Consider the following 124,775-nt stretch of genomic DNA (forward strand, 5'->3'; position numbering starts at 1 on the left):
CAAACATCCCTGCTCTCCATCCTCAGTGTTAAGAGATCCTATCACCTAATTCTAATGTAGAGACTAGGAAGTTTTTCCTTTCATTAGGCCTAAATCTGGCTCTCAGTTTCTCCTGGCTCCTAGTTTTGCCCCCTTGGGACCCACCAGAACAAATCTAATTCCTCAATATGTGAACAGAGATGTAGTATCATGTCTCCCTCAAGTCTTCTCTCCTCCACATTAAATGTCAGTGGTTCCTTCAATATATCAACTTATTATATAGACTCAAGGTCACCATCCTACTCTCCTCCCTTGGATAACTCTTCAACTGTCTTTATAAAATTAGCTAAACTAATCTGAACGGAATATTCCAGATACGAACTGAGCATGAATTACTCTTAGAAGACTAATGGATTGCTCTGCTTTTGGATCCAAAGTTTGGGCAACTGAATTGGAAAGCTGAAAGCCCAGTTTGTCCTTACAGGGTTTATAGAGCAATCCCTGCAGTACTTGTTCTACTTCATGGAAGCATGGAAAGAGAAAAGGAATGTCAGGACACCAAATGCTGGATTTGAGTCTATCTACAATTAAGTTACTCTATGACCTTAGGTCAGTGACTTCCTCTCTCCAGTTTCCATTGTTTGCTTTCTCAAAGAAGGATCATCCCATCTGTTCCCTTACATCCGGTCATAGAGAGATGCAGAACCGTCTGGTGGTGGGGACTGCCAGACTGGACAGTTACTCTGACCCAGAATTCTGTGTAACTATAAATTCAAGGCCTCATTAATTAAAAGTTAAAAGCATTTTAGAGAATGCTTCAAATTAGTGGGCTGAAGATCAAAGGGCACATTTTTGGCCAGGAGTTCAGAATCTAAGAGGCACAAACAAATTGAAGATTTTTGATTTCCTGAACCCACTGAAACCATGACACTAGATTTCATGCTGTAATAGAAAAGTTCCTGAAAACTTCTTATCTCAGCTGAGTCAAAAGGTTTGCTCTTTTCTCTTAGTGTATTATTTTAGACTCGAGTGACAAAATTAAAGGGCCAAACATCTTTGTGGAACTTAAGAATATAAATCCAGAAAACCTGGTTCAGAGGACTTCCACAGCTGCCTATGGAGTTTACAGGTCGAGACAGCACTTAGTTTTAACGTTGTAGGGAGTGGAGAGTTTCTGTAGTACATGTGTATAAATGCCTATTCAGAGGTTAAAGATCTGTCGTGACCCACATCAGTAACAGAAAGCTGCTGCTCATGCAGAACGTGCTTGGAACGTTAATTGCATTTTGCAAAAATGTGAGTAATGCCTGCAGATGTGTGCCTGTCAGCTCCTCCCTGACCCACAGCCTGGCGAAGCTTCTCTGGGGGAAGGCTTTCTCCACATGTTCTCTGCTTGGCTGGCATTCAGGAGCTAATTCTGCACAGGTTTCACCTGGGAAGAGGAAGGTTGCTTTGTCTGTTTGTTTTGAAGTTCAGGGGCCCCTGCCCCTGAAAATCAGATGAGGAACCATGACTGGGAGGGATCCAATAGAACCTATCACCTCATCCTGATCTTTAACTTAGCCTGAATTTTCTGGCCATACCCCAGGAGGCCTTAAGTTGTGCAAAAAGGATATCATTATCCCAACAATCATGTTCCATCCTCTGGCACATCACTCCTATTAGGGTCTATAACAGAGATAGCTCTCTATGCTGACACAGGGATGCCCCAGGTTTTGCCATCCTGTGGCAGGCCCAGAAGCTCAAAGTCAGGTATATTTATTAACTATAAAAGGGGCAAAAACCATTGCTTCATTTTGCCTCCATTTACTGTTTGACAGTCTTCCTGGAGTAACTCTGAAACACCTCTGTAACATTTACTACCTGCCTCTCAGGTCCAGCAAAGTGCTTTATAAAAACCCGAAAGCCCTGTGTAAATGTTAGCTGTGATGATAAGGATCATTCTCTCTTCTGAACCACCCATTGTGGCGTTTCCTCACATGTACCCCCCCAAAATAGGACTGCACTACCCTTGGTTCCTATGAGAGACCCTGGCTTGGAATAAAACCTGCATAACCCCCAGGGGAAGCCCTCCATCAGCTGCTGGCTCCCACAGCTAGGGGATGTGCTTGTTTGTTGTCTTGGCTAAAGGCTGCTTTTCTGAGGGGGACTAGAGGGAACCGAGAGGAGGAAGAGGAGAGTTCCTTGCAGTAGGTTCAAACTGTGGGTGGACAGGCCGCACTTGGATCCACCAGCTGCTGTTGGCTAGGCCTTCGAGGCTGAGCGCCAGCGGCAATATGACTAGGAACCAGTCAGCCTGAGGAAGAAGCAATAATCCGGTTAACCTTGGCCAGCTCAGACAAAAGCTGGAGGCTTTTCTCTTGGAATGATGTGAGGGGGATGGGGGGCGCAGACTGGAGATGGAGGATTGTCTGGGCCCAGGGCTCATTCAAGTGAAGTTCTCCAAGTCAAGTATAATTTTGCCCCTAGGGAAGTCCCCTGGTAAATCAGGGAGTTCTTACCTTCTGAATTCTAACTAGTCTCCAGTGAGCAGCTATGAAATTTGATCTCAGAAACTGTGGCCTGGGGTTAAATCTCCCTTTTATTTTTGTTCTTGAAATGCGGTAGAAACCCATGGGAATCAAAGCCCCTATTACACCACAGGATATATTCTGTATTGGGGGGAAAAAAGCACTGGTTTTAAAATCATAAGACCTAGATATGAATCCTGGCTCTGCCATTTATTAGCTGTGTGACCTTGAGCAAGTCACTTCACTATGAGGCTCAGTTCCCTCATCTGCAAAATAAGGGCATTGGATTAGACGACCTCTTAAAACCACTTCCAGCTCTCAGTCAGGTCACATCTCTAGAAACAAAATAGCAGCATACAGAAAGGGTCTTGACTAAAAGGCAAGAATTACCTCTGTCTCTTGACACAGCCTTATAAAGGGCCATCTCTGTCCTGAGTATTTGCTGAAATCATATAAATTTTTTGAGCTGGAAGGGACCTTAGAGATTCTCTGGTACTGGGGTTCTTAGCTGAAGGTTTGTGAACTTGTTTTAAAAAATATTCTGATTACTATATTTTGATATAATGGGTTTGCTTTGTAATGTTAAGTTTTATTTTATACATTTAAAAACATTATTCTGTGAAGGGTCCATCATTGGCTTCATCACACTACCACAGTCTTTTGTGTTAAGATTAGGTACAAAAGGGGTGGCTAGGTGGTGCAATGAATAGAGCACTGGCCCTAGAGTCAGGAGGACCTGAGTTCAAATTTGGCCTCAGACACAACACTTACTAGCCGCGTGACCTTGGGTGAGACACAACCCCAATTGCCCTGCCTTCCCCCCTCCAAAAAGATTATGGGCCTCTACTAGTCTAACCCCCTCATTTTATATATGAGGAAACTGAGATACCAGAGGTCAAGGGACTCCCCCCAAGTCCCACAAGTAGCAATAACAGAGCCAGAATTCAAACTCTGGTCATGAACTCATAGGAACCAGAGCTGGAAAGGGCCTTAGAAATGATCTAATCTAACCCTTTTGTTTTCCAAGTAGGGAAACTGAGGCCCAAAGAGGATAAATGACTTATGGAAGGTTGACACAGATGGTAAAATGGCAGAACTGTATCCTCTGACTTGAAATCTTCCCCCTATATCACAATCCAGGGATTTTCTACTTCCCATGCTGCCTCCATGATGGTGAACAAAAGGGAGCCAGGGAAATTTAGATTTTGCATTTTGTTTTGTATCTCGTTTGATTAGACTCTCTCCCCATTCCCCTGATCTGCCCCAGAATTCCTGTGTTGAGAAAGAAATCTTAAACAGTTGGGGAATTAGAAGACCCTCTCACCCCACAAGAGTTAATTTAGGCTAGTTTTCCAGATCAAGTCTCTTTTAATCTTTCTTAGTCATAAATCATTCTCTTCTATTCCCCTAATCACTTTGCTTACTTCATTCTTTTTTTTGTTTCTTTCAGGGTGAAGATACCCAGGGCAGATGACAGTCTTCTAAGTGTCTTCACAGGGGTTCTGCCCAGTGTCTGTGAGGTAAGTTACCCCCAAAAGTACTTAGCATTATTTTTCCTTTCTGTCCTATCATGTTTCAAATCTGTCTTTAATTTGCTAGTCCTTGGGTTTCTCAAGCTTGCATTGATTCTTGGTGTGTTTCTACCAGGTTTCAGGTTAGTCTAAACCAGCTGAACCAATTTACATTTTTCTAAGATGGACCCCTTCCCCTTATCCTCCTCACTCCCCCCCTACATGTACAATTTAAAAAAAAAAAGTTTATATGATACCTTGAGGTCTACAAAAGTATTAATGTCAAGACCTTCTGGGGTTTGAAGCATCTTACTGCATGAGATACTATCAAACAAATACATTTTGCCAGCCCAGATCCAAATGTGTGGGTGTATTGAGGGAAGCTACCAGAATAGCCTTTATTTCCTACAGGCTCCAAAATCCTTGTTTTCCCAAATGTCAAAACTGTATGATTTTAGTTAACAAAAGAGGAAACCAAAAATTTGAAACCTATAACTGATTTAGAAGTTAAGCATCAGATTTGAAACTAGGACATTTTTGCACTTGAGATTGGTTCTATAAACTTGCATACATGAATTGCATCCTTAGCTAAAGAGGTTAAGGCTGAACTTAGCCCAAGACTGGTGTAGGGGAGGGCTGGGAGGGAGGAGAGGGGAATTTCCCCCTACCCTGTCTGGGAGCTTCCTATTTTAACTAATTATTTTTGCTCATTAAGTGGTAAGCTCTGTTGATTCTAAGATGGTGTCCTATCTGCACCCTATAAATTTAGCACCTTGGGGCAAAACACTGGTTGTCTTGCCCTAGTAAAACTTGCTATTCCTAGACTCCAAAGCTGTAAAGGTATCTCAGAGATCATCTAGTTCAGGCCCCAATTTTACAAATAGATCCTAATAAATAAAATGACTGCCCAAGGTCATACAAGTTTTCAAAACATATCTTCTGGGTGGTGCAGGGGATAGGGCACTGGGCTTAGAATCAGGAAGACTCATCTTCATGAGGTTAAATGGGCCTCAGATACCAGCTGTATGACACTGGGCAAGTCACTTAACTCTGTTTGCCTCAGTTTCCTCATCTGTAAAGTGATTTAGAGAAGGAAATGGCAAATCATTCCAGTATCTTTGCCAAGAAAACCCCAAAATGACATCATGAAATATGACATGACTGAAACAATTAAACAATAACAACAATTTCAAACTCAAGTCCCCTGACTAGGAATCTAGTACCCCTACTACTACATCACTTACACACACACACACACACACACACACACAGCATTGTATTAGGAATAGCATTACATTTAGAGTCAGAGGTTTTGAATTGAAATACAGGCTCTGTTATTCATTACCTCATAGGCTCATATGAAACTCGAATGAAATAATGTATATAATGTACTATGTAAGCTTTAAATTGATACTTAAATGTCATAGATTCACACTATCCCTATGATGCAGATAAGAACTACTACTACTATCTGTGTGGCATTGGACAAATCACCCAACCTCTCCCCATCTCAGTTCCTCACTTAAAACATGAGAGACTTGGAATGGAAGATCTTAGAGGTCCCTCCCAGCTTGAAATCCTATGAACTCTTGGATTTAATCTCCTCCAAAGATTTCTTATTTAAGATCAGAATTTTGAACTTGACCTATGAGTCAGGAAACAGAAGTAGAGAAAAAAAACACTCCATTTTTTTTTTCATCTTCATAAATGCCTATCATTAGTTTCTCTGGGAACCAGCTTAGGCTCTGGAAAGCTCTCTGGGTTTGGGGACCACTGGCTTCAGCAGAACAGAGCTCTTCTAATGAGCAGGACTGGTTGTTATAAGCCACTGCCACAATGGAGTCTGAATTCTGACCCTGGACAAGAATGGGAGCAGCCCATCTGGCATGGATGCACTGTTGGGCAGCTACAGCCCAGACAGGCATCATTTTTAATCCAATAAAAGTGAAATATTGTTTTTTTTTTAAAAAGCCTGCTCCCCACCTATCCTGAATGGGAACATTGCTCCAGCTCAAGATCATCATGCTGTTACTAAAAGCAACTTAATCAACAGGTGTGGAACTGTGGGGCCCAAGGCTACAGGAGATTTTTGCATTAACCTCTCATAAAGCACCTACTCAAGGTCGAAAGCAATTCACCAGGATATGTGAGAAGCCCAGTGGGACGGCCAAGATCATTTGTTGCCTGGTTGGATGGAAAGCCAGACCTCCTATGAGGAAACAACCCTCCTCTTACTGTTGGTGGAGATTGTTTTTATGACCAGACTTGTCAAGTGTTTTGTTTTTCTATTGTAAACTTGTAGTGTCAGGGTCCTGTACAGTCACTCCCATGGGGTAAAGGGCAGCTGAGTGAATCATCAAAGAAAATCTGAGCAAGTAAGTAGAGCCTGGAACTGGAGCCGGGTTCAGGGTGTGTCGGTCACTTCAACTCTGTAACTGAACTAAGAAGCATGTTTCGAACAAGAAAGAGGAATTTAGAGGCAAACACTGGTTTTGGAGTTCAAATTCCACCTCTGACATGATCAATGTGACTCAAGGCCAGTTATTTAATCTCTATGGACCTCACTTTCTCATGTGAAATGAGAGAGTTGGACTAGATGTGGTCAAAATCTGTGATGCTGTGATTCTATGAAGTACAATGAGGGCATGGAACTTTAAAGGGAAAAAGATATAGGTCTGGCCCAGGTGGTTGGAGGGAGTTTGTTTGCATGTTGTCCCCTCCATTAGAGTGTAAGTTCTCTGTGTCCACAGCACATAGCACAATGCCTGGGACATCGTAAGCATTTAATAAATGCTGATTGACTGACCATCCCCCCATAGCATCCTAAATCCCTTTCCTTTCTCATCCAAACTCCTTGAAAAAGCTGTCAACATTTGATGACACTACTCTCTCTCTTCTCCCTCCTCAACCCTTTGCAATCTGGATTTCAACCTCATTCAATTTAGATTGTCCTCTCCAAAGTTACCAGTGATCTCTTCATTACCAAAGCTGATGATTCTTTTTTTCTCAATTCTCATCCTTCACCTTGTGTGCTTGCACTCAAGAGAGTGCTTGACACTCTCTCCTCCTGGATACACCATCCTCTCAGGGCTTTCATGACACCACTATCTCTTGGTTCTCCTACCTGTCTGACTGCTCCTTCCCAGTCTCCTTTGATGATTCATCTCCATATCATTCCCCCTAATTGGGTTGTTCCTTGAGGCTCAGTCCTTGGCTCCCTAGTTTTCTATTGCTAGGTTCTCTCTTGGTGATCTCATCTATTCTCCTGGGTTTAATTATTTTTATGCAGAAGATTTCCAGATCTGTATACCCAGCTCCTGCTTCTCCCCTGAGCTTCAATCCTGCAATCCCCAATGACTATTGGACTTTTCAAACTGGGTATCCCAGAGACATCTGAAACTCAACATGTGGAAAAATGAACTCATTATCCTTCCCCCCAAATCCACTCCTCTTTCAACTTCTCCATTTCTGTCAAAGACCTTAGCATTCTTCCAGTCTCCCTGGTTCATAATCTTTTCATTATTCTTGACTACTCACTCTCGCTCACCCCACATATGCAATCAGTAGCTATGTCTCACTGTTTCTACTTCTACATCATCTCCCACATCTGACCCTTTCTTTCCATTCACACAGCTACTGCCTTAGTTCCTGGCCTCATCACCTCTCACCTAGGTTATTTCAATAGCCTTCTAATTGGTTTTCCTGCTACAGTTCTATCTATCCCCCACCCAGCTACAAAGTGATTTTCCTTAAGTTCAGATCTGACCATGTCACTCTCCTGCTCAGTAAACTTCAATGGCTTCATATTGTCCATAGAATCATCCCTCTTCACTCTCCATCTGAAGCTACCCTTGGTCTCAACTATAGAACAAAATATAAGTCAGAAGCCCTCCCCGACCCTTTGCAGCTTCCTTTTGTGTGTTACCTTCCTCAATTGGATTATAAGCTCCTTGAGGGTAGGAATTGTCTTTTTCTTATTTCCCCTGTACTTAGCACAGTGCTAGGCATGTAATAGGCACTTAATAACTGTTTATTGAATTGAACTGAATCAAATAAAATCTTCTTAGTGTAACTTTTAAAGCCCTTCAACTCCTGGTCCCAACCTATCTTTCTAACCTCAGCATATATTACAATTCCTTCTGTACTCTGTGGTCCAGCCAAACTGTACTTCTCTCTGTTCCTCACACACACTTCATATCCAATCTCTGTGCCTTTGCATTGGTCATGCACTGTGCCTGGAATGCATTCCCTCTTCACCTTCTCTTCCTTTAAAATGCAGCTAAAGTACCACCTCCTACATGAAGCCTTTCTGATCCCCACAGTTGCTAGTATTCTTCCTTCCTAAATATCATTTGCTTATTATTAAGTTACCATGATTAAGTTATTGTTATTACTTACATCATGACTTATTATTTATTTTTATTCATTCTCTTTACATTTATTTTGTATATACTTACACAGTACTTGTCTCCCCTATTAGACTGTAAGTTACTTATAAATAGGAATTGTTTCATTTCCCTTGTACCTAGAACAGCATCTGGCACTTCAGGAGGCCCTTAATAAATACTTCTTGATTGTTTGATTTCCAAACCTTCCTGCCTAACTCATGGCACTGAGCTACCTGAAATCACTGCATTTTCAATTCGACCACTCAGTTGAATTTGCTACTTGAGAAATGACATTGGAGATGGAGTAGTGAAAAGCAGCTGGACCTGCCCAAATACATACCAAAGATATCTATACAACAATTTATAAAGCATTTTACATACTTTGTCTCATTTGATCTTCATAACAATTCTATAAGGAAATCTAGGGTTTATGATGCTCAGTCAGTTAATAAATAGTCATTAAGTGCCTCCAATGTGTCATGTTCTGTTCTAAGCACCGGGGACACAAAGAAAGGCAAAAACAGTCCCTGCTCTCAAGGAGCTCATAGTCTGATGGGGAAGACAACATACAAACAAGCTAAATACGGGATAAAATGGATGAAAACTCTAAAATTAAGGAGGATCAGGAAAGGCTTCCTGTAGAAGGTGGGATTTTGGCTGGGACTTGAGGAAAGCCAGGAAGCTGCGATGAGGAGAGCATTCCAGTATGGCAGACAGCCAGTAAAAACGCCTGGAGTCAAGATTTTAATCTCTCATTCAAGGAACAAGGTGACCAGTGTCAATGGGTAGCAGATAGTAGCCCATCCATCCCTGACTATCCTGCACAACTCTTGTCTATGTCTTTTTATAAATTTACTACTGGAGGTTCACTCAATGTAATGGAGGCTTTCATTGCTTTCACTTAACATCATGAGGTTACTGGTGGAACACACTCAGTATGTGACTAGTCAGCCCATCTTTTTCACTCTTGCATTTTCTTTGATCTCCTTTACTCCAGTTCCAGATTTCAAACTGTTTTACAAATTAGTAATCATTAAAACAATTTAGTAATGGCTAAAAAATAAAAGTAATGGATCAATGGAAGAGATTAGGTATACAAATCACAGTAGGTAATGATCATATTAAGAAAGTGTTTGATAAATACAAAGATCTAAGCTTTGGGGCAAGAATTCATCATTTGACAAAGATTGCTGGAAAACTGGAAAGCAGTTTGGCAGAAATTACGCATAAACCAATATCTCACACCATATACCAACATAAGGTCAAAATGGGCAAGTTATTTAAAAATGAAATGTAAAATCCTAAGTAAATTGGGGGAGCATGGAAAATTTTACCTTTCAGATCTATGGATAAGGAAAGAGTTTATGACTAAAAAAATATAGAGAGGATCACAGGAAGTAAAATAGATAATTCTCATTACACAAAATTAAAAAGTTTTTGCACAAACAAGACCAATGCAGCCAAAATTAGCAGGAAACTGAATGGAAATTTTTACAGCAAGTTTCTCTGATAAATCCTCATTTCTCAGAAAAACCTAAGAAGAGTGATGTGAGCAGAATCAGGAGATCACTGTACACAGTAACAGCAAAAGTGTAACAATGATCAGCTGTGAAAGACTTAGCTACTCTGATCAAGACAATGATACAAAGCAATTCAAAAGGAGTCATGATGAAAAATGCTATCCACATCCAGAGAGAGAACTGATTAACTCCTGAGTCCAGTCTAAAGCATACTTTATTTACTTTCTTTATGTTTCTTGCTTTTTATTAGGTTTTTATTGGTTGTTTTTTTTTTGGAGTGTGACTAATAAGAAAATGTTTTGCATGACTTCACATGCATAATTGATATCATATTGCTTGCCCTCTCAATGGGTGATGGAGGTACAGGAGGCAGGGAGAGAATTTGGAACTCAAATTTTTAAAAAGTGAATGTTAAAAATAAGTAAATGAAAAATGAAGAAAAAAAAATATGGGTCTTTCAAAGTGAAAGTTGAGGCATTAAAAGCATTATGCAACATCCCAAATGTAAACCAGTCCATTCTCCTATTCAATTACAAGTTCTCCTTCATATTTTGCAAATAAATGTATACTTTTAAAAATTATATATAATTTTATTTTAATTTTTTAAATTAAATTTTGCATTTATTTTTAGTTTATATCATTCATTTCCACAACATTTTGAGTTACAGATTTTCTCCCCATTTTTTCCCCTACTCCCCACCCAAAAAAGTGATTTCACTGTATGCTGCCTATGCCAATATGCTCTCTCCTATATCCTCCATCCCCCCTCTGACTTTCTGATATGGCAAGATGGATCTCCATCCCCCACTGACGATATATCTTATTTCCCAGTTGCATGTATAATAATAATAATTATTATTATTATACATATATTTTTTAAACATTTGATTTTAAAACTTTGAATTCCAAATTCTTTCCCTTCCTCCCTCATAACCCACCCTAACTGGGAAGATAAGCAATTCAATATAGGTTGTACGTGTGGAGCTATGCAAAACATTTCCATAATGGATATGTTGTGAAAGATTGACTATATATCCTATCCCTCCCCCCACTTGTACTATTCTCTACTTTGACCCTGTCCCTTTTCAGAAGTATATGCTTCTAACTACCCTCCCCCACAAACTGCCCTCCCTTCCATCATCCCCCCTCTCATACCCTTCCCCCCTACTCTCCTGTATGGTAAGATACCCTATTTAGTGTGTATGTCATTCCCTCCCTAAGCCAAATTCAATGAGAGTAAGATTGACCCATTCCCTTTTGCCTTCCTGTTCTTCCCCTCCATTGTAACAGTTTTCCCTTACCTCTTCTATATGAGATAATTTACCCCATTCTGTCTCTCCCCGTCTGCTCTCATTTTATTCCTCTCTCACCTCTTAATTTCACATTTTAAGTATCATACCTTCCTATTCAATTGGTCTTGTGCCCTCTGTCTATGTATACCTGTACACATATATACATACACTCACATATGTATTCATACACCCATATACCCTCCTAATAGACATATATATGTATGAACATTTATATTCCCTTCATCTATCCTCATAATAAGAAAAGCTTCATAAGTTACAATTACCGTTTTTCCATATAGGAATGTAAACAGTTCAACTTTGATAAGTTCCTTATGATTTCTTTTCCCTGTTTACCTTCTCATGCTTCTCTTATCTGCATGTCAAATTTTCTATTCAACTCTGGTTTTTTCATCAAGAAAGCTTGAAAGTCCTCTATTTCATTGAATGACCATATTTTCCCCTGAAACATGATACTCAGTTTTGCTGGGTAGGTGATTCTTGGTTTTAATCCCAGATTCTTTGACCTCCAGAATATCATATTACAAGCCCTTTGATCCCTCAGTGTAGAAGTTGCCAGATCCTGGGTTATCCTGATTGTGTTTCCACAATATCCAAATGGTTTCTTCTTGGCTGCTTGTAATATTTTCTTCCTGATCTGGGAACTCCAGAACCTGGCTATAATATTCCTAGGAGTTTTCTTTTTGGGATCTTTTTCAAGAGGTGATGGGTGAATTCTTTCAACATCTATTTTGCCTTCTGGTTCCAAAACATCAGGGAAATTTTCCTTGAGAATTTCTTGAATGATGATTTCTAGGTTCTTTTTTTGATCATGTCTTTCAGGTAGTCCAATAATTTTAAAATTCTCCCTCCTGGATCTATTTTCCAGGTCAGTGGTTTTTCCAATGATTCATTTCACACTGCCTTCTATTTTTTCATTGTTTGGATCTGTCTAATAGTATCTTGATTTCTCATAAGGTCACTAGCTTCCATTTGCTCCAGTCTACTTCTGAAGGAATTATTCTCTTCAGTGAGCTTTTGAGATTCTTTTTCCATCTGGCAAATTTGGCTTTTTAAGGCATTCCTCTCCTCATTGCCTTTTTGAGCCTCTTTTGCCATTTGAGTTAGTCTATTTTTTAAGGTGTTATTTTCTTCAATCAGGTTGTTGACTCTCATTTCATAATTTTCTTGCATCATTCTCATTTCTCTTCCCAAATTTTCTTCCATTTCTCTTATTTGGTTTTCAAAATTCTTCTTAAACTCCTCTATGGCCTATAACTAGTTCATATTTTTCTTGGAAGCTTTTGATGCAGGAGTTTTGACTTCATTGTCTTCCTCCTGTTCCATGCTTTGATCCTTTTTGTCCCCAAAAAAGGAATCCAAAGTTGGATTGCTGTGCTTGCTTTGCTTCTTTTGCTTGCTCATGTTACCACTCAATTACTTGACTTTTAAGCTTTTTGCCATAATAGAACTCTGCTTCCAGAGAGGAGAGCTTTGTTCCAAATTGCTGGGGTTTTTGCAGCTGCCAGAGCTATTAGTTGGGTGCCCTCTCAGAAGCCTCCACAGGCTCTGGCACCTCCAGGGCCTCCACCCAAGACAGCGATCCCAATCAATCAGGTTAAAGCAAGATTGATCACCCCTCTCAATGATTGCTTGGTCTCCCTACAATCTCCAGGCCAGGATCTCTGAAGCAGCCATATAGTGGTGGCTGAATGGCCACCGGGCTTCAGCTGCTTCTCTCTCCAGGGACAATGGTCGGGTCACACTCTCAGTCTACCTCTTCCCAAAGTCCACACTGATCTTTTACTTGGCAAGCTTTGGCATTTATGGGTTGACAATTCTGGAAACCACCACGGCTGCCAGTGATTCACTCTCCTGAAGTCTGCTCTAGCCATGGCTGGTCGGGCACACCCTGAGGCTAAAACCAGGGTCAGTGGGGGGGGGGGGGCGGGGGGAGGTGTTCTCTGCTCCCAGCCTGCTGAGATGGACCCTTCTTCCCAGCCTTCAGTGGGAAATTTGTTTCACTCTGTCACTTTGTGGGTTCTGTAGCTCTAAAGTTTGTTTAGAGTCATATTTTATAGGTATTTGAGGTGGTTATGGGGGGAACTCAGGGAGTTTTCCTGCTTCTATGCCACCATCTTGGCTCCACCCCCCTCAAATAAACATATACTTTAAAGTGATCTTGCCGTTGGCTGTCAAGTCTCACCATTTGGCAAAGAGATCATATGTTTGTTGGTTGGCTAAGGTGGTTTCTGGGCTTATTTGGCCTTCTTGCTATGGCAACTGATTTATATCAAACTTCTCTCAGAAGTGCTGATAATCAGAGTCCACTGAATCCATTTCTCATTTATCAGAGTCAACAGGCTTTTCACAATTAGGTCGAGTTGAATCTGAAGAACAGTCAGTCAGCCAATAAACATTTATTAAGCACCTATTAGTTGCTAGACACATTCTAAGAACTGAAGATACAAAGAAAGGCAAAAGACAGTTCCTGTTCACAAGCAGCTCATAGTCTAATGGGGGAGACAAGATGCAAACAATTATGTATATACAGGCTAGACAGGATAAGTTAGAGATAATTCACAGAGGGAAGGCAGTAGCATTAAAAGGGATTGGGAAAGACTTCTTGCAGAAAGGAGGGTTTTAGTGGGGCTTTGAAGAAAGCCAGGAAAGGAAGAGCAGGAGGAAGAGCATTCTAAGTATGGGAGACAGTCAGTAAAAATACCTAGAGCTGGGAGATGGAGTTTTTGTTTGAGGAACAAGGTTGTCAGAACATACTCCTGTCTTATTAACAGAGAAGTCAAAGATTACAGATATGAAATGTTGCTCATACTGTAAGAAACAGTTGTTTCAAAGGAAGCTTCAAGGGAGAGGGAATATCAAGAAATTGATGTGGTATAATAAACACAAGACCACAATAAAACTTTTTTTTAAAAAAGTACTCTAATTCACATCTGAAAATCCTGAATCTTACTCTTGTTTCATCTATTAAACTTCATTTTAAGAGGTCAAAGATATCATATCTTTATTAGGAAACAAGCTTGCATATATCCCATTTAATAGTAACTAACTGTGCCTAACAACAATGCTGAACTACTTTTTTATTTAAAAAAATACTGAAAGTGCAAAAATAATTATAAATAAATAGGTCACATTGGAGTAGTTCTAATTGCATACAGGATCTATTGCTGATCTCTATCCTTTGTTCTAATTTGATATTGATTTTGACCTTTGTTTTAAACAGTACACGATCTAACTGCACACAGATAGGATTCTAAAATGACTCCCACATCAGTAACCAGTTGTTTCCTGTTGTTAAGATATGATCAATTCCTTTTTTTTTTTTTTGGTGATGTCATTAGATGCTCACCACATCTAGGGCCTTCTAATTTGCTTCTTGAAGAAAATATTGATGATTTGAAGCATGAAACTTCTGAATAACCTATAGTCTTTAACCTCTTTCAATTTTTGCTTCCAAATCACATTTTCCAAGATGTCTTTTGCTATCCTCCCCTGTTTCCATTTTTGCATTGAAGTCACAGAGGTACAGATTAACATTAAAAAATCCTGTTAGGTTTTTCATAGAATTTATCTACTTTGTCTTCTACACCAGATGGTGCATTAGTTGCAATTTTCATGTTCTTCTTCATATTTAAGTTCATTAGGAATTCTGCATGGTAAAATGATCAAATATCCCATGAAATGATGTTCCCTGGTATCTCTGGGCTCCTCACGAAATCAACTCTTCTGACCTCTTATTTGTGCCTCTGAGGAGAATCTATGAGCTAGCTTTCCATCCAGCAGCAATTTCTTTGTCTTCTAACTTCAGTTAGATCAAGAATGTCAATATAGATGTGGTTCAATTACTATAGTAATGCATCAAGTCACTGATGTTGGACAAAGATCACATGTTAAGAATACCAACAATGAAATAAATGTTTATAACTGTCCTAAAAACTTTGATTCTTTGAATCCTTTGTCCTCTTTTCTACCATTCTGCTATTATTAACCACAAAAGTAGAAGAGAGTTGTTTTGCATTTTTATCTCCTTCACTGGTTGACATTGTCAAAGAATTAAAAATATCATCTTCAAGGATCCAGGGTCATCTCCATACCATGACTGGGTATCACAGTAGGACTTATTCGAGAGAAATTATTTATAGGTGTTATAAAATACTGAATGTTAGCAAATTCATTAATTGTGCCTTTGTATCTCCTTCTGTTCCCAGGGTTAATTATTTATATAATTAAGATCTTCTGTTTTGAGCAAAGACCCATGAAAATATTTGATGAGCTTGGTTCCCTCATGCGAAGTTATAAAAGGTATGGCATCCAAATAGCTTTCAAAACAGAACATATAACTAACTTATAAAATAGACATAAAGAGAAACACAATTTCTCACTTTAGATCACCATTATTTCTTGTCATGAGTATTAGAATTCTCTATCCAGGACATAGCCAAAGGAAGCAGCAAGGTATAGGAGGAAGAATGCTAAACTTGGAGTCTTACAACCAAATCTTGGTTCTGCCATTTACTACCTCTTTGACTTTGGTCAAGTCACCTTAACTTAGAATTAATCTCTGAACCTCACTTTCCTAATTTGCAAAATTAGTGGCAGTGGCCTAGATGATCCCCAAGTTTCCTCCTATCACCAGAGTTATAAGCCTGTGTATATGTAAAGGGAATAATCAGAGGGCCTTACCTCCTATCTGCTGCACTGAAACCTTCAAAGGCCACCCCATGAAGTATGAATGGGAATAGGTTTTCACTCTGGGTTACTTAGATGGTACATGTATTCTGGCCTCTTGGGACAAATATGACCCAGAGGTTCCTAATAATGGGGGCTACTATGCCAAAGATGACTGACAATTAGGAAGAGCTGCTCATTCATAGCCCTTAAAAAGAAAAGAAATAGCTTTTGCTTCTCCTCTCTTTCTCTTTCCTTCTTTCAAGAGTGTCAAAATTCTTCCAGCTCTTCTTCATGCTTCCGATACAGAGATGTCTCTCTCCCCCTCTCCAGCATCAGCTAATACATGTGTTTGCCTAAAACTGAATCTCAAGTCCCTCACTGACTCTTCTGTTTTATGTTTCTTTCCTAAGCACAGGTGTCCAAACTGATCCTCAGACAGATATCTCTAGTCACAGCAACTATTCTATAAGCATTAGAGGTATGAAGTCTTTGACAAGTATAGGTGCTGGCTACAGGAGTTATTTCTTGTTGTTTCATCCTTTGTTGAGTAAGATGACCACCAACAAAAAGAGAGCATTTGCATAGAATTTGAGGTTTCCAAAGTGGTGAAAGTGAAATGCCTATTCAACAGTACCACAAGTTTCCCAAAAGTCTTTACCTCTCTGGACTGTATGATAGAGGTAGTGACTTCTATGACCTTCTGAGTGCCTCCTATGCTTTCTTTCTTTCTTTTTGGAGGGCAATTGGAGTTAAGTGACTTGCCCAAGGTCACACAGCTAGTTTTTGTGTTAAGTATCTGAGGCCAGATTTGAACTCAGGTCCTCCTGACTCCGGGACCAGTGCTCTATTCACTGCACCACCTAGCCACCCCCTGCCTTCTATGCTTTCTACATCTGTTCATGGGCTCCTGTGAGGCCTCCGGCATTCGATCCATTCATCTCTAACACCTGTTTTCCCATATCCCTCCTTCCTGTTGTGTACAAACTCCTTGAAAGCCTATCTACAATAGCTGCCTCTACTTCCTTTCCTCTCACTTCTTATCTCTCTACAGTTGGACTTCTAAAATCATTATCATCACTTCTAACCTTAACGTCTAACCACATCCAGCTGAAGCTGCCCTCTCTGCAGTTACTAATGATGTCTTAAATTGCCAAATCTAACAGCCTTTTCCCAGTCCTCATCATCCTTAACCTCTCTGCAGTCTCTACACTGCTGATCATCCTCCTCTCCTTGATGTTCTCTTCTCTCTAGGTTTTTTGTGACACTCCTCTTTCCTGGCTCTCCTGCTACGTATCCGATCATTCCATCTCAGTCTCCTTTGCTAGATTTTCATCCAGTTTATGTCCCCTAATCCCTGGTGTCCCACATGGCTCTGTCCTGGGCCCTCTTCTCTTCTCTCTCTTTCCTATTTCACTTGGTGATCTCATCTGCACTCATGGATTCAATGATCATCTCTATGATGATGATCTCAAATCTATTTATCTAACCTCTCTGCTGATCTCCAGTCCCTCATCTCTAACTACCTATTGCACATCTCAAACTGGATATCCTGTAGACATCTTACACTCAACATATCCCAAACTGAACTCATGATCTTCTCCCTCCATATGCTACCCACTTCTAAACTTCCCTGTTACTGTTCAGAGTATCACCATCTTCCCAACTACCCAACTTTGAAATTTAGGTGTCACCCTCAACTTCTCACTATCTCTCTCACACCCTGACCCTCCCATATCCAATCTGTTGCTAAGGCCTGTCAATTTTACCTTCACATCTCTCCTATATGCCCCCTTCTCTCCTCTGATACTGCCACCACCCTGGTACAGGCCATCATCACACTTGGACCAAATCACATCACACTTGGACCAAAATCTGCAAGTTGATCTATCCTCCACAAGACTCTCTCCACTCCAGTCTATTCTCTAGTTTGTCAAATGATCTTCCTAAACTGTAGGTCTAATGATATCACCCCCAACTTAGTAAACTCCAGTGGTTTTATAGGAAATCTACTGTTTAGTATTTAAATCCCTTTAAAATCTGCTTCAATGCAACATTTCCAGTTTCTTACACTTCATTCACCCCCACATATTCTGCAGTCTAGTGACACTAGTTTCCTTGCTGTTTCTCAAACAAGTTACTCTATCTCCCAACTCCAGATATTTTCACTGGCTATTCCCCAAGTCTGGAATTCTTTCCTTCCTCATGTCTGTCTTCTCTGGGTTGCTTCAAGTTCCAATTAAAGTCCCACCTTCTACAAGAAGCCTTTCCCCATTCCCATTCCAGAGCTTTCCCTCTGTTGATAATTTCAAATTTATCCTGCATAAACAGCTTGTTTGCATGTTGTCTCCCCCATTAGACTGAGCTCCTTGAGAGCAGGGACTGTCCTTTACCTTTCTTTGAATCGCCAAGACTTAGCAGTGTCTGATACATAGTAAGTACTTAATGAATGTTTATTGGCTGGCTGAACAGCTTTGCCATGTTTATGAAACTCTTTCACATTTTAAGTATTTCTTAATGCAAGATTTTGAGTCTTATGTGCAGCAAAAAGCGCAGGCCCCACATGTGTAGTGAGGTTCCACTTGTGGCAAGCACACTGTCCTCATGTGGCTTGAAGGGAGACAGAAAAGACATCTCTAGGCCCTTCTCCCACCAACCTTCTCCAAGGGAGACTTTCATTCTTGCTAGGAGGGGAAGCAAGAGGCCAGGGTCAGGGGTCACCACTCTGCTCTCGTCAGAAGGAGAGGGAACCAGACGTATATCTGTCTGCTCCCTTAAATATTGTTTGTCTAGGGGATATGATCAAGTTCCATCTGTTATGGGAACGGGAATTTAAGATCTTCCCTGCCTCTAGGCCCTTTGACAGGCTTAAGTGCACCTGGAGCCTGTGGTGGGAAGCTTGGTTTTCAGGAATGCCCACACCTTGGTGCTCTGTGATTGGACAGTGGGTCAAGAGGGTTGTGACATTCTCTGAGCCAGGAGAAGGCTGTATATACCCTGATGTGAGGCTTTGCTTTGGGGCTCACTTTGAAAAGTGTTGTGTGATTTGATCAGATGAGACTGGGCAGCCATTGAGCCCCCTGGCTTTGAAAACCCAGATGTTGGTGCTTCCCTCTCTGGTAACTGTGACTAGGTATGGATATAATGGTCAGACAGTTGGAGGCCTGTCTGCTCGATCAGTTTCTCTATCTTGTAACTTCTGCTTGTAACTTGTTTGTATTCTCTGAAGTTTGGGGTGCTGACCTTTTTCCCCTGAACTAGGTAAATGACATATGTTTGATTAAAGCAAGATTGTTAACCCATTTTGAGTTGCTTTCCTTTCTCAAAGCAGATCTAAGAACCTGTGTTGGCAGCCACCCTGGGGATGCTAGGATGCTTGCTGCTACACCACCTAACTTCTGATCACTATCACTTTGGGACAGCCTATACTGGGGAGGGCCCAAGTTCTACATTCAAAATTTAAGCCCCTTCCCCGCAAATAACAGTTCCACAATGAAGACACATAATAAATAGCAAAGAAGTCCACTTATCCAAATCACAGCAAAACAGAAATCAGAGGAGGTATACATAGAAGAATATATACCAGACAACACAAAGTGAAGGAGCTCTCCCATTGGGAACCAGATAAGTCAGTTCAACGAAGAGAAAAGGATCTCACCCAAGGGGAAACTCTCCCAAAGTCTCTAGAGCAGCAAGCTGGACATAGGGACATGACGGAAACTGCCAGCTCTTCTCATATTTCCCCAGAATCTTTTCCTTGACCAACCTGAAATGAGAATGGCTTCTTCCATTTTCTCTCTTGAAGCTGGAAGCCAAGATACAAGAAGAAGACTTGAAGCTTAACCAGTCAAAGAGAGAACTGACCTTGAAAAGTACCTAGGAGGAACTGGAGGTTCCAAACAGAACTTTCACTTAAGGTGTCCCAAAAGAGGGTCTGGTGATGGCTGGAGGCCTCTCACCTCTCACCAATTCTGTCCTACCCCTTCATGTAGGGCAGAGCCTTCATCTCCACCAGTAAGGAGAGAGTCCCATACCAATGGGCTTTGGTATAGGGGCTATGTGTTTCAAGCATTCTTTTTGTAGTGGAGGAAATAAATAGCTGCCCCAGTACCTGATTTATTTTGCACATTGAATATCTTTCTAGAAGAAAGCCCTTTAATCCCTTTTGGGGAAACTCTAGACAGGAGCAAAGTCTAAGTTTTGTTTAAAGAAGTTTTCCTAAAATAACTCCAGCCTTTGGGTACGATGAACCAGAAAGTGAAAGGAAGCCTGATCCCTTGGCTTTGGTATCAGTCTCCCCCCAGGATATAACCCTAGTCTACAGGAGCCCAGAACACAAGGACCCTTGGTAGGAGGAAGGGATTCCTTGACTTCAGGCAACATATATGATCCTGAAACATGTTTGGCTTACTGACCTTGAAATGTGTTTTTATAGTTTGTAGAACCACTTTAAATTAGATAACAATTTCTATAACCTCATGACTATTATCTTCTCTATCATCTTTGATTTCTTATTTTAAGATCTAAGTTCACAGGATGATACATTTAAAAACAGAAGATACTACAGTGGTCCTCTACCTCTAGCTTAGGTTCCCAAAGTGGGCGATACCACCCCCTGGGGGGTGCTGAAGCAATGGGTGGGGTGGTACTAGCCTATGGTGCAATTAGGGGGTATTGAATTAAAAAAAAGAGGCAGTGGAAGTATAAGGAAAGAAGAGATGGGAAGGAAATTTTGAAAAATCATTCATACATGTTCCATCTGTTGTGTAACAGAGTTAAAGTCATAGTGATTACATTATTTTCCAAACAAACAAACAAAATGCAAGCTATAACTGATCAGTGGTCAAGTCCCCTGACAGGTCTTTACAAGCAAGTGTTGGTAGGCAAGTGTGTCATACATTGCCAGGAAATCCAGTATGCATTGGCAGGAATATGTGTGTGTAATGACTTGTTTACAATACAATACTATACAGTTACATGATGCAATATTATGTCATCAAAATTTCAACACAGGAAAAAAAAACACAAAAAATGTACAATAAATTGTTAAACTTAAGATGTATCATTTTTTAAAAAATATTTTTCATATCTTTTAAATGATGCAAATTTTAAAAATGTTAAAGGGTTAAAGAAAGTAAATTTTGCGGGGAGGGACACTGTGTAATTTTTTTTAAAGGGGGAAGTAGGTGAAATAAGTTTGGGAACCTATGCTCTAGAGAGAAGAAAGGAAGGAAGAGAGGAAGTAGGGAGGGAAGGAAGAAGGAAGGGAGGAATGGAGGAAGGAAAGGCGTAAATAAGGATCAAACAGTTATCTCTTCCACATCACAAGGGTTAGGGATGTGAAGCCCCCATGATCTAGAAAATCTGCATAAAATATGTTGGGCTTTTACTTTGTACCAGAGAAGAAGTCTGAATTTTTTTTTATGGGGTGTTTAAAATATTATACACAAATTTTATGCATTCCTGAATTTCTAAACTTTTCCTGTGTCATCTAATGGCCTTTGTATATCATCTATAGTCTCCACAAAATTCCCCCAAAATTCCAATTTAATTTATTATGCTGTACCTCGATATATCAAAACCACAATGGGGAAAGTTGCAATGTGTAAGGGATAACTGTAAAGCATTTGCTACATCCTAGGCACTGTACTAAGTTCTGGGGATAATAATACAAACAAAAAAGAAAGATAGACCTGTCCTCAAGGAGCTTACAATCTAATGGGGAGGAGGGAACAACATAGAAAAGAGCTAAAAAACAGAAATGGGAGGCAGTTAGGGGGAAAATAAAGGTACCTGGGCAAGGTAACATGGTTTTGAAGTCAAGGACAGGTCCAGGAGAAGAATGAAGGCAAGGCCTCTGACCCTGAACAAAATGAAAGCTCTAAGACAACTCACCAATGGAAGAAGTGATGTGGGTCTTGCAGAGGGATATTCTGTAATGAGAAGGCTACTGGGATGGCAGGCTGTTCCAGGATGAGGAGACCCCAGGCAGTCAATCAATAAAAATTTATTAAATACCTACTTTATGCCAGTACCTATATAAAGAAAGGCAAAAGATAGTCTCTGCTCTCAAGAACTTCACAGGAAAAATAGGAAGTTATCAATAGAAGAAAGGCAGAGAGGGTATGGTTTTGAAGTCCAAAGGAAGACAGACATAGGGAAGGGAGGGGTATTAAAGTTGTACTCCAATTCAACCAGCATTTAAGTACCTGTTAGGTCTTAAAAACTTTGGCTAAAATAACAAAAATGAAAATTGTCCTTGCCTTTCAGGAATCTACATTCTATTGGAAGTTGGAGGAAGAAGGCCAAAACTCTTAATGCCTTTGTGATCCTAGGCAAGTCATAAAGCCTCCTTATGCCTCAGTTTCTTCATCTGTAAAATGAGAGGGTTAGAGAAGATGACCTCCAAGCTTCCTTCTAACTCTATCTTTGATCTTGTGATACATCTTCTATACCCTCTCATATAGATAAACCAGGACAAAATATATAAATGTTTTATATAAATATCAAGCAGTTAGAGATTTTAGGGAGGGAGGTGTGGAAATGGGGATAGGGGAACAGGGAAATGTTAGCAACTGGGAGGATCAGAAAAGGCCTAATATAGGATGTGGGCTTTTAGTTAAGCCTTGAAAGCAAGGATCTTGAGAGGCAGAGGTAAGGAAAGACAGCATTCCAGTTTACTGGTCCTTGAAATATTTAAGTAAGGAATTCTATTGAGGTTGGTATTTTTCTGTTCATACTTTTTTTTGTGGGGAAAAAAAGGAGTCTGGAAATAGACCTTTGTCTGCCACAGTAAAATTGGGAGGGGGTAAATCGGGCCACCTAATTCTTTTATAAAGGAGGAAAAAAATCTACTCAAGTTCCCCAGCACATAGACATTATCACCTAAAAGCAGACTCTGGAAGAGAAGTAGAGGAAGGATGGGGGAAAATGCTCTTGTAATATACATATTTTAAATGCTTGTTTCCTGCCAATCTCCTATCCATTCCCAGAGAAGCTAAAGTGGCCCACCACGCCTGAGCCTGTGTCAGCTGCCAGCTGTTACTTCCCTGGAAACAGGGTCAGGAGGCTGCTGGTAGCTAATAGCCAGCCAGAAGCTGCGAATGGGATCTCTCCCTTGTGGCTTTCAGCTGTTGGCTGATTGTCAGCAGAGAGCTACAAGTTCTGATTTGATAAAAGCCAGCTACAGATTTATGAACCCTCCCCCCCCCCATTATTTTTGCTCCTCATTTTTTTTTCTTTTTCTCCAAATTGGAGCCTCCCTGAGAGCCTTTGTCTTTGTTCTGAAAATTTCAGTATCACCCAAGGACAGTTCTTTTTAGACAGGAACATGAGCATCTTGGTGTAGGGAGGAGAGAAGCTATCTGGGGCTTATAGTGTATATACTTTTATTTTTTCAGATGTGCAATCTACTGTGAGATTATAGCTCTGTCTGTTGAGGCCCTGAATGAAAGGTGGATGCATATTCTTTTGGCCTCCTCCATGGCTGGGGAGGGGTTGCCCAACAGGATTGTTACAATTCTTGCCCAAAGCACCTGGACTTAAATGAGTCACCAGCAAGATGTGCCAGGCAAGAAATCCAAAACCTTAAACCTCCTTAGGCTCCATGCTTAGCATCTGCTCCAATAGGCCAGCAACCAAGAATTACCTTCTCAGCAGCGGCATTTGTCAAAACATGCCACTGTATAAAACACAGAGCTCTGAGGGTTTGGGGGCGCTAAGGTGGGGGGTGGGGAAGGACCTGGGAATGGCACAGTTTAAATTCAGATGCTCTGGAGTTGTCATGTGGTAATGCATCACCAGTGAAAAATAAACCCCCAGCAGATCCTAGCTAAGGAGAGTGAACAATAAATTTCAACCAGTTAAATTAATTGCTTGCTGCTTGTTGTGAATATTAATCCCTGGTAGGGAACAGACAGTCTTTGGCCCTACCAGGAAAACAGGTGGGTGCTAAAAGAAGCTTAAATGGGAGGGAAGGGGGGTTCACCCTTACCTATAAATGGGGTGGGGAGGGGGCCTTCACTGAGAGGCTCTGGGTTGATGCAAAGTACCCAAGGGAAGTACATAAAACATGATGAACTCATCTATTTTGCTGTGCCATATGAGACTCAGGGTCTGCCCTTTTCCACAAACAGATCAGTCCCTAAAATAAAACGATCATCTTCCAAATACAGCTTTACTGACCAAACAGAGATGGCATAAGAACAGGTAGATGCATACATGTTATGATTTAGGAGGTACTGGTTGCCCCCCCACTCTCCCCCCCGCCCCCACCAAGAACATTAGATCTCAACTTAGAGAACCTGGGTTCAAACCTCAGCTTTGCTATTTGCTACCCTTGTGACTTAGTTCCCTAAAATATAAGATGAGAGAATTAGATTCTATGACTTGTCCAGTTCCAAATCTATTACTTTGTGATCTTCCTGACTGTCCTGCCTGGGTCTGCCCCTTTCATATTACCTCCCTAACCTAGAACTCCCACCACTGGAGTCACTGTTGTGCCTTGGATTAAATGGCAGAGGAGGGGATGTTATTTCCACATCATTGGCCCATGAGTGACCTGGGTGGGGGAGAGGCCTGGAGATTTCCTGTATCCCAGAAGTGTCAAACATACAGAAAACTGGCCCACAAAATTACCTCCTTAGTGTGGCAGCCTGAACTCTATTAAAATGTAATTGGGAAATATTTAAACAAAATAAATAGAACATGGATAATTTTGATAGGTGGCTTTCTGAGTCAATAAGCAGCCTGCAGGAATTGTTATGGATGTTTTAGTGCTGCCACGCCCTCCCCGCCCCCCCTTTCTATTTGAGTTTGGCAACCATTGCGCTATCTAGCCTTCTCTTCCCAGTGCTTAGCAACATGGCATGGACTGGCTTATCAAACTGCTCTACTGTCTCCATGGAAGTCAGTAAGCATCTGATCTTAAGGAGATGTGTAATAATAATTGCAATCATATTATAATTGCTAGCATTTATATAGAACTTTAAAGTTCACAAAGAGCTTTATATATATATATATATACACATACACATAAATGTATATGCATTACGTATATGTGCACATATTATATGCATGTGTGCTTCTATATGTGTATATGTATAAAATTTGATCTTCACAGCAACTCTGTGCAGTAGGAGCTATTATGATACCCATTTTACAGATGAGGAAACTGAGGTTAAATGCCTTGCCCATGATCACACAGCTAGTAAGTATCTGGGGCGGGGTTTGGATTCAGGTCTTCCTAACTCCAATATGTCATAAAAAAATACAAGGCATGAATAGAATAGCTTTTGTCAGATGGAGGCTTCAAGGCCACTTGTTAGGAAGGTTGTAGAGAAGCTCATACTTTAAGTAGAATCCCTAGTGGCCTGCGTGCTTCCTGAGGACTCTTCCAGAAATAAGATTCCATGATGCTCAGTTTCAAGAAGGAAAAATAGAACTGCTAAGGCAAATTCTAAAAGGCCATGACGCAGAGGAGGAGGGAAAGGGGGAAAAAATATTTACGACGTGCCTACTGTGTTCTAGGCACTGTACTAAGGGCTTTATGAAGATCATCTTATTTGATCACCACAATAACCCTGGGAATTAGGTGCTATCATTATCCCCATTTTACAGTTGAGGAAGCTGAGGCAGACAAAGGTTAAGTGACTTGCCCAGGGTCACACAGTAAGTTGTCTGAGGCCAGATTTGAACTCAGGTCTTCCTGACTTCAGGCCCAAGAAGCAAATAGGGATGTCTATAGAGGGTTAAAGATAAACTTTCCCCAAGGAAGAAATTGTAGAGCTCTAGGACCAGCACTCTATCCACTGCAACATTCAGCTGTACATCTTTCCTTCCCCCACCCACTTCCCACACGCCAGGGTGCTAGGGAAACAGGGCAGCTAAGATGGCACGGTAAATAAGAGCACTGACCCTGGAGTCATGAGGACTTGATTTCAAATATGGTCTCAGACACTTATTAGCTGTGTGACCCTGGGTAAGTCACTTAACCCTGACTGCCTTAAAAAAATTGCTAAGGATATAAAAATGTTTTAATTTTTTGTCATTTTAGACAATAGTCCTTGCCTTCAAAAGACTGGAGTGCTAAGACTAATACAAGATGTAAGGTACAATGGAAACAAAGAGATTCAAAAAAGGAACTCAGAAAATCTGAGGAGGGAGAGCTCACTTTCACTTGAAGATATAAGGAAGGTGAGACCTGAACTGCATCTTAAAGGAAACAAGAAATGAGATGTTTGTCCCCTGTTCCAGGCATAGGGAATGGCCTGTGCTAACACATGGGAGAAAAATACAAAATGTTGAGTTGGAGGAATAACTTTCAGAAAAGGGGTGATATAAAAGAAATAAAGCTGGAAAGGTAGGTGAAAGCCAGATTTCACGAGGCCTAAAATGCCAGAATAAGAGTTTATATTTTACCCTAGTAGCCACTGAAAAAACATGGTCAGTTCTGTTCATTAAGATGATTATTTTAATATTTAATATGATTGTATATGTATAACCTGTATCATATTCTGTCTTGTGGGAAGGATAGGGAAGGAGGGAGGAAAATTTAGAACTCAAAATCTTATAAAACTGAATGTTGAAAACTAAAAATGAATAAATTAATTTTTAAAAAGAAAAAAAGTTGTTTAATAGTTGTATAAAGTACAAATCTGATCAAGGCACTATTCTCCTCAATAAGCTACTATGACTCCCATTGTTCCTAAGTTTTTAAATTCCTTTACACCATGGCCCCAAATTATTTTTCCAACCTCACTATATCTCACATGCCTTCCTGAATTCTACGATCCAGCCAATTACGCCATCTCTGTACCTTGGCTGTCTTTCATGTCTGGATTGCACTCCTCATCTCCTATTTGTTTCCCTTGTTTCCTTTAATACTCAGCTCAAGTGACAACTTCTACTGGAAGCTTTTCCTAAGTCCCCAGTTGCTGGTGCCCTCCCTCATCACCAAAAACTGGTATTTATTTTGTAAATACTGATTTATATTGCATGTTGTCTTCCCCAATAGAATGCAAGCTCCTTGGAGACAGGAATTCTTCCATTGTCTTTGTATCTTCAGTAATGATCACAGTGCCTGGGACATAGTAGGCACTTCATAAATAGATGCTTGTTGATTGATTGGAGAAGGAATAGAATGCAGGCAGTGGCTGTGTGTGTTAGTGAAGAGGAGGGGAGAGATGCAAGAAATATGGACAAGAAACTGGATACATTTATAAGACTTAGCAACTGATTGAATGGGGATAAGGGAAAGGGTGGAAGTAGGGATGATGGAGGATGGTAGTGCCATTAATAAAAAAATAAATAAATAATTTCAGACCCTTTGACCCAGCAATACCATTTCTAGGGTTGTATCCCAAAGAGATCATAGAAGCAGGAGGAAGACCCACATGTAAAAAAATGTTTATAGCAGCTCTTTTTGTGGTGGCAAAGAATTGGAAATTAAGGGGGTGACCATCAATTGGGGAATGGCTGAACAAGTTGTGGTATATGCATGTAATGGAATACTATTGTGTTATAAGAAACAAGGAGCAGATGGACTTCATATTTACCTGGAGAGGCTTATACGAACTGATGCTGAGTGAAAAGAGTAGAACCATGAGAAATTTGTACACAATTACGTATGTGTGATGACCAACTTTGATAGACTGGACTCTTCTCAGCAATGCAGTGATATAAGTCAACCCCAAAAGACTCATGATGGAGAGAGATGTCTACATCCAGAGAAAGAACTGAGTTTGAATCCAGATTGAAGCAAACTACCTGCTCTTTTTCTTTTTCTTGCTTGGTTTTGTCTCCTCTTTCCCATTGTTCATTCCATCTGATACAATCCTTCTTTATAACCTGACTAATGTCTAATGTGAAAGTATTTGCAGATACTATACTTCATTGTATGCCGCCATGGCGGGTAGGGGGAGAGGGAGAGAAAATTTGAAACTCAAGGAATTGTGGAACTGAATCTTGTAAACTAAAAGTAAACAAATAAATTAATAAAGAAAAAAAGTTTAAAAAAGAAAAAATTGGAAAATTGGAAGAAGGATAAGTTTATCAGAGAAAGATGACAAGTTCATATATGACTTGTTGAGCTTGGGGTGCTGCCAAGTTAGTCATGTAGAGATGTGCAAAAGGCAGTTAACCATGTAGGACTGGAGTTCAGAAACAAGATTAAATGCTTTTAGAGACAAATTAAATGGCTACCCAACTCCTCTTGACATATTTTTCAGGGAATCGCAGTTATCCCTCACTTAGATAATGGGTATATTGGCCTTATAAGATTAAGGCAACTAGGTGGGGCAATGGATAGAACACTAGCCCTGGAGTCAGAAGGACCTGAGTTCAAATTTGACCTCAGACACTTACTAGCTATGTACCTGGACAAGTCACTTAAGCTCAATTGCCTCAAAAAAAAATTAGGGAAAAAAAAATTTCAGAGCTGCCAGGAAAGTGATGTTCATTCCCTAAGAAATCAACCAACTTAATTCTTCCTCCCTAAAATGCATAGAGTTCCATTTCTAACTGGACATTTGGGAAAGCTGGTGAAAGCAAACAAGGCACAAAGCTTCCCCCAAGGGTAATGTCTAGTCTGTTAACCTGCCTTGTTTACACCTAACATCTCCAAAGTAGATTCTGAAAGACTTGACAGTGCCTGACAGTAGGCACTTAATAAATGTTTATTGATTGATTGATTGACTGTCTGGAAAATATCTCCCACACCAATTGACCATTATACCTGAAACTCTCATACTTAGAATGATTCCTTTGGATCAAGGTGTTGTCTACAAAAGGTTTCTATTGAATGCAAATATTTTCTCCACAAAAGACTTTATGCCTAGACGTAGTAAGGGACTGTAAGGAGGGGAGGGGGGAAGAGGAGGAAGTTCTAAAGAGGGTTTGGACTGATGGCTTCTAGGTCTTGTCCATCTCTAATCTATGATTCTATGAAGTATATTCACTACCTGGCTCTGTAACAAAACTCAACCACCTGATTTGTATATGTAATTATGAAGTGTGCTCATTATAAAGTATTTAAAATACCATAGGACTTTCAAATTGACTAGCAATCATAAAAATTAGAGATGAAAAGTCAAAGCTTATCGAGGGGCTGACATGTTTCCACAGTTTCCTTCAAGATTCTACTTCAGAGGATCCTGCAGCAGGCAGAGAAAAGAGTTTCCTAGCACTTGGTCTAAATCTCTGGAGGGTATTCCCCTGACTGGCTTTTACAAGAACACTGAGTAATGCTAGGATTGGGCAAACATAAAAACTCCCAAAAGTTGAACTCCAGTTCTCTATCAGAGACAAGGGCTGACTCTCATTAGGAGTTACAAGATGGGTTGGTGTGTTTGTATGGTGCCTATCACCTTGGAAACAGCACCCATGTTAACAGCACATGGAGAACAACCGCCTTGTTTCCTGCATCCTTTTCCAATGGATTGTTGCTAGGAGTTTCTCAGAGACAATTGTACTAAGAGTAACCTTGCCAAGAGCCTAAGTATGTAATGAAGACACAGACAACCCTGTGACCATGTAAGGATTAGGAAGAGCTAGGGAATAAGCTGATTTAATTGATATGGTAGAGATAGGGAATGGAATTATGATTCCATTCACAGAGGGAACTCCTGAATGAGGAAACTTCTTCTACCACTGTATGTTGGCACTTTGTTTACAAATTATAATCTTAGAGAGTTTAGAGGAGTAAGAGGTTAAGTGACTAGATTAGGGTTGAACAGTCAGTGGGTCAATATTATATTAAATTATGTAAATATTCTATTAAAGTAGGGAAGGAAAAATTCATTTCTAAAGTTCCTTAAAGACAGGTTCCCAGAGCGGCCAGGTGGCACAGTGAGTAAGAGCACAGGCCCCAGAGTCAGGAGACCTGGGATTGGTTCCGGCCTCAGATACTTAACACCCATACAAAATAACTGGCCTCATAACCTTGAGCAAGTTACTTAACCCCAATTGCTTAAAAAAAAAAAGACAAGGTCCATTTAATATTTACACATTATACTGTCAGGCCTTCATATGTGTTCAAAGAGATGTTCCTCATGTCTTTGAGAGTTGGGACGATATGTTATTTATCTCTCTCCCTAGTGCCAACAGAGTTCATTGTACATAAAAGTTTGTAGAATGAATGCATGGCTAAGACACTCTTCTCCAAACAGCTCAATCCTGCAATGAGACATTTACTTGGTTGGATTCAACAACATTTATTGCATGTTTGTTGGATGTGGAGCACTGTGATAGAGGCTGGTGGGTATACAAGCATCCCTATCCTCTGAAACTTATAATCTCATTAAGGAATTATTAGGGTATACACAAATAACTGTAATACAAAATGTTGCCTATAGCGCATTACAGAATGTCAAAGTTGGAAGGGTCTTTAGAAGTCACATAGTCCAGACCGTATCTGATTAAGAATCCCTTCTTTCACACTGTCAGTCAATGGTCAGCTAGCCTAAAGATTTTTCTTATAAGAGAATGCTACCGGGCTTCATTCCGGAAGGGCTGCTGTTACTACCGGTTGTAGTTGTCTCAGGCGCGATGGCTTCAAGGTTACTGCGGAGCACCGGGGCACTGGCCGTCCAGGCCTTGAAGGCCTGTGGCCCTGCTCCAGTGGCCGCTTGGTCTATGGCGACGGGAGGAGGTATCCCTTCTGATGAGGAGCAGGCTACTGGCTTGGAGAGAGAGATTATGATGGCCACAAGGAATGATTTGGATCCATACAATATGCTAGCCCCAAAGGCAGCTCCACGGGCTAAGGAGGAGCCCAACCTGGTCCTTTCCATCACTGACAAGCAAATAGTGGGCTGTATCTGTGAAGAGGACAACAGAACAGTCATCTGGTTTTGGCTTCACAAAGGCGAGACACAGCGTTGCCCTAACTGTGGAAGCCATTACAAGCTGGTATCCCACCAGTTTAGCCACTGAGCCCCTGAACTGGTTTACTTGAGATGTGTTATGCTTTCTTCCCTCCAATAAAAGACTAGCCCCCTGGCACTCCCATAAAAAAAAAAAAAGAGAGAATGCTACCTCTGGAAGCAGCCCATTCCATTCTAGGATGGCTTTAACTGTTAGGAAAGCTTTCTATACAGTTGAAATCTGCATTTTTTTCCAACTTCTACCTATTGCCCCTGCTGCCTGCCTTAATATAAACTTAATCCCTCTTCCAAATGATAGCTCTTCAACCCTTGCATGCCCCTCTCCTTTTTTGTTCAGTCATTTTTCAGTTATGTCCAACTCTTCATGACCCCATTTAAGGTTTTCTTCGCAAAGATACTGGAGTAGTTTGCCATTTCCTTTTCCAGCTTGTTTTACAGATGAGGAAACTGAGCCAAGTAGGTTTAAATGAGTTGCCCACGGTCAAACAGCTAGTAAGTGTATGATGCCAAATTTTAACTCATCTTCCTGACTCTAGGCCCAGCAATCTATTCACTGTGTCACCTAGATATCATTCCCCTTTTTACCTCTCCCCTATTCAGGCTGTCCCAGAACCTCATCAGAGAATAAAAGCAGAAAGAAACCACCACTCAGCTCATCCTATCCTTTTGCCTTTTCCCTTGTCTGAGTTGCTTGACTGCTCACAGGATTTAAATGAGAATAAAGTGAAAAATTCCATCCCTTCTCATGAGATGATCACCAGGCCTTATCATCTTCCCATCCACTAAGATCCTTCAGGCCTTAGTACCATCTGCCTTGCCTCATCACCTTAATTACTTAGGTAACCAGCCTAAGGACTTTCTGGTCTTTTCCATCTACCCCACCACTGCCCCTTAGGACTCTGGGACCTTTCCATCTGTCCTGCAGCTGAAGGATACTCTTTTATATTCTATCTTCCCCAATTAGAGCATAAGTCCATGAGAACATTAGTCTAGCTTTCTTTATTCATACCCCCAGTCCTTATAACAGTGTTTAACTCATAGTAAGTGCTTAATAAATTATTTTTTCATTCATTCATTCATTCAAAAGACTTGAAGACAGCTCTCATTCCCCCCACATACTCCCAACCCTTCTTTTCTCCATGCTAAATATTCCCAGTTCCTTCAACCAATCTTCTTATGACATGATCACCAGTCCCATCACCATACTGATCTTCCTCTACTGCAGATTTTTCAGCTTGTCAATGCCCATCCAAAAATGTGGAGGAGCCAATATTGAAGATAATAACCCAGTATGATTAAACCAGGTCAGGAAACCTTAAGATTATCCCCTTCCTCATTCTAGACTCTATGCCTCTCTTAATTTAGGCTAAAGTCACCTGACCCTTTTTTGTTCCCATACCATATTCTGGACTCATATTGAATTTGCAGTCTACTAAAACCCCCAGATTTTTTTTGACACAAATTATTGTCTAGCTATACCTTTCCCCATAGTGTGCTTGTGAAGCTGCTTTTTTAAAAAATCGAGTGTATGAATTTCCACTGGTCTATTATATTTTACCTTTATTGAATTTGGCCCCTTATGCTAGCCCAGGGAAATTCAGTCTTGCAGCTAGTGAGGCTTCCCAATGATGAGTTAGAAAGGAAGGCATATTTGAGTGTCAGAGAAGTCCAAAAGCAGTGCATTTGATGGGAATAGTAGTTTTTAAATGAATAAAATTAAATCATAGGATTATAAAGGAAATCAATTATCCTAAAATTTCGTTATCAAAAAATTGAAAAAAACAGAGTTCTGGGGGTCTTAGATTAAGAACCCTTCTCTTGACAACCAAATTTTTTTTTTGGGGGGGGGATCCTTACTTTGTGATCCAATGCATTAACTATTCTTTCTATCTCCATGTCATTGGCAAATACAGTAAACATACCATCTATTCCTTCATCTGAGGCATTGATAAAAATGTTGACCAGAGCTGCAGTAGCTGTCAGTAGATAGAACACTGGATGAAGGAAGATCTGATTGAATCCTGCCTGAATCATATGTACTAGCTGTGTGCTATAAGCAAGTCACTTAACCTGTCTCAGCTTCAGTTTCCTAATCTGTAAAATGGGGATAATAATAGCACTTACCTCCCAGGGTTGTTGGGGAGGAGCAATGAGATAACATATGTAAAGTTCTTTGCAAACATTAAAGTGGTAAACAAACATGATTATTATCTTGCATATAACTAAATGTGTACATGGCATTTCTTACATTAGAATGTAAACTCCTTGAGGGCAGGAATTTTTCTTTGTATCCCCCTTAACATGGTGCCTGGAATATAGTAAGCATTTAACCAATACTTGTTGACTGACTGACATTGAATCATTAATGACTACCCTTTACATCCAGCTATTCAACCAGTTCCAAATCCATTTGTCTTATTACCTATCTCACATCTTTATATCTTGTCTCTGAGTTCTACTCTGGGGATGCCTGACTTGGAAACAAGCAACTGTGCTGAGGCAGATTGGCACAGTAGTGAGTCCCAAAGTTTCTGCATAGAAAAGAAAGCACTTGGGCACAAGGCACAAGTGACCAGAGTCAGGTCTAGGCACACTAGAGGAAAGTGTGGTAATGACAACACAGATACTCTGAGAGACTTTATCATAGACTTATTTGCTAAGGTCTATGTACCTGTGAAAGCAAAGTACCAAGTGCTATATGAGGTTAAGGAGGAAAATGTCGTTTCTGCTTCAAGGAGGAAATGGCATCTAGGATCAGTCTTGGAGTCTGTGTAGGATCTCAATAGGCAACAGATAGGAATTTGGGCAGTCACTTTAAACACAGGGAATGCTGACAGCAAAGATAAGAGAACACAGGATATAACTGGGGCACAAGAAATATAATTTGACTGGAGCCTGGAGTATCTAAGTAGGGAGTAGGGAGTATGTAAGATAAGGCCAGAAGGATAGGGTTGTAAGTGATTGTGGGAGGGCCTCATAGGTTAGGCCAAGGAGTTAAGGCCTTATTCAGTAGATGACAGGGAGTCACCAAAGTATTCTCAATGCACAACAATGGGCAAGTATTCCTGGGTTGGCCACGGGTCTCCCAGGTTATTTTCCTGTAGCAGAATTTTATCCTAGGAGCTTAAAAAAAAAAAGTGCTCTCTTATTTCTGTGGAACAGTTTAAGCATGAGGAGAATGTTGCTGATGCTTATAAACTCCATGAGGGCAGAGATCCTATCTTGTTCACCTTCCAATCCCCATAGAGGCAGCATCACTTAGTAAACAGAGAACTGGGCTCAGAGCTAGTCCCTGCTCTGATACATGTGGCTGTGTGACCCTGGGCAAGTCACATAACCTCTCAGTGCCCCTATGCAACTTTTAAAATTTTAAATTCGATAAACATTTATTAAGGACCTATTATGTGCCAGGCATTGTACTAAGTGATGAAGATACAAATATAAGTTAAAAAAAAAAGAGTCTTTGCAATCAAAGAAATTAAAATCTAATGGGGGAAGACAATACACAAAAAGGAAGTCGAAAAGGGTCAGTGGGGAATGGTGACAGCATAATGGAGAAGTCCCAAAAAAAGTCCCAAAGCAGCATAGCTGGTAAGAAATTTGTAGAAGACTGTGATGAGCCCCTTTCTTAAATAGAGGCCCTGGAACTCATGGCCCTGCCCTCAGTCAGAGGGTCCAATCAGAGGGGCAGAAGGTACTGATGAGATGTGAACACCTAGGCAGATCTAATCTTGCAGGATAATGAGATTTCCCAATGATGAGTTTGGAGATCAAGGGGCTAAGTTTTATTTTAAGACAAAGAAAAACCCAGTTTAGACTGTCAATAGGATACAATACAATCTCAGAGAATTCAAAACAGGTCCAACCTATATAGATATAAACCTGGATAATGTGATAAGATAAAGGGTTTATACAGAAATATAGAGGCTCCAAATCTCCATAGCTTAAGAAAAGGGCTGGAGATGTCTTGCTGTGTAAGAATCCTGAGACTGCTCTGGGTGGCACAAGAGGGCTTGCAATTCCAGGGAGTGGGAAGGCCCCTTTTATTGGACAAGCTAAATAGCATAAGTGAATAGGGTCAGAAGTGACTGGCTATCTGAGATTGTATCTACTTAAGGCCAGAGCTAGAATTACTTTCTCTTACATTTAAACCCAATACCTCAACTTGCATTTGCCCCCATCCCTGACCTACATTGGTGGAAGGAATTTCCTTACCCGGGAGTTCCTTATGTTAATGAAATCACAGGTCTAGTCTTTATCCCAGAAACTTCATACAACTATGGGCTTTTGGAGGAAAAGGAACCATATATTCTAAGCCACAGGTGACACAGTAAAATTTAGATCTGGAAGGGACTTTGTTGTTTATTCTTTGTTCTTGAAGAAGACCAATGACATCAGGAGGGTGATGTACTGACTTTGAAGTGACCTTAGCTAGAGGTCATCTAACCGATCCAATCCCCTAGTTATACAGTTGGGGAAACCGAGGCCCAGAGAGGTAACATGACTTGCTAGAGATCACACACAATTAAGAAGCAGCAGAGCCTTCTCACCCTAAATCCAGCTGGGCTTCTCACTGCACCAAGTTGTTGACTGATTAAAAGATGGGAAATTAAATGGATTTGATGAAAGACCAGGGAAATTCACTAAATTTTATGAAAGTGAACCAGGATGAAACCCCAGCTGAGCAACAGCTTGAAAAGTAGCTACAGATCCACCGACTTTTTCCATGTCTCAAATAAGGAAAACTTCAAAATGAATTCTCCTTCTGAACTCAAGGAGCAAAGGTGTTTTGTTTTGTTTTTAATAAAATTAGCTTCTACAATATGAGTCTCTTCATTTTATAGGATTCCATATTTAGAGCTAGAAAGGACCCAAATGGTCCTCTGGTTCAGTCACCTTATTTTATAATATTGAGGCTCAGAGAGCTGAGGGCATTTGCCCAAGGTCACACAGCTAGTAAGACTCTTCCAAGGGATCCAAACACAGTTCCTCTTACTCCAAATCCTCTTTCCCATTCTATCGCTTCTCACCCTCTTTTCCCATGAAACCCCTTTCCTCTTCCCGTTGGGAGCCCTGAACTAATTGACAGCAACAATTAACGAGCCAGAATAACAATTAACGAGGAGAACTTCCCCTGAGAGCTGTGACCCAGAGGGAGTTGCCACAACCACTAAAGTCCCACTGGCATACCTCCACTCAATTTCTGTAGTCCTGGATGCCTAGGGGAAGAGAAAGCCTAACTGGTCACCAGACATTTCTAGTCCATGAAAGAGGTTTCGGTTTTAAGAAATGAAATGACTTTGCTGTAAGTTCACTCCCCCACAGGAAAATACTGAGACAGAGCTTTCTACTTCTCAGTTGTGATTTGCATACAGCTTCCACTTCCTGATTCAAAGCCTGTTCTGCAACTTACCTGAGACTAGACAGGACAGGGAGAGAAAGAGAGAGAAAGAGTTGCACCCAGAGCAACCCAAACCCCGAGGACGGTGTAAGAAGTGACAAGAGAAAGGAGGGAGAGAGAGAGGGACCCTTCTCCCTTTGCCTCTTCCCCTCCCCTGGGTTCTGTAAGGCTTCATCCATCCTGATTCTAAGGTGAGTTGTTTCAAGATCGCTGCTGCCCTGACTGATCTTGTTTCTAGCCACTGACCCATTTTTAAAAATTGTGTTTTTCTTCCTTGTCTCCTGAAATGGCCTGTCTCCTTTGCCCATCCCCTTTTTCCTCCCCACCCTTTATTTCTCCGGCTTTGGTTTAGAAAAAGAAGAGCACAGTGAAATCCTTCCCTCTCCTGCTAGAGTGTTACTTGGTGGTTTAGAATTTCAATCAACGAGGCAAAAATTAACTCTTTGGGGGAAGCAGGACTCTGTTCTCAAATTTCAGATCTTGCCTGGGAAAACATTTGTTTAGGGAACCTGGTGTTCCCACAATAGGATGACAGATCCCCATTTGTCCTGAGGAGAGAGCTAAGACTGGCAAAAGGGAAGTGGCTGGCCCTGGGCCACGGGACACGTCAATGGCAGTGCTGGGAAGACAGTTCCCAAGTTTTCTTGCATCCATGTTTTCAAAGCTGAGAAAAATCAACACTTGCTTAGGCCAGGCAGCTTCTCTCAGTTTTCAATTAGTTGGTGGGCTGGTGTGTTTTCCTTCAAGAAGCCTTTCATTTCCTGGCTCTAAAAAGGAACCTTTAGGGAAAACTTGTACAGAAGGGCTATCCTGGATCTTAGAAGCTAACCCCAGACTAATGTTCTCCAGTGTTCTGTACTTTGTGTGAGGTCTCTTTAGTACTGGCATAGGAAAGACCACCCCCACCCCGAGAAGCACACAACCACCAAAAAGAAATTAAGTTGTATTAGATCAGGGACAGCTATGACGGATGGCCTTAGCAGTGGCCTAATTATTTTGTGTCTTTTAATGATGTCTCCCCATAAGCAACCTGGGCAACATTATTTTTGTAACTCCCACAGTGCCTGGTACCACTGGCATTCCATAGAATAAATGGGTTTTTTTATTGTGCATTGCACCGAATCCTAATCCTTGAGAGTAGCAACTGTTTATTTCATTTTGTATTCCCAGCACCTAGCATAGTGACTTGCACACAGTATGCATTTAATATATGCTTGCTGAATTAAAGAATAAGTGTTCCATAAATGCTTGAACTATCTATAGACTGTGAAATCCCATCTGGGCTTTGTAGGCAAATGGGAGGGATGGATGTTGGAGTGAGAAAAGGGGGCATCAGGTTTAGGGGTTTAGAAGGGAAGGAAAAAAACACTCACATCTTCATTTCTTTTCTGTTTCCTCTTCCACTGAGGTTTCTCTGCTGCTTAGACATCTATTCACCCACTTTTACCAAAAGCGTTTGTAACTAGGGCTGGGTGTGTCAGGACAGACAGCTAGCTCAACTGTGTCCTCTGGAAGGCTGCTTGTGGTTCAGGCATGACTTGTAGGGCCAGGGTCAGACAATATGGACTAGAATAGAAAAGAGAAAAGATTTTATGAACTTTGTTTAGCAGAAAAAAAGATCATTATATAGCTTCCACTGTCTTAAAGTGAGGTGAGTGCTGTCCAATGGACTCATTGGCAAATCTAGCAGCTGAGAAGTGCAGAATTACAGAGCAGTTGAAATTATTCTTTTCTGGGGGTAATAAATGTTTGTGACACATTTAATATCCTAGGAAAGGAAACTACAGAACACATCCTGTACACTCTCTAGGTTGACAAAATGTGATTAGGATCCCTGTTTGATGACAAAGAATACTTAATGCTATCCAGGCAACAATTTCCTTCTTTCCTTTTTTTCCCCTCCCCCAACTCTCTTGTGTTTCTGGCAACTGCCAGCAGGCATCATAAATGAAATTCAGAATAGGCTTATGCTGAATGAGATATACCGACCCTTCCAGAGGTCTTTTATGATTTTTCTGGTTCCTAGAGCTCTCCTCCCACAGTCACTATGTACTTATTTAGTATATAGCCTAACTTATCTGTTATTATAATCTATCTTTCCATTAAAATGTAAGCTTTTTGAGGGCAGTGATTGTGTTGGGACACCCTAAATACATTCAAATCCTTCTGTCTTTGAATCTTCAGAGCCCATCCCAGTACCAGTACATATCTTAACAAATAAAGGCTTATTGGTTGACTGACTGATTGAATGATGGAGGCTGACATCAGTTCCCCTTCTAACCCATGCCATGTTTATGGCTTTGAAAGGTACAGGTTTCAGGATGTTTTGGTTTCTTTCCGGGTTAGATGGTGTGGGGATTCTAGAGTTTTCAACGATGCATAATTTGAGATGGGGTTTTGAATTTTATAGTCAAATACTACAGTACCATTATCAAACATTGGGTTAAATATTGCTCAACTGCCAAGACAGCTTTGATTCCCAAATGTCACGCTACAATCCTATTTTTATGGTTCTATAGCCCCAAATCAGCCAGCTGAGAAAGCATTGTCAGACTCTTAGTAATATGGCCACTGTCCCTCTTTGCAGGCCACCAGGAAGGTAATTTCTGAAATTTCAGAAAAATTTGGGAGAGAAAATATTCTTAGGGATAAGATGCTTACTGTGTAGGGACATTCCTAGCTGCTTATTTCACCAGGGGTTTCTGTCAGGATTCATGAGTTACTATTCTTCTTTCTCCTTCTCTAACTACTACTACTACTACCACCACTCCTACTACTGATAATAATAAAGATAATGATAATTAGCAGTTTGAGAGACAGCATGATATATTGGATAGCTGGTCCATGTGAGGATGCCATGGGTTCATGTCCTGCCTATAATACACAGTGACTTTGTGATCATGGGAGAGTCACTTTATCTCTCAGTTCCAGGCAACTAAGACTTCATATCGATCTTCATAGCAGAAGGTTTTCTTAACTGAGAATATGCTATACACATGAAATCACAGATCTAGACTGCCCTCCCCCAACTAATAAAACAAAACAAACCAAAACCAACTTTAGCACTTAATATTAAAAAAAAAAACAACAACCAAAAAAACCTGCTTTCCTATCCTGAGGTAGGCAGGTTCAGAAAAGTTAAATGTCTTGCCTGGGGTGACATAGCTTGTAATTTCCTCTTTCAATGGTTCTCCTCTAAACCCTTATACTTATAACCAGTAACTTGCGCATGCTCATACAATTGGCAATCAGGAAGAGAAACCAATCTAGGAAGATAGTAGAAAGATAGTAGGCCCAAGGGACCGAGAAAGTTAGTGTTTGTCAAGGTCTTTGAAAATGAAAAGTAAGGAAAGACAATTCACAATATTTGGGGAATTTTCTTTTAATAGAGGAGAAAGAAAAAGAAGGGGAAGGGAGGGAGAAGACAGAGAGAGAAGGAAAAAATACTGTATTTAGATGGTCTAAATTAAGTTTGTATTTTTACAAGTTGTTGAATGTGAAACAGGAGAATCCTTTGAATTTGCATTAGTTTTCTGCTACAGGAAATCTTGCATTCCCCTTTTAAAGCATAGATTCACTCCAAGCATCAACAGCAAAATAATGTGAGCAAAATCAAGACACATTAAATGATGTGTTCCTTCTTAAAGGAAGAAAGTACAGTGCCTGGCAAATAATAAATGCTATAAAAATGTTAGCTTTTATTATTAGCATTAATGGATCAATCAATCTAGCATTGATTAAGCTCCTTTGTTGTTCAGTATTTCAGTCATGTTCAACTCTTCATGACCCTGTCCATGGGGTTTTCTTGGCAGAGATACTGGAGTGGTTTGCCACTTCCTTCTCCAGTGGATTAAGGCAAACAGAGGTAAAGTGACTTGCCCAGGGTCTGAAGTAGCATTTGAATTCAGGTTTCTACAGTCATCTAGCTGCTCCTAATGATGGGGTACCTGGGGTCTAGATCAATTTGTGAAACCAACTTGTAAAACCAGTCTGTGAAGTTGTAACTGCAATTTGTCCTTTCCCACTCTTGAGCTCTGTCCCTTTTCCCTATCCCACACTCCACCTAGGCAACACCCTGTGACCCCTTTGTTCTTACTTAATCTCTTCATTTCTGCCTGGCCCACACCCTCCTTTATCCTTGCCTTTTGTCTCCTTAATGACCTGGCCCAAATCTTATCTAACCTATCTATTCACATGCTCCTCTTGGTCCGCTCTGACCTTTGTCTATGCACTGAGGCCCCTCCCGTCTGGTCAGCTCTGACAATGGCAGCCCTACCCTTTAAAGGTAAAAGCATGTACCCCTCTCACTTGCAGGTCCCCTAAAGGACTCTTGCCCGCTTCTCATAGAAGCATAACAATAAACTTCTACAACTCTCACTCCAATTAAGCCTGAGACCTTGAATTCTTTTCAGACGATATTGCAAGGTTTTCTGGTCTTAGATAAGATCATAATTTCTGCTGAACCTATTGGGATCCCATCCCCCATCACTAAGGTGTATTTAATAGGCTCTGGGGACGCTAAGACAAAAGTGGAAGAAGTTCTGCCCTCCAGGAGCTTACATTCTAACAGAGAGAGACTAGCCCAACTCAACTATCTGTTGTTGTTTTTTTTAATTAACACAAGTCCACTGCCTCTCTGTGATGTGTCATATTTGTATTAGGAAATTTTTTGCTTCAGGGTCCCTCTCATGAACTCTGTGCTCATTGGCCTTAAGTTTCACCTTCCTGGTTGTTTCTCTACCTGCTGATGCATCACAAGTCCACTATTTCTTCCATATTTTGCCTAGACTCACCTCTCTCCAGTTGCTTGTATGTGTACTTATGGCTGCATATGTGCTGATGTGTATGAGCACAAGTCTTGAAGAAGAGGTTGGAGAGAAGAAAATTGAAAGGTGATTAGAGAGTGGGTGCCTTCATGAGCCTTCATCCTAGTCTGTGACTGGGACCCTGCTATTGTGTCCTTACTCTCTAATTGGGGACCTTATGCCAAGCATTGCCACAATATCTCTGCCTTCTCCACCACCTGCTCCACTGCCCAACCCCTCTTTCCCTATTGGCAGATACTTAGTTTATATGCATGCGTGTGCATGCGGGCACACATTTAGGTTTAGTCATAGAAGTTATTTGCCCTAGGAGGCTTGGTTCTATTCTGCCAAATTATTTCCTAACTCCAGGAATTTCCAGTATTCCACTGACTTCCAGCTAAGTGGCCCTCTCCAGACTTGAGGTTTGCTCTTCTTCTCTCCCTCTCCCTGCCCCACTCATCATGTTCTCCTTTATCTGGAATATTTGCTCTTTCCAGAACTAACCTTTCCGTATCCTGCTTTTATGCCTTTTCTTTTCACGTGCCAGAAAGACATTTCCTCCCTGTCTTGGCCTCTTACAGTCCTTAGCTTTCTTGAAGGCTCAAGTGCTACCTTTCCAGAACCCCCTCATGGACCTGCAGCTACAACTTTTTCATGTCTTGCTTTTTCTAACATTATGCCTTGTATACAAGCAGGGCTTAATCAATGCTCTGTTGAATTTAATTGAACACATATAATGGTTTCAACTTTTTTTGGGGGAATGTTTATAGTCAATTAGCAAAGAAACGTTGGTTTATTCCTTGTAGTCTGTAGCTCCCACATTCTAAGTTTCAAAAAGAAACAATTGAATTTAAAGCAAGTCATTGCATTGGGAGAATTACAGAGCATGCTTTTTTTTTCAAAAGGGCAGTTAGGGCTCCCTTGGCTCCAACACTTGTCCTTATTTCAAATCCTTTGGCAAGCAAAACGGAAGAACTTCTATGTCTGGGAAATTTTGCAAGTAAGGTTGGAAGTATTTGTTCACTAGAGTTTGACTCTTGGCCAAGCAGCTCACTCAAAACCAGGCCTCCACAATTATTTACCAAGAAGACCAGTGCTATAAAGTTGGCATACCTTTGGGGGAGGGGATGAGAGGCACTAAGTATTAGCAGTTTTATTTTATTATTTTTTATTAGCAGAGTTTTAAACGATTTTTTTCATCCCTTATTCTTAGAAACATTCTTATAAAATCTCTCACTAGTAACCAAGTAAGACATTAAAAAAAAACTAAGAAATTCTGACAGAGGTCAGATTTTTGGATGTTCCTAATAGCAATCTTGAAACATATGTAAATCTATATAAAACTGAGCTATATGTGTTGCCTGTTTAACATAAGAACCACCTACCTGTTCAGAGGATGTATAGATTCCAAAGGACTCTTACAATCTATTGCTGACCAAAAAAAGAAAAATCAGATACCTCAAGCAGCTGTTGAAATCTAGTTTTTTCCCCCCTTTTGATTGCTTAGGAATCAGTTATCCAGCTTATTAATCATCCAGGAGCCTCACTCCTGCTCTTACTCCATTTAATTACTATACTATTTATTTTCTAGATACTTCACACCTTCATGAAATTCAGCCCATCTTTGCTTCACAAGCCCCTGGAAACCTTCTCCTAACGAAGCCCCAAAACCATTTATCGGCACCCTTTGTTTGTATTCTGTCAACCAGTTTTCAATTTATTTTGAATTCAGTTTATGATTAAAATTTAATGAGCCCTAATCAAATCCATTTTTTCAAATCAAGATTCTGCAGTCTCATCCTCTACCTTTACTATAATACTACAAGAGAATACAGGTATGCTCTAATCAGTTTCTTATAGATTATGAGCCATGTGCGTTATAGCCTCAAGTTCAATGGTTCCCAAAATTTTTCATCCCATAACTCCCCAGGGGTAGCATTCTGAAGTGGAAAGAAGGCTAGTTTTGAAGTCAGGAAGACCTGTGTTCAAGTTTTACCCTTGACAAGCCAGTTGCTAGGCTATAAGCAAGTCACTTAATCTTGTAGCGTTCCAGGAAACCATCTAAGGGAGAGGATGTATTTACATTTACAGAGCACCTGCAACATACACTGTACGCTTTTATACTACATACGCTTTTATAAAAATTGTTTTATTTCATCTTCACAACAGCCTTGCAAGGGAGATGCTGTTATTACCCCTATTTTACAATTGAGGGAACTGAGTCAAAGAGAAGTTAAGTGACTTGCACAGGGTCACACAGCTAGAAGTGTCTGGGACTGGATTTTAATTCAGGTCTTCTTGAATCCAGTCCCAGAGCTCTATCCATGGAGCCAACTTAACTAAGCCTCTAAGGGTAGTAAATTATAGAAATTGTCGATCTCCACTGATGAATGAAGTTTGTTCACTGGGAGAAGCCAACACTAATGAAATTCATAGGTCCAGATCCTTACCCCCACCCCCAGTTCTGTAGGGCTTATTTAATTCTTCATGGATCCTATCGAATATCTTATCAACTGGACACTCTTGTGACCCATATACTTAGTTCTGTGAGTCAGATCTCATCAGAGTGGGGCATTATCTCTCTCCCACAGATGAGTATATGGTCATCTAGAAATGCCTTCTAATGCTGGGCAAAGCTTGTCCTTATCCTCCTGTAAACCCTTCACTTGGGGTCCACCCCAGTGTGGTGGGGCCTTTCTTCTAAATCTCTGATCTAGATTTCTGGAGACAACTAGGTGGTGCAGTGGCTAGTGGACTGGGCCTGGATTAAAGGAAGACTTGAGTTCAAATCCAGACTCAGACACTTATTAGGTATTTGACTCTGGGCAAGTCACTTAACTGTCTGCCTTAGTTTCCTCAACTATAAAATGGGGATAATAATAGCAGCTATTTTGGAGGATTGTTGTGAGGATCAAATGTGAATATTTATTTTAAAAAAAAGTGTTTAGCATAGTGCTGGGCACGTATTAGGTGCAAAATAAATGTTTATTCTCTTCCCCAGTTAATCTTTCTGTCTCAGTTAATCTACAAAATTAGGAGGCACCTACCTCCTGAGATAATTGAGAGATTCAAATAAGATATTGGTAATGCACTTTGCAAACCTTTGTGACATTTAAAAAGTTTGAGAGACATAATTTCTGGCTAATTTAATCATTTTAAAAAATAATACCAGCATATTTATTAATATTTGACCATCTCTCTCTTAGATCAAAGACAATTATGGCTATGAGTTCATGGCTTATATGGCCTTTGGAAGAGGGGTATTCCTGACAGTGGCAATCAACTCTGATTTATTAACAATTAAAGAGAGAATGAATATTACAATGAACAGGCTGAGAGTTACATAATGTTAAAGAGAGACTATCCCTATACTCAGACCATCCCCAGCCTTGGGGATTCAAGCTATTCAAAGAATTTATCCCCACACAAACCTGACTAGAGCACAATGGCTTCCTCCCCTGGGTAGAGTAGTAGCACCAATGCAATATTTACAGCACCCAAGATCAAGATAAAGACCCTGACTATAAGCATGAAGTTTGATCACAAAATATAACAAACTCTCCAGATAGAGGATAGAACTGAAGCATTTATTTAGACACCAGAAAACCAAATCCCAAAACCAGTAAGCCAATTCCATCATAGTGCCAAAGATATTCAGAAGTCATAATAATGCTGAGAGCCACAGCATCCTCCATATACATCCTCCAATACAAGATCAATATCTACTCAAGAGCCTATCTGACTCCCTACCTGAGGTCCTTCTCTCTCCCCCACCACCACCAACGGCTGGCTAGCTCTACCCAGCTTCCTGTGTGCTCTGCTTCCCTTCAGCAAACTCCTCCCACCACAGGCTCTATGTGATTACATTCAGCCTATTGGGGGCAGAGTTTACTTTCAAAGCAGGGAAGATCTTCAAACTCCCCCTTAGATCTATTAAGAGGCAGGGAAGATCTTCAAATTCCCATTCCCATTACACTGGTCTGAACAAGACTGTTAAGAAAGTTAGTCCAATCTCATTATCAATAATGTCCTTCAAGAGACTAAACTTTTGAAATCAGGGATGTTAGAAAAAGGGGGAAACTGTATCTCCCCAATATCACTGGTTATTAATAATCATTTTTCTTACCTTAAAGCACTTTATAGATACTGTTATATTGTGACATTACATAGATACCTGTGAAGCAAAAGAATTATCCAGTGGTTATGCCTGACTCTCTTACTACATGACTAGCTTATCCTACCCTTTGCCAAAAAAAGTAGTATGATTTTCCTGTTGCTGAAGATTTGCTAATTTTTAAAAATGAGTAGTTTCTCATGCATGTCATACATTTTCCACCATTATCTAGACTATCTATTTTACCAGCAATCTCTTAATTGCCAAATCTAATGGCTTTTTCTCAAAACTCATCCTTCTTGACTTCTCTGACACTACTGTTCACCCTCTTCCCATGTATACTTACTCCTTTCTAGGTTTTTGTGACACTTGTCTCTCCTGGTTCTTCTCTTATCTGTTTGGCTCAGTCTCTTTTCTCTGAGTTATTCCCATTAACCATAGATTCCTCCCAAGTCTCATGCTGGTCTGTTTTTTCTTTTCTCTTTCTATCCTAACTTGCTTGGTAATTTCATCAACTTCCCAGAGTTCAACTGTCTTCTCACTGGAGATGGTTCTTAGATCTATTTCTCTAGCTCCACCCTCTCTTCTGAGCTCCTTTCTCAGCTCCCCAATTGCCTCTTGGACAACTCAAATTTGGATGTCCTGTGGGCATCTCAAACTCAATATGCTCAAAACTTATCTCATTACCTTTTCCACTTCCCAATTTCCCTGTTACTGTCAAGGGTACCATAACCCTTTCATTCATCCAGGCTCATCTATAGCATCATCTTCAACTTCTTACTCATGCTCAGCCCACCTATTTAATATGCTGCCAAATCTTATTATTTCTACCTTCTAAGGTATACATCTAACATATATATCCCCTTCTCTCCACTCACATAGACAACATCCTGGATCATACCCTTATCACCTCACTCCTGGACTATTGCAATAGTCTTCTGACTGAGTCTTTTTTTTTAATCAATTAACTGTATAAAGGCTTAGATGAAATGCTTATCAAATTAGCAAATGATCAATCAATCAACAAGAATTTATTGAGCACCTACTATGAGCAGCTAGGTGACCCAGGACAATGTGCAGATCCTGCAATCAGGGAGACTTCTTTTCCAGAGTTCAAATCTAGCCTCAGACAATTAGTAGCTGTGTAACCAGGCAAGTCACTTAATGCTGTTTGTCTCAGTTTCCTCATCTTAAAAAGCTGGATAAGGAAATGGCAAGCTACTCTAGTATCTTTGCCAAGAAAACCCCAACACAAAGAGTTGTTAACAAATGAAAATAACTGAACTGAACTGAACTATGGTCTAGGAACTGGACTGGGCACTAGAGATAAAGACATAAAGAATAAATCCATCCCTGCCTTCAAGATGCTTATATTCTAATTCTAATGATACAAATCTGGAGAATTATAACTCCTTTCTACAACTTGACAAATGTTTAATGCAAAGGTATCTGTAGAACCTATATCATATTGTATGCTGCCATGGAGGGGAGAGGGGGGAGCAGAGGGAGGGGGAGAAAATTTGGAACTCAAGGGACGGTGGAATTGAATGTTGTAAACTAAAAGTAAGTAAATTTTAAAAAATGAAAATACAAACTAGAGAGGATGGCTAAAACAGCAGATGGCAGAAACAGGATTCCAAAAGGTCTCAACAGGCTAGAAGACTGGATGAAATCTAATATAATAATATCTGATGGGGATAAATGTAATCTTATACTTGGGCTTGGGGGAAAAAAAAGCAAGTTTGAGATAGAGGAGTCATGGCTAGACAGAAGTTTAAAAGATCAAGAGGGTTTAGTGGACTGCTAGCTCAATATGAGTCAGCTTGGTGATGTGGCATCCAAGAAAGTTAATGCAATCTTAGGCATCATTAAGAGAGACATCTCTTTTAAGGAAGGTTATAGTCCATAGTACTTTACCCTGATCAGACCATCTCTATGGCAATGTGCTAAATTCTGTGCACTACATTTTACGATGAACAGTGATAAATTAGAGGGTTTCCAGAGAAGGGCAACTAGGAAAATAAGACCCTGGAAATCATATAATATATGAGTTGTCTGAAGGAACCAGAAAACTATGCATTTGGGAAGGGAGAAGGTAAAGGAGGCATGACAGCTATCTACAAGTATCTGAAATACTGTCCTGTGGAAGAGGTAGTAAACTTGAGCTTGCCTGTTCATAGTATCTTTAACCTCAATGAGGCATTTGGGTGAAATGCTCACTTGGGAATGGACAGTTTCTCACACAGTAATTTACATTTTTATCTGTCCCCAAATAATTTCTGTGTCTCCAGTAATACACACTCCAGCATATGGTTCTGCCCTTTCCTCTATTTTTCTCTGTCCCCATCCCACTCTAGGCTCTTATTACTTGGGTACCAGGTTTTTACAACAGTCCTATAACTGGTTCTCTTTCTTCCTGTCTCTTCTACCTCAAACCCATCACTCCTCCTATAAACCACTAACAGTAATTTTCTAAAATAATGCTTTCCTCAGGTCACTACCTGTGCTCAAAAATCTACAATGGATTCCTCTTGACTGCTACAACCCAAATCCTCTGTTTTCCTGGCTTTCCAGGCACTCTGTAATCAGGTCCCACCCTACATATTCAGCTTGGTGTGGAGCACTGGGTTCTATAGTCAAGAGAACCTAGGTTCAAATCCCGTCTCAGATATTTATTGGATGTGTGATCCCGGATAAGAAAACCTCTCCAAAAGGAGGGGTTGGATTTGATGGCCTCTAAAGTCCTGTCCCACTCTAAAGCTATGATCCTATCAACTTTATTTCCCTATTCCTTGTACACACCCTCTGAGTCAGTAAGGCTGGATAACTCACTGTTGTTGTTCAGTCATTTTCGGTCATGTCTGACTGTGACTCCATTTGAGGTTTTCTCAGCAAAGATACTGCAGTGTTTTGTCATTTCTTTCTCCAGCTCATTTTATAGATGAGGAAACCAAAGCAAGCAGAATTTTTGATGACTAGTAAGTATCTGGTCTGAGGTCAGATTTTAACTTGGGTCTTCCTGACTTCAGGTCCAGTGCTCTATCCACTGTAACCCCTAGCTGCCATATCTCAGTGTATATTTCCCCAAACTGCCTTCTACCCACTCAATGCAGCTGGCTTAGAGGTTGGTCACCTAGTCCAACTCTGCTCATTCTCACTTTCAGTTGTTTTTCTGTTTGCTCTGGAATGCCTTCTCTTTTTCTCTGTGTTTAATTTTATTGTAGGATCTACATTATTACACATGTGGTTATTCCCTCTGTCACAACTATACTTCAGTGATGATCTTTGGGATTGTGGACAAAGATTGGCTCTCATCCTATGGGCCAGCTCTTGATAGGTATTTGTTATCTTGTATCTATTTGCATTCATTATGCACATGCCTATTTACATACACTTTGTCTCCTCCCATTAGAATGGAAGTTTCTTGGGGGAGATGTTTCCATTTTTTCTTTGTATTCCAAGTGCTTAGCCCAGTGTTTTAGCATAAATGCTTGTCTATTGATTAATTGATTATAAGGCTGTTGCTCAGACAATAGGCACACAGTCTGAAGAAATCTGTCTTGAGGCCTGTACTAAAAGACTTCCTAGTTTGGGAGAATCTGCCATATCTTATGCTTCACTAGGCATAGCTTTCGAGACCCCAGAGTCCTCTCCTTCCATAATGAGGCAATAGAGTAGGATTTTGTTAGATTTCTTTTCTATTATGTAATTGTTTATATATTCTAGTACTGCAATCTGTGATCTTATCAATATGGATGCTGCCTCCAACAATGCAGATATCAACTCAACCATGACTGCCCATTCTGCATGATTCATGTTTAAGTCCTCTGATGAATTCACCTCCAGGGGTTCACCAATGTTTGAGGGACTCCCCTTCACACTATATAATGTACAGCATATGCATTTTATGTTCAACCTATACATTCATTAATTTTATTGCCTTAATTCCTACTTCCTTCTCTCAAGTACAACCCAGGTGCCTCATTTTGATATGAAGGTAACCCTGGGCTCCATGGAACACAAGCTGTATTATCTTCACCTCCTAATGAGCACAAATTTCCTGACTAGTGAGTCTTTAGCCTCGAGAGCCATTTCATGGGGGACACCATTCATGTTCACTTAGTTCCTGCCCATCTCAGCTCAGTCTCTGGACTTCACTTTCTCTCCAGCAGCTTTTGCACCCTAGAGATATCTCTGCCCTGAAGCTTGATCTCCCAATTAGTCAGAATGTAGCCCCACCCCCCTGCCATTACATGAGTACCCCAGTCATGCTTATTCTACTCCGATCTGAACTTAGCCTTCTTCACTGCTTTACCAGAAGCCTTGACCCTGAGATGGTATCCTTTCCTCCACTCAGCTACCTACTTTCCAGCTCCCCTTTATATGTTGTCTTACTCCACTAGAATGTAAGCTCATTGAGCCTACGAACTGTTTTGTTTACGTGTATGGTTATCCTCAGCACTTATCAAATAACCTGGCATATTGTAAGTACTTCACAAATGATCTATATATCTTCTGTGTATGTATGTATCATGCATACACATATGTATGTATCTGCATCTATCTAGTATGGGTCAGAAGATAAAAATGCTCTATGATAAACATGTATATATTTAATCATGCATCCATCTATCTATCCATAGATTTGGTACGGGTTGTTGTTCAAAGGCTAGTTTAGCTAAATCCAGAGTTGTTGGTGTAGGTAGGTCATTCAATTGTGTCCGACTCTTTATGACCCTATGGACAACAGCATGCTTCTGTCCTTATACTTCTGTCCTTATCTACCTCCCAAAGTCTGTCCAAGTTCATGTTCATTGCTTCCATGATACTCTCTATCCATCTCATCCTCTGCCATTCCCTTCTTTTGTCTTAAACCTTTTCCATCATCAAGGTCTTTTCCAGTGAATATTGTCTTCTTATTATATGGCCAAAGTAATTATACTTCAGCTTCCAAGGAACAGTCTGAATTAGTTTCTTTAATTATTGACTGATTTGATACCCTTGCTGTCCAAGGGACTCTCTAAAGTCTTCTCTAGCACCACAGTTCAAAAGCACCAAAATTGAACTCTCACAGCCATACATTACTTCTGCAAAAACATAGTTTTCACTACACAGACCTTTGTCAGCAGGATGATAACTCTTGCTTTTTAGTATGCTGCCCAGATTTGCCATGGCTTCCCTTCCAAAGAGCAAGCATCTTTTAATTTCATGCCTGTAGTCACCGTCTTCAGTTATCTTTGATCCAGAGAGGTTCATCCCTAAAAAATTGGCCACCACAATTTTATCCTTCCATAAAATTAATAAAGATGATTTACTAAGAAGTAGAAGGAAGTACTCCTTTTGATGAAATCAGTGTTCTTGAAATGTTGGAGCAGAAATCCTATTGAGGATCATAGGTTTAGAACTGCTCTCTGGTCTATCTGTTCCTCTTTTTACAGATGAGGAAACTGAGTCTCAGAGAGGTCAAATGACTTGCCCATGATCAAACAGCTAGTAAGTATCTGAGGTTGTTTCCATTCCCAGGTATTCTGAATTCAATGCCCCATATACCACACTGCCACTAAGGTTCAGGACTACACAGTCTAGCACTTATCTTTGAAATCTTTTAAGTGTGCTACTTCTGTTTCTCCAGCTTGAATATTATCTCCTGGAAGGCAGGGATCATGTCTTATAATTCCACTGGGTCCCCTTCAACTAGGAGCACCATTCTGAACAGAGAAAGGGATCTATAAATACCTGTTATTTGAGATAAGGAGAATGCCTTTCCCTCCCTTGTTTGAAAAGGACAGGAACTATGGGTGTAGTACACTGTATACTAGGAGATAACTAGGTAGCTCTGTAGATAGAGCAGGGCCTGGAGTCAGGAAGACCTGAGTCCAAATCCAGCCTTAGATACTTACTAGCTATTTGACCCTGGACAAGTCACTTAACACTTTGCCATAATCCACTGGAGAAGAAAATGGCAAATCACTCCAGTATCTTTGCCAAGAAAACCCCATGGACAGTATGGTCCACGAGGTCACAAAGAGTCACTCAACTGAAGAACAACAACACTGCATACAATAAGGGACTTGGTTGCTGTATTGGTTAATTTTACTGAAGTAGGATTTTTTCCTCTTTTTTTTATTCTTGTTATAAGGGATAGTTCTTTTCAAGAAGGTGGGAAATGCATGTAAATGAACAAAAGATAGCAATAACACTTTTTAAAGAAATTAATATATTTAAGATGATATGCTTTATTATTAAATTTCCTTTTCACATAGCTCACATAAATCACTCAATTTCTTGCCACAGTAAGAATTAACAAGTAGATTTGGCATCATCAGTAGTCTTGATTGCTCACTTTTAGAACATCTTCAGCATCTGTAAAACTCCAGCAGGTGCCTTTAGCTCAGGTTTGGACTGGATTGGCTCCTATCAGAGGCTCATTCCAGAGCCGAAACTCCATGATTCGCTTATGTGAAAGAAACCTTTCTCTCCCTTCACCTCTGAGAGGGCCTGCTGGCAGAACACAGAATTTGCAGGCCTCCTTTCTGTTTGAGAAAGCAGCTTACGCACCAGCTACACTTTAGAACTAAATAAGAGCTTAAGTGTTGGCAGTTGTGTTTGAAGAACAGACGATGAAAACTAATTGTGTGGCAAGGAGTGTTTGACAGCACATTGTCCTCATTCTCCCGACCTGGTTTGATATATTTTTGCCCTCCCACTTAACCACGGGCCCGCAGACACACACAGTAGATTTCAAGACACTTACCCACTCTTCAGAAAATGTATTTGCTCCATGTTCAATCTGGGGGAGCTGAAGGGCATTTTCTATTGTGTATCAAATCTTGTAGCTGGGAAAGAATCACTGATGAGGAAGGAAAACAGTGGAAATAGAGGCCATCATTTTAAAATGGTCTAGTGGGACTTTAACACACTCAATGTTCTCAGTAGACTTAGCTAAACCTTGCAGAGATGAACTATCTTTAAATAGCAGGGTTGCTTTTATGCTGATATGCTGGAAGGGGGAGGGGAGAAAACACACCCTCAGTACCAAGCCCAGAAATGAAACAAAGCAGATTGTATGCAGAGCAAGGTGGCATTGTTGGAATGTTTGGGCTGGGTAGAAAAGTTGTTGTGATAAACTGGAGACTTCTTGTACTGACTGTGTGGAGGAACAGAAAGGCAAGATCCCAAGGCTTTGGGCTGGGAGGAGCTGGGGAGGCCTGAGTTAAAGCTTTGCTCTTGTAAAGCAGTTTAGCTCTTTGGCCCCAGATGCAAACATTACCAATTACACATCTGCCATGGTGGCTGTATTTCACAATAACTTGAGTAGGAATAAAATGCGAAATGGATTGTGTAACATTCCCATTGGATCCGGTACAGGGGTTTAAGTGGACTCTGGGTCAAACAGAAAATCCTGCCCTTGACTGATTATCTTCTGTGCACCCTAGCTTTTTTTCTGAGCTCTGTCTAGTGCACATAAGGGTTTGGAATTACAGGAGGAATTACAGGTCAGCAGAAGATTATCAATCACCATTATACAGAAGAGGGATTAGTTTTATTATGCTTGGTCCCATAAGGTAGAATTAAGAGCAGTAGGTGGACATTGCAAAGAGGCTGATTTAGGCTTAACTATTAGTGTTATCTGAATGGGGAATGGGCTGCCTGGGAAGGTGGATTTCCCCTCACTAGAGGTCTTTGAACAAGGCAAGATGGACATATTGAACTCTTATTTAGGTATGGATTACACTAGGCAGCCTCCAAGGTTCTTTCCAGCTCTGTGAGTCTGTAATTATTTAATATTTTAATGTACTCTTTATGTGCTAGACCTGCATAGCTGTGGTCTACTGTCAGACAATACATAGAAAGCTCAGGTGCTTTTGGAAAACTCATAGAGGTGTATGTGAGAGAGGAAAGATCTATGATAATCTAGACTCCCTAGAAAAGCCAATCACTAGGCTTATCTCCAACACAAGCGTATCACTCCTTTCACCTGTTATTACCTAATACTGTCCCACACTGACCCTTTATGCCCTTCCCACTGCTGGTCTCCATCCAGTGTCCAAGATCCTGACCTTTCCCCTTCTGTCCAGGTATCCGCCCCATTAGGCAATTATAACCTAACTGTGATTATAACCTAACAATATCCAAGGTTACTTTTTAGGTACCATTGGGAAAAATCCCCTTTCTCCTCCAGCATGCTGATACTTGAACCCTCAGATCACCTCATGGTTACAGCAGCCATGATCCTTTCAAAGTCTCTGGGCTCTAAGGTAGGGGCAAGGAAGGAAGAGGTTCATCACTTCTTTCCTTTTCAGTGGGGCATAGTTGTACAAGATGAACAGAAGCAGATAAGTTGTTAATTGCATAGACACTATTAGTACCTTTTCCCCCCAAACCCTCCCCTCTTTCCAATTTTCCTGTTTTCATTGAGGTACCACCATCCTTTCAGTCACTTAGGTTCATGACCTTGGCTCTAATCCTGACTTCTCCCTTTCATTCATCCCTACATACCCAATTAGTTGCCAAATCTGATTGCTTTTAGCTCCACAACATCTCTCCAGTTCTCTACTTTACCCAATCACCCTGCTAATTCAAGCCTACATCACCTTTCATCTAGACCATTGCAAAAACTTTTCAATTGCTACCCCTAAATCAAGCTTCTCCGATTCATTCTCTACACAGCTGCCAGTGATTTTCCAAAGTGCAGGTCTGCCCATCATTGGTCCCCTAATCAGTAAAACCAGTAGTTTCCTATGCCTCTAAAATCAAATATAAACTCCTCTATTTGGCATTTAAAGCCCTTCACAACCTGAGCTTAACCCTCCCATCTAGTCTTATTAACCATTACTCCCCTCCTAGCATTTTCTGTCCAGCCTAAATGGTCTTTTTGCTGTTGTATATATCTGACCCTTTATCTCCTATCATTAACACTTTTTGCATTAGCTATCTTTCATGCCTCCTCTCTTCTGCCTTAAAAACTCTTATTTCCTTCAAGATTCCATACAAGCACCACCTTTTATCTTATAAATTTTTCCTGATCCTCTTACACAACAGTGCTTTCCCTCCCCAAATTATTTTTTATTAATTTAGCACATTTTTGTTTATTTCACTCTTATTTTTGTATACCCAGCACTTAGTACACTACCTGTCACATATGAGGTATAATAATGAATGCTTACTGATTCACAAATAAGTGGATGGGCAATTCCAAATAGATGAAATAACAAATCAGTTTGAGTATTTGAGAGACTCATCTGCTTGGTTTTTAACATCTGCAAACTTAGATGAATTCTCAAAGACATGAAACTGGTCATAGAAAGAATAAGATGTGTATATGAAAAAAGCTATGATGAGAAAAGATAGGCAATACTCTGAAAAAAAATTTTTTGTAGAGTTCTAGACTTAAGAATTGGAAAAAAATTTAAATATTTCAGGATGAAATATTTATCTGGCAAGTGCTAGTGAAACAAACAAAAAAGTAACCTCCAAAAGGTTTTCCCCCACAAAACAGCATGCAGGTTCATTACTTTTATCCTAATTTAAAAGTTGTTGAACTTAAAGATGCTATGTTTCTTTCTTCTACTAAAAACAACAACAAAACCCCAAGTGTTTCAAATTTTCTGCCTTGTATTATGATGATGAGGAGAAGATATGAGTAGCATACTGCCTCACAGATATTTTCACAAAAGTAAACACATTTAATCTGCCCCTTTGAGGTAAAGATGACATTTAATTGTTTAATTGGTATTTTTTGTTTTTACATCGGCTTCATTTCCCAGTAGATCTCTTCCCCTTCCCCATCCAGAAAGTCATCCCTTACAACAAAGAATTAAAAAAAAGAGAAGCAGTTCCAAGAAACCAGTCAATATATTCATCAAGTCCAATAGTATATATAGTGTTCTACATTCATAGCCACGTGCTTCTGCAAAGAAGCAGAAGAGGTACATTCTTATATCTCTTCCTCAGGGTCAACCTTGGATATTTAGTTTTGATTTACTATTGTTGTTCTTTCCGTTACATTGTTGTAGTTGTACACACTTTTTTCTTAGTTCTGTCTGCTTCGCTTGCATTAGTTTATAAGTCTTCCTATCCCTCCCTACAGTCTTCATGCTCATTTCATATGTGATTCCAACATTCTGTTTAGCCTTTCCCAAACTAATGAACTTGGCTAGGTGGCACAGTATATAGAGCTCCAGGTCTGGAGTCAGAAGGCTTCATCTTCCTGAGGTCAAATCTGGTCTCAGACACTTACCAGCTGTGTGACCCTGGGCAAGTCACTTAACTTATTTTGCCTTAGTTTCCTCATCTGGAAAACGAGCTAGAGAAGGAAATGGCAAACCACTTCAGTATCTTTGCCAAGAAATCCCTAAAGGGGGTCATGAAGAGTTGGATATGACTGAAACAACATTTGCTTTGTTTGAAGTTCTCTATGCTACTATAAGAGTGAGACCCTATGGTATATATTGGTCTATTCATTCCATCTCTGACCTCTTTGGGGTTATGTGTCTATCAGTTGTATCTCTGGAACAAAGGCAAGTGGACACTGTAGTCACTGTCAGCATAATTCCAAACTGCTTTCTAGAATGGCTGGACCATTTCACAGTTCCAACAACAATGTATTAGTATACCTGCCTTGTCTCCCTACAAATACACTGACTATTCCCATCTTTTGTTGTCTTTACCAATCTTCTGGGTATAAGTTGAAACCTCAGAATTGCTTTAATTTGAATTCCTCATGATTAGTGATTTGGAGGAGCCTCTCATAGGGTTGATAGTTTGCGTTTCTTCTTTTGAGAACTATTTACTTTTATCCTTTTTACCACTTACGCACTAGGATATGGCTTTTGATGTTATATGTGTTGGTTCCTTATAGATATTGGATATCAGACAAAGGTGACTTTTAATAATGTGGGATCCTTGGCAAGTCACTTGACCTCTTTGCCTCAGTATCCTCTTCTGTAAAATGGAGATAATGATAGCACCTACCTCACAGGTTTATTGTGAGGACCAAATGAGATAATACACAGAAAGTGCTTTGCAAATCTTAAAAGTACTATATAAATAGCTAACCACAAATATTATTCCTCCCCATCTTCCTCTTTTAAGCCGCAATTTACTTTCCCATTTCTCCTCCTCCACTGTTGCTAGACTCATTTGGAGATCATCTGAAATGTATTTAATTTAATTATGTGCTGAAGCCATGATATTCAATTTGATTCAATAAAGATTTGTTAAGTACCTCCTATGTGCAAGGTACTATGATAGGTAGGGAGATAAAAAGATGAACCTTGGCACAGTCCTTACTGACTGTGAGGATCCCATCATATAACTTCGTCTAATCCAAAGATGGGCAAATGACAGATTGCAACCTGAATGAGACTCTTAATTAAAGCTAACAAAGGACTTTGTACTTGTGGGTTGACTCATCTCAATGCTCAAGCACTTACTTTACAGATGATAAACACAAACACACCAGCTTTGGAGAGAAGTAGAGCTCAGGTCTTCTTCCTTCAGCCCACTACCACTAAAGCACAGAACCCCACCTTGAGATGCCCCATTTTGTCATCTTAGTTGTATATTTCTATATATCATGATTTCCTCTACCATTCTTTCCTTCTCCTTCCACTCTTATTCTTCCTTGTCTCATCCCTCATTACCTAAGGGTCAGGCTCTACCTACCTTCCAATTTGACAATTATGTTATTTTTCAAACTCATCTTACATTAATGGGACAGGTTTGCAGTAACTCTTCAGAGTCCTTTTTCCAGTGCCAAAACCACAAAAAAGCATTAGAAAAACAACCTCCTGATGACAAGAAATTATTAACTGGTCTTTCTATTTGTAGCAGAGTTTAGATGACTACAATTCCCAGATGTAACTTATGTGGGTTGTAAGAGCCGTGTGGTAGACTATACTTGTCAATAATCACACTAACCCCTCACCCTTCAATCTGCTACTTTACTCATACTTTACTAATTCTCATCCCAGGTTCTAAGACAATCAAGGAATATGTTCTGATATTGCTTCATAAATTAAGAGAAATGTTACCTCTGTCTCATGAATTAATTTGCTCTGATTCCCCCTCCCCTAGTAATTAAACCAGAGAAACCACTTTTCTAATAAGCACTCTGTCTCAGTTTCTTTCTCTCTCCCTTAGTCTCACAGGCTTAAATAAACACCAGCATACTTAGCCGTATAATATATTACAGTACAGACATATTTTAAAATTTCAACAATAGTGTAACAGTGTAAAAGATCACAACCTAGTCAGCTCTAACCATTAGTAGCAACTGCTTACTTTTTAGTTCTGGCAACACTGTCCTGCCATTCAGCTCTCAAGATAATTGTCAATTTCTCAAGAATTCTCTTTGGGATACCTATTCTACAGCATAAGTGTTAAACTCAGTTCTCTCAGGAAAGAAAGGTCTCTTCAGTTTTTCTCCTGGATAATTAACTTGCTCAGTATCTCAGCAAAGAAGTTCTTTTAAGTCATTTCCCTGTGTACCTCCATAGTCTCTTTCCAGCTATGACAATCAACAATCTCCAGATTATAGGTAAACTCCCTGTCACCCGAGTCTATTTCCTCTTAAAGATATTTTATTGGCTGTATGGGCTATATTAAAGCTGCCATTATATCTTTATAGCTATTTTAATTATAGTATTATAGCAACTTGCAAAGGTTACATAAAAGAACATAAAAAGATCATGTGATTTTTCAAAATTATATTATAAAATATGAACATTTTTTTCCATTTAAAAGGTTGTCAATTTCTAATTTAAATGTTCCAATATTTAATGTTCTTTTTAGGAAATAGGCTGGCATATAGATGAGGTTGTAAAAAGTGGAAATACAAATTTTTTGATATGTAAACCAATTTGATATAAATGAAAAACTGCTAAAAGAAGCAAAACTGTTTTGTTTACCAGATTAACTTATTTGTGATTAGAATGAAATGCTATATATATAGGTTTTGGCTTTCTTTTTCCTTCTTCCTTTTAGGCTAGCCATGAAAGATATTTCAAAGATAGATCCAAGCAAGAGCTTGGAGTACAAAGAAGTCATATGGACGATCAATTTTACTGTCAAAGCACTAATGCATTCAGTGGAGTTGTGAACTGATCCATTCTGGAGAGCAATTTGGAACTATGCCCAAAGGGATATAAGACTGCACATACCCTTTGATCCAGTAAAACCACTGCTAGATATATATCCCAAAGATATTAAAAAAAAAGGGAAAAGACCTATCTGTACAAAAATATTTATAGTAACTCTGTGGTTGCTAAGAATTGGAAATCAAAGGGATGTCCATCAACTGGGGAATGGCTAAACATATTATTATGCTATAAGAAATGACAAGTAGGCTGATTTCAGAAAAACCTAGAAAGACTTACATGAACTGATATATAGTGAACTGAACAGAACCAGGAGAACAGTGTACACAATAACAGCAATATTGTTTGATGAATTGTGAATGACAGTTGTCCTCAGCAATACAAAGATCTAAGACAATCTCAAAGGACTAATGATGAACCATACCATCTCAGAGAACCATGAACCATTTCAGAGAAAGAACTTATATTGTTTGAACATAGACTGAAGCATGTTATTTTTCACTTTCTTGCTTTCATTATTTTCCTTTTATTTGAGTCTTCTTGTACAAAATGACTAATGTGGAAATGTTTTACATAATTACACATGTATAACTATATCTGATTGTTTACTATCTCAGGGAGGGTGGAGAGGAAGGAGAGAGGGATAGAATTTGGAATTCAGAACTTTAAATAAAAATGAAAAATTGAAAAAAAAATTTACTGTCAAAGTAAGTGTAGGGACTTTGGAATCCTGAGAGTAAAGGAGAATGGACAAGAGATAAGGGGCTAGCTAGAATAATTTGAGTACTCAGTTTAACAAACAGTTTTTAGCTCTTTTCTGAAACAAGTGGCAGATCAAAACAACAAACATTCTCACTAAGCCCAATATCCACTAAAGCCTGCCCTAAAACTAAAAAAATTCATGGCACAAGTATAAATTCAGTGTTTTTGTGCTCTAGTTAACAGTCAGGTCCTGGAAAACAAAACCAGGGTTAGAGTAAGCTGTGGTTAATAATATTTGGAGGCTAGTGACAGATGGTATTTAACCAAGGGATTGCTAGTTACTGTACCTTGTTTGGAGTATTTGGGGGAGGGCGATGTTGTTTCTTTTTTTTCTTGTTTTGGTCTGGATCTGTGGTTTACTCAAAGTGAGGAACTCCCTTCTACAAATGCAGACAGGAAATTGTTTTTCAGTTTACAATCTTAGACTGTTGCCTGATGAGTTATGTGACTTGTCCATTGTCATCTACCCAGTCAGTGTGTCAGAGACTGGACTTGTCTTCTTGGTCAGCCCACTAGCCATATGCTAACATCTAACATTTAGAGTTATATTTTTTCCGAGAAAGTAATACTGAATAGATTGTGTGCTAAATTACGTGGGTTTCAGCTAACCTGCCCATACTGACATTGCCTAATACACCTGGTGGCAGCTGCCTTGGTTGAAATAATTAAGGAGTAATTAAGTAGCTTATATAGGATATGTCCTTTAGAAAGTTATCAAGACTGCAAATGTCACCATGACCTTCTCTCTCTCTGTCTCTCTCTTTCTCTCCTTCCCTTCCTCCTCCCTAGGATTTTCTTTCTTTATGGATTCCAAGCACATGTGAAACACTCCAAATACTGATTGTGCTGTGAGATTTAATCTGCTCAAATTGAAAAAATGACTTCAATTGCAAGTGAGTCCAACCCAATATACTCATTCACTTTCTATGTTGAAAATCAGTCCAAGTACATCTGCTCAGGATACACACATATTAGTTAAGATTTGCTTACCTTGAGCACACCGGTTTTACACTCTTCTTAGACACAACATCCTTAAGAATATTCTTTATTAAATGCCTACTCGGGACAGAACCCACAAAGTGACAGAGAGAAACTAATCTCCTGCTGAAGGTAGCCTGACAAGCCAACAGGAAGGGTCTATCACACCAAGCTGAGAGCTGTGCATTTCCAGACATGGGCAGCCCGGCCAGTGGCGCAGACTGGCCAGAGCAGACTTCAGAAGAGTGAATCACTAGCTGATGTGGCAGTTTCCAGACTTTTCAATCCGTAAACAGCAAAGAGAAACTAAAAGGTCATTGGGGAACTCTGTTGGAACTGGGTGACTGAAGAGCTTGGTCTGGCCCCTGCCCCAAGAGTGAGAGGTGGAGGAGGGGCTGCCTCTGGAACTCCTGGCCTGCAGGGGACCAAGTTTCAGAGGGTAATAGCTCTCGCTCTGACCTGCTTGGATATGGATTGTGCTCTTGGGTGGTGGTCCTAGGGTTAGTGTGCCCCAGAGCATGTGTTGGCTGTGGAGAGGGTGCTCTCCTCATAGTTCTGACAACTGCAAAAACCCCAGTGATTTGGGACATAGCTCTCTCCTCTCTGGAAGCAGAGTTCTACTGTGTCAAAGAGCTCAAAAGTCAAGTAATTGGCTAGCAAGATAAACAAGCAGAGGAAGCACAATCAGACCATAGAATCCTGTTTGGGGGACAAAAAGGATCAAAACATGGAACCAGAAGAAGCCAAGAAAATCAGAACTCCTGCACCAAAAGCTTCCAAGAAAAATACGAATTGGTTATGGACCATGGAGGAGTTCAAGAAGGATTTTGAAAATCAAGTAAGGGAAGTAGAGGAAAAATTGGGAAGAGAAATGAGAATGATGCAAGAAAATCATGAAAAGCCAGTCAACGGCCTGCCAAAGGAGACTCCCAAAAAATACTGAAGAAAATAACACCTTAAAAAATATACTAACTCAAATGGCAAAAGAGGCCCAAAAAGCCAATGAGGAGAAGAATGCCTTAAAAAGCTGAATTGACCAGATGGAAAAGGAATTTCAAAAACTCACTAAAGAGAATAATTCCTTCAAAATTAGATTGGAGCAAATGGAAGCCAATGACTTTATGAGAAATCAAGATACTATAAAACAGATCCAAACAAATGAAAAAATAGAAGGCAAAGTGAAATATCTCACTGGAAAAACCACTGACCTGGAAAATAGATCCAGGAGTGATCATTTAAAAATTATTGGACTACCTGGAAGCCATGATCAAAAAAAGAGCCTAGAAATCTTCCTTCAAAAAATTCTCAAGGAAAATTGCCCCTGATATTCTAGAACCAGAGGGCAAAATAGAAATTGAAAGAATTCACAGATTGACTCTTTTTTTTTTTTTGTGATTTGCCCAAATCCACCCAAGTGTTAACACTACTGGGAATCAAATGGGAGCTTGAAATCTGTTCCACAGGCTCCCTAGATATGAAGGAACCCAGTTGTTAGGAAGAATATTAGTGGTAAACTAAGAGAGATATAGTGTGCTGGAACCAGCTCTAACCAGGTTGTGAGGGCCATGGTGAAATTTACAACTCAGAAATCAGGACCTGATTTGTTTAGTTGGCTTAAGAAAGAGTTAATAATGCAGATTAAATTTAAAGGGCATATGCTTAAAATCCTCCCCTCCTAAATATTTACCTGCAAAGCCCAATATTGTTCTATAAACACAGTTTGAGTTCAGCAGGTATGCTCGAGCAGGCTCCAGAAATGAAGTTATCAGCAGACTGGAGGCCTGCTGACTGTAGGCTCACAATAATAGTAAAAACTGGTATTTATATAGAGATTTAAGGTTTGCAAAGTTTTTCCATCTGTTCTCTCATTTAAGCTTTACAATACCCCTGGGGATAGGCCAAGCTTTGGGGCTCACAGAAGCAGGGTGTAGGGAACTGGTCCTGACCAAGAAGTCTGGGTTAACACTGGGAAGACCTTTCAGATCATTGCCACAGTGGCGAAGGAGGAAGGCAGCTGTGTGGGGAGGGAGGGAATCTCAATAAACCATTTAAACACCTAGCTCTGCGGCCAATACCCTGTAAAGGTACTCTGCAGTTAGTATACAGAAGTTTGAGATGTAGGCTGTTAGGAGTTGGAAGACCCGGGTCAGTCCCTGCATTTGACAGAAGGGTAGACTGAAGCTCTAGCTGGGTTTAAAGTGACCAGCTCAATGTGACCGAGCCAGTAAAGAGACAAATCAAGGACAGGAAGCCAGGCAGTCCCCGATTCTAAGGCTGGTTACCCCATCTATGCATAGACTCTGGAGTAATTTGCATTCGAGTTTGGGGAGGGGGGAGGAAAGACAGGGTCTGCCTGGAAGGGAGTTGGGTTGGATTTGGGCAGATTCCACGGTTTTAAGCAGGTAACTCCACCTTCCCTTCTCCACATGCCCGATGTGCCTCAAGGGATGAAAAGGGATCATCGCCTTCTGTGCCCAGCCCCGTCTTTCTGGCTCGGGATGCCCCCCAAACTGGAAGCCATGCCCGAGGCTGGAAGGCTGCCCCGCTGGCCTCCGGAGTAGGATCAATGGGTGGAGGTGGAAGAGGAAAATCAAGGCTGGCTGCCCAGCCAGGGCACCTCAGAACCGCCAGCACTCCCCAAGGGCTGAATGAATGGGCTCACAGATTGCCTCTTGAAAAAGATCCCAAAAAGAAAACTCCTAGGAATATAATAGCCAAATTCAAGAGTTCCCAGGTCAAGAAGAAAATATTATAAGCTGTCAGGAAGAAACAATTTGAGTGTTGTGGAAACACAATCAGGATAACACAAGATCTAGGAGCTTCTATAATAAGGGATCAAAGGACTTGGAATATGATATTGCAGAGGTCAAAGGAGCTAGGACTAAAACCAAGAATCACCTACCCAGCAAAACTGAGTAGAATGCTATTGGGAAAAATATGGTTATTCAATGAAATAGAGGACTTTCAAGCATTCTTTTTTTTTAATTTTTTTAAATTAATATGTTTGTTTCCTTTTAGTTTACAGGATTCAATTCCACAATTCCTTGAGTTTCGCATTTTGTCCCCCTCCTTCCCCTCCCCCCCTGTGGTGGCATACAGTCAAGTATAGGATCTGTAAATACTTTCACATTATACATTAGTCAGGTTATAAGGACAGATTGTACCAGCTGGAATGAAAAATGGTAAAGAGGACATAAAACCAAACAAGAAGGAAAAAAATCAGGTATTTTGCTTCCACCTGGATATAAACTTAGTTCTTTCTAGTTCTTTCTCTGGATGCACATATTTCTCTCCATCATGAGTCTTTTGGGATTGACTTATATCTCTGCATTGCTGAGAAGAGTCCAGTCTATCAAAGTTGGTCATCACACATACGTTGTGTCTGTAATTGTGTACAAATTTCTCCTGGTTCTACTCTTCTCACTCAGTATCAGTTTGTATAAGCCTCTCCAGGTAAATATGAAGACTGTCTGCTCCTCGTTTCTTATAGCACAGTAGTATTCCATAACATGCATATACCACAACTTGTTACTTTCAAGCATTCTTGATGAAAAAACCTGAGCTGAACAGAAAATTTGGCTTTCAAATGCAAGAAGCAAGAGAAACATGAGAAGGTAAACAGGAAAAAGAAATCATAAGGAATAAAGTTGAACTATTTTCATTCCTACATGGAAAGATGATAATAACTCATGAGACTTTTCTCAGTATGAGGCTAGTTGAAGGGAATATATATGTATATATATATATGTATACACACATATATATGTGTGTATAAATACATATGTGAGTGTGTGTATATGCATGTACATGTATACATAGACAGAGGGCACAGGATCAGTTGAATAGGAAGGGATGATATATGAAAAATAAAATTAAGAGGTGAAAGAAGAATATAATGAGAGAAGGAGAAAGGGAGAGATAGAATAGGGTAAATTATCTCATAAAAAAGGCAAGAGAAAACTGTTATAATGGGGGAGAAGAGCAGGAAGGTGAAAGGGAATGGGTCAAACTTACTCTCATTGAATTTGGCTTAAGGATGGAATAACATACACACTCATTTGGGTATCTTACCCTACAGGAAAGTAGGGGGAAATGGAATAAGAGGGGGGATGACAGAATGGAGGACAGATTGGGGGAGAGGATAGTCAGAAGCACACATTTTTGAAAAGGGACAGGGTTAAAGTAGAAAACAGAATAAGTGGGGGGCAGAAGAGGATGGAGGGAAATAAAGTCTTTCACAATATGTCTACTATGGAAATGTTTTGCATAACTATACATGTACAACCTATATTGAATTGCTTGTCTTCCCAGTGGGGGTGGGTGAAGAGGGAAGAAGGGAAAGAATCTGGAAATCAAAATTTTAAAAACAAATGTTAAAAAAAATTATTTTTTATATGCAACTGGGAAGTAAGCTATACAGACACTGGGGTACAGAAGTTTATCTTGCCCTACTAGAAATTTAGAGGGGGTAAAGGGAAGGATATAAGAAAGAGCAGATTGGGGGAAGGGGTATTCAGTAGGCTCTTTATTTTGGGGTGGGTGGTAGGGGAAAGACAGGGAGAAATGTGTAACTCAAAATCTTGTGGAAATGAATGTTGAAAACTAAAAATAAATAAATAAAAGGTTTTTTAAAAATTAAATGTCTACTCTGATCCCTTGTTGGGGTATAGAAGTGATCCTGAGTTCTTAAGACTATGTCAACAATCACTAACTTTGTGAACCTGGGCTTAATGTAAGCTCATTTTTGTAGGCTCACTGAAAGTATCTTCAGGACAATTTTAGAAGCAGACAAGGTGATGGGGTGATATGTATCAAATGGTTTAATTTCTTGAATGTATGAGTGAAGAAAGCATTTATTAAGTGCTTGCTTTGTGCGGGGCACTATGCTAAGCTCTGGAGGATAAAAACAAAATAAGATAGTCCTTGTTCTTACTGAGTTCACATTTTATAGGGGAATATAACATATATGGAAGTTTTCATCTGCAAGTCAGATTTCTTCTACTAGGTCTCTATATTTTCAAAAATTTTCATTCCATGAAGCCTGAAGATTATGAATAGTTGGTATTTGTTTTTCAGTCAGTTGTGTCCAACTCTGACCGACCCCATTTGGGATTTTCTTAGCAAAGATACTTGAGTGGTTTGCCATTTCCTTTGCTAGTTCATTTTACTGATGAGGAAACTGAGGCAAACAGGTTAAATGATTTGCCCAGGTTAGTGTCTGAGGCCACATTTGAATTCATGAAAAAATGAGTCTTCCTGATTCCAGGCCTGGCACTCTATCCCCTGTGCCACCTAGCTGCCGAATAGTCATTATCTATTAATAATAATAATAATAATAATGTCACCTTGTCAATTTTTGTTGTTGTTCAGTCGGATCTGACTTCATAACCCTATTTGGAGTCTCCTTGGCAGAGATACTGAATGATTTGCCATTTCCTTCTCCAGCTCATTTTAGGCACATAAGTCACTTAACCACTCTGCCTCAGTTTACCCATCTGTAAAATGAGTATAACAGTAGCACCTACCTCCCAGGTGTTTTGTTGAGGATCAAATGAGAATAATAATTATAAAACACTTAACACAGTGCCAAACATATAAGAAATACAATATAAATGTTAGCTATTGTTATTATTATTAGTATTATTAGGGGGCAGTAATGGTGGTGCAATTGACAGATTGCTGGCCCTGGAGTGAGAAGGACTCATCTTTCTTTTTTTTTTTTAAAGCAATTGGGGTTACGTAACTTGCTCAAGGTTACACAGCCAGTTATTTCTGGGTGTGGTGCCAAGTATCAGAGCCCAGATTCGAACCCAGGCCATCCCAACTCTGGGGCCAGTGCTCTTACTCACTGTGCCACCTGGCCGCCCCTAAGCAATTGGGGTTAAGTAACTTGCTCAAGGTTACACAGCCAGGTGTTTTTTGGATGGGTGCTAAGTGTCTGAGCTCAGATTTGATCCCAGGTCATCCCAACTCTGGGACCAGTGCTCTTACTTGCTGTGCTACCTGGCCGCCCCTAGACATCTTTCTAAGTTCAAATCCAACCCCAGACTCTTACTAGCTGTGCGACTCTGGGCAAGTCATTTCACCCTGTTTGCCTCAGTTTCCTCATCTATAAAAACGAGCTGGAGAAGGAAATGGCAAACCACTCTAGTATCTTTGCCAAGAAAACCCCAAATGGGGTCAGGAAAAATCAGATGCAACTGACTGAACAACAAACCACTCCAGTCTCTTTGCCAAGAAAATCCTAGAGCCACAAAGACTCTATGTCTGAACTGAAATTATTAAGTATTCAGAAGCTTTTCACTAGACGATTAGCTATCAGGTAATACTTTTTTTTTTTTTTTGCCAAAGTGATTCATGAAGCCAGTCAACAAAAGTATATGACCTCCTCCTTGAGGCCTTTCCTAATTCATCATTTGGCTATATTTTGTACAATCCTATGTAAGCTATTTGAGGGAGGGACTATTTCATTTATGTCTTTATATCCCAGTGGTATGTAGTAGACCCTTAAAAATTCTTTTAGTTGACTAATACAAAGTATAAAGAAGATATGATTTCTTTAGGTGGTGCTAGTATCTAAATATAATACTGAAGTTTAAGCAGGTCATTAAAAATGAATCTTGAAACTGTATCAAATGGTAACATCCAAGAAACACTCTATATTCTGAAAACATGTTCTTTTGTTTTTCATTTCAGAAACTAGAATGAGCCGTAGCATTCCTGTTGAGGTGGATGAATCTGAACCGTACCCAATTCAGGTGATGAAACCATTCTCAGAATATTCAGTGGAAGGGGAATTTGAACCACCTGGCCCAAATCATGGCAGTATGGTACACAGTGGTTCATACCCACCTGAAGCCGCCTACCCTCCTCCAGCAGACCCTTCCTCCTCCAGTAAAGCCCAACAGCTCACAAACCACAACCATCTTGTAGAACATGGGGACAGATGTCTGCGTAATAAGATACTGGAGGAGTGTGAATACAGCTTCTGGAGGAGACACCCAGATCCTGGGAAAGATTTCCCTTCTAGTTCCTCAGCTGCCAATGAGTCAGTTGTTGGAGCACTTCCTCCTGAACATTCGTTTTCACTTATGGAAAAATGCAATCAGCCACTGGGATCTCAGCTTTCAGCAGTTTCTCCTGACACTGGTCATGACTCAGGCAAATCAGACCAAAGTTTGCCTAATGCATCAGCAGACTCCCCTGGCAGGAGCCAAGAAAATGTGCCTCGACACCAGCCCCCTGGGAACCGAGGGCCACTGGATTTGCCCACAGTAGACACTGGGTATGACTCCCAGCCTCAGGATGTCCTGGGTATCAGGCAGCTAGAAAGGCCCCTGCCCCTAACATCAGTGTGCTACCCCCAAGATTTCCCCAGGCCTCTTAGGTCCAGAGAATTTGTCCAGGTTGGACCTCAGAGGTACCCAGGATGTGGACAGATGCTGCCTCCTGATCTTTCTCTACATCCTCAGTGGAACTGTCAGTACTATGGCCCAGGAGAGGCAGATCACCATGTTCTGTGTAAGTCCCACTTTGATTATATCAAACACCCCACACTGTGTTGTGCTACTGAATGATGGCATCCCATTATCACTTTCTTTCATGCTGATTAATCTGGACAATGAAAAATGCAGGGAAAGCATCTGATTTTCCTTATATACTATCCATAGGCTGGTAGTTTTGGCCGTGTTGTTATGGTTGTTTTAAGCTTTTCCAAGGCCAGTCGCATTTACAGCTTCCTTGGATCAGTCACTCAGTAAGTATTTATTAAGCTCCTACTATGTTGGTCATTTTGCTAGGTGTTGAGGACACAAATACAGAAATGATTGCACATTACGTTCTTTTATTTTTTGCTTTTTGGAGGGGGGAAGGTAGGGCAATTGGGGTTAAGTGACTTGCCCAAGGTCACAAGGCTAGTTTTGTGTTAAGTGTCTGAGGCTGGATTTGAACTTGGGTCCTCTTGACTCCAGGGCCAGTGCTCTATTCACTGCACTACCTAGTTGCCCCTGCACATTACATTCTAATGAGGGAGACAATAGCTATAAGGAAATGGTAAACAGGGGAAGGATATTTTGGTCTCAGAAATCACATAAATGGTGAATGGAGCCATAGGGCAATAGATTGCCTTTCAAGTAGAAATGGCATTCGAATTAAATATTGTTCAATATTTCAGAGCAAGTTCAGCATTTCAGAAAAAAATTATTGTTCAATATTGATCAGAGCAAGAGCCAAGGCTGGAAGGATGGGAGGAAGGACATACATGGAAGCAGGACAGATGACAAAATGCCCAAAATGGATAGAAAGTCTAGTAGGTGGCTGAATGGGATGTAAAACATGGTCTAGGACCAACTAGATATAGTAGACTGAGGTGGGTTTTCCCTCATTCAATCACCAACCAACCAATCAACAAGCATTATTCTGTGCCAGGCATTAAGCTAAGTACTAGGGATACAAAGAAAGTCAAAAAGCCCCTTTCTCAAAGTGCTTACATTTAATGGGGGAAATAACGTGTATATAAAGACACTTACCAGATACATACAGAGCAAATGGAAAGTAACCTTAGACGGGATGGCTCTAGGGGCTAACGGGACTAGGAAAGGCCTCATAAAGGAGATGGCTTTAGCTGAGTATTAAAAAATGACAGGCATTCTAAGAGGCAGGAAGGAGGGTAATATTTCAACCAGGTCAACTCAGGCCCAGGCCAAAGACCCACAATTAAGTGGTTTCCAGCATGTCTGGGAGGAGGAAGGATGCTCCCCTTTCCTAGAGATTCAACTCAACAAGCTTCACTGACTGTCTATTCTGTGCTGAGCACTGTGCTAGGCCCTGGGGATACAAAGACAAAACCAGAACAGTGCCTGTCTTCAAGGAGCTTATATTCCTTTAGGGATTTAATTTTATTGAAACGTGCCTAAAGCCAGAAGGTTACATTGTGAACTTCTAGAACCTTCCTCCAACCTATTTATCAAGATCCTGGGCTCCTGTCTTTTTCTACATTTATGTCTAACTGACTTCCACACTTCTGTACTGCTTCCTTAGCATAGAATAATGTTGGCAAGTTAGCAGAACAGGGCATTCCTGGTTAAACAAGCCTGTCTTGGGGCACCTATGATTTCTCTGAACCATTCCTAAGACAAATGGAAAGCAATTTCAAGTGAGAGATAAGTTGTTTTTCCAACAAGCCCTGCCCTGCATGGCATTTCATATTTTATAAGTAGCCTTCCCTTTGTGCCTGGGTCATTTGGGAAGTTTGATCCTGCCTCGGGCTATAATTTTCACCCCCATTCTCAGAACTGTACATTACTATTCCTTCTTGATGAGATCCCTAACTAGCCTGTCTAGCCTCCTATCTCCTCAAATTCTCACCACAGCCATTCATCATGGGAAGCTTCCAGGCAACTGCTGCTCTTTCTTTCTTTTCTGGAATGCTTTATTCAATTCCTAGCACTGTCCTCTGTTGGTGGAAGGGGGTGACATTTTCAGAGAGAAGGGCCCAACGTAGTTCTTGGTTTTTAAAAGGTTTTTGCTGAGGCCACTGGGATTTGAAAGGCAATACAGGGTTTACGTAATGTACATCAAGGAGCAAGAGGTGCCCTCCTTTCCATTTTCAGGTGAGCTGAAATTATAAAACTAACAATGACTGATGCCACGTTTCCTGTGACTAGAATGTTTTTTTCTCCTGTGTTTACCGTTTGAATTTCTTGTCATCCCTTTTAAGCCCAGTTCAGACAGACTTTTTGAAGCAGCTTGGTCCAATGAATGGAAAGAGGCCTGGCTCTGAAGTCAGAGGACATGGGTTCCATCCACTCCCATCTCTTATACTTAGTGCCAGAATGACCTTGAACACATCACCCTAGTTTCACTGGGTTCCAGTTCTCTCATCAGTAAAGTAAGGGTTAGATAAGATGGCTTCTAAGAATCCTTTGAGCTCTAGATCTAAACTTCCACTGATCTTCCTAACACATAGCAGACACTTAACAAAATGTTTATTTATTGCCTTACCCCCAGTACATACACATATGCCTCTCACAGACTTTTGCTTTGTTCCTTTGCCTTTACCCACTTAACTTGTAGAGGATGACTGTCTATGTGGATCTCTTACTTATTCTGTAAACCTGGAAGCTCTCAGAGGGCAGGAATCATGTCTTTTCTAAATTTTGTATCTACCCTAAGGTCTAGTACATCTTCTATAGTCAGGCTTAGTAAATGTTTAATGAGTTTAGCTGAACCAAAGTGGTATCGTTTGAGAGGGTCTGAGACAACTTTCCCACAAATGAAGTATCCAGACCTATCACCTCTATGGCTAAAGATTGCTCCTTTAGTATTTTATTTCCAGTTAAGCATTGTCCTTGCAGTTATTCACCTTTGAAATACAAAAGACCCATTCTTTGGAGCAGTAACATAGTAACTATAGCATGAATGAGTTAGCCAGTTTACTTTCTTCCCTGTACCACACCTGAGATACCACCGAGCACATCACCTGCAAGGTAAAGATGGTGATGGGTAGCAGGGAGAAGGCCTAGGAAGGACAGGTGGAACAAAAGACAGATGTTTTTGCTGAAGCACCCCTGCCTAGAGCTAGTCCTGCTTTCAAAGGCTGTGTAGCCAGTCTGGGAGGCCAGTCTGTGTCCACAGCAGAGGAGGCTGGGCATGCTTCTGGGGCAGTGTCAGTATATTTCAGAGGGCTCTGCCTCATGGGCTTTCCTCACACTCTCACCCTCATACTTGGATACTAAAATCTCTGTAAATGCTGAATTACTTATAGATTGCTAACAAAGCCACTTCAAAAAAGAAACTATTTGCTTGAAGGGTACTCATACTTCAAACCATGGATACTGATGTCCCTCTGCTCTAGAAAAGCAGTTCTTACCTCACTCCCCAGTGAAAATATAGATAAATGATCACTTTGCATATGTATGGAATATTTTATCATTTTGTAATGAGTAGCACAAAACAGTTAAATTTTTTTTGGAACTTTTGTCAAAAATGGTTTCAGACAGGGTAAAACTGGAAAGGAAACAAAAGAAGGCCCCCCCCGCCCCAACCAAAAGCAAAACAGTGATGATGGTCCAAACTCTGACTTGAAGGATAGCATTTAAGGCCTCCACTGATGTAGGACTGAGCCAAGATAGTGGATGGGCAGTCAAAGAATTTCTCAGAAAACAAACAGGCAACATGATCTATATATTAACAGCACTTAAATAGCATTTTAAGGTTTATATAGCATTTCACAAATATTACCTATTTATTCCCACAACTCTGTGAAGTAGGTACTATTGCTACCCCCATTTTACAGATGAGGAAACTGAGGCAGAGAGCAGTTAAGCAACTTGCCCAGGGTTATACAGCTAGGAAATGTCTGAGGTTAAATTTGAACTCAGGTTTTCCTAACTTCAGGTCCAGCATTCAAGCAGTGCTCCTATGTGCACTATGGAATCTTTATTATGGGGCTCTAGAATGACTTCGCAAAGGAGAATGAATAAAACAAAAATGATTATCACATACAGAGGTACTCTGAGGCTCAAATGAGATATTGGATGCAAATCATAAAGTTCTATATAACCACCTACCAGCAGCCTCTAGTCACCAGGCCTCAATTTTGGTGATAACTTCATTCCCTGAGTTTTCTAATGAACTCCTGCTGAACTCAAGCTATGTCAGTAGTGCTGGTACATGCTTAATAAGATGTGTGCACTCATACTTTTAATTTTAATCTGCATTATTAACACTTTATTAAATTTAGACACTTGATAAAACAAATCAAGCTGTGATTTATGGGGATGGGGGATTTCTGAGATGCAAATGCTTTCACTGAACATTTAGCATTGGGCTCTGGTTGGGGGTTAGAGCTGGTTCCAGCACACCCTTGCCATGCCTACAAATCACCCACTCCTAAAGAGAGTCATTACATGATGGAACATAAACATTATCAGAGAAAGTAAACAGGATAGAAGAAATAAGATGGAAAAGAGTTGTCTAGAGCTATGCACAGCTGCTCACAGCTGTGAGAGTTCCTGCAATAGTTTATATGGACCATTTTTTTTTCTGTCCTATCTAAACTAAGTGTTTTATATTTGGGAAGGAAGACTTGAAAATAATTTTCCATTTTTCTTTCTTTTGCACTATATTTAATAAAGAAGGTAAACACTGACTCATAATGTAAAACCCTACGTTTAACTTTTGGTTTACAAATGTTAAACTACAGTGTGGTGTAGTGGAAAGATTGCAAGACTTAACAGCACAGGAGGCCTGAGTTCACCTAGCTCCACCACTTAGTAGTAATTACACAGTGTGCAAGTCACTTAATTTCTCTGAGCTTCAGGTTTTTTCACCTATAAAATGGGAATAATAGTATTTGGACTATCTGCCTCTCAAATCTGTTTTGGGGAAAGTGTTTTATAGCCTTAAAATGCTATAAAAAATGTGAATTGATGAAAGCACAAGACTATTAGTCTGCTGCCCAAACAAATCAAGGGATTGTTACATCTAGGATCATGGACTTAGGTTGGAAGGGACATTAGAGGCCTTTAAGTCCAAGGCCTTCATTTTATAGAGGAAGAAATTGACTTCCAGAGAGCTTGTGACTTCCCAGGTCACAGAGATAGTAAGTGTCTGAGGCAGAATTTGAAATCAGGTCTTCCTGACTCAAGTCCAACACTTTATTCACTATGTTACCTAGCAGTTACCCTGTCTACTGCTGGCCTAGCAACTATAGACATCTTAGCATTGTCTTCTCTATAGCTTTAAGCAATTAAAAATGTCAATACAGGGGTGGCTAGGTGGCGCAGTGAATAGAGTACCTACTGGCCCTGGAGTCAGGAGGACCTGAGTTCAAATCCAGCCTCAGACACTTAACAAAAACTAGCCATGTGACCTTGGGCAAGTCACTTAACCCCAATTGCCCTCCCAAAAAAATGTCAATACCTCTATATATGTCTCTGATCTCTTCTCTAAGCTTTCAACACTCTTTCTCTTAGTGACCTTATCAACTCTCAAGGTTTAATTACTGTCTTTATACAGATGAATCCCAAATCTGTCTCTCCAGTCCTAGTCTCTCTCCTGAACTCCAATCACATGTACATCACCAGCTACTTACATGTAGAACTGGATGGCCCATGGTTATCTAAAATTCAACATGTCCAAAACAGAACTCTTTCTTTCTCTTAATTGTGTGTGTATGTCTGTCTGTTTGCCTGTCTGTGATGGACCCCTTTGGCAGTCTGGTGGAGCCTGTGGACCCCTTTTCAACAATAAGGTCTTTTAATGCATAAAATGAAACATATAGTATTACAAAGGAAAGCAATTACGTTGAAATAAAAATGTAATTTTTTTTCCCATCCAGGTTGACCAGGCCCCAGGTTAAGAACCCTTCCCCTAACTCTACTCTTCTCCCTAACTTCCTTATTTCTTTCAAAAGTACCACTTGTTCTAGCGCCATGTTCTTCTAGGCATCCACGTTACAACCTTAGTCATCCTCAGCTTCTCATTCTTCCTTCTAATCTACAAATCATCTGTCAACTCTTGTTGATTTTACCTCTGTATCTTTCACATCTATTCCCATCTCTGAAATGAAAAGAGCACCACCCTTGTCTGAACCCCCATCACTTTTCACCTGGATTACTGCAGTAACCTAACTGGTTTTTCTGCTTTAAGTGTCCCCCATCCCCAGTCCATTCTCCACACAGCTGTCAAAGAGATTTTACTGAAGGGAAGATCAGATCATAGCATTCTCCTACTCAATAAATGCCAGTGACTGGCTGCATGTTGATTCTAGAGTAAAATACAAATTCCTCTTTTTGGCATGGAGAGTTCTTCACAACCTGGACCAAATCTAGCTAGTCACAGCTCTGGCTGCTTCCGCCTCTGTCTCTCTCCTTTTTTTTCTCTCTCTTCTCTGCTCCTCTCCCCTCTCTGCCCCCCCCATCCTTCTCCCCTCTTCTATCTCCTCTTCTTTCTGTCTCTACTTTTCTTTCTCTGTCTCTCTCCTTTTCTGTCTCTTCTCTCCCCTCCCCCCCTTCTCTCTTTCTCTGCTCTCTCTCCTTTCCTTTTTAATTGATGTACCCTCCCTTCCCTCACCTCCAAAGCACATCCTTGGTAAGTCTTATTCTGCTCTTTCTTTTCTTTGCTCTCACTAAGCACCTATCCTGTGGCCGGTTCCCAAAGGGCGTTCGCTCTTAACTTGCTGTAATGGTTGGTAGAATGCGATAAGTTAATCCTCACTGAAATGTTAGTTCATAATATATTACAATTTAAGGTGTTTACATTTTCCCAGGATTCTCTTAAAGACCAGAAAGCCTTTAAGACCCATGGGAATAAACGTCTAATAGTGAAATTCCAGGCATGGTGACAAATCAGTAGAGAAAATAGTAGAGAGAAGTGTAGGGAGGAGGCCCAGAAGGAAGCTTACTAGTGTCCTTCAAATTATATCAGATAGAATTATAGCATTTTAAAAGCTATGAGACCTTGTTGTTGTTTACTCCTCCATGATCCTATTTTGGGGTTTTCTTGGCAAAAGTACTGGAGTGGCTTACCATTTTCTTCTCCAGCCCATTTTATAGATGAGAAAACTGAGGCAAATAGGGTTAAGCAACTTACCCAGGATTACACAGCCAATAAGCATCTGAAGCCAGATTTGAACTTCAGAAGAGCAGTTTTCCTGACTCCAGGCCCAGCACTCTATCCACTGCACCACTAGCCACCCCATATGGGACCTTGTCAGTTATCTAGTCCAAATCTCCTCATTTGAAAGATGAGGAAACTGAGGCCCAGAGAGCTACAAGGTTACACAGCTAGTTATTAGCAGTAAAAAATAGAACCCAGTTTCCTAGCTCCCAGGTCAGGGAAGCAATTGTTTATTGGTTAGGTCACTCTTGAATTTGTCCATGTTGTAGCAATGATATCCGAAGCACTAAAGCTGGAGGTTAAACCTTTCATTTTGACTAGTGTTCTCCCTTGTTCCCAGCCTTCCTTTTTGCATAATAATTCATTCATGTGGTGGGGATGGAGGACACTAACAATTCCTACATTTACTAAGTCACAGAATTGAGTGTTCTCACTCAATCAATTTAAGTGATAATTAAGTGCAAGGAACCTCCCCTGAGTAGGCATCTCCATCTAGTCCAACCCATTTCAAAACTAAATAAAATCTCAAACATATAGAATTGTTCCATATACCCAAAAGAGATCCTAGAGATTGTCTAATCCAACTTCCTCATTTTACCTGTGAAGAAACTGAGCCTAAAAGAAATGGATTATCAAGATCATATAACTAGGAAGTGGTCTAGCTGGGGCTTAAACCTACAGTAATATACCAAGTTCTCCATAAATGCAATATGCCATCTTATGTCTGTGCACACACTTTTACATTGATGTCCTTGGTGTGTGATAGAATATTAAGAGTCACCAGAAAGCTAAAGCAGAGCTCTAGGTACTATATTTTTGCATGAGGGCAGTTAGGTGGTACAGTGGATAGAGCACTGGGCTTAGAATCAGGGAAACTTAACCTTCATGAATTCAAATCTGGCTTCAGACATTTGCTAGCTGTGTGATTCTGTTCAAGTCACTTAACCCTGTTTGCCCCAGTTTTCTCATCTTCAAAACAGGGTCCTGAAGAGTCAGACACAACTAAAATGATATCTTTGGGTTGGAGGTCGGAATATCCTTAATATATAGTCAGACTAGTATCCCTGACTATCAGAGGTAAGGATCATTAGACAATGGGACATGCTTTCAGACAAGAAAACAGCCTTCAAATTCTTTAAGATGTATATAAAATTGGGGTGGTTAAGTGGCGCAGTGAATAGAGCACCGGACCTGGAGTCAGGAGGACCTGAGTTCAAATCTGACCTCAGACACACTTACTAGCCATGGGACTTTGGGCAAGTCACTTAACCCCAATTGCCCTTCAAAAAGCAAAAAAACAAAAAATGTATATAAAATTAAGGTCGTGGGATTCAAACCTGGAAGAGAACTTAGAGTTTATTTATATACTTCATTTTTGAGATGAGGAGAAAGGGAGACCCAAAGTAGGGGAAGTAACTTCTTTCAGATTAATCAGGTGGTGCAGAAGAGAGCCAGGATTCAAACATATTTTCTTTCAATGACTCATTCCAAGGCTAAGTCTAGGAAAGACAGAAGAGAAAAAAAGGAGCAACCAATGCTATGGAATACTTTTGGGGTACACTGAAGCATGTGGGAGGATAAAAACTAAGCTATCTTTTAACCAGTACTGTGTTTCCTCAATCTCAGGAGAAGGGGGCAAGGGCTGTTTTCCCTTCATTGTCATTTCATGTTCACTAGTTCCTAAAATTCAATCATTACTGTTTCTGTAGAGACTTTAAAATTTAATTGAGTTGCAATATGTTGTAGGGCATAGAGTGCTGGGCCTAGGGTCAGAGAATGTTATCATTCCGTTGTTTTCAGTCATATTTGACTCTCCATGACCCCATTTGGGGTTTTCTTAGCAAAGATTCCAGGGTGGTTTGCCATTTCCTTCTCCAGCTCGTTTTTATAGATGAGGAAATTGAGGCAAACAGGATTAAGTGACTTGCCCAGGATCTCACAGCTAGCAAATATTTGAGGCCAGATTTGAACTCAGGAAGATTAGCTTTCCTGATTTCATGTTGGACACTGTGCCATCTGGTTGCCCTCAAGTCATGGAAAGCAGGATTCAAATGCCATTTCAGTCAACTACTGTCTATGTGACCCCAGCCAAATCATTTAGCCTCTCTGTATCCCCAGTTTCCTCATCTGTAATATGGGATAATAACTGTAGTACATACATCACAAGGAGGTTGTTGTGAGAATCAGATGCAATAAAAGCCCTTTGTAAACATTATGAGACTGCAGAAATGTCAGTTGTTATTGCAGACATTCAACATTATAGAGTTTGGTTTTCTGTTTCATAAAGAAGGAAAATAACAAATTCTGCTTCCTAATTCAAGTGATGAACACAATTACTTTTACTGACATTTCCGCTCATACAAAAAAGAGCTCCCAAATCGTTAAATTCTGCAGGACACTCAGATGTGCAAAAGAAGTCTGGGATAAGGGAAGAGTGCTGGACTTGGCATCAGAATTCCTGGAATTGAATCCCAGCTCTGACACCTTCTAGCTACATGACCTTAAACAACTCAACTTCTCTGAGCCTCATTTTCCTCATCTCTAAAGAAAAAAGGGGTCAGGGCGGCTAGGTGGCACAGTGAGTAAGAGCACTGGCCCTGGAGGCAGGAGGACCTGGGATTGGTTCCGGCCTCAGATACTTAACACCCACACAAAATAACTGGTCATGTAACCTTGGGCAAGTTACTTAACCCCAACTGCTTTAAAAAAAAGGGGGGGAGGGAGCATCCAACAATTCCCACACTGTCCCAGGCAGCTAGGTAAAACAGTAGACAGATAGAAAGCCAGGCCTGGAGTCAGGAAGACTCATCTTTTTGAGTTAAAATCTTGCCTCAGAGACTTACTAGCTGTGTGACCCTAGGCAAGTCACTTTATCCTGTTTGCCTCAGTTTCCTCATCTGTAAAATGGGCTGGAGAAGGAAATGGCAAACCACTCCAGTATCTTTACCAAGAAATCCCCACATAAGGTGACTGAAATGACTAAATAACAACAAACGTCCCAGGATTCTTGTGATGAAAGTTTTTATAAACCTTAAAGTACTTAAGTACTACAACTTTAAGTAAAATCATAGCACAAAACACACTATAGCTACCTCAGCTGTCCCTTATTCATTTCCCTTTGCTATATACCACAGGTAAGATCATAATGGCTCTAGAGTTAAAAGACCTGAGTTCAAATCCTGCCTCTGATGTGTACTACCTGTGTGATCTTGGCGAAATCACTTAATTTCCTTGGGCTCCACTTTCTTCATCTATAAAATGAGATCATTGGGTGAGATGGTCTCTGGGTTCCTTTCCAAGTATAGACTGATAATCATAAGGCACCTTTTTATAGAATTTGGAACTCAAAACTTAACAAACAGCATTAAAAAATGTTTTTACATGTAATTGAGGGAAAATATTTTTTTTTAATTCTATGTGATTGTAGTTGTACTATTAGTATTTATTGGTTGAGAAAAATTGCATAGTGATAAAAACCATTGTAAATTCACTGATTCATTTAAATCAACTTCTATTATATTAATCACATACATTTGAAAATTAGCCTGAAAATTAGTCTGAAAATACTGACTGAGACAGTATTCAGTCTGCAGAAGGTATGTTTGCTTGTTTTATTACAATAAGTTATTAATAGAATGGCTGACATTGTTTTTAAGGCTTCAGAGCCTGGAAATCTGGGTGAAGTGATGAAATTTTCAACTTTAGATCTTGTTCCACTGTTAGCTTGTTTCCATATTTAGATTTTGGTGCAGCAAGTTTAGAAATTCCACTTTCCCAAACATAGGTTACGGTAGAAGGCATTATACATTCCACGGCTTTAGCTGACAGAGTTGGGTCATCAGAACGAACAAGTAGCCAGAACTCAGAGAGGTTCTTGTTTCCAATTAAGTAGGAATGAAATATTGATAATACCAAAACAAAAAACCCCACTATTCATGCCACACACCTTTCTTGGTGCTTAAGCACCAAGATCAAAGTGATAATGTTTGTTGTGCTCATGTCTTGGGAGCCCCCAATAAGGACACAGCTCCCAGGATTCTGAGGTCCACAGGACAGAAGTGGCTGCCTTCTCTACTCCCACCAAACTGCTTGCTTTTCCCCCACATGCACTGACACTTAATTGCTCCTGTGTTCTGGCCACTCTGCTTGATGAATCTCCTCCCAACCTTCAAAGCTTAGCTCATCTGTCACTTTCCTAGTCAGAAGTAATCTGTCCCGCTTCTGAATTCCCATTAGACCTTCTTTAAGTTTCTTTTGTGGCATTCACCTAGTAATCTCTCATGTTGTAGTTAAATATATTCCCTAGGAGAATGTAAGTGTATTAAAGGCAGTAACTGGGTTTGGTTTTTTTGTTTTGTTTGGTTGGGGGCAGGGATGGGGAGTGTGTGGGGGGGGGGGTGGCAGGGTGTGTTCGGTTTTTTTAATCTCTGAGGTATAATCAAATGCATGGAACATAGGAGACATTTAAATGCTTGTGGAAATAATTTGAGTTGAATTATATAACTTTTTTTCTTCATGAGATTCTAAGCTGCTTGAGGGCAGAGATTATGCCCGAAGGATTCCAAGTGGCCCTTCTGTGCTAGGTTAATAATCAATGCATTAGTCTCTCTTTCTCCAAAGTCTACCTAGGAGGAAAGGGGAGTTGTGTTATTCTTTACAGTTAATAGCAGAAGCATGAGATTTTAGGCTATCAAAGAGTCTCAAAATTTAATCATTCTTTGTTTAAATTACATATTTTGTTAGGGTCTGAGCACAGTTGACAAGGAATGAAACAAATTCCTTAGGAAATGAGAGGGTTCATTTCCTTGGGCTGATATGTGGTACAATAGCTAAGAGTGCTAGTTTGGGGGTTTCCAGTTGCTACTCTGCTCCTTACTACCAGTGTGGCCTTAGCCAAGTCACAGGATCTCTGGGCCCCAGTTTCCCCATCTATGAAATGAGGAGATTGGACTCTAGGAGCTCTGATGCCCTTTTCAGCTCTAAATTTATGATTCTATGATCCAAGGGCAGCCATTGGTACTGTGATTATTTTCTCTTTCATAGGCAAAAAAGGAGAATGTTTTTCAGTGTTTCTTTGTTTTGTCTTAATTTCTCAGATGGCCAAGAGTACCCTAGGGCAGCCTACCAGCAACTGGTACATCCAGCTCAACTGGTGCCAGGTCTTCCCAGACCCTGCGGAAGAGACCTCCATCCTCCTGTTCAAAAAGTCATACTGAATTACCCTGGCCAAGAAGAAAGACAAGCACAAAGAGACTATTCTTCCCCAGTGCCCCCACAACACCAGTAAGTGGTACAGGGCCAGCATTCAGTTATTTTTGAAATGGAATCAAGACTTCAGACAGCTAGGTGATGTAGTGAATAGAGTACTGGGCCTGGAATTAGGAAGATCTGAGTTCAGATCTGACCTCAGACACTTACTAGTTGTGTAACCCTGGGCAAGTCACTTAACTTATATTTGCCTAAATTTCCTCAACTATAAAATGGGGACAACATCACCTACCTCATAAAGTTCTGAAGTTCAAATGACATAATATTTGTAAAGTGCTTACGTAGCATAGTGCCTAAAACTTAGTAGGTAAGATGCCTATTTCTTTCTTCCCTCCTAGGGATATATTCCAGTTGAATCTTCCCTCTGTCTCTACCTTCTTGATCTAGATTTGTCGGGCATCAAGGTTCAGTCATACAACCAAGCAGTAAGAAAGTAAGGTCTACCCAAACCTCTACAATACAGACTTCTCAGGTCTTAGAAAGGGAAGTGCCTTTATAGGTTATTTCTTTATACTAACAACTAAAATAACACGAGAATACTAAAATTTATGTAACACCTAGAGGTTTTAGAAGTACTTTAAATACACTATCACATTTGGTCCTCACAATAACCCTATAAGATGACTACCACAGATATCATTACCCCCAGTTTGCAAGTAAGAAAACTGAGGAGGAGCAAGGTTAAATGACTTGTCACAAAGCTAGGAAGTGTCTGAGGCAGGATCTGAACCCAGGTCTTCCTAACTCAAGTCTAGCACTCTATCCAATGCATCATATAAACATAAGTCTAGGGTCATTTTGGTGGAAATGATCTTGAAAAGCTATCTTGTTCATCTAGCTGCTTTGGGTCAGAATGACCTCTCTCCAAAGTTAGTACTGGCAGTGTGTGCTATTTTTGAAACTACTCCATGAAAGATGGTCACTGTTTACAACCTCCAGGATATAGCAATCCTCAACCAGTGAAACGTTCTTTGTCTCCCTTCTGTTTGCTGATACTTAAGCCTATTCCCTATACCATTACTCACACACATATCCCCACCCACATAGGTATGCTCACATGTGTATACGTACATAGAAACATAGGTATACATATACACATATAAGTCCTCAGTGAAGGAGAATCCTTTCATTTCCTACTGTAATCATTATTTCTGTATGCTTTGATAACATCTACATCCTCAATAATATATATGCATCTCCAGCTGCCTACTGGACTTCTCAAACTGGATGTCCCATCCCATAAATATCTTAAACTTAACATGTCCAAAACTGAACTCCTTATCTTTCCTCACTAGCCCTCCTCCACCTTCCTAACTTCCCCATTACTGTTGAAGGTACCACTATCCTCCCAACCACCCAGGCTTGCAACCTCAACTCCTCAATGCCCAATTTGTTGCCCAGACCTGTTAATTCATAACATCTCTCCTGTACTCCCCCTTCTCTGACACTGATACCCCCCTGGTATAGTTTCTCATCACCCCATGACTAGACCACTGCAGTAACCTGCTGGTTGGTTGAACTCTACCATAAGTCTCTCCCCATTCCAGTCCATCCTCCATTTACCAGTCAAAGTAATCTTCCTAAAGGTACAGGTCCAACAGTCATCTGCCCGTCCCTCATTTCGTCTTCTCCCCATCACCTCTGAGATCAAATATAATATCCCCTATTTGGCATTCAAAGTCCTTCATAACCTTCTTATCTTAGTCTTTTCAATCTTCTCTCATTTTACTTATTTCCACATCCTCTGTGATCCAAAGACACTGGCCTCCTGGATGTTCCTTGATATGCCTGGCACATAGTAAGAGCTTAATTAATGTTTATTGACAAACTGATAATTACATCACCTACCCCAAGGCTGATTTAACATGGCAGCTCATGGCAGAATGGATATAACACTGGCCCTAAAGTCAAGAAGACCAGAGCTCAAATCTGGCTTCAGTTTATTACTAGCTATATGAACCTGGGGCAGGTCACTTAAATGCTGTTTGTTTCATTTTAAAATGGGATAATAATAGCACCTACTTCCTAGGGTTGTTAGAAAAAGTGCTTAACATAGTACCAGACACATAGTAGGTGCTTTATAAATGCTTATTCCCTTCCTTTCCCTGTGCTTTTTCTTAGCAAAATAATCTGAGTTTCTTAAGCTTTTATTCATCATTCTAGTTCTTCAGCCATTATCAATTCCTGCTCATTGGTCTCCTCTGAATCCTTTTAAAAGTTTTCTGCACATGGACAGTCTTGAATATTTATCTGACTCTCATTACTTTAAGACAAACTAATTTATAATAATTTGGACAGGAGTTATGATGAAATGTACCTTTACTTAAACAAATCCTTTCTTCACACAAATTAATACATTAAATTTCTGCTTTTATAGAATTGGTTGAGACTATTAAAATGAGTTCCCCCTCCCAATTGTCAATTAACACCCAAGCATTCATTGTGAAAAAAAAAATCTTTTTGAATGATAAGATAGAAAACATACCTGTGCTCCTAATTTTTCCCTCTTATTAATGAGTTAGAAAACATAGAAGTTTGATTTTTAAAAACTACATAAAAGGATCATAAGCATCATTTAAATTCTTGTTACCAATTACTTTAATTTAATACAGATGATATTTCCCTTTTAAATGATATTATATAAGGGATTTAAAAGCATTGTAAACAAGATTGACCTAAGAATAGCTAAATTCTAAAGAAATAAAATTATTTTCAAGCATTTTCATGAGATAAATTAGGTTTTGAATAGTTGGAGGAGATTTTGAATCATGTGTTCTACTTACTAAAAGCTTGTGGGACTGGTTTCATCGTGGTAAGTACTATGGGCTGAATAAAACCAAATAATAAGAAAAATTCTACTGTTATTCTCAAATTAGATGAAAAATTCTGGACACACCATCTAGCCAACTTACTAAATGTAAAAAAGGGGTTTTATGTATATGTGTGTATTAATATTATCAGAATGTCTGTCAGTCAGCTAGCATCTATGAAACTCCTATTATGTGCCAGGCACTATCCTTAGTGCTGGAGAATGTCTTATCTTCTGTTTCACCTACAAAGCAATGATTCTTTTACCACAAACTATTCCAGTAAAGAGTTTTGTTGGAGGGGTGACTAGGTGGCAAAGTGAATAGAACACCAGCCCTGGAGTCAGAAGGACCTGAGTTCAAATCCAGCCTCAGACACTTAACACAAAAACTAGCTGTATGACCTTGGACAAGTCACTTAACCCCAACTGCCCCTGCAAAAAAAGAGGGAGTTTTGTTGGGGGAAAAAAATGATACTAGATCCTCTTTTGATCAAGGAACATTTCCCATTACTTCATCCCTATAGTCATCAAAATATAAAGTATCGGTTTGGTGGTGGTATACTTTCTTTGTTTTTTTCCATACAGGCCCTCTTTCCCTGATAGTGAAAAGTATTAATGTTGCTGAATTAATGAAAAAAAGCATTTATTAAGCACTTACTATGTACCAAGTATTGGACCTAATACTGAGAGTTGACACACATATACATGGCAGAGGTATATACAGATAAAGGGAAAAACCTACTAAATATCACACAAGTTAAAAAACAAAAAAATAAATTAAAATTCTCTGGAATATCCTCCCCAATAATTGGGGTTCCCGTTCCCCAACCTCAATAGCTTTAGCACAGAGCCTTGAATAGAGTAGGGTATCTATAAATATTTAAAGTCATATCAAACCTCTATCTCCAGGTTTGAAAAAAGTACAGGAGACAATGATCACCTTGTATTTCTCAAAGACTTTGTGCGCCCCATAGTTTTTCTTTGGCAGAATATACATTTTTCATTATCTGTTTCCTTCCTAGGGGTCAGATATATAACCAGCCACCTCACCAAGCTGCTGCTCAGGATGAATCCTATGAGTATCCTGCTAACTTCAGACCCCAGATTAACCAGATTCCTTCCCCAGCTGTGATCCCAAGACCCCCCAGTACACCTGCCATCAGAGGGACTTTAAAAACAAGCAATCTTCCGGAAGAATTACGTAAGTTATGTGCATGTTGGTTTCTCTTCTTTGTTGTAAAATCTTGTTATTTTGATCACTCCTGATGCTTAATAATCCCTAGTCTTGATATATTCCAAATAATCCCAATAAAAGCAAGTGTTTTGCTTTAAAAGTTACCAGGCATAGCAAGTATATGTTGGGTAACCCTGTAAGGGCTTTCAGTCATGTTCAGGAATTGCTTGCTACAGGCTTTTCTTTTAAAAGAATACTCATTTCTCCCTCCCTTCTTCTAAATATGTCCTCAGCTGCCTAGCAGCTTGACTGAATTGATCAGTTATCTGAATGTGTGTGTGTGGTATTGGCCAAGGACCTCACATTTCACCATAAATTAGCAGCAGCCATCAAGAAAGAGGTCGTTTTCTGGAGGGATGAGACATTGGGTTTGGAAAAATGGGTTAACACACTTCATAAGGCTTCAAAATCAAACATTTAATTCAAAGAGACATTCAGCATAGTGTCAGATGGTGATTCCTCTTCTACTTTACTTTTTTTTTTCTGGCCAGAACCAGACATGTTGAAATATCACTAAAATGTTCTCATATTAAGGTCAGGCAGGACTGTGAATTCCAGAAACCTTATAAAAACATGCACTTCTCATGGAATTGTTGCATTCTGTTGTGTTCACTGGAGAAACCCAGATGATTCCAATAAGCATTTTCTAAGTCTGGGTGCTTCTCAGAACCAGGCCTCAAATAAAACCCTGTAGGGTTTACTGATCACTAGGGAAATGGAAATGTGTGGTCCATGTCTGTCTCATTTATTCCTTTACTGCCTTGGAAGATTTCTTTGTCATGGATACATTTTCTTTTCCATTCAGAATATGTTTTAGTTTTTGTTTTGTTTTCTCAAAATTAAAAAGGTTAGTTTAGTTTCTACACCTTTAGGTTTGTAATTAGAGCATGCTAAAAAAGCCAAAATGGGGTCACAAAGAGTTGGACACAACTGGAAAACAAGTGAACAACAAGAAAATTAATTCCTACCTCTCTCCCATCTCCTTCTTCCCTGAAAATCACATGGCCCTCAAAATTAGTATCCATATTTTATGTAATAATCATTCTAATGTATGTCAATTAAGGTTTCAAAACAATTTTCTCACAACAACCCTGTGATATAAGTAGTATAAATATTGTAATTATAAATTGACAGGTGAGGAGACTGAGGTCTAGAGAGTTTAAGCGATATGTCCAAGGTCACATAGCCATTTGGTAGCAGATTTGGAGCTTGAACCCAAGGATCTTACTGTCTACTATTATGTATTTTCCCCTACATCATGACTCCTATGTAGGCCATTGTTTAATTATTTCTTCTCACTGTTCCCCTCTAGAATCCTTGTAGACATTGATTAAAAAGTTCCCAAACTACCCAAGGATGAGATCACATGCAGGCTACCAACTCCCCTGCCTTCCCCCGCCCCCCCCCCCCCCCCACCAAAAAAAAAGAACTTTGGATCTAGTTAATACTACGAACTCAAGAGACTCATTTCTAACCTACTTAACAATTATCTTCCCCTACTACCAACACACTATAACCACTCTACCTCCTATGCTTTGAGATCCCCCAATCTTTGTCATCAAGTTTTACCACCCTAGATGTGAATTACAAAAACTGTACTATCACTTACCAAATGTTCATCCCCAGTCAGAGCAAATCTACTTTTCCCCTGACCAACTCTTGTTCTCTATCCCCTTCCCCAGTCTATTCCACTGTGTGCCTTTTGGAACTGCTGCTCTAGTCTCAACAAACTCCCTTATAGGATCAAAATTTTCCCTGAATGCACCTACAACCTCTTCAATTTAACAGAAAGCTGGCTTTTCTAGAGCATTTCTCTCCAAATATTCTCCAGCAGAGGCTTCTTCTTTTCCCAATTCTGACCCATCTCATATGGCCAGGAGGAAAGGTTGATATATATTTTTGTTCTCCACTCCCACTTCCAGACCATTCATCTGTCACCATGACTCAATAACCTTTCCTACTGTGAAGTCCATTCAGTCAGTTTATAAAACTCTAATTCCCTTTCTATTACTGTTATTTATCAACTCTCAGATTATTCTCCTAGCTTTATCAATGGCATTAGCATTTTTAATTAATAATAGTATATATATATATATATATATATTTTTTTTTTTAAACATTTGATTTTAAAACTGAATTCCAGATTCATTCTTTTCCTCCCTTGTCACCCACCCTTACTGGGAAGATAAGCAATTCAGTATAGGTTGTACATGTGTGGCTAATGCAAAACATTACCATAGTAGATATATTGTAAAAGACTGACTATATTTCCCTCCCTCCTATCCCACCTCCCCCTTGTTCTATTCTCTACTTTGATCCCATTCCTTTTCAAAAGTGGGTGCTTCCAACTTCCCTTCCCCCCAGCCTGCCCTCCCTTCCATCATCCCCCCTCTCCCACCCTTCCCCCCTACTCTCTTGGAGGGTGAGATACCCTATTTAGTGTGTATGTCATTCCCTCCTCAAACCAAATTCAATGCGAATAAGGTTGACCCATTCCCTTTCGCCTTCCTATTCTTCCCCTCCATTGTAGCCATTTTCCCTTGCCTGTTCTATATGAGATAGCTTACCCCATTCTGTCTCTCCTCATCTCCTCTCATTATATTCCTCTCTCACCTCTTAATTTCACCTTTTAAGTATCATCCCTTCCTATAAAATTGGTCCTGTGCCCTCTATCAATATATACCTGTAAGCATATATACACACATTCACATATGTATTCATACGCCTGTATACCCTCTGATGTAGACATATATATTTCTATTCCCTTCAACTATTTTCATACTGAGAAAAGTTTCATCAGTTACAATTATCATTTTTCCATGTAGGAATATTAATAGTTCAACTTTGACAAGTTCCTTTTGATTTCTTTTCCCTGTTTACCTTCTCTTGCTTCTTTTATCTGAATGTCAAATTTTCTATTCAACTCTGGTTTTTTCATCAAGAAAGCTTGAAAGTCCTCTATTTTGGGGTGGCTAGGTGGCGCAATAAGTAAAGCGTCGGCCCTGGAGTCAGGAGGACCCGAGTTCAGTTCCAGCCTCAGACCCTTAACACCCACACAAAAAACCTAGCCCGGTAACCTTGGGCAAGTTACTTGACTCCGATTGCCCTCCAAAAAGGCAAAAAAAAAAAAAAAGTCCTCTATTTCATTGAATGACCATATTTTCCCCTGAAACACGATACTCAGTTTTGCTGGGTAGGTGATTCTTCGTTTTAATCCCAGATCCTTTGACCTCCAGAATATCATATTACAAGCCCTTTGATTCCTCACTGTAGAAACTGCCAGATCCTGGGTTATCCTGATTGTGTTTCTATAGTATTCAAATTGTTTCTTCTTGGCTGCTTGTAATATTTTCTCCTTGATCTGGGAACTCCGGAAAATAGTTATAATATTCCTAGGAGTTTTCTTTTTGGGATCTTTTTCAGGGGGTGATCGGTGGATTCTTTCAACTTCTATTTTGCCCTCTGGTTCCAAAACATCAGGGCAATTTTCCTTGAGATTTCTTGGAGGATGATTTCTAGGTTCTTTTTTTTATCATGGCTTTCAGGTAGTCCAATAATTTTTAAATGATCTCTCCTGGATCTATTTTCCAGGTCAGTGGTTTTTCCAATGAGATATTTCACATCGCCTTCTATTCTTTCATTTGTTTAGATCTGTTTAATAGCATCTTGATCTCTCATAAAGTCATTAGCTTCCATTTGCTCCAATCTAATTCTGAAGCAATGATTCTCCTCATTGAGCTTTTGAGATTCTTTTTCCATCTGGCAAATTCGGCTTTTTAAGGCATTCTTCTCCTCATTGCCTTTTTGAGCCTCTTCTGCCATTTGAGTTAGTCTGTTTTTTAAGGTGTTATTTTCCCCTGTCATGCTGTTGAGTCTCATTTCATAGTTTTCTTGCATTGTTCTCATTTCTCTTCCCAATTTTTCCTCCACTTCTCTTATCTGCTTCTTAAGTTCCTTTATGGCCTGCAACCAGCTTGTATTTTTCTTGGAAGCTTTTGGTGCAGGAGTTCTGACTTCACTGTCTTCCTCCTGTTCCATGCTTTGCTCCTTTTTGTCCCTAAAATAGGAGTCTAATGTTGGATTGCTTTGCTTGGTTTTCTTCCTTTGCTTGGTCATTTTGCTACTCAATTACTTAACTTTTGGCCTTTTTGCCACAGTAGGACTCTGCCACCAGATGGGGGAGATTCGTTCCAAATGCTGGGGTTTCCTCAGCTGCCAGAGGCATTAGTTGGGTGCCCTCTCTGAAGCCTCCACATGCTCTGGCAAGCTGGTCACACACCCCAGGACCTCTACCCTAGACTGCAATCCAGATTCAAGCAGGTGAAAGCAAGAGCGATTACCCCTCAGACTGGTCACTTGGTCCCCCTACACTCTGCAGGCCAGGAGCTGAAGCTGCCACGAAGGGGGCGGTTACACTGCAGCCCTCAGCAGCTTCTGGTACTGGGGGCAAAAGCTGACGTACTCCCAATTACTGGGTCCCAAAGTCCACACTGCACTGACCTCTCACTTTGTCCTTAGCATCTATGTGTTGATAATCCTGGATTGCCACAGCTGCTAGTGATCTGGAGTCCCTTCAGCGGATTGTTGATCAGGCCCGATCTGAGGCTAAAACCTCGGAGTGGGGCTGGGCTCAGTTCTGTGCTGTGCTGGCCAATTCCTGCCAGTCTGCCAGGCTGTCCTCAGTGGGAAGTTAGCTTCTCTGTGTCATTTTGTGGGTTCTGTAGCTCCAAAGTTTGTTTAGAGTTCCCTTTTACATGGTTTGGAGGTGGTGAGAGCTGGAGTCGCATGGAGGTCCTCTTTCTACTCCACTATCTTGACTCCATCCCCAATGGCATTAGCATTTGATTCTTTGTCTTGCTTCCCATACTATTCCCTGCCATCATCATCATCTTTGGTAATGTCAATGTTTATTTTGATGTAATTTCTAAAATGCTGACTTTCTGTCATTTTTCCCTACTAATTCTTAATACCCACCATCTGATTTCTTCAATGATGTTCTTGTCATGATGAAAGCAATCAAAGAAGGTTACAAAATCATGATGGTTTTGCCAGCAACAAATTTACAGTATATAACCTTAGCTAGACCCTCTCTGCTACTCAACAATGCTTGTGTTCCACTCTCATTGATTCTCCAAATCATCAATCATAGCAATTACTTTATTAACTCTTTATATCCCTAACCCTCCTATACTCATAGCATATGACTCATATACTTTTTATGAGAAAAGTCATCCAGTGTGAGCTCCTATTCCTCTCCATCTTACCTCAAAAACTCATCAATATCTTAACCCAATCTCTACTCCTTCCCTCCTGTCTTAAAGGACAATATACTCCCGACTCAACTCTTTGCTTATTCCTCTACTTCTTGACATTTCTTCCTCCTGCATTCTCAAGGACATTACAACATCAATTATTCACTTTCTCCCATATACCCTCAAGTTCCCTTCCCCACTTACTCCTTCCTTTATGCTTAAACACATGCTCAGATTTCCCTAAAAGCCATTTGTTGATCCCTTTGCTCCACTCAGCTGCCAGCCATCTCTTGCCTTTTGCTATGCTACGCTTCTTGAAAAAAGTCATCAATACCTGACACTTCCACTCCTTCCCAATGCACTAATTTCTCAATCCCTTCATGACCACTTCCACTGTTTTCCAAAAGGTCACCTTAATTACCAATGTTTTGTTTTGTTTTCAGTTGACCCTTCTTGAACTTTTGGCAGTATCTGACATTACTGATTACCCACACCTTTTGGGTATACTTTCCTCCTTTGGTTTCTGAGAGCCATATGTTGCTAGTTCTCCTTCTGCCTTTCTCATTTATCCTCAAATCTCTTAGTGAACTGTTCCTGACATCTTAAAATGATAGTTCACATATATTTATGGCCTGCAAAACACTTTATAAATGTCATCTCATTTGATCCTCACAACAATGCTTGAGAAGTTGGTGTTATCACACCCATTTATATATGAGAAAACTGAGGCTCCCCGAGGTTAAACAACTCATTCAGGATCACATAGCTAATAGGTTACTACTGAGGTAGTATTTGAAACAAGGTTTTTCTGATTCCAAGACCAGAAATCATTCCACCACTCCATAACACTGCTTCCTCAATATTCCTATTCCCCAAAGTTCTATCCTTAGGCCTTTCCCCCTACATCATATCCCTTATTAATTTCACTCATGCCAACACCTTCAGCTACAATCTCTGAATATATGGTTCTTAAATCAACACAGAATCACCAATCAGAAACTTTATTGTATCACTTTATTATCTCTACATATCCCCAACCTCCTATACTCATAGCATATGATTCACATGCTTTTTATGAGAAGTCATCCAGTGTAAGCTCCTTCAATTTCTCTCCATCATGCCTCAGAACTCACCAGTATCTTAACCCAATCTCTACTCCTTCCCTCCTGTCTTAAAGGACAATATATTCCTGACTCTTTGCTTATTCCTCCAGTTCTTGACATTTCTTCCTCTCATACTCTCCAGGACATTACAACATCAATTATCTACTTTCTCCCATGCATCTTCATGCTCCCTTCTCCACTAGCTCCTTCCTTTGTGCTTAAACAAATGTTCAGATTTCCCCAATCCTAAAAAAGCCATTTGTTGATCCCTTTGCTCTACCAGCTACCAATCCATTTTCCTACTTCTGTATTTTTGCTCATGCTGTTCCCTCTTCCTAGAATGCCCTTCTTCCCAACCTCTACCCCCATTTCTATGTCTTGAAGTCCATAAGACCTAATTCCATTGCCATCTCCATCATGAAGCCCTTGTTCCTAATTCCCCAATTAATGAAAATCCTTCCCTCCCCAGCACACCCTGACATATAATTTAGTTTAGGTTTCTCTTGTGCCCTTTCCATATATCATTTTACATTTGTAGTTATTTATATATGTGTTGTATTCACCTAATGGATTGAGCTCTGTGGGGGTAGGAAATGTCTAATTTAATTTTTGTATCACCCTCCAGTGCCCAATGTATAAACATTTGGTACCTAATAAATAGCTGAAATTGCTCTAACTTCCTGCTCCCCTGAAGTAGTCTGGAAGATCATCAGGATATCACAGAGCATCAAGCCTATGAAAAAGGGCTCAATGGGTGATCCTCTGTTTTCATACATTTCCCTAGGCACCTCACTTTGTGATTCCCAGCTCTGTTGTTACATTCAGGGACACAGAGAGTTGCTTGGGCACAGTACCAAACATGACTGTAAGCAGACAGTGATGGCTTCATCACAAGGATAAGGCAAACTCCGGGTACTATTTTAAAGCCATCATATGACTTCCGAGCCTTCAGAACATCTATAGGGAGGCCCTACCCCCAAGCTTAGAGTATTAGAGAACACTGGGTGCAGAATAAGAAGACCTGGGTTTGAATTCTGACTCTGCTACTTATTCTTTGTGGGATATTCGGCAGATTACCCAGGTTATTCTGTGGGCCTCAGTTTTTTCATCTGTAAACAGAAGAGACTAAATGAGCTATAAGGAAGTCTCTTTCCGTTCCAGATCCTCTGATTTCATGCCTTATCCTCCTTTGGCCATATAAGCAACAGCTTCTAAGCCTCTAATAGTCCAGCACTGCCCATTATAGAATTCCATAACTTTAGTGTTAGAATGTTCTCAACAAGTATTTGTCCAATTTCTCCTTGAAGACTTCCAACATGGGGAAATCTACTACTTCTAAAGGAAGCACATATTAGTTTTAGACAGCTCTAATTGTTAAGAAGTTTTTCTCTGAACTGATACAAAGTGAAGTAAGCACAACCAGAAGGACATTGTACACAATAACAGCAACATTGTATGATGATCAACTATGAATGACTTAGTTATTCCCAGCAATAGAATGATCCGAGACAATTCCAAAGGACTCATGAGGAAAATGCTACCCACATTCAGAGAAAGAACTAAGAGTACAATTTTCACTTTAGTGTGTGTGTATGTTTTTCTTTGGTCTCTCTCTTCTTACACAACATGACAAATATGGAAATATGTTTCATATTACTGTACATGTATAACCTATATCAAATTGTTTACCCTCTTAGAGAGAGGGGAGGTGAGGAAAGGAAGGAGAAAATTTGGAACTCAAAATTTTTTATTGAATGGTAAAATTTGCTTTTACATGTAATTAAAAAAAATAAAATACCATAAAACATTTTTTTAAAAAAAGTTTTTCCTGGAACCACACTTAAATTTGCTCTTTGCAACTTCTACTTATTGCTCCTGGTTTTGCCCTATGAGACCAAATAACATTAATCTAATTGCTCTTTCAAATATTTGAAAACATATCCTCCCAGAGTATTCTCTTTTCCAAGCTAAATAATAGTAGTTGGTTCAACTGATGTTCACATGGCAAGGACCAGAGGTCTTACCCTCCTTTGGTCAGTAAGTGAAACCCCTGTCACCTGCCTTTTGAACTCACCTTTTCCAAGTTCCCTTTTCCCTAACTGACTGAACTAATGTGCACAGATAACTTTAGTGTTCTTGGACCTGGAGACAGAAGAGAACCCAGAGGACACTATGCCAATCTAGCTGCCCCCATTTGTCAGAAGGCACAATCCTATCAATGGGCTAGTCAGGTTTCCCTTTATAGAAGAACAATTGAAACTATATAAAATTCAGTCCTTTTTCTTTGAATTGAGTGCCTTGGCTAATTTCTAATTTATGTGAAAAAATCTCTCTTAGGAAAAGTCTTCATAACCTACTCTGTGGACACAGCTGTGGAGGTCGTGAAATTTGTGAACTTTTTGTTGGTAAATGGATTTCAAACTGCTGTAAGTATTTTGTCCAAAGCGAAGATGGAACAGCAAGGGAGATAAGATAATGAATCAAAAAGAGGAGAGAGATAAATAAAGCAGCTAGCTGTTGTTGACATTTTAAACTGTCTTATTTATGCTTCATCTGAATACAAACTCAATGGTTGTGGGTTTAGGTAAATTTGAAATTATTCAAGTTCTCTCGCAATGTTTCCTGTGTATTTTTTTGAAATTGCTTTAATACCACTGAAAACATGCATAAGTCTCCTCCAAAACCTAACAGGAGTAGGGAACTTCTGATGCATGTTTTATCAAGAAGAAGCATGGTAGATTAGACAGAGAGCTGGACTTAGAATCATCAAGGCCTGGGTTCAAATCCCACCTCTGACACTTAATAGTTGTGTAATTATATAATCAAGTCACTTAACCTTCATGAGCTTCCGTGTTCTCATCTGTAAAATGGGGATAATAATGCCTATAATTCCTATCTCAAAAGGCTGCAGATAGAGGAAGTATGTAAAACACTTTGCCAACCTTCCAGTTGTCAGATACCCTCCTCTATCTGCTAACTGACAGATGTAGTTGTGCTCCTGGTGATATTGGATACGATGAGCTTCCCCTTTCCATTTCATAAGCTTTGCTTACCACTGAGAGGTAACGTGATACAGTAGATTGAAAGCCAATCTCAATTTCAGATAGACTTGGATTCAAGTCTTGCCTTTGCAAATATTGGCTCTGTGACTCTGAACAAATCATTTAATCTCTCAGTGCCCCCAGGCAATTATCTAAGACTGTAAATTTCATAAAGAAAACTGTTTGATAGAGGGAGTTCCTTTCTGAGAACTCTCTGCACCAATGAAATCACAGATCCAGCTTTATTCCCACCACCATGTACCAAATGCCTTTGGACTACTCCCTTTCGATTAGAAATGATGCTATATTAAAAACAATGGCCTGAAAGGGAAAATTGCTTTAACTCAGTCATGCATATAGATTTACTTATTTATTGGTCCTAGGTGGCCAAGCCTCAAGTGAAAATGGGGAGATGTGATCAGAGGCAATGGGGGAAGGGGAAAGTCAGGGTATTTTTTTTCCATTTAATTTTAGGCCACATTAAATAGTCCAGGTTCACCTCTGTATACATGCTGTCTCCCTTCTCTCTCCCTACCCACTCCCTTTATGGATAGGGAATAATTGGCCAATTCTATCCAGCACTCTGATTCTTTCTTCACTAGACCAATCTGGAAACAAAAATCTTAACCCTGGTCCTTCTGCTACCATTGTGTGATCTTGGCCCAATTCAAGGAGCTCAGAAAATTCTGACCCTTCTTGTCCCACCATAGTTCCTTGATTCAATGCAGCTTAAGGCAAAACCATGGTGGTAGCTCTTTGGAGAAATTAAATCACACCACAAGGAGCTATTGTGAGACATTGCAGATTTTTACGGGAAGAGAGGCCTCTCTTTTCCTTCCTATGAAGTCCTCTGTGTACTCAGTGGGAAGGCAATAAATATTAATTGCTGATGATTACATTCTGCAAGATGGTACAAAATTGAAGGAATGCATAAAAAATAGGCAGTTTGTAGGATGAAAAGGGAGGGTAAAGAGGGGATGCTTGTCACTTAAATTTTCTTTTTCAAAATTACTTAGCATCACTTTACAAAGGTATCTATTTAAATTCATCATTTTCTTCTAATAAAATCTGACTGGTCTAGGAATCTCTCAAAGTTTTAAAAAATGCATTAGTGCACATGTTGTCATAAAATCACAATGCCCTTGTTACTGAGTAACTAGTATATCACTCTCTTGTTGCTGAAATTAAAAAAAAAATGTCTTGGTCTAGTATACACTGAGGTCAAATTCAGAAGCCCCAGGCAAAAGAGTTCAAAAGGCAGTGTCCAACTCCTATCTATTTCCCCTTACTTTTGGTTAATTGCAAATTAAACGGATCGCCTTTGGAGCAGGCCTATGTCCTTTTGTGGCCTCCTTGCCAATCTGGGACTGCCTGAACTATTTATGTCTATAGTGGCCTCCAATTGTGAAGTCCTTAGCACAGGCTCATAGGCTGAGCCCACATACCATGAGTGGTCCCATTATAACCCAGCAAAGATAGCACACAAACCCTGAGAGTATTACTGACTGTGCCTCCTTTATTTACTACCAATGAGTAATTTACATTTAGGGTTAACATTACTGCTAGAATCACATTGCTCAAAGGACTTCAGAAGCTTATCCTTTGCCCAGTCCTCAGGTTCCAAGCTGATGAAAGCCATAGATCATCCCATAATAATAGCTCACCTCTCAGTAGTATGCTAAGGTTGACAAAGAGCTTCCCTCACAGCAACTCTTTTGGGGGTGGCAACTACAGGAATTATTACCACCAACTTACAGATGATCAACTAGGGCTCAGAAAGGTCAAGTGAATTGCCCTAACACAACTAATAAGTTGTTAGAAGGGTAATTCAAACCCAGGCATTTCATTACTCCCAAGTCCAGCACTCTGTACTGTGCTTCCCCCAAACCCCTACCCCAGGCAGATGGGAGCTTTGCTGTTTGGGAGATTCAATCAACCAACATTTATTGAGTATCCACTGTGTCTACCTAGGCATTATGGGGCACATGAATGTACTATATGAAAAACATCTCTTTAAGGAGCTTAGAGTCTAATTTGAAGTGTAAAACATGGTCACACAAATGAACAAGAAAGCATTATAAAGAAAGGTCAAATTGCATGGCATAACTAATAAGACAAGACTGACTACATACAGGAAGTTGCCTAATTATCAGGGAAGCTAATGACTTTAAAAAGGAATTAAGAGGCAAGAGAACTCAATAAGGACTGCAATCATCTGCAAAAATTTCATGCAGAAAGTGGGATGTGATCTGGTCCTTGAAAAGAACCAGAGAGGACATTTGGCAGGGATAGGGAGGTCAGAAGATATGAGTTAAAGCATGGAGGTGAGAATCAGATGGGACAGTAATCCATGGGATCAGCCATGAAGGGTATGTGTTAGGGAAACAAGAGGAAACAAGGTTAAGTGGGTAGGGTGGGACCAGATGATGACGAGACTTGAAAGTCAGGTGGAGGATTTTGGTGATTTGATGTCTACTGACTAGTTGCAGTAGGTAATAAACAGTCATCATGGGATCTTAAGCAGAGGCAGTGATATGATAAAGGCAACATTCTAGGGATATTAACATGGGCAACTATATGCAGGGTGGTTTAGATAGCCTATTTACAGGGAAAGAGATTTCACAGTCTCTCTTGGGGAGCTAGTTCCAGTACGTAATCACCCCGAAGTCTACCACTTCCCCTGTATAACCATGCTGCCAAGTGGGGATTTTCCAGTTAGTCCTCTATAGAATTGGAGAATAATAAGCACCTTCTACATAATAACTCCTAAACAATCAGAACCATCAAACTGCACAAACTCCACTCTCACGCTAAATGATCCCAACTCTTCACCTTTTGTAATAAGGATTATTTTTATTCCAGGACTCATTTCAGTTACTATTCCTTGGGCCTCCTCCTAGCTTAATTTGAACATTTCATTTCTTTCTTAAAATCTTTAATGTTCTGTTAAACTAGGATAATAGACTGGATTAGAAAAAGATGTAAAGGCCATAGAGTTCAATACCCTTATTTTACCAATGAGCAAAGTGAGGCTCGGGAAGGTGAAAATGATTTGCCTAAGATGAAACAGTTAGCAAGTGACAAAGGTAGGAATGGAACCCGCTATCTCCTGATTCTAAATCCAAGGCTCTTTCCATTGTGTCAACATTTATGTGCTACGCCCCCCAGCGCCCCCCCCCCCCCGCCAACTCCATGGGCAAAGAATTGTGTTCTTCCATAATTGTCTTTGAAATATTCAAGCCTAAACTGGACATGATATTCTAATTAGGCATCTGATCAGTGCAGAGTACAGAACTATTATTCCTGACTCTGTCATGTTTTACATTCCTAGGATCATGTTTATTTTTGTTTACTTGTTTGTTGAATTTTACTGACCCATTAAGCTTATGGTCAACTATGACTTTCAGCTTAAAAAAAAATGTAACTGGGGATAGTTTTAGTAAGTGAGAGCCACTGTAATTGTATAAATAGAGGTAACAACTATGTTAATAATGAATGTTAAATATTCAAACTTTGAACAATGTTGAGATATGAAATGTTTTAAGGAAATTTTCTTTTATTCTTTAGACATAGGAAGTTTCCCCTTTAATCACACCACTCACCCAAAAATAATTAGTAACTCTCTGGGGTACTTTTAAAATCTCTTACTATTATGTCTTCTCACACCCTGAATCTGCCATCAACTTCATTAACTTTTCCCAAAATCCTCTTCTTACAGATAGACATATTTGAGGATAGAGTCCGAGGCATTGACATCATCAAATGGATGGAGCGCTATCTTCGTGATGTAAGCAAACACCCAAAGCTGCAAGGTCCACTCATTTTTTCCTAGGATAGATTCATTTTATTAAGTACCTAATAAAAGCCAGGCACTGTGTGAGGTGCTGGGGATACAAAGCTGAAAACAACATAGTCTCTGCCCTCAAAGGAGTTTATAATCTACTGGGGATGGAGGGAGGTGGGGAATATGACATGCACACAGCTAAATGTGTATAAACCATATACAAAGTAAATGCATAGTAATATGGGCACATTACTAACTACTAAAACTCCAGTGGTTCCCTATTTCCTCTTTGTGACTTTAAAAACTCTTCATAAGCTGACTCTTTCCACCTTTCCAGCCTTCTTATACTCTATTCCCCTCCATCTATCACATGACCCAGAGATGGTGACCTCCTTGCTCTTTTTCACACACAGTGCTCCATCTCCTCACTGGGTCTTTTGGTAGGAGGCCTTTCCCTGTTTCCCCAGCGATAAGGGTCTTCATTCTGAGATTACTTTCCAATTACACTATGTATCTGGTATGTACATAATTATTTTCATGTTGTTCCCCCATGTTAAAATGTGAGTTTCTTGAGAAAGGGACCATGTTTTGGGTTTTCTTGGTTTCCCTAGGGCTTTAGCAGAGTGCCTAGCACATAGTAGGAGCTTAATAAATGTTTGTTGATGGATAACTAGGGGGATTAGGAAGAACCTCACACAGGAGGTGCTGCTTGAGCCAAGCCTTAAAAGAGGCTCAGAATTCTAAGGGATACACAATCCTAATTGTTTGGTTCAGAAGCTCTGCCTCTTGCCTGTGTTGAAAGCCTAGACTGACCCTAAAAAAGCCACTCTTGTAAGCCATGCATGCTTGACAAGGACAGAGGGAGGGAGGATGAGAAGGTAGGTGACATTATCCTGTGGAGGGAAGAAAGACCAGCAAATTGGAAATAATGAAGAGACCAGGCACAGATGATTGATAAAAATCAGGGCAAACTTTTTTTTAAACAATAGAGAAAGATGGGAATACAGTGTAATGGGAGGTCATTTTCCTGTCCCTCCTTCTCTTCCCCCCTCCCCAATTCTTCAGCATTTTGTTTAGTCTTGGAGCTTTCCTAAGCAGGCTCTCTCACTGGGTACTTTGTCATCTCTGAAGCCCCTTAAATCATCCACAGCAGTTCTCTGCTCACTGAGCTGTGATTTGTTTTCTCCAGGATGCCTGGCCAGGCTCTGTGTGGAGGACACTCTGCAGTTTAACAGGAAAGAAATTGATGGTTGCGGCTGCATCCTGGTTGGTGCTGACCAGTGTTGCAGCTGCAATCTGGTTGGTGCTGACCTAACCTTTCTGCAGGGGCCGGTGGGGGCCTGGAGCCTCCCTACAATGCAGGCCTTTTGTCTGAAGTGTGGAGGGGTTTGCTTTGTGCAGGAAAACCTCTTTCTTCTGATTCTTAGGCTGCATTCAAAAGGAAAGGCAGCCATTAGCTGCAGAGTTGCCGTTTATCACTGATGCAAAATCTTTCTGCATGGAGGCTGAATCTTGCCGAATGCTCTTCTCTTACATAATGCAGTCCTTTCTGAGATGGTTATTAACGATAGCTACAGAAAATGGCGGGCAATAAATATCTATTTGGAGACTGCCTCCTCCAGTCACCTACATCAGGAATCTGATTGGAGAGGGGTGTGGAGAAAAGAAGTGGATGGACAGACTAGGAATTGTGATGCATTTTACTTTACTGAGTGAATGAAACTTGTCCTCCTCCCTCAGCACATCAGAGGATACTTAAGATCCTAGCTGGCCAGTTTCCAACCTGCCTTTACCAAACAAACTGCACTTTACACGTCAATAAAAGTTCTTCTCTCTCTCTCATTAACAGAAAACAGTGATGATAATCATTGCAATCAGCCCCAAATACAAACAGGATGTGGAAGGAGCAGAGTCCCAGCTGGACGAAGATGAGCACGGCTTACATACTAAGTACATCCACAGGATGGTAAGTCCTGGGCAGACAGGGTTGCTGAGAGAAGCTGCAATAGCTCACCTTCCCGGAGACATTAGCGTTCTCTCTAACAAATTATATCTCTTTCCCTGGGGGCTCAGCATTGTGTTTGCCTGGCTGTGTAAAAAGACACTAAAAGCTTGCTATGAAGGGTTAGAGTAGAAGGCATCATGGGGTAGAAGAAAGGACACTGGATCTGCAGTTGGAGGATGTGAGCTTATATCCTGTCTTGCCCAGTCCCTGACTCCATGACCTGGGGCAAATCACTTCATCTTTCTGTGACTCAGTTTCCCCACCCTGTAAAATGAGGAGGTTTAGAATATGTGATCTCTAAGGTCCCTTCTAGCTTCAAATTGATGACTCCATGAACAAAATGTAGTATAAGAGTGTTGAACTTGCATTCAGGAGACCTGTGTTCAAGTTTCAAGTTGTGTGACGTCAAGTCATTTTTATCTCTTGGTCCCAGTTCCCTCATCTGTAACATGGGGACAATGATATACATACAACCTACAGTTCGTGGTTTGCTTTTTGTTTTTGAGGAAAATTCTATAAAGTATGAATTATAATATTATTAGGTCATATTTGCTTCTCCTGCCCTCTCTAATGACAAGTGCAGAAGAGTCCCACTTCACAGTTGGCCTGCAGAGAATACTTAAACTAGAACTGATTGAAGAAACTTATGAGAAAACAGATTTTGGTACAAAAGCTAACAACCAGTGCTGTCTACCAATGCAACTGTGTTGTTTTAGTAGGTAGTGATGTCACTGTTACTGAAGAGATTCAAAAAAAGACTGAATGCTTATCTCTTGGGAATACAGTAGAAGGAGTTCAAGCAGTAGGTGGGAGGTTGGACTAGCTCCAGGTTTTCCACCCACCTGCCTAAATCAGCACCAGCAGCTCACTAGTAGGTGAGCTCTGCAGCAGACAAGCAATTAGGGCATGATGAGCACTCCAACTTTATGAAAGGAGTGAAGAAGCCCAAATTTTTACTACCAAAAGCCCTTACTACTTAAAGCTTAGCTACTTAAAGCTGACTCTTTTCTTTCTTCCTTGTATCTCTCCTGCTCCTCGCATTCCCTGCTTCCTTTTCCTCCCCAATTCTCAGTCCTTGATCCTGAGAGGCTGCCAAGGTGGTGTGGTGGTGGGGAATGAATTATAGTATATTTGGGTTTGGCAACACTAAACTGGATCACTTCTGAAGTTCTTCAAATTCTGAGCCCAATGAGTGCTAGGTTAAGGCTTTCCCTCTGCTATGTTAGGTAACATCTGCCACCAATCCAAACTATTCCATTACTCAGGGGTCATCCTATTCACCAAGAACAGGGGCAAAGAATCTGAAATGAGAACTGGAGCAGCTGGTATCAGGGATCTCTGCCTAAGGCAGGGGAGCAAGAGCCAGGAGGTCAGGCAAGATGGAGATAAGTCAACAACACAATTGGGGAATGCACAACAAAGCAGTACTAAAAGGCTGGTTACTCCAAAGAGGTTGGGAACATAGGGTTTGGGGCAGAATGGCTGGCATTTAACTCAGTAGGTCACAATTGGCTCCGTCTTTTTCTTAAAAGAGGGCCTATAAATGATCAGGGATTAGAATCAGAATTAATAGTTGGAAGGGTCATTGAAGACTTCACCTCTCTGGGCCTCAGTTTCCTCATGTATAAAATGAGAGACTATCTCTAATTACTAGGTGATCTCTAATTCTAATTTCCAATGAAATAATGTAGTTCAACCCCATCGTTTTACAGGCAAGGGAACTGAGATTTTGTAAATGAACTTACCCATTGTCATATAGATAGTAAATAGTAGATCTGAGATTTGAATCCAGGTCCTCTGATTCCAAATCCAGAGCTCTTTCCACCATACATGGGACAAAGTCTGGATGAAAGGCAGGGGTGAGTTATTCTAGGACTTGGTCTTGGAAGCAGGAGACAGAATTAAAGAACAAAATTAGGAGGTGAGAAAAAACTTATAACAGGTATTGCCTCTGGTTTTAGGACCACGATAGTTTTTCATGTTGAAGCCCCAAGCTCATGCCAGTCCATGGACTAAACTGCCTCCCAATCACTACCTGACTCAGGGTTTTTACACTCCTTGGCCATTAGTTGACAGAATGAAGGCTCTGGTATACTAGAAGCATACTCCTAGGGCCCCAAGTGTGCTCTCTCTATTTCCAAGCACATAGCTCATGTCAACAGCTGGTGTGTGGGTAGTGCTTTAGTCCAGTGCCAGTTCCTGGGGAAACACACTCAGAAGTGTTCCTATTCCAGCTCCCCGGAGTTCAGCTGAGCCAGGCAAGTATACATGGGACCACCATGTGCTTATGGATTGACTACCCTAAGCATGGTCTAAATATGTGAAAATTAAGTTACCTGAGAATGGTGTCAGGACCCTTCCACCACACCTAAGAGCTGATACAGAGATCAGGTAGAGGGTAGATTCTGTTAAGCTGACACCTTGGGACCTGTCCAGCAGGTAAGCAATTCCTGGGGGGTGAGCACTGAAACTTCATGGTGTGGGTGGAGAAGTCCCCATGGGAAAACTAGAAAGCACAGAAAAAATGATTTGTGTTGACCAGAAAGCTCTATATATGGTGTATTTGTAAAAGACAGGACTTGAACCCAGGTCTTCTGACTTCAAGTCCAGTGCTTATTCCACTTTTTACTTCTTGGGAAACTCACTTCTTATATAATCTTGAAACATTTTTAGGGCATCTTCTGGTTTTTTTTTTTTAAAGGAAAGTTGTTTTGAAAATTATATTTTTAAAAATTGGAACTGATGAACTCTACTGCTTAGCATAGCACCATGCAGAGGAAGAGTTAAAATTATTAGCTCTTGGTGCTCCAATAAGGAAATTAGAATCATAATACTGCCTGTGCCTGTGTGTGCAGGTAGCATTAATTAACCTCTCAAACTAATTCCTGCAATTAAACCCACAAATCTATCTGGTTCCAGATGCAGATTGAGTTCATAAAACAAGGAAGCATGAACTTTCGGTTCATCCCTGTGCTCTTCCCCAACGCTAAGAAGGTAAAAACCAAAAACTTTATAATTAATACAGTTTGACTCATTGGGCTCTATCATATGGGAGCTGAAGTGGAAAGACCTGCCAAATTATTGTCAGTGCTTGTTGTTGTGTTTGTCCTTCATTTTGGAAGAGGACTGTGGCATCAGGGAGATGATGACAGGACTTGGAGTTGACTTGGATTGGAGTGAGGGAGGGCTGAGCAAGGTCACCAGCCTCACTTTCTCCTCCAGAGCCATCTGGGTCCAGTGACCAGATAATCATCAGAATGACTAGACATGACCCTGGGTGCAATGGGAGACCTTGGCCCTTTTAGGCTAAGGCCTTTTCATGTACTCACTTAGAGTGAGCTAACGTCCATTCAGTGAATAGGTCAGTGCTTACAGAAAGTAAGGTTAGCCAAAAGATCAAGTGGTTTGGTCACTCAGTTCAGTGGTCTGGATGGTTTGGGTTTTAGGGCTTTATCTGGCAGGGCCACTACAGTCTTATCCCACAAAACCCTCTTTCACATTATGAAGTGGCTTGTGTTTTAACCAATGACAGTAAATACAGAATCATGAATTTTATCTGATTCTCTTATCTTTACACATAAAAGGCCAACTATTTGGATGTGCCTATTTTTTCTGGCTGTTCAACAGATGTGTTTTATTACATTTCAGCTAAAAGCCCATCTAGTACAACACTCATTAGCTGGAAGGATAAGTGAATTCCACTGGGGGCTCTCCTTAAATTGAGTTCTGCCACAGTTCATGTGAGGACTTTTTGCTCTAGGAGATACTACCAGCTCAGGATGGAGGGACTTCATGAACTGGGGAAGGGTGAATTTATTAAGAATATTAAGAATAATGTGACAGGCCCTGAAGATAGTAAGATAGAAATGAAAACAGTCTCCATTCTCAAGGACCTTATATTCTACTGTGGATAGAGGGGGGAAGACAATATATGTATGTAGGTAAGTAAATGAAAAATATATGCGATCATGGAGAAGAAGTGCTAAGGGGTTTCTCAGAAGGAGTGGCATATGAACTGGGTTTTGAAGGAAGCCAAGGATTCCAAGCAGTGCAGGCAGGTGAGAGGGAGATCATTCCAGACCTGGGGAACAGTGTATACACAGGTATGAAGGCAGGAGCCAATATGCTGTGATTGGGAAATAGCAAGTAAGTTGTTTGTTCTATGTTCTATGGCTGGAACATAGAGTGTGTGAGGAAGAGTAATGTGAAATCAGTCTAGCAAAATAGGTTAGAGACAGACTGTGAAAGTCTTTAAATGCCAAACAGAGGAGTTTGTATTTTATCCAAGAGCAAGAGGAACCCACTGAAGTTTCTTGAGTGGGGAAATGACAAGACCTGTGCTTTAGAAATATCACTCTGTATAAAAAATGAATATTGAAAACTATCTTTACATGTAATTGAAAAAATAAATTTTTTTAAATGAATAAAGGAGAGGAAGGAAGGAAGAGAGAGAGAAAGGAAAGAAGGAAGGAAGGGAGAAAGAATTCACTTTGACAATGGATACCTTGTGACCTTCATGTAACTTAACATGGGGTAGGGCCAGGGTTCAGCTCAGACCAGAAGAAATCTGGAGTATCTTTCCATATGACGACAGCTTTAGATCCGCTCTAGGGTAGGTATCCAGGACTGTAGAATGGTATCTCTGGATTTATTCTGGAGAAGACAGAAACATCTTTTTGTTGTTTTTTAGTCATTTATCAGTCGTGTCTGACTCTTTGTGATTCCATTTGGGGTTTTCTTGGCAAAGATATTGGACTGGTTTGCCATTTCCTTCTCCAGCTCATTTTACAGATGAGAAAACCGAGGCGAACAGGGCTAAGTGACTTGCTTTAGGGTTACAAAACTAGTAAATGCCTGAAGCGACATTTGAATTCAGGAAAAGGAGACTTCCTGCCTCCAGGCCCAGCACTCTATCCATTGTACCACCTAACTGCCCATATTCTTCCTAGAGGCAGGCTCCAATGGCATCTTCTATGGTATTTGCAGTTGAGTGGAATTTGGCAGAAGATAGGTGTAGACCTATGTAATGTAGAACCCCAGAGGCAGTCTAACCCCCAAAAGGCCTATTCAGACCGAGAGCAGATCAAAATCTCCAAGTCAACCATGAACTAGTCCTAAGACAGGTCATCTTTGGCCTGGTATTCACCTACTCAAGACAGCATTCCTAACCTGGAGTTAGCCAAACTATATAGTCATCCTTAATGGCTTGTAGATCTGTGAGGCAGGAGAATGTGAAATCAATGATCAAGCTAGCATGTTGTATGTATGTGTTTGTGTTGATAAAAAGTAAGTATGAGGAAAGTCAGGGTAAAGTGAGTAGGAAGATGGGGATCTGGCAGTTACTAGTAATGGATATAAAGTAGAGGAGATGAACAATATTGCATTGGTAAAATTACCAAGAGTGTGTGGCATGAAGAGCCCCATTTATCAGCCATGGCATCTCTGCCTTTGCACAGGCCTTCCCCTATGTCTATAATGCACTCCTTCACTTTCCCCCACCTGTAGATGGAAGCCCAGGTACCAACTATTACAGAAGAGTTCTCCTTTTTACCCCCAGTTGTCAGTGCTCTCCCTTGAGATTACCTAGTATTTACTTATCTATGCACATTTATGCTCACAGTAGACTAAAAACTCCTTGAAGACAGGAACTGTTTCATTTTAATCTCTGTATCCCTAGCACTTAGCATTCAATATGTTTATGCTTAGTATATTTAACTGAACAGAACTGAAAATGAAATGGGAGAAGAATGCAGGATCCACAGGACTCAGATACTCAAATGAATGTGTAACAAAAATAATAACAATGGGAAGGCACTAAAGTATGTCAGAACTTTGAGGACGTATACTATGGGTTAGCCATCAGCACTTTGAGGCAAGGGTTTAGTTAATCTGTTGTAAGGTGGCTTCACCTTCTAGGCAGTCCCAAGATGGGGACCCTAAGGACAGCATTAGAATAAGGATAGGAAGAAGAACCAGCCTATTTTGACTTTATACTTTTGCTCCTAGATTGGGAACAACTAGTATCATAGATAACAGAGCACTGAGCTCTGTTTATTATCCATCCATCCGGTTCTGTGACAATAAGCACTGACAGGACCTGTTAGAGTAAAAGGATAAGTCAGAGGAAGCATACAATTCCAGCAAACTTTCCTTCCCCCTCTCCTGTCTAGCCACGGGGAAAAACCACATCACTCAGAGCAACTTTGGCACCCTCTGTTTCATGTGAAGATGATGAAAAGTGCATTACAACCTAAAGGGAAGGTTGCTTCTTCCTGGTGGAAAATTCCCAGCACATGTGGTTTCCATGATTTAGATATGATGAGCTGCAGGTGTAAGCTCCCCCATCCCTCCCACCACTTTTTAAAAATGAAACAAAAATGCCACAAAGATCAGTGGAAGAATCAAGAAAAATGCTTTAGGTTTGAGGGCAATGGTCCCAGAAAGTTAGCTTGAGGAGTGTGTGGTGGTGGTGGGGGGGGGGGGGGGGTACCCAGGGGCTTTTCCTAACAACATGCCCTCTCCTTCCTACAGGAGCATGTGCCCACGTGGCTACAGAACACCCACGTTTACAGCTGGCCCCGGAATAAGAAGAACATCCTGCTTCGGCTCTTGAGGGAGGAGGAGTACGTCCCTCCTCCAAGAGGGCCTCTACCCACCCTGCAGGTGGTGCCCCTTTGAAGCTGCTCAAGAGCCTGGGGGCAAAAGGTGCTACTACCTTCATTTTAGACTGGATGCCAGGGCACTCCTGGGACCTTTAGTGGTAGAAGCAAGCTCATGCTAATGGCTGTTTCTCACTCCCTGGGTAAGGCAACGGGTAACTTCTCTTAAGCACTTGTACCCCCGCAGCATCCAAATGGACTTTGGCACTGATGCTGAGACAGAAGCAGCAGGTGCCTCCCTGAGCTCTTCAACCTACTGCTGGGTGGGATGTACAGATCTTTTTCCCCTCTTAAAATCTCCTAGGGCGTTTTCCCTTAGCACCTTCACAAAAAAGATACTGTAAATGATATTGCAGTAACTGTAGACTTTGACAAACACCCCCTATTTGCTTAAGGACTCTTTCCTGTTTAGCCAGATGTATTTTTCTATCCTTAAAACCAAAGGGTTTCATGTACAACACAATAAAATGTTTACTTTTGCAAGGCTGGGGCTCATTTATATCTAGAGAGACAAGGTGGGGCACCTATTCAGTGGTGAGACAGGCAGTTGCCTTCTGGGTTGAGGCACAAAATAAATTAGATATAATATCAGATAAAATAGATCAGACTTTCTTGAATGATAGGATCACTGCAAGCTAGACAAAGAGCTTCTTCTAAATTCCTCATTGGCACTTACACTATAGCAGTTCAGATTTTAATGATACCATGTGGTTCTCAGTTCAATCATGATTCTTTTTTTTTTTTTTTTTTGCTTTTTGGAGCGGGGGAAGGCAGAGCAATTGGGGTTGACTTGCCCAAGGTCACACGGCTAGTAAGTGTTAAGCATTTAAGGCCGTCAATCATGATTCTGTATGGAATTACTCTATGTTTTCGGGTCTGTATGGGTAGAAGTGGGCAGACAGGTGCACAATGGATAGAGTACTGGGCTTGGAATCAGGAAGATTCTTTTGTATGAGTTCAATTCCTGTCACTGACACTTACTAGGTATGTGATCCTGGGCAAGTCATTTGACTTTGTTTACCTTGGTTTTCTCATCTGTAAAATGAGCTGTTAAAGGAAATGGTGAACCACTCCAGTACTTTTGCCAAGAAAACCCCAAATGGGCTCACAAATAGTCAGACTGATTGAAATGACTGCACCACAACAAAATGTGTAAGAATGTGCAAATACATTTGCATTTGAATGGTTTGCAGTATACTTTATCAAATTCAGCCAACAATTATGTATTTATCAGCTTCTATATCTAGTAGGCTCCTTGACAGTAGAAACTAAGTATTACTACATAGTGTATACCCAGGGGTACACTGTGCTGGCTTCAACTGGCTCTGGTTAAATTTTTGATGTGAACATTTATACCTCAGAAATCAGCAAACTACTCATCAGTGCTCATTGATTATTTTGTTGATTTTCTAGACTTAAGGAAATATTGGAGTAAATGTGATGCAGATTAAATTTAAAAGTGTGTCCTACATACATTTTTTTCTTCCCAAAGGGCAGGCTATTAAATAGTTACTAGCATACCCCTGAGTGAACCCCTTAGTGCCTTGAATAAAGCCTTCCATATGGAAGGAGAATAAAACATTAGATACAGAAGGGTCCTTCTAAAAAGGGGTAGGACTGCTACCTCTGTTCAGGGTGGATAGAACAATGATAAAAGGCAAATCTGCTCAACTCTTATCTTGCTCAATTTTTTCTGCCAAGGGGAATTATCTTTCCACTGGAAAGAAAAGCATACAAATGACTAATGGGGAGTTGAAAGCAAGATAAGTAGGGAGTTTGGGCAGCTAGGTGGTGCAGTGGATAGAGTGATGGGCCTGGAGTCAGGAAGTCTCCTCTTCCTGAATTCAAATCTGGCCTCAGACAATTACTAGCTACGTGTCCTTGAACAAGTCACTTAACCCTATTTATTTCAGTTCTCTCATCCGTAAAATGAGCTGGAGAAGGAAATGGCAAACCACTCGGGTATCATTGCCAAGAAAACCTGAAAAGGGGTCATGAAGAGTCAGACATGACTGAAGTGACTGAACAAACAACAACATGTGGAAGAGGAAAGACCTCTTCTGCTTGGCCCCAGAGGCAGAACTAGAAACAATGGGCAGAAATTGCAAACAAAAATTTAGACTTGATTTAAGAAATAATTTCCTAACAATTAGAGCTATCCAAAAGTGGAAGCTATCATTTTGGGAAGAAGTTGGTTCCCTCTCATTGGATGTCTTCAAGCAAATGATAGATGACTACTTGTCAAGTCATGTTGGAATAGATGGTTTTGAAGGTCCCTTACAATTCATGCATTCATTTATTCATTCTATAAGCATTTAATTAACAGCAGCTATATGCTGGGAACTGCAGTAGGTCTTGGGATAGAAATTAAGAAATGAAACAGTTTGTCATGGTGGGATTCTATTTGTTGAATAGAAGAAGCAAGGTGCAGAGTTGGGTAATGTGTGTGGGTACAAAGAATAAGATATATTTTTGTGATATATAAGATATACTTTTGTGACATATTCAGTTAACCAGGTTCACAGCTTAGAAATAATTCTTTTTAAATTTTATTTTAATAAATCTTTTGAAATTTTAAATTCTCAACTTAAATGAAATGAACTTTTCCAAATATATAATAGGAGAGGATTATACATAAAACTGTGAACTGTGTACAACTTGCTTTCCTTTTAAAGTATTTAATAAATTCAACATGTAACTTTCAGAGATGTCCTGATTTATTCTTTCTAGTCTTCCTTTTGTTCTCTCTTTTATGGAGGAAGAAAGGGAACTTTATCTTCAGTCTCCCTCCCACTTGCCTCACCCAAGATCGATAAAAATAAAAAATATTAACAAATATGTATATCAAATATAGCAACTTAGTATCATAGTGTTTGTCTCATAAACCTGAAGAGCCTAGTTTCTGGTATAAGGACTATTTGACAACTTCTGGGTGAAAGCAGCCTGTCAGAAATTGGGTATAAAGAGATCAACATCATATACCATATTGCAAGATAAACTCCAAATGGATAAATGGCTTAGCTCTGAACTCACACTCGTTATGTCCAAAAAAGTGTTTCATTATTTCTCCCGAGATTCTTGATCTTGTTCCTCCAGATGGAAGTTATTTTTCTATTATTGTAAATTAATCATTTAGTTGTTTGGTTGGTATGATACTAAATAAGTGAATTAATTTTTGTAGAATTTTCATTATATTGGCTCAGCCTACATAAGCAATTAATTTTTCTCCAATTGAGTTTGAATCATCTTTGATTCTCTTTACTTTCACTCACCTTTCATATACAGTCAGTTGACAGGTCCTGCCAATAGCATCTTCTCACCACCTCTCATATCTCTCCCTTTCTCTCCATTCACAACCTTCGCAACTACTCCAGCTCTGGCCCTTATCACCACTTTCCTGGACTATCCAGGTTTCCTATTTGGGGGATGTTTCCTTGCATCCCATCTCTTTCCTCTTCACTCCATCCCCCACAAAATGATATTACTGAAGTAGAAGTCTGGCTGTATCACTCCTCTGCTCAGAACTTCCAATATTTCTCCACTGCTTTTATTATTAAAAACAAAAACAACCAAAGTCCTCTCTGTGGCATTTAAAGTCCTTTACAACATGACTCCAGACTACTTTTTTTATGCTGATTACACATTACTTCTGCTCACTCATATACAGTACTCTCCATTTTAGCTTTACTTGCCTATTTGCTGTTCCCCCTAAAGAACATTCCCTCTTCAATCTACATACCTTTTCACAGGCTGTCCCTTAAGCCTCTAACTTTCTCCTTCCTCTCTTCCTTCCCTTGGAACCATTTGCTCCTTTCAAGGCTGTGTTTAAATGCCACCCCATTCCTGATTTTCCCATTTGTTCATATCCATACCCCTAACAAATCATTGTGCATTCATTTTCTTTATTTTATTTCATTAAATAAATATTATATTTATCTGTGAACATATTGTATCTTTGCAGTATAATGTAAGTTCTTTGAGGGCAGAGACTTGTGTCATTTTTGTATGTGTACACCATGTACCTGGTAAAATGACTGGAATATAGTAAGCATTCAATAAATTCTCGATTGATTTCTTGATTATAGTCTTTTTGGTCTCAGGATCCATTTATACTCTTAAAAACCAATAAGGACCCCAAAGAGCTTTTGTTATGTGGGTTATGTCTGTTGATACTGACCATATTAGAAATGAAAACTGATAAATTATTTTAAAATTTTCCTTATTAATTTATTTTAAAAACAATAATAATAAATCATATATGCTTACACAGATAACATTTTTTTATGAAACTAACTATATTCCAAGACAAAAGAAATCAGTGACAAGAGTGACATTGTTTTACACATTTTTGGAAACCTTTCAAGTCTGGCTTAATGGGAGACAGCTGAATTCTCATATCAACTTCTGCATTCAATCTACTGAGATGTTGTTTTAGTTGAAGTGTATGGAGAAAACCCAAGCCTCACAGATATATGGTTGGAAAAGGAAGGACTATTTTAATGGACAAATTATATCTTAGTATTATTGTGAAAATAGTTTTAAGCCCTTAAATCCCCTAAAAGCATCTCAAGGACTGCCAGGGGTCCAAGGACCATACTTTGAAACTTTGGACTAGTAGAAGGGATAAGATACACATACAAATATAACATGGGTTAGAATGTGAAATGGCAATGAAAAGAATACTGGAACCCTAGAGGAGTTAAGAGGTTAAAGGTATTCCCATTTAGGGGTATTCAGGGAAAGTTCTGTGGAGAAAATGGCCTGTGAGCTCAGCCTTGAATGGTGGATAGTAACCGGACAGCAAAGCTAGGGGATGAGTGGGCAGTATTAATTTGTAGGCTAGTTAAAGTTCAGTGTTCCATGGCTGTACTTTTATTAGTTTACACAGGAAAAAAAAAATTGTTTCCTTCATATTTACTATATACCAGGCACTGTGCTAGGCACTGGGGATACAAGCAAAAAGCTTACAATGTCTTCATCTTGAAATCTATTGACATCTCTTGCATTCTTCTCTGTGCTGCCTAGTTTCTGACAAAGAAGTAGCCTTTGTCTATGTCAAAACCAAACCCTCTCCATGTATACTTTATCCCATCCCCTCCCATCTTCTCCAGCAGATTACCCCCCTTTCTTTCTGGATATTCTATTCTCTCTGTGTTTTCATGACATTACTCTTTCCTGGTTTTCCTCCTACATATTAATGGCTCCTTCTAGGTCTTCCTTCTTGGCCCATATCTAAAACACATACCCACACATGTATGTTTATATGCTCATACATTAGAGATACAGAAATGTATACACACGTATATGTGTGCATCACATAGACAATGTAGATATATACCTTTGTATATATGTATATACAATGTAGTTATATACCTGTGTATATATGTATATGTATATCTTTTTTTTTTTAAAGCAATAAGGGTTAAGTAACTTGCTCAAGGTTACATGGCCAGTTATTTCTGGGTGTGGTGCTAAGTATCTGAGCCCAGATTTGATTCCCAGGTCATCCCGACACTGGAGCCAGTGCTCTTACTCGCTGAGCCACCTGGCTGCCCCTAAGCAATTGGGGTTAAGTAACTTGCTCAAGGTTACATGGCCAGGTGTTTCTGGGTGGGTGCTAAGTATCTGAGCCCGGGATTCGATCCCCAGGTCATCCCAACACTGGAGCCGATGCTCTTACTTGCTGTGCTACCTGGCCACCCTTGTATATCTATCTATATATATACTTGTACATATAAAGATAAATACACATAAATACAAAGTGTGTGTATGTAGGTGCGGGTGTGATAATGTCCTCAAAGTCCAGGTATAGATAGACCAGTAAGCAGATCAGGTTTTCTAGGGTTGATATGTCCTGCTCTTCCCTTGTCTATATATCCTATGCATATATATCTATATCTTGTTTATATGTCCTATATCCTTGTTTAGCCAAAGCCCAAATGCTCTGTGGAATAATTCAAACATTATGTTTAAGGGTAGAAAAGAATAGCTTTCATTCATTCAGCAATTATTTATCAAATGACAATTATGAGCAAGGGTATTGTGCTAAATGCTTTAGAAGATCCATAGTACAAGCACGCAACTGATGAATAGCAAATGATACTGATGTAATTATTTTGGAAGTCTTTTAGAAAAGGAAAGCACACTTGCAAAAATGTTATAAGATGCTGAACTCGTGTTTACCCCCCTCTCATCTTTCTCTTTCTCCCTGCCTTTCTCTCTCACCTCCCACTATTTTGAAATGCTTCCATATTGTGACAATTTCTTGATGTCACGTTACTCACCCATTATCTTTTTTTCCTGGACCCTGACTTGAATGTTCACTCAGTCAACTTCAACTGGCTCCCTGGAGAGTTCAATATGTAACATGAATGAAAGATGAAGGTCCCAGATGGTCTACCAAATAGTCTCTAACATGTTACAGCTGGTGCTGGTGGCAAAAAAAACACCTGCTAGGGTGATGAAAATGTGGCCCCTCAAGTTCTTGTGAAATATGAAGACACAACAACACATTTAACAACTCTTTTTAAGCACCATCACTGGAATTAACACTTTATTTAAAGGTTATTGTCATCAATTCTTTAAATAATATGACAAAAATAAACACTCAAAGGTATTTCTATGTAGAGAAAATGATGGGAGATGGTGGAGGGAAGGTTGGATTCCATCAAACAGTCAATTAGTAAGTAGTTTTGAAATAAGTAGTTTAACCAAATTCAACATTTTTCTACTTTCAAACTAGTTTCTCTGTGTGTAGGAAGTTTATTCATTAGATTAACTATTTCTTGACCCATCACTCAGGTGAAAGTTTTTTTCCTTGATATCGTCAGTGTCTCTTAAGTCTATTCAAGAATTTTAAAAACTTTATTTCATCTCAGAAGCCATCTTAGAATGTTTCAAGATGACTGTTGCTGAACAAAGTCACTGTATTTCATGTTGATGCTACCTTTGCCCAACAATATTCCTCTTTTCTTTCTATGCCCTTCACCAACCACCCAGTTTGTCATTTCTTCCTATGCCAATGGGAAATGATCCCAGAAACATTTCTAAAACCAAAAGATCTTTTTGCTCCTTTGTGTTACTGCACTAAGGAGAATCAATGGGGCCCACTCTCTGGAAGTAAATAAAAACAGAATGAGTCATATTGTGGGAAAGTAGTTTTTAAAGAAGAAAATTCTTTCACTGGGAAAATTAGACATTCTTTAGTGAAACAAAGCAAATCCTTGGATTCAAGGATCATGAACTTTAGAGATAGAAGAGATTTTAGAGGTCACATTGTTCAATCCCCTCATTGTACAAGTGAGGAAACTGAGGCCCAGAGTGACTTGGGAAAAGCCATACAACTAGCAAGACGTAAAGCTGAAACATGAACCCAGGATGAGGATTTGCCTTGGACTGAGGCAAAATTAGCTTCATTACCATAAGACACCTGCAGAGGTGGGTGCCTCTCTCCTCTGTAGGTTTGAAGCTTTTATGATCAACTTGTTTTAGAGAAAATTATATGGGATCATAGAACCTTAGAGTTTGCATAGTACAACTCTCCCTTTTTACAGATGAACAAGCTCTTCAAAGAAGAAATGTGTTACTCTTTCTTAATATTCAAGAGAATGTAAGACACTTGAAGACAGGAACTATCTTGGTTTTATCCTTGTATTTGCAGCACCTGGAACAGCATCTGGCACACAGTAAACATTTCATAAATGCTTGCTGAATTAAAGCTAATTGAATTTTTTAAAGGAATTTTGATAGAGGCCATGACCTGGAGTTTCACTCTCCTGGTTGGTGATTGCCTTCATAGAACATTATTTCAGGAAAGTCTAAGCCATGTCTCATTTCATCCCCATCCCAACCATCCCCCCTCCTCCTTAATATCATCATCGCAGCTAACAATTATTGATTGTTTACTATATGTCAGACTCTATACTTAAGTGCTTTATAATCATCATCTCATTTTACAAATGAGGAAACCAAGGCAAACAGAAGTTAAGTGACTTGTCCAGTATCACCCAACTATTAAGGCCACATTTGAACTCATATTTTCCTACCTCTAGGCCTGGTGTTCTACCCCATTGTGCCACCTAGTTGCTTGGCCTCAGTCTTTATGACTCACTCCTCTAGTTATGGAACTGTGAACCATGATCAAATCAACTGATATTGTTCCTAAATGGGATATGTCAATTTATACTCCTATGGTTCCACTCACTCACCATCTCTGTAACTTTCCAAATCAAAATACCCCTTCTTGGTCACCATTTTCCTATATATGTTGTTTTCCCCTATTAGAGTGTAAGTTCCTCATGGGCAGATATTCTCTTTGCTTTATATTGTTATTTCCCAGTGCTTAGAACATTCCTTGATACATATTAAATGTTTACTAAATGATTTTTAATTAATTCTTTCATATCTTAAAAACCCAGTTTTATTTTAAATGGACGACTGATTTAAAATTTTCTTATCACCCAAACTGACAGACAAGATGAGCAATATGGTAGCTACCTGCTCAGATCCATCATTAATTAGCCTGATCAAACTCTCTAATATTGGCTTTATGGTATAGAAGGATGTTGATTTTCCCATGAATTTCTAACTCTACAAGGGCAACACTTGTGACAATGATATTGTTACACTGATGAGAATATCTATGTCACATATGAGAGAGAGACAGAGAGAGAGAGGAAGATGAGGGCTCTGCTGTCTGGGGGTGCAATTGTTACTGCAGCAGAAGGATGAATCTTATTCTTTGGCCAAGGCAATCCAAACCATAAATACGCAATAAGATTAGACAAATTCCTCAAAACCAGAAGGATCAATCACTTGATTAACTTTCTAAGACTGACAGTTTCTCCCTAGTCTATATCTCCTATTGCCAATTCAGTTCAATTTAACAATCATTTATTAGTGCATACCATGTACTAGGAATATGCTAGGCACTAGAGATACAATGACAAAACAGTCCCTGCCCTCAAGGAACATAAATTCTTCTGGGAGAAAACAACAGATAAGTTAATATAGTTGATGGTGGTTATTCATGTCTGTCTCTTTGTGATCCTGTTGGGGTTTTCTTGGCCAAAATACTGGAGTAGTTTGTCTCCTCCAATAGATTAAGGCAAACAGAGGTTAAGTAATTTGCCAAGAGTTATACAGATAGTAAGTGTCTGAGGTTTGAACTCAGATCTTCCTAATTCTAGGCCCAGAGTACTATCCACTGACCTATCCAGCTGCCTCCAAGTAAATACAGTACAAAATGTAAACAGGGCTAATACAAGTAATTAGGAAGAAGTACCAGTAACAGAGGGAATCAAGAAAGGCCTTGTGTAGAAAGTATCACTCTTAAGCTGAACCTCAAAAGAGTTAAATATTCTAAGAGAAGAGAATGAAGAACAAAGTCATTATGGGCATGAGGGTAAGCCTGAGCAATGACATACATGACAGGAGATGGAATGTGGTACATAGGATAGATCAATTGGACTAGAATGTAGAGTCAATGTGAAATCATTCTGTAAAGATAAATTAGAGGTAGATTGTAAAGGCCTTTAAATTAGAGAAGTCTGTATTTTATCTTAAAGGCCAATACTGCATCAATACTGAAGCTTCCTGTATAGGAGAGAAATTTCAGACCTGATCTTTAGGGATAGCAATTGGAGAGAATGAATTAGAAAAAAAGCAAGACTGGAGGCTTTTATTAAAATAGTGTAGGGAATAAGTGGAGAGGGCTTGGACCCAAGTGGCGGCTATGTGAATGGAAAGAAGAGAATAGGAGAGATGTTGGGAAGGCAGACTTGCCAAGGCCCTCCTGAAGCACATGGCTGAGATGTGGGGTATAAGGCACAGAATTTGTGGCACCTAAGGAGTTCTCAAAGATGGTCAAGAAATTCTGCCTCTAACTACTCATTTGTTATGTTTTCTACTAAATGGCCCCTCTGAGGTAAAAACTCAAGGGTGATGTTTATGAGCTATGTATGGGTGACTATTATAAAAGACAGGGCTAAGTAGAGAGAAGATATGAGTACTGATAACCAACCAAAATGACCTGAACCTAAAAGGAACAACAGCTTCATTTATATAGTGCTTGAAGACTTACAAAGTGCTTTTATAGACGTTAAATCATTTGATCCTTACAATAGCTTTATGAGGCAAGTACTTGTACTGTCACCATTTTATAGACAGGGAAACAGGTTCCTAGAGCCAAAGTGACTTGCCCATGGTTACAATGCCAGAGAATGTCAGAGGCAGAATTTGGACCATATCCTCCTAACTCCATGTCTAACCCTCTATTTACTACATCATGCTGCGTCTCAGACCTTTGCTTTAGGAGCATCAATTTTGGCAAAAATGATGGGACTGGGGAGATTAGGTGGCACAGTGAATAGAGCACCGGCCCTGGAGTCAGGAGGACCTGAGTTCAAATATGGCCTCAGACACTTAACACAAAAAACTAGGCGTGTGACCTTGGGCAATTCACTTAAACCCAATTGCCCTATGTTCCCCTCCAAAAAAAAAAATGATAGTACTATAGTCTTAATATCATTTCCCTGAAATAAGAATTAATTTTCCCTAAAAGGCAACAAAGCCGTCCCTGGGACTTGATTGGCCCCTGCCTCCCTTGACACAGATTCCTGGTCATCTAAAAGTATGCAAAGTCCCACCCATGCTACCCTCCAATTTGGTGGATTTCTGAAGAGACCAAAGGCAAGTCACCTTACCTTGATTTGCCAACAAGATATATTAAAAAATGAAGTTGAGAAGTGCCATGTCAGAGAAACTAAACATCACTGTTCCTTGTTGTACATCTTTACCGTGAGAGTAAAATAAAACTCTTTTTGTTAACTGTTCAATGACTGGCAAGTATTTCATTTCATCCAAACATCAAATCTGAACAGGGAGTGCTAATATTAAGTCCATCTCTAATAGCACCTATGTGAAGGATTGATTAGAGATGGAAGAGACTGAAGGTAAGGAGACCGATCAGAAGAATATCTTAATAACCCAGACAAAAGGTGATGAGAAAGTGAAAATAGCAGATGAAGACTACAACATGTGAAAGAAATTCATGTTGAGTGTGGGAATCCTTATAACCTCCCAAGAAACATCCAGCCTGGTGTTAGATTTCTTCCCTCACCCAAGGTATTAGAAAGTAACATTGGAATCTGTGCTAGGCAGCATGAATAGATGAGTCTAAGAATGAACAAATGGAGGCATCTTTGTGGAAGCTGCCTGCTTGTTTCTAGACACTCCAATTATGTTGTAGGCTGAGGGTTAGAGGAAAGTTTGTTATGCTGACAAACCTCCTAAACATTAGAGCAAATATTTCTGGCAACTTTCCTGACCTCCTAGTGCACTTTTTACTTTAAGGATGGGAACTAGAAGGCAGACTGAGACAGAGGAGAGAACAGGAAAGGCAGGGAGCCGTCTGGGCAGGAAAGGAGGGGAGCAGAGAGGAGAGCAAAAGAGAGGAGAGGAGAAGTGACAGAGAAGAAACATCTGAGACTAGCAGATTTCATGTGGAAGGTAAGTTGAACTGAAGTAGCTGCTTTGGCTCCCTTCCAAAACTACCGTTCTATTTTTATTCTTTCTCATGTGCTTCTTTGCTTGACAGTGTACTACCCGGGCACCTGGATTAGCAGCAAAACATGGAACCAAGCCACTCATTTGTAAAACTGGATGGAAGAAGGCCATTGATGCAGAACTTGTTTATGGCTGGTGTGGAAGGAAAGGAAAGCTGGAATGTTAACAATGATGGTGGCTATACAAGACAGCACTGGGCCCTCATTACCAATGGTTCAAAGGAAAAGCCAGGCACGGGCTTTTGCCGAGTAAACATGAAATGTTAATGGAGAAAAGGAGGAATCAATAATACTCTTGCCAGCTTCTGTGTCATTGTGTTAGAAAAGGTAGGACAAGGACCAGGTTTCGGGAAAGGAAACAAAGCCACATGGCCTTGAAGTGTAACGAGTTTGCCATGGCAACAGATGAAAATGAGCCTCCCAAGCCCAGAGCAGGTGTGTGTTATCTTACAGAATAAACATACTTCTCTCACCCCCCCTGGTTTTATAATGAAACCCATGTTTGGATTTTTTTCCCCCACCCTCTTTTGTTACATGGAAAAGTTGGCTGTTGCTCAAAGGCTCCAGCAGGAAGGAACGCATAATCAGCTTTATCAAAAGGTCTGCTTATTAAAAGACAGCCTCTCAACTGTGCTAGAAGCTTCCTGGGGCACTGAGCAGCAGCTGGGCTATGGCTACCTATTTGGCCTTCTAGGTGTTGACCATGACTGAAAGCTTCTTGCTGGTGCATTTACCATGGCACAGCAATTAAACTGTGTTCCCTCATGGTCCTTGTCGGATTTTTCAGAGAACTGTATGAGCACATTCTCAAGAGGCTGAGGCCTGACCAAGTTGTGGCATCCTGTATTAATCCGGGATATGGGCCAAATGTTTCTTGTATTTAGGGATTAACTGTCTTCGTTTTCTAGTCTGCTGTTATCTATGAAGTTCAGTTACTGAGAAACTTTAAGTGAGTTGATAGTTCTCTTAAGTGGAAACATCTAAAAATAGGTTCAGGATGGTAGTTTTCCACATTCAAATTGTCCACTACACAAAAGAATTGAAAACAAAACAAAAATTTTAAATCTCCAAGTTAAAAAATGCCAGAGATATTTCACATAGAGAAAAAAAAGGATAAGGGGGAAGTAGAACATGACTTTTATTTTTCTTGCCTCACTATTGCTGGAAAACCTCCACTTAATTTTAAAATTAGGATAGTTTGCAAAGCCTTTTCTGTGTTCTTGGATGTTCACAAATGACAGACTTCTAAAACACAGCTGGTAACCATCCCAGAAATGCTACTTGCTGTAACACAACCATGGAGAAGTGTGGACAGGGATTGTCCCAAGGAGAAACTGTTAAGAAGTTTGTTTGGCAATTTTTCATCTGTTCTTCATCTTCAGACAGTGCCTGAAGCTACCGACCTTTCTTGCAACTCTCCCCTTCTATCATTTACCTATCTTATTTCTATGGTTACCAAAATTAAGACTAAAAATTAACTGACCCATATAGCACACATATTAAGAAGCAACCAGTGATTCTCTAACTGTATCAAACTGTGTTCCTGTGTCCCATCTCCTTATGGAACTAGATGGCTAGAGAATCTAATAAATTAACAATGATCTAATTTAATATCTTAGTATATGAAACTCAGCATGTAATTCTGGGCTGAGGGTTGGCCTTGGAGGTGGGAAGACCAGGGGCCAAGTTGTACCTAAGACACATGCTAATTATATGCCCATAGGAAAGCAACTTAACCTCTAAGTACCTCAAGTGACTTTCTAAGACAAAGTTACAAAAGAATTGCTGCTCTATATCAGTAAGGGGGAGGGGGGCATTTTCACACTTGGAGTTCTCTTAAGCTATGAAATTATAGGTTCAGTTTAATATATACATGCGTAAAATCATAGATATATACACATATATGCCTATATACATACAGATAAAATATATAGCTTAGGGGGATTTTGTATTAGATATATACTTCTATATATAAGACATATAGCTTAGTGATATATATAATATATAGCTTCATGAGCTTATATTATTATATTATAACTCATATATCTATATCTAGCTATCACTTATAATGTAAAAATGTCCATATGTGTGTATAAAAGTATTATTACTGTGTTATTACTCCTGTGCAACACATCTGACTTATCTAGAATTTATTTGTCCAACATTCTCAAATATTTGGAACACAGCCAAGAATAGGAAATTAAAAAGGCCCTGAGTAGTCCAAATAGAAGTCATACAATTTATGTACTAAGGCTCACATATTTTAGTTATTGGCAAACTCAACAAATCTATTCCACATGATAAAATTAGGGGGTTAGACTAGATGACCTCAATGTTGTTCTCCAACTTTCTTTTTACAATCTATTTTTATTCCATAAAATCCTAGGATATCATACAGAACCTACTTATTCTTACTTTTAAAACCATTCTAACAACCTTAATTATCTGATTTCTCAGTTGGTAGCAGATTAAAAGCAGCAAATTAGAAAGTAGGGGTAATTAGAAGCAGGCACATTGACAGTAGCAATATGTGACAGTTGACAGTGAGGAAGAAGACAAAAAAAAGTTACAAACTCAGACCAGGCACTCACAAAACTGCTATAGGTATCTAGGACCATTTAGTGTGGGGGCAAACATGCATCCCAAAAGCCTTGGGGTCATCATAGTTATTATAGCACTGCACAGAAACTGATGTATATGATAATGCTAAGTCACCAGGAAAAGGAAATTTAAATTATATTCTAAGAAGTAATTTTTTTAAAATGTCAGCATTTAAATGATTATCCTTCAGCTATCTGGAGAATCCAAGTACAAGGAGTTCATTTCCAGATAATGCTAGATATATATGACACAAGTATAACTGAGAAAATGGCTCAGAAAATGAGCAATGATGAATCATGGACATTAGCAGGAACAATCAATGCTTTGGAGTCAGAAGACCTGGGTTCAGATCCCCTTTCTGATATTTACAACCTATGTGATCTTAGGGCAAGTTACAACCTTACTAGATTTCAATTTCTTCAAAAATAAGGTAAGAGAGTTTTATTAGATGGCCTCTGTCCCTTCTAGCTCTAGACTTATGATCCTATGACTCTATTGCTGACTGTAAGGCAGTTAGTCACTACCCAGCAAAGTGTTGGCTATGCTTAAAACCATAGGCCAATACACAAAGATCCCCCAAGGGATATAAAAAAACACTCAAGTACTCAAATGTTTATGCAGTCATTTTTGTAGATACTCTCTCTAATTGCAACCTATTCCTGCTTGTTCATTCTACGTGACTCTTGTCCATGTCCTCTAATAATGGGCATAATTTCAAATTACTCACCACAAAGGCCAGATTGATTCACAGCTCTACCAATAGTGCATTAATGTACCTATTTCCACCCCCCCCAGCACCTCCAATATTTGTCATTTCCCTTTTTTGGGGGGATCAATTTTGTCCGTCTGAGGGGTGCAAGGGTATAACTTCAGATTTGCTTTAATTTGTATTTCTCCAATTATTAGTGATTTGGAGCGGTTTTTTTTTTCATATGTCTATTGTCAGCTTAAATTCCTTTCTTTGAAAACTGCTTTTTAATATCCTTTGAACATTTAAAAGTTGAGGAATGGCTTATTCTTATAAATTTGAATCAGTTACACATCTTGGACATTAGACCTCTATTAGGGGAATTTGCTAAAATAATTTTTCCCCAGTTAACTGTTTCTCTTCCAAAATTAGTTGCATGCAACCTATGCTCTCTTTTTAAAACTATTCCTTTTGAAACTTATTTTTATTTCTTCAAATAATGAAAATCCACCTTCTCTCCTACCCACATTCTTCCCCTCTTCTCTTAAAAAAGAAAGAAAAACAAAAACTTGTGTACCAAATATGCATAGTTAAGCAAAATAAATTCCCCTATTGTCCAGGTCCAAAAAATACGTGTTTCAATCTACACTGTGAGTCCGCAACTTCTCTGTCAGAAAGTTGGTGGCATATTTCATCATGAGTCTTTTGGAATGTTGATCATTGCATTAATCAGTTTCCCACTCCCTCTTTATAAAAAGAAGAGGGTGGTGAAAGGGAAGTGTGCCAAGCACTAATCATCTAGGTTGGTGCAATATGATTCTGCTTTCTGCTCCCCTGCCCCTCTTATTTTTCCGCATTCAGAGCCCAAACACAGGTTCTTCCACTTTCTTTCTTTCCTTTTAAACCCCTCCTTGAGATCCATTCTCTGTGGTTAGAGTTTGATATGCCATCAATCTACCCTCCTTCATATTTCCCCTCCTGAACCTCCCTTCACTCCTTTCCCTTCTGCTGTATTTCTGCACCTATGTGTATGTATTTTTTTTTTCTTTGACTAGTTCAGATGAAAGTGAGGTTTAAATGTTGCTTGTTCTCCTCATTCCTCTTTGTATAGTCTTCTACTTGCATACCCTAGTAAAATAATTTCCCAAAACTTACTCTCCTTCCATGGCCCCCACCAATGTATTCCTTTACCCCTCCCTTTTCTTTTTTCTTTTAAGATCATCAGAACATTAAAAAAAAAAAACTTACTCCTAAGCCCTCTGTCTTATTATAGGCCTTCTATGACCCCTAATAATGATGGAGTTCTGAGGGGACTCATGTATTATCTCCTCATATAAGACTATACACATTTCATCTTTCGTCCCTTAAGACTGGAGTAAGTACTCATATCTACCCTTTTATTTTAATCTCTACTCTTTTGTTTATGTATTTCAAAGGTTCTACTCAGCTCTGGTCTTGCTTCTTTATCAGGAATGCTTAGAAATCCTGGATTTCTTTAAAAGTTCATTTTTCCCCTGTAGAATTATAGTCAGTTTCTTGCAGTTTCCCACTCTTTTAACCTTATTTTAATATCTCTTGCCTCATGGGGTCATTAACTTTGATTTGGTCCATTCTACTTTTCAAGGAGTCTGTTGCAAAGATGAGGTGTTATGCCTGTTGTGGTAACCTATTAATTCCCTTTCCCATTCTTTCTTCCATGGTACTCATTTCATTTCCATTTTGTCCTCCTAGCACACTCATTTCTTTTCCAGTTGTTTCCTATATTTGTCTGAGTTTCCTCAACTGTAAAATGTAAAAAAGAAAAACAAACAACCCTACCTCTTAGGGTTGTGAGGATTAAATGAAAAAATATTTGTAAAGTGCTTAATACAGTGTCTGGTATATAACAGGCACTTAAGGAATGCTTGTTTCCTTCATTCTTTCTTTCCTTTCCCCCGTTCCTCACTGCCTAATCCTTTATTCCCATTCCCTTCCCCCTAATGTCTTTCTCTAAAGCTACTCACACTTTCCACTGTACTCTGCGGAATACCTGATCAGTAGGTAACACACTTGTTCTTGTCTTAAATCTTTTCCTCTTCCACATTCACCTTCTGGCTCTCACTAAGACTTGGCTCCTTCCTCATGACAAAGCCTCTCTGCCCTTCCTTTCTAGCACTGGATGAACTTTCACATATCCCCCCCCCCCCCCCATCACTGACTGAGGTAATTAAGGGAATTAGAATACAATATTGCTTGCTCCCCACTGCCACTTTCAGCTTTTCCCTCTACCTTCATCACTCAGTAATCTATCCTCCTTTGAAGTTCATTTAATCTACATCCACTACTCAATCAAAATTCTCATAGCTGTTGTCTAAAGTCCTCCAAGAAACTCCCCTTCTTCATTCAATGAGTTCAGTGCCTGGCTCAGAATCCTTCTCCCTCCCCCAACTCCTGCTCCATACTAGGCGGTCTTCAACGTATACAGTGATACTCCTTCAAAGATGTTAACCACTCAGGGTCTTAAATTATTCATTTCAAATGACCTTCTTCACCTCACCTCAGCACACACGAAGAAAGACATACTCTTGATCTTGCCATGATCCACAAAGGATGGAAAGATCTACATGAATCCATGCAGAATGAAGTAAGTAGGCCCAAGAAAACAATATACGCAATGACTACAACAATGTAAATGGAAAAGTACCAGAAAAAAATCAAAAGGGAATATCTCCAAACAACAGATGTGAGAAGATACCTATGCAGAAGTAGGAAGTCGAAGATACATTGAACATATTTTCAGATATTTTTTAAGTTTCAGATTTTTTAATGTAGTGATGATTTTGGTTGATTTTTTTTCTCTTCTTTTTCTTTTGTCTTTAAAAATATTGTTATATGAATTGGCTCTGGGAAGGGGAGGAAAAAGAATAGCTGGGGAAATTTTGGTGATGTAAAAAAAAATTAGCTCTTTCAAACCTTTCCATTCCACCTAAACTTCATCTCCTGTTTTACTGGAGGAAAAAAAAATGAGACCACCTAGATAAGGTCAAAGTGGGTACATAATTTAGACATAGAGGGTGCTATTATAAGAAAAATAGGGGAGCATGGAAAATTCTACCTCTCAGATCTATGGATAAGGGAAGAGCTTATGACCAAATAAGAGATAGAAAAGATCGCAGGAAGTAAAATGAATGGTTTCTATTATATGAAATTAAAAAGATTTTTTTTGGCAGAAACAAAATCAATGCAGCCAAAATTAGAAGGAAAACAGGAAACTGGAGAAGGGGGAAGAATTTACAGCAAGTTCCTCTGATAAAGGCCTCATTTCTCAAATATATAAACAACTAAGCCAAATCTATAAAAAGAGCCATTATCCAATTGATAAATGATCAAAGGACATGAAGAGGCAGTTTTCAGAAGAAGAAATAAAAGCTACCTAAAGATATAAGAAAAAAAATGCTCTAAATCACTATTGATTAGAAAAATGTGAATTAAGACAACTCTGTGGTAACATCTCAGACCTATCAGATTGGTTAATATGACAGAAAAGGAAAATGACAAATGTTGAAGCAGATTAGGAAAAACTGGGACACTAATGCACTGTTCGTGGACTTGTGAAGTGATCCAACCATTCCAGAGAGTCATTTGGAACTATGCGAAAAGGGTTATAAAAACTGAATACCTATTGATCCAGCAATACTGCTACTAGATCTGTGTCCCAAAGAGATCAAAGAAAAAGGAAAAAAAAACCTATTTGTACAAAAATATTTATAGTAGCAATTTTTGTGGTGGCTAAGAACTAGAAATTGAAGGGATGCCCATCAATTGAAGAATGACTGAACAAGTTGTGGTATATGATTGTAATGAAATATTATTAAGCTATAAGAAATGGCAAACAGAATGATTTCATAAAAACCTGGAAAGACTTAAATGAACTGAAAGAGAGTAAAGTGAGCAGAACCAGGCGAACACTGTACACAGTAAGAGCAATATTGTATAATGAACAACTGTGGATGACAGCTATTCTCAGTAACACAATGATCTAAGACAATCCCGAAGGACTCATGATGAAAAATGGTATCCACTACCAGAGAAAGAATTGATGGCATCTGAATATAGACCAAAGCATTCTCATTCTCTCATTATCAAGACTGCACATGTCACAATGACCTTCTCTCTCTCTCTCTCTCTCTCTCTCTCTCTCTCTCTCTCTCTCTCTCTCTCTCTCTCTCTCTCTCTCT

General features: G+C 39.9%; 1 protein-coding gene and 1 pseudogene across 2 annotated transcripts; both read left to right on the plus strand.

Moving 5' to 3' along the window:
* The first annotated feature begins 30,105 nt into the window (after window positions 1-30,105).
* LOC138152938 (cytochrome c oxidase subunit 5B, mitochondrial pseudogene) lies at window positions 30,106-30,872 on the plus strand (annotated as a pseudogene).
* Window positions 30,873-36,127: 5,255 nt separating this feature from the next.
* TRAF3IP2 (TRAF3 interacting protein 2) lies at window positions 36,128-108,409 on the plus strand. Of its 2 annotated transcripts, XM_069077035.1 has the most exons (10): window positions 36,128-36,360; window positions 59,740-59,843; window positions 66,625-67,449; window positions 79,647-79,833; window positions 83,650-83,828; window positions 92,554-92,642; window positions 96,976-97,044; window positions 98,891-99,007; window positions 101,966-102,040; window positions 105,578-108,409. In XM_069077035.1, exons 2-10 carry the CDS (start codon window positions 59,828-59,830, stop codon window positions 105,722-105,724), a joined length of 1,704 nt encoding a protein of 567 aa, XP_068933136.1. In that variant the 5' UTR covers window positions 36,128-36,360; window positions 59,740-59,827; the 3' UTR covers window positions 105,725-108,409. The 2 variants fall into 2 exon arrangements, with proteins under 2 accessions (XP_068933136.1, XP_068933137.1); XM_069077036.1 differs by lacking the exon at window positions 59,740-59,843 and having other exon boundaries at window positions 36,131-36,360.
* The last annotated feature ends 16,366 nt before the right edge of the window (window positions 108,410-124,775 follow it).

Source organism: Petaurus breviceps, unplaced genomic scaffold, assembly GCF_028583685.1.
Source record: "Petaurus breviceps papuanus isolate PSGF00001 unplaced genomic scaffold, PetGlider_PUasm1.0 90977, whole genome shotgun sequence".
Classification (NCBI taxonomy): Eukaryota; Metazoa; Chordata; class Mammalia; order Diprotodontia; family Petauridae; genus Petaurus; species Petaurus breviceps.

Excerpts from the sequence above, each read along its gene's own strand:
- TRAF3IP2 (XM_069077035.1), top strand. Across the intron at positions 79,834-83,649 it reads CCAGTGCCCCCACAACACCA|GGGTCAGATATATAACCAGC; the intron begins GTAAGTGGTACA and ends TTTCCTTCCTAG. Across the intron at positions 102,041-105,577 it reads TCTTCCCCAACGCTAAGAAG|GAGCATGTGCCCACGTGGCT; the intron begins GTAAAAACCAAA and ends TCCTTCCTACAG.